This window comes from Cygnus atratus, chromosome 1, assembly GCF_013377495.2.
Source record: "Cygnus atratus isolate AKBS03 ecotype Queensland, Australia chromosome 1, CAtr_DNAZoo_HiC_assembly, whole genome shotgun sequence".
Classification (NCBI taxonomy): domain Eukaryota; kingdom Metazoa; phylum Chordata; class Aves; order Anseriformes; family Anatidae; genus Cygnus; species Cygnus atratus.
The window spans coordinates 188,577,332-188,721,510 of NC_066362.1; the positions used below are offsets into that span (position 1 = coordinate 188,577,332).

General features: G+C 39.1%; 3 protein-coding genes across 5 annotated transcripts in view; 2 read left to right on the forward strand and 1 right to left on the reverse strand.

The window, feature by feature from the left end:
• The first annotated feature begins 1,857 nt into the window (after positions 1-1,857).
• On the forward strand, positions 1,858-7,192 carry LOC118246035 (complement C1q and tumor necrosis factor-related protein 9A-like). Its single transcript, XM_035542803.1, has 3 exons — positions 1,858-2,023; positions 4,199-4,261; positions 6,387-7,192. The coding sequence occupies exons 1-3, from the start codon at positions 1,858-1,860 to the stop codon at positions 7,190-7,192; spliced, it is 1,035 nt and encodes a 344-aa protein (XP_035398696.1).
• Positions 7,193-9,345: 2,153 nt separating this feature from the next.
• Positions 9,346-85,155, forward strand: MIPEP (mitochondrial intermediate peptidase). 2 transcript variants are annotated; one of them, XM_035542413.1, is made up of 19 exons: positions 9,346-9,676; positions 11,376-11,549; positions 12,965-13,053; positions 15,919-16,005; positions 17,133-17,196; positions 19,023-19,205; positions 23,521-23,677; positions 24,101-24,149; positions 24,763-24,823; positions 25,350-25,402; positions 41,624-41,777; positions 42,693-42,770; positions 43,812-44,016; positions 47,248-47,357; positions 54,361-54,435; positions 59,788-59,907; positions 76,599-76,720; positions 77,519-77,592; positions 84,909-85,155. In XM_035542413.1, exons 1-19 carry the CDS (start codon positions 9,488-9,490, stop codon positions 85,001-85,003), a joined length of 2,139 nt encoding a protein of 712 aa, XP_035398306.1. In that variant the 5' UTR covers positions 9,346-9,487; the 3' UTR covers positions 85,004-85,155. The 2 variants fall into 2 exon arrangements, with proteins under 2 accessions (XP_035398306.1, XP_035398307.1); XM_035542414.2 differs by lacking the exon at positions 59,788-59,907 and having other exon boundaries at positions 9,367-9,676.
• A 19,614-nt stretch (positions 85,156-104,769) lies between these two features.
• The window catches only part of TNFRSF19 (TNF receptor superfamily member 19), a 64,958-nt gene continuing 25,548 nt past the window's right edge, over positions 104,770-144,179 (reverse strand). Inside the window, exons 5-10 of one of the 2 annotated variants that reach the window (XM_050712093.1) lie at positions 142,577-142,662; positions 115,227-115,391; positions 113,874-113,999; positions 113,001-113,103; positions 110,449-110,849; positions 104,770-107,142 (exon numbers count right to left, since the gene is read on the reverse strand). In XM_050712093.1, the coding sequence (XP_050568050.1) occupies positions 110,456-110,849; positions 113,001-113,103; positions 113,874-113,999; positions 115,227-115,391; positions 142,577-142,662 (874 nt within the window). In that variant the 3' untranslated portion in view covers positions 104,770-107,142; positions 110,449-110,455. The remainder of the gene's footprint in view (positions 107,143-110,448; positions 110,850-113,000; positions 113,104-113,873; positions 114,000-115,226; positions 115,392-142,576; positions 142,663-144,179) is intronic. The other variant, XM_035542705.2, reaches the window with a different exon arrangement.

Consider the following 144,179-nt stretch of genomic DNA (forward strand, 5'->3'; position numbering starts at 1 on the left):
AGACTTCTCTATGGGGTGCATCAAATCCTAACAGCATCCCACAGAGCACTTCTTCCTTTTGCTCTCCTCTAGAGTCCTTTGACTAAGGCAGCAAATGTTTACATAGCTCAGAAGTAGCCAATGTTTGATGCATTTTCAAATTTTCAACTTCCTTTAGCACAAACTACCAGCAGCAGATGAAGGGGGATTTTACTGGTGGGTGAGCAAACACTTCTCTGTAGACTGCTGGTGAAGGCACCATAAATAACATTTCCAGTACTTGTGGAATGTTTTGGAAGGCAGAAGGAAAATATTAAAGGACGTGTCCCCAATTTAAGGTCCTACCCTATAAATTAAGTTAGAAGAATATTTAAATTGAATATTCCTATAAAGGTGCAATCATTCTTAATGAGAAGATGGTTCTGGTCCTCCGATCTGGTTCTCTTTTTACGTGGTATCTGTGTGACTTGTTTTGTAACTCTGAAATGATGGTGACAATGCTAGTTAGTATTTCCAAAGTAATACTGATCTTAGTGTTATTTTTGCATTAATGAAAGAACTGATTTAAAAGGCAGTTATGTAAAATTTACTCATTCTGGCTACTGTTTTTATCTGTACACATATTTAACCTCTATAGCCTAAGATTCTGTGCATTAGACATTTATGCATATTAATTCCAAATAGATTAGACATTAATTTTGTTGTTATTTCATTTTGTCCCTCCTTCTAACCTCTTCCCATTAATTACTCTTATACTGCCTTATACCAGAAACATCCAGAATTGTGTACTTCAGCGGACCTCTATGCAAAGTTATAAAATAATAAGGATTCTCCAAGGAAAGGATAAAAAGATGTTTTTGATGTAGTGTAGTTGCATGAGAGGGGGAAAAACAGACTAAAGACCTGTTTTTGCCAAAAAGTCCTTATTTGATTCCTCATTTGATTGGATAAATAAGGACTCATTGAGTCCTTATTTGATTCCTCATTTGCCCTCATCTCACCCTGCTCCAGCTCTGACCCTCTGTGAGGTCATTCAACTTATTAACCCAGAAAAAGACTAATGCCAATAAAAGAAGAAAAAAACATGATTGTTTTGTGCTGAGTTAGCGTATTGAATTGCCTTAGCTCACCTCCTGCAGGAACCACAGCCAGCTTGTGGGAGATGAGAGGTACAAACATGCAGTCAAGAGCAGGCACAGGGAGAAATGTAGGTGGAAGAGACCTCTTTCTTCTCGGTTGTGAGCCGTTTGACTAACTCCACTACATTATTTTTCCCTTAAAAAGATGTTAGATAAATACTGAATTATTAATGGCCAAGACAATCTGGTCTGAAGACCCGAGAGAAGAAGAATTTCCTTACAGACTTCAAATGCATTGGGTACTGTTTGTAGCAAGTCTTTCAAAAAGGAAGGAGGGAGCTGGAAGAGGTAGGCCATCTACCTGCACCAGTATCTCTGTGGACTGTCTTTGCAGAGTTATTTATTTCCACAAATCACACTGCATTAAAAAAAAAAAAAACAAAAGAAAAAAAAAAAGAAACAGAATGCAATGCTCCAAATTACAGAGAATTAAGGTATGTTGTAAATTATATAAAACTGAGTTAGTTTCAGCAGTCTAATGAAGCTATGGCTGATATTCCCAGCAAATTATTATTCAAAATAGTGCCCTGTAGACTCCCAGACTGTATTTAATGCTATATAGACACCTATAAATGAAAAAAAAAAATAGATGTGGTAAAAACCCATTTCCTTTTTTCCTGCATCCTTTTCTTGGGCTCACATGCTATATATGGGGGAAAAGACAATCAGGCAGACATAGGCAGATGTACTTTTTCCTGTCTTAAATCTTTCAGCCAAAATCATACAACCTATCTAAAGAATGAAAAGCTGGATTATACTGCTGGCTATTGTAGTCAGCACAGAAGAAGCACAAAAGCAGGACATCTGTACCCAAGGGTATCCTGGCATCCCCGGCAATCCTGGACACAACGGCATACCGGGTCGTGACGGACGCGATGGCCTGAAAGGCGACAAGGGGGATACAGGTACTGTGTTCAGCGTAAATGATCTGATGTATGAAGTGTTTTGCTACTAGTTCCCAGCAATGTCTGTCACTCTGCATTAATGGATCATTCCACCAAGCCTCCAGGAAACATTTCAGACTTTCATCACTTACTTGTTTGAGCATGGAAATATAAGAAAAGACCTAATAATTAAAGCTAATGCTACTGAGAGGTCAGGTCAAAGGGATAAAAACAACTTAAAAGAAGAAAGATTTTACTTTCTATTTGGGGGCATTTCCAGGTCTGCTTAAAAATCGATAGCAACTATACTTCTGTAAACAACTTCAAGCCCAATAAAAAAGAACTGTGTAATAGGAAATGTTCACCAGTAAGAAAATTTTTCTTTTTTACCTAAATTTTGCATTTGTAGGACTTGATTCTGAGTGTGCCTACGTGCTGTAACTCAAGCACCTCTACAGTGAAGTTCAGGAAAGGACACTATTGAAAGAACAGTGTAGGATTCATGTCTGCTGTAACAGACTGCAGTAGAGACTTACATGTGATACTGAAGACAGGTAATCTTCACAGCCTAACCTAAATGTAATAACTGCTGTGGTACTTTGAGCCTCAGGATAAGGACGGCCTTTGCATCCATGCTGGAACATCAAGGCCAGGGTTACACCCAGTGATGAACCTGTCGACGTGGACATTTAACACTTCATCACAAGTGTCACAAACCTGGACATGCAAAAGATGGGACAAATGCAAATCTGCTACCTCAAACTTGCTCACAATTTTTTGTAGGGGAACTCTTCCCCAACAAGGTATATGTCAGGTCAGCTATTGTGTGGCATCATGCATGGGGCATCACGGTTTAATGCATAAGTGTGTCACAAACACTGTTACTGTGAGCACAGATCTATCCAGATCAAACTTGTACTTATCACACAAATCCTTCTACCAAGTCCTGATCCTGCAGATTGTGAATCACAGTTTTTTTTCAGTAGAGTACCCAGTCTAGTACTTGAATCAATATGAGGTCAACAGTCAGAAAGAAATCACTTCAAAATGTGCTACAGTGTTTTACTGTGCCTTTCAGGCTAAAGGAAATGTCTGCCTTTAATAGACCAGCTTGCCGGTGCAATCACAAAGACAAAACCTAATGAATCACTTTCTTTACCAGTAAAGTCTACGCCTCCACAGGAAGTGCATTCTGCAGAATCAGTGCTGAAGGTGTAGCCTGATGTGCATTTCTTAGATGGTTATACTGGCATAAGCAGGACCCTCTGCTAGACCCTTTTGCTACCTCTCCACTCCTCTCTTCAATACACCACAACTCTTTGTGTGGCTATGCAGTAAGTTGGATTGGTTGAAAAATAACCAGGACTTACAGTTTGGACAATAAAGAGTTACTCGCTGCTTCCTGCCTGCCCTGGAGCACTGAAAGTCAAATCTACCCACTTTTACCCACCTCTGTGACTGCTAAAGAGTTACTTTGAACTCTCTTGTTTTATAAACAATTTACAGAATTCTCTGTCAAGCAACCACTTATGTGCTACTCCTGCATTCAGTGCCCTAGTCTTGCTTAAAATGAAACCTTTTAAAATCCAGGAGCAAATAAAAAAATCCTTTAGCTTCTTAATAGGTAGGTACAGTTAATTGCCATGATACAGTGATGAGGAGTGAATGCTTCCCTCTGATCTACAGACAAGATTATTCCACTGTGATGTTTCATTACCATTGGTAAACCCCTGCAGGTGTCTTTTCTTGGGGGTACAGATTATGATTGTTTCACTACAGTCAGTAGTGTAAAACCGTCAGTGTAAAACTTCTTTCTGAATGCAGCTTCCTTGCTCCTTTTCCTGCTGGTGTCTTCCATGATATCTCCCATGGATGGAGGCAACAACAGGACAAGAGGTTTTCACACCATTGGTCCTGACCAGGGGGTATCAACTCTACATATTTCAATATCTCACTTCTTTATGCCAAGGATTTTCTGTCTGAAAAAAGTGCTATCCTCAAGCATTTCTGTTCTCCCTGCTTAGTCTCCCCACGAGATAAAAGCATCAGCAGTGGCACCCACTAGTCACGAATAAGACTACTGTTTACATTACTGTTTAGCCAGGCTTGAAGAGGAAGGATCAGAGCAGGATTTGAACCCCATTTTCCTGGTAATTTAATTATTTGATGAAGATCTGTTTTTCTCTTTTGTGCTAGGTGAAGCAGGACTTCCTGGCACTCCAGGGAAAGATGGCACAAATGGAGAAAAAGGCCAAAAAGGTCAGAGAAGTATTTCAATGTATTAGTCATCTATCAACTGTTGGTTTGTGAGCGCTGGACATGCTATACTTTCCAGCTGTAGTGAAATTACCATTGAGGTTAAAAAAAACTTTTTCAGAAGTGGTAGAGGCTGCACACCCATACTGACAATACAAGAGGAATTTGCCTCCGATTATCCTTCTGCCTCTGATGCCCTACAACTTGTCTGCTCAGCCCATTACCTCACCTTTCTCTTCTCTCACCCCTTTGTCAGCTGCTGAGGAAGATGCCACATCTGCAGCTCCCTCAGGAAAATGAGGTTCCTGTGGCTATGTGTGCAACTTTAGGGAAAGGTACTTCAAAAGGAATTACAGAAGACATGAAGTATACACCGAAAAATACAGTAGGCCCTATTATTCAATAAGGTCGATCAAGCAGATACCAGACCCAAAATCTGTCAAGGGAAGGCATCTATTTCTAAAATAAATGCACACATAGAAGACGCACACAAAAAAGATGCATGTCCTGCATGCTTTCCCTGTTTTTGTGTAATCACAGCTCAGACAGACAGTCTGGAGCTCAGCCAGCAGCCTTAGTGGTACCTTAACATATATGCCCATGAGACACTAGCCCCAACATCTTGGCTTAAAGTGGCACCCAAGACCTTTCAATAAAGGGTTGCCAGATATCCTTTATAACTGTCAGCTCACCTCAGATCTCATTTTCACATTCTATTTTCACATTCTAATCTCACATTCTATTGTGATATTTTTCTTGTCTTGTCATGGTGATCATAAACTTTTCCACAATTGCAATAGCCCAACCTACGGAGATCTGGAAAAAGTACTTCACCTGTTTAGTCAAACTATGCACATACAGAAAGTTTCCTGTGTCAGCTGGATGTACATATGCAGAGTGATTTGTGCATAAAAGCAGGTAATGAGGCATAGTGCAAGTTGTATCACATTATTCTGCACAAATTCAGAATCTCAGAAATGATGGACTTGTGCATCCTTGGAGTAATTGTGCATGGGTAAATTTATGTTTCCAAAAGCATATGAACCTGCCAAATACACTGTGTACAGGTTCTCTGCAATCCTTAAGATAACCCTGAAAAATAACATATGGTACATGCATTGCATAGGTGTAATAACAAGTTGCACTACAGACCTCAGACTTTTCTACAGACTGTCCCCAGTCCTGGAAGCAAAAAGAAACATGAGGACACAAACATTTAATATTACCAAAGCTATCTTCTTTTCCTGTGTCTTTGTCCTGTTGGATCTGTGCTGCTTTTCCCAGAGGCTCACAGTATAATCTCAGTTGTTGTTAGCTCATTGCTGCTGTTAAATACTTTCAATTGTAAATTGAGATCTGTAAAGTGTGAATACAGCATTATTATTAAGATCAGAAGCCAGAAGATTTTATGCAGAAATGATTGATATGAGCATTATGTTATCTTTTGGCATTCATGTCTATCAACTGCTAATGTGCCCTTCACATCACGGGACCTTCATCAGCAAAAATCTTGTGCAGATGGATTTTCAAAGGCTTTGAGCTTTCAAGTCCAAGTCTGAATGAAGGATAAATAGAGCATGTGTTTGCAAATAACAAGGTCAAAAAGCTTCTCATTGCACTTCAGCAGCAATCTAGGTAACCCAAGCAAAGCCCCATCATGAAGAAATCATAGAAACACATGGCAGTTAAGGTCTGGATGTTGTCAACGTAGAAGACTTCATCTGACTAAATTGTGAACTATCTTCTTCACTTATACCAAAAGATGAAAATAAGCATCTGGACAGATGCTGCTTGTACATGAGACGATCTGAGCTATCATCATTCTAGAGAAAAGTCACACCTTCCTTTCTTTGAGCTTATTCTTGCTGCTTTCAGCTCGGGTAACTGTCTTCTATTGCAATAGCAGCTTCTTCTGGCTCATCCTGAACTTACATCTTTGAAACGTTGTATGTACAGTGAGCACAGTATGAACAGTGGTGACATATAGCTACGTGTCTTTGTACTCAAACTCTTGTTGTGTCTCATTAATCCACCGGACAATCACGAGAACGTCTTTCTTTTTATTTTTATTTTTATTTTTATTTTTATTTTTATTTTTATTTTTATTTTTTTTAACCTCCACATGTAGGAGCCAATGGGACCGTTGAAGAGAAGGGGAACAAAGGAGATAAAGGAGAAAGAGGACGACCTGGGAAACTAGGACCAAAAGGAATTATAGGGTCAGTGGGTTACAAGGGCCAGAAGGGCGAACTGGGTCTGCAAGGACAAAAGGGGTTAAAAGGAGACATTGGGCCAATAGGTCCAAAAGGGACAAAGGGTGAAACCGGCCAGCCTGGAAGAATTGGTATGCCAGGACCAATTGGCCCCACTGGTAATCCAGGTCCTAAAGGTAACACTGGAGATCTGGGGCCACCAGGTAATCCAGGAGTTCAGGGGGAAAGAGGCTTGAAAGGAGACAGAGGAGATAAGGGGAACATAGGTGCCCCAGCAGTCCTGCCAAGGAGTGCTTTCAGTGTAGGCCTTACAGTTGCCACCAAGTTTCCTCCCCACAGTCAGCCGATCAAGTTTGACAAGGTGCTGTACAACAATCTAAATGACTACAACCCAATCACCGGCAAATTCACCTGCAAATTCTCTGGTGTTTACTATTTCACCTACCATATCACCGTCTATTCGAGGAACGTCAGAGTAGCTCTAGTTAAAAATGGGGTCAAGATGTTGCACACTGTGGACGGGTACCAGGGTGTTGAGGACCAGGCATCGGGAGCTGCCATCCTTGAACTACTGAAAGGAGACGAGGTGTGGCTTCAGGCTCACCGAGGAGAGACCTTCAACGGGCTGTTTGCAGATGCTGATGATGATACCACCTTCACTGGGTTTCTACTGTTCAGCACCTCGGACATGCTGGACTCACTGCCATCGCCCGCAGCGTAAATTCACGCTTTGTTAATCTATGACTCCAGTGAATTGTTGTTTGATTCCTACTGATCCAAGTTTCAGAGTGCTGTAAGCAGTGGAGGTGCTTTATGAAAGTCAGTGCTGGTTTACTTGCTTAGTATTCTTCTTCAGTAGGAACTACTACTACTAGTAGTTCCAGTCCTGCCTTTTGAGCATTTTTTGAAAGGAAGTAAAACCTATCCATGAATGATACATGTCTGTGTCTTTCAGTCCTCTCCAATAAATGTTAAGTCTGCTGGCTAATTTCAGCTGAATTCAGTGGAGAATTGAATTCATCAAGGGGGGTATTCCAAGAGCTAAACAGGAGATCTAGGACTGCAGGGAAAGATGGGACAAGGTAGAGATTTTTGTAAGAGGGTTTTGTTTGTTTGTTTGTTTTACTGCCCTGCAGAGATGGACTTGGGGGTACTGGTGGATGAAAAAACGAGTATCAGCCAGCAATGTGCACTTGCAGCCCAGAAAGCCAACCATATCAGGGGCTGCATCAAAAGCACCTTGGCCTGCAGGGTGAGGAAGGTGATTCTCCCCCTCTACTCTGCTCTTGCAAGACCCCACCCGGAGCACTGTGTTTAGCTCTGGGGCCTCCAGCACAAGAAGGACAGGAACCTGTTGGAGCGAGTCCAGAGATGATGAGAGGGCTGAAGCACCTCTCCTACTGAGGACAGGCTGAGGGAGTTGGGGTTATTCAGCCTGGAGAAGAGAAGCCTCTAAAGAGAACTTATAGCACGGCCTTCCAGTACCTAATGGGATCTATGGGAAAGATGGGGAGGGATCCTTTATCAGCGAATGTAGTAATAGAACAAGGGATAATGGTTTTGAACCAAGAGAGGGTAGGTTTAGGTTAGATATTAGGAAGAAGTTTTTTACTATGGTGCAATTGGTTTTTGTGATTGGCTTCTGGGCAGGAGAGGGCATCTCTTCAGGGTCTGCAGGGCTGGGCTTGATGCATTACTGGTTTGGTAATTTACAGCAGTACATACACCAGTCCTGAAGGAGAACTGTTTCAAAAGAAAGTGGGACAAAATAAAAGATACATTTTCAAGTTCTGGAATTAGGTAGACCCCTGCCATATTGTATAAATATTAAACAGTAGTTACATCCAAGCCAGTTTATATCTTTCCAAGTGGTAAGCACAGGTAGACTTGTAACTTGGTTAGTTTGCATCCAAAAATAGTATTTTTTAAACTTTGAATTAGCATTGTCTGATACCTCCACACAGCCTGCTTCTTCTTTGTAACGGATGAGTTTTGTTGCAGCTGAGCAGGATGTTAAACACAGCTTTTAAATATGGTTCTTTGCACTCTGTGCAGCTGAAGGTCTGAAACAGCAAAATGGCATAATAGATGGAAATGCCACGTGGATTTTCTGGCATGGGGCAGACATTAAATGCCAGTGCAAAAATACATCATGATGCTACTATAATTTAGAACTAGCAGGTGCAAAACACATTATCCCAAAGGAATAATAAGCTTTAATTTCTGTGGTTTTGTTTGTTTGTTTTCCTCAGGTTTGCCCCTCCTCTTGTCCTAAAACTCAAAAATACAACAAAAGATGCTGTTAAAACTCACTTACTACCTTTAGAAGAGGATAAAGCAGAAAAGCCAACTGACTGAAGCCAATTTCACAGTCAGTGTCACAAAATTCGGTGTAAATGCACTGCAAAACACTGAGCTCTAACTTCCGATAATCTCTAACACTACCAGGAGGCAAGGAAAAGTGGACAAGTCTCCATAAAGTCGCTGAGCTTAGAGTTTGGATTATAAACTTAAAATGAACACAGTGAGATGAGTTTGTTTCAGGAAGCACGGATGCACATGCCAGTTGCACTATTACGAGGGAAAGGGTTATGTAAGTTTTTGATAAGGGGTGATTTTTCTGGTAAGCCACAGGCTGTAAGTTTGCATCACAGAAACATCTAAACTAAAAAAATTCTTTCAAATACACTTATTTATGAGGAATTTCTGTTCTTGTAAGAAGCTATTAAGTCTTAAACTGCTAAAATAATCGCAGATTTTCAAGGCCCGGTGCCACCCAGGGCAATGGCGGTCGGGCGGTGGGGGGACACCCTCCGGAGCCCGGCTCCTCCTCACGAGCGGCCGCGGGGAGGCAGCGGCGGGCCCGGCGGGCTGAGGGGAGGCGGCGCTGCCGCCCTGCTCCCGGCCTCCCCGGCGCCGCTCGTCGCCCTCCCCGCCGCAGAGAGCGCGGCCTGCAGGAGGCTGACGTCCGAGCCACCTCGGCCAGCCGGCGGGGCTGGCACCGGGCCGCTCCGCCATGCTGGCCGGCTACCGCCGGGCGTTCGGCCTTGCGCTGCGGGGCTTTGCGCTGCGGGGCCGGGCGGTGGGACCAGGGCCGGGGCCGGGGCTGGGGCCGGGTCTCCGGGCCGTCAGCACCAGCTGGAGCCCCGTGGGTGCCGCCTTCGATGCCAAGCAGCAGCGCGGCAGCGCGCCGGGCAGGGAGACGGTGAGCGGCGGGCAGCTACCAAGCTGAGGGGGGACGGGCTGGCTCCGGCTGCGAGGAGTTTGAGTTGTCCAGCCCCAGCTTGGGTCGTCAGGAATTAGTTGCTCGTAGCGCGGCCGGGTTCCTGAAGGGGGTTTGTGACTCTGCTCCGGCTCCTGGGTGGTGGGGAGGGCAGGGAGCCAGGGGAAGTGTGGGCACCTCTGAGGGGAAATGCCTGGTGCTTAGGAGCATGGCTTAGTGGGTGACATTGGTGGTAGGGGGATGGTTGCACCAGATGATCTTGGAGGTCTTTTCCAACCTTAATAACTCTGTGATTCTATGGAATACATATTTGTGCAGTGTGTGGTTGAAATCAGGGCTCTGAAATATGGCCGCCTTTGCCTTCTGGCATTTGAGGACATCTCGCTGGGAACTGAGGGAATTGGAGTCCCTTCCTGGGATGAGGAACTTGCTGTCAAATTGTCAGCATTAGCAGCAGTGGCAGAATAGGACAAAGCACCTGGGAATGTCCCAAATACATCCAAGATGATGCTTTTGCTTCAGGACATGCACTTTGACAGACAACCAGTCAATTCGTAGCTTTTCCACTGAAAGCTTGTAAAGTACTTGCAAACCTGTAACCGGCTGCTATAACAAGGAGTTTGCAGAAGGCGCGTTGTAAAGGCCCACAGATGTTCAAATCCAGATTGGGATTTTTAGATGCTGAGGTTAAATTTGGGAAGAGATGGATGTTGTATGAAATCATCTACCTTGTACTGTTAGCTGCTTTAATTAGCAGGTAAGGAGATGCACCTATTGTGGTTGGGCAGTTGAAAAGGGAGCGTGTTACTTGCAGAGCTGCTTTTTGGTTTATTAAATATATATATATTTATTTGCTGCTGTAGGTCTCTATCGTGGTACTTTTCCAGCAGGTAGTGTTAGCAATTCTGTGTGATCTGCAGGAGGACCTTTTAAAGTCTCTTCTACAAATGCAGAACATAACAGCTTTCCATGGCTGCCCTGCCAAAGCCACGCTCAGTCAGTCTGTTTAAGGCTTGGTAAGAACTTCAGGAACAAAACTGTTCATATCATAATATTCTTGAGTTGTTGCTTGTCAGTCCTTTGAGATCTGGTTCCAGTACTTGTGGCTCATTTCATGAGCCCAAGATCACTGTTCTGCTGGTGAATATCCACAGCAGCTGGTCAGGTCATTCGCTGCTCTGAGACTCCCTTTACTCTTCACACTCCCGGATAAGTCTCTTTGCTTCAGAAGGATGTTTTCCCCTAATTTTAGAATGTAAATAGACTTCCTATAGTTTGTCTTGTGCCTGTGCTTTGGAAGCAAGGCAAAAAAAAAAGCCTTGAAAAAAGGACAATATAGCAGATTATGGGGTGGAACAGGAGAAATTTCCCAGGATTTGGTGCTGAACTCTTACCACTTGCTGAGAAGAATCCTGGCTATAGGAATTCCAGTGATGTTGTGCTCTGGAGAGTGATGCTGGGAAATGAAGATGTTTATGTGTGATGCCAGTATCTTTGATGGATGTTAACTAATGTGGCTATTCGCTCTACAAGGACAGTTGTGGAAATGGCACTTAGGGAAGTGCCACTGTAGGTAGGGTCATTCTTGTAAAATTTCACAGTGAAAATTTCATACTGAAACAGAGGGACAGAAATTAAGGAACGTGATAGTAATGTGTTTCCATTGGGTTCTGCACTGCAGGGTCTGTTTGGTGTTCCAGAACTGAGTTGTCCAGAAGGATTTCAAGAAGCACAGGACAAAGCGTTGCAAGAATCAGAACAGCTAGTCCAGAAGGCATGTTCAACACCACCTGGACCCGAGATTGTAAAGATCTTTGATCAGCTTTCAGATGCCTTGTGCAGGGTAGCAGACTTGGTAAGTTACTTTTTTTAATTACTACTTTAAGCAATTTCTTTTAAACTGACTGGCATATCTTTTAGAAAAGCATCACTCTTCATCTGAAGAGAGCAGACCCAACCATCGTACAGAAATCAGTTGTTAATAAATAGCTCACTGAAATTTTTGCTATTGGTTTTCATATCTGAATTTCTCTGCATGGTTTCAGTTTTCAAATCTTGTTTCTTCTTTTTTTTTTTTTTTTTTTTTAATATTCAAGATCTCTTTTGTGCCAGGCACTTTTTCTTCCTGAAAGTACTTACACACTCTGCCAAGTCACTAATTCTCTTTTGTCTCTTATTTTTTAATATGCACTATGACTGTTTCCTCTTAATCTATCAATATCTAACTCAAACACTGATGTCAGAGTTAACGGTCATAGTTTTGTATCGGTTTGCTGAGTTAAAATTACTTTGGTTCCTCCTATATGCTACTTTCAGATTTACATGTTCAAAGATGACCTATCCTTGTAGAGCTTTATCTAAAAGCAATTTGGAAATGGTTCTCTGTTGGCAGGATTTTTGAGATTTGCCATTCAGCACCGACTCTGTCACTACTATACAGGATTTTCAGCAGGCAATCTTGCCCTAAGAAGTGAAACTCTTAACGTGTATTACATTCCTAAGGTTACCTTTTCAATCAGACTGCAATTGTTCTATTAAACAAAAAAATATATGTTTCATGTACTTTCTGTAAAATCATGTTGAATGACTTCAATGTATTCCTAATCTTTAATTGTTTATCATTTGAATGCCAGAACGTCTACTTGCCTTGAATTCATGTCAGCACTCATGGAAGCCTATAGCCAGCCTTTCTAGTGTCCTTCCAGCCTTCTGAACTCTGCTAAGTATTCAGAGACTTATTAAAAATGAGGATCAACAGGAGTGAAACAAAATACCTATTTTGAATCCAAAAAGACCTTAGGTTTTTCTCTTTAAGACCATTTCTTCTTACTAGCTAATAACCTCAGAGCATAACTTGATGGTCTATACGTAAGAGTAAAAAGAGTTTGAAAACAAACCCTTTAACCACATTTGGTGGTGTGCTAATTCATATCTGTGAAGTTTAGATTTATTTATTTTTAATAACATTTAAAGCCTTTGCAGTATTTCTGTGTTGGAAGGACTCTAAGGTACACACAGTTTTAGGAAGTACATCGATTAAAGATATTTTTTTGGAAAGAAATGTTCTCCATCTGGTTTAAAAGTTGTCAGCACTGTTCTACAATAAACTTTATTTTTGAGAAAAAAATATGCAAATTATACAAATAGATTGCACAGAATGGTATAAATAAACATTCATTTAAATAGAACTACTTCAGTGCAACTGTGTTTATAATTAAAGATTTTAATTTGTCTCTTTGCCTCACTGTTTTCTTCCTTTTGCTCTGTCAGGCAGATTTTGTGAAAATTGCCCATCCTGACTTTGCATTCAGAGAGGCCGCTGAAGAAGCTTGCAGGAACATTGGTACTATGGTAGAGAAGTACGTTTTCTTTGTTTTGCTATTGCCATATGCAATTTTAAAATTTACTGTATCTGTGGTAACAGGGATCAAAAAATATGTACGAAACAAAGTGCCAGTCTTGCTGTTACAGATAATCAAGAATTTAGTTTCATTACAGTATCTAGTAAAAGGTTATTCTACTTCAGTTTCATTTTACCTTCAGAACAGAGTTTAGGTTATCAACTGACTCCATGTCACTGAAACTCCTCAAAGTCTTAAAATTACATTTTTCTAAGACTCATGGCACTTAGCTAGCTGTTGTAAAGCATATGTAGAAAATCCTAATTTGTTTTTAAGATTTAAGCTGTTGTATATCACAACACTTCTCCTCCTGGTTTGTTGAACCTTTGAATTTCAGCCTGTGAGTGGGATATGTGAACGGGGAAAGGACAAGCCCCATTAAATGGAGTGTCTGGGGATGTGACTCTCTGGGGCTGTGATATATACCTGGTCTACCTTGGTGTGTGTTATCTTTTAGAAGTCCATTTCATAGAAATTATTCTTAAAATCTTCTGTGTTTGAAGTTTGGCCCTGCTTCTGGACCTTCTTTTTCTTTTCTTTTCTCTTCTCTTCTCTTCTCTTCTCTTCTCTTCTCTTCTCTTCTCTTCTCTTCTCTTCTCTTCTCTTCTCTTCTCTTCTCTTCTCTTCTCTTTTCTTTTCTTTTCTTTTTTAATATCTCAAAATCTAACTTCTGAAAGTTACCTCTGTGATCCAGCAGCGCATCAGTTTGGTAACCTTTGTGACTGAAAAGGCTAAAAAGAATTCTAAGATGTAATTTGAGCAAAAGTGTTGCTTTAGTTTTGCCATTGTGTTTGGGAAACCTTTCACTTGCAACTGGATTTTTCAAGACTTAGGTTGAGCACACCATCTATAACAATATGACTTAAATATCCAAATGCTACTTCCAATTTAAAATTGGTTAAAAGGAGAAAATATTCAAAATTTATATGAAACGAGATGCATAAGTTATTGTAAAAGTTCAGAACTAGCTATTGCTGAGTTTTCACTTGCCAAGCCTCTCTCCATCATAGCTGAAAAGCCCTGGTAGTCAGGCGAAGTCGCTGATGACTGGAAAAAGGCAAACATCACTCCCAGTTTTAAAAAGGGTAGAAGGGAGGATCCAGGGAACTACAGACAGGTGAGCCTCACCTCTGTGCCTGGGAAGATCATGGAACAGATCCTCCTGGAAGCAATGTCAAGGCATATGCAGGGCAAGGAGGTGATCCGAGACAGCCAGCATGGCTTCACCAAGAGCAAACCATGCCTGGCCAGTCTCGTGGCCTTCTGTGATGGAGTGACTGCATCAGTTGACAGGGGAAGACCGACCAATGTCATCTACCTGGACTTCTGTAAGGTGTTTGACATGGTCCCATCCATGACATCCTGATCTCAAAATTGGAGAGAGATGGACTTGATGGGTGGACCGTTCAGTGGATAAGGAATTGGCTGGATGGCCCCACCACGTCCAAATGGAGGCTGGTGACGAGTGGTTTCCCTCAGGGATCTATCCTGGGAGCAGTGCTGTTTAATATAGACAGTGGGATCGAGTGCACCCTCAGCAAGTTTGCAGATGACACCAAGCTGAGTGGTGCAGTCGATACACCAGAAGGAAGGGATGCCATCCAGAGGGACCTGGACAAGCCTGAGAAGTGGGCCCATGTGAACCTTATGAGGTTCAACAAGTCCAAGTGCAGGTGCTGCATCTGGTTTGAGGCAATCCCAGACAGGAGCACAGACTGGGAAAAGAACTCACTGAGAGCAGGACTTGGGGGTTCTGGTGGACAAAAGGCTCGACACGAGCCAGCAGTGTGTGCCTGCAGCCCAGAAGGCCAACTGCGTCCTGGGCTGCACCGACAGAGGGGTGGGCAGCGGGTGGAGGGAGGGGATTGTGCCCCTCTGCTCTGCCCTCGTGAGGCCCCACCTGGAGTGCTGCGTCCAGGGCTGGGGCCCCCAGCACAAGAAGGATGTGGGGCTGTTAGAGTCTCAGAGAGTCTCGGTCTCTTCTGTAGGTGTCTGCATTTGGCTGCTTTTTGACAGAGTGCTGGGCTAGAAGGACCTTTGGTCTGACCCAGTGTGCTTTTTTCATATGTTCTTATTTAGCACCTTCGTTACAAGAGTTTTTTTGGAAGTACAGGCATGATGCAGTGGTGTCTTTTGTATCTGAATTAGGTATTGGCAATTAACCAGGTTCGTTTCACAAATGGGGGTGCAGAAGCTTCCTGCACCTCAACCGATTTAGGAAGTTAGTGCTTAGGGCAGACAGGCTGAGGGCTGCTGATTTCTGTGGGTTTGCTGATGTGCATATCCTTCGTTCCCCACTGTGATTCTGACCCAGTAATCAAGGTCAGGATACCTGCTTGTAGTAAACCAGCCAGCAATCTGATGGAAATAGTACTCTGGCACAGGAACAGTGAGCAGCTGGAAATGTTCCGGGATGGTAAGCTCTCAGTCTACTTCAGTGGCAGCCAGAAAGTTCACCTGATGGCAGGCTTGGGCACAGGTTTCAAAATAAGGATAGAAAACAGTTCTCACACCTTCATGCTCTGACCATGATTGTCATTGTGTGTAGAAAACAAGCTGCCAGACTTGCTTGTATTTGCCACAAAGTGCCATCCAGAAGGATTTTCCTATCAGAAGCACAAGATCTGTTTCCATGCCAGTTTGTCCACACATCCTTTGTATGTTAATTTTATACTTTTTCCGTGTTGTTGTGAACTAGAAAACATTTTGAAAATACAGTTTTTGGTTTTTAATTTTGTTAAGATCTGACTTTGAATGGGTAATATCAAGAGACTGAAATGTTTTTTGTTGCTTATGTATGATTCTTTTACTTTGTCTTTCCAGATTAAATACAGATGTTGAACTGTGCCAGAGTTTGAGACAGCTGCTAGCTGATGAAGTTGTTATGAATTCCCTAGATCCAGAAACCAGGTACTTGCTAATGTTCATAGACTTAGATGTTTAGATAGTATATATCATTCCTTCCTGAGCTAGTAGTTTGTGTTTTATCCACTTCATTTATACAAGTGGAAAGCATACCGTATCTCTGTGACAAATTTATTGGTCACTACTAAATCACCTGTACATGAGTTAGGAAGTTTGTAGTTCTGCAGTCCTGGAGGATGTCTCTGTGACTGTAGAGCACAAGATATATTTAAACTGCATTACTGAGATCTTAAAAAAAAAAAAAAAAAAAAAAAAAAAATTGAAGATTTTCTATAATACCAGTTTGTTGAAAATGTGCTCTTCTGTGGTGTATATGTCAAAGTGTTTAACAATAAAAATAGGGAACAGACTTAAATAACTTGATTTCAGTTTGAGTAAACTGAAATCAGTGGGCTTTATTCAGCTTGAGAATATCAGGTGTAATTCTTGATTTTTTTAGATGTAGTCTAGAGTCCACTAGAAAATTTTGTAATACATAATACCATCATTGATACTTCAGGAAAAAATAAGAATGCATTTATTCCTGGAACTTATGAGTTGCAAGAGGAATTTTTTATCTTTCAAAATCAGATTGTCAATCAGATTATCAGAATATTTACTTAAATCATACATTATGATTGCTGTAAAATGTTTTATTAGCTGTTTATTCAGTTATACTTTTGAATTAATTTTTCCCTGACATGGTTAGACAAGCTTAATGCCTAATGTTTACCCATCTTAAGAGTAAGTTATTTTCTTCACCCTCTTTCCCAATAATGGTAGTTTTGAAGGGGTCATTTTCTGATTATTTAGAATCAATGAAGTATAAAATTAAAAAGGTAATTTGCACAAATTGGTTAACCATCTGTATTAATGTTGCAGAATTATTTTTGAAAAATATTTTTAATGTGGATGACTGAAATAGCTACAAAAGAAAAATCCGGTCACTGAGTAAACTGTTAAGGGCCTAAAACATAGGAGGTCTGTGTCCGTAATAAAAATACTCGTAACAGTGGAATAAATAATTGTGTTCTCTGTAAAAGACATCAAATATAACTACTAAAGGTAAAAGCTGTGAAGAAATTATGCTTACCAAATGAGGCTGTTTTAACAGGGATTTACTGTATTTTTAGGCGAGTGGCAGAACTTTTTATGTTTGATTTTGAGATCAGTGGCATTCATTTGGATGAAGAAAAGGTAATTTTTTGCTACAATATGTGAATAGAAATTTGCCTGACAATCAAAGACCAGGTAATGAAATCTGCAGGGCATGAATCATGATTCTGGGCCAATTTGATCCAAGATTCACACTGTCCTCTATGGAATTTTGTCTTCTCAAAAGTAGTGAATTTATTTTCTATTTTGAGTCACTTTTATAGTGTTTTTTATGTTGTTTTACATGTTAGTTGGCTGTTCTTTCCAGTTTGGCCCTTACCATTCCTTTCTCTGTTGAGGAGAGTTATAAGCAAGACCTGGGAACGTGCGTCCTTTGATTGGTGTCTGCATCAGATATTTTAAATAAGTGCTTGGCTGTCTGAGCAGCTCATTTACAGAGGGCGAAATGCAAAACCTTGTGCACTCTGATGACAGGTTAATCAAGTAGAGTATTTTAGAAGGAATCAGGTGTGTGGTAGCCAGAGCTAACATAACTAGAAGTTGCAAATTTAATGCACATTTGAATGTCTGGGCATGGTCTGATTATTTCTGTTGGAGCTTTAACATGTTTTTTGCAGTAGTGAATGATGGATTTGCTAAAACTAGCAGCTTTCACTGTGATTTGTGGTATGGATGCTCTGTTGGGTGTCTGTTCATAGCTCATGTCCCTGTGTAAATTAATACCTTATTTATTTGAGGTATGCCCTCAAAAAAGGTCTGTACAAATACTCTTTTACCAGATTTATGTGGTGAAGTTACTCTAAAAAGCATTGTTGTGATGGTGGTTTATGAACTGAATGTGCTTCTAGAATATTTTCCTTACAATTACGTTGTACAACGAACAACTCTGAAACCTGTACTCTGGATTTTGTTTCTGATTTGTCTTTTTTTTTTTTTTTACTGTGACAATTGTTTCTGTGCTGCTTTATCCCCCTTCAGTTGCAATTTCACTTGCCCTTTGTTTTTGCATATTTTCCTCTTCTTCCCCTGCCTCTTCCACTTTTTCTTCTTCTATTACTTTTGCTCAGTGTTTCTTTTCACTCTCATTTCAGACTGTAGAATCCCTTCATAAGTTAAAATTTACTTCTTCTGTTGCAAATAATTTCTGCTTTTTAAAATAAAATTTAAAAGATGTGTCTTAAAGAGTAAAAATGGAATGGGAGGACAGGTCTGCAGCTTTTGTCATTCTTTTCACTTTACCAAGTATGTTGTGTCTATACCTTCCACCTTTTCTTTTGAGCTATGAACCCACAGGCCATAGAGAGCATACTCTGCTAACAAGAGCCAGTTCACTGAAGCAAGTGAAGTATCTGATAGTAGGGATAAATGTGTGAAATACTGTGCTGATGGTGTTAAAACTCTAAATCACAAATTCCGTGGGGAAAGGCTGAAATAACATAAATGCCTTGTGGTCTGCAGAAAATACTGCAATACAAACAGTAACAAGAGAACTGTAAATCTGATCTGCTTAGATTTATTCGGGATGCTGGTAGGATTTATCCCTCTTGATGATGCTTCTTTTTTTCTCCTTGTTATTTTACATAGCAATCAGATCAGGTGTAGTTTTCTAAGCGCTTATCAGGTAGTTAGCAAAGCCTATGTAAATTCTACCTAAACTCCACTATATGTTTTTTTTTTACTGCTGAAACATAGGCATTTTCTTTTTAAATTTCAATTCTGTATGAAATTATGTATCTGATCTTGTTGACTTCTGCTGTGCCTTAGGATTTTGTTGATGCTGTAGGTCTAATTGTAAAAGTAGTATTTTCTGCATAGTTTCTGGGGAGGTTAAGATTTCAGAAACTTTTGAGTCCTGTTTGAACTGTATCTGAAGATATTATGTATTTTGTACTTTATTTTTCTTACAGCGCAAAAAAGCAGTCAACCTCAACATCAGAATATTGGATTTATGTAATGAATTTCTGACAGGAACTCACCTTCCCAATAAGATTGACAAGCACATTTTGCCAGAGCATATTCGGTATAATTTTACAGCGGAGGGCAGTTACTTGCAAGTTGCTGGTCTGCACGCTGACTGTCCTGATGATCTGGTGAGTACTTCCCAAATCTGCTTTGGCATACTCAATAGTGCAATATCAGCTTTTTTAACTGTTACTCAGGCAAATGCATATGGTTTATGACTATGATGTTATGACTAACAAGGAAGAACTGCTTTAGAACACAGTAATCAATGACAGCTGTGGTTATGGCAGCTATGAAATAGTGGAGGTGAAGTTCCTGAATGGATTAAGGAAGAAGAGAGGCAGAATTCAGACCTTGGATTTCAGGCAAACGTATTTCAGCTTATTGAGTAAACTGGATCCCATGGGATGCAGCTGTGAAGGGTAAAGGAGCTCAGGAAATCTGTCAGTTCTTTAAAGATAGCATCCAAGCACAAAATGATACTCGGATACCCAGTATCAGCTTGTGCTGATACGTAGAAAGCCAGGCAGACTTAACAGGAGCCAGGCTCAGCCAGGAGGGAAGTCATGACAGAGCTTCATCTCCAAAAGGCAGCAGACAGGAGGTGGAAGCAGGTACAAGGCACAAGGGAGCAATTTAGAAACACTGCCTGTACATGTAGGGATGGTATTAGGAAGACCAAAGCTCAACTAGAGTAGAGAGTTGTAAGGGACATCAAAAACAACAAGAAGAGCATCTACTGCTGCTTTAGTACTAACAGGCTGAACAAGGTGACTTAGTACCGAGTAAGGTGACTTAGTTACAGCAGACACAGATAAGGCTGAGATGCGAATTGCTTTCTTTGCCTCAGTGTTCACCAACAAGGTCTTCCAGGCCTCTGTACTTACTGAAAGAGTTCAAAGAGAAGAACAGCTAGCTGCAGATGAGGACCCAGTTTGGGATGACTTGAGAGAACTCAACCTGCACAAATCCTTGGGGTCAGATGGGCAGCATCCAAGGGTTTGGAGAGAACTGGCTCGATGTCCTTGGAAGGCTTGATGTCCCTGACAGGCTGTGAAGACCAGAGGAGAACACCAGTGACTTGTGGAAATGAGATGTTCCACCCACAACATACTCAGAAAGGCCAAATAAACAATCTGGGGAGCTACGGGCAGTTTAGCTTCACTTTGATCAATCTTCCCAGGGACCAAGGAGCAGTCCAAGTTAGGAGATCACAGTCTGTATTGATGGACAACCAGACATGTAAAAAATTTGTTATGTGTTTAGATTCAGAGAGTAGTGGTTAAAGTGTTACACTCTCCTGGAAGGCTGGTAAGGAAGGAAGTGTCATAGGGGTCTGTCCTGGGGCCGTCCTGTTTCACATCTTTGTCAATAACCTAGGGGAGGTGACAGTGCTAGCACGCCAAGTTTGCACATCGTGTCAGATTAGGAGGAATAGATCTGACAGGAACGTTGCATAATTCAAGAAGGACAAATGCAAAGTTCTGCAGCTGGAAGGGAGAATTCCTGGCAGACATATGGGCTGGGATTACCTGGTTGAGAGCGAGTCTGTGGAAGGGGCCCTGGTGGCAGAAACTGAGTATGAGCCAGCAGTGACTCAGGCAACAAAGGCCAGTGGCATCCAGGGTTGTATGAAGGGGCAAAGACAGAGACTGAAGGAAAAGTTTACGTTTTTACTTTGCTCAGCACTCTTTAGACCACATCTAGATTACTGCATCCAGTTTTGGACGCTTCCTGCAACCCCCTCCAAGAAGGACATTGACGAGCTGTTGGTGGACTTAAGTGGAGGCCACCAAGATGGTCAGGGGCTGGAGCGCACGCATTGTGAGGAGAGAGCGAGGGAGCTGGGCTTCTCACCCTGTAGCAAAGTTGGCTTTGGGGTGGACCCTGCCAGTACCTGTGAGGATGTCCTGGAGACGATGGAGCTCTTCGCACTAGTGCATGGTGGGAGGACAAGTGACAACAGGCACAAACATAAATGAGAAATTCCAACTGGAGGAACTTTTTCATTACGTGTATAGCTGAGCAGTGCAACAGGCTGCCCAGAGAGGTGGTGCTGTCTCTCCATCTGTGGGGATTTTCAAGACACAACTGGATAAAGCTTTGTGTAACCTAGTCTTACTTTATAGCTGATGCTGCTTTGTGCAGGAAGTTGGACTAGAGACCTCCTTAGATCCCCTCCAACCTGAATTATCCTGAATGATCCTATTTTAGTTATTGCTGAAGATACTTTTCTTGACAGAATTCATTTAGAAAGTGTTTGTTTATAAATTGGAAATGAATTTAGATTCTTTGAAATGCGACAGTGGTTCTTTAGTCTCCTAGATGTGAGTCAAGGAATGTATTACAACTTTTAGGTATTTTGTTTTACTTTTCATAAAGCAATCAGGGTGACTCTGAAATCTTTTTTATCATGAAAAAGAGAAAAGCTGACTGTAATAGAACCCAAGCTGTAGTGTTTATTCTCTGTAAAAAATGAAAATTTAATTAAAATTATGGCACTGAGGGGATGTAAATAAAAGAGTAATACTCACTGCAAGTCATCTATAAACTTGTCCTGAAAACAGTATGATCTGCAGAATTGCTACTGAAGCTACAAGGAATAATACATCAATTAAAGAATTCAGTTCTCTGAGTCAGGTATTTGGAGAAGCTCTTTGGAAATCATAACATTTAGGTTGGGAGGGATCTGTGGAACTTGTCAGTTCAAGCCTGATCCTGTTCAGAGCAGGATCAAGCAGATCAGGTTGCTCAGTGCCATTTTCCAGGTGAGTTTTGAATGCTTTCCAAGGATGGAGATTGCACTGTCTCTCTGGACAACCTGTACCCTCGTGTTTGACCACTCTCACTGTTATTTTTTTTCCTGGTATTAAATTAGAAATTTTTACCTGCCAGCTTGTGTCCATTACATCTCATCCTCCTGTTCTGTGCTTCCAAGAGCCTGGCTGCATCTTCTCTTTGTTCTGCTGCTAAGTAGTTCAAGATTAAGATCTCTCCTGAGACTTTTCTTCTTTGGGTTGGAGAAATGCAACTCTCTCAGCCTCCATTCGGAGTCGTGTGCTCCAGCCCCTGAACATAACTGGTGGCCACATGCTGGACCAACTCCACTTTGTGTTTTTCTTGTCCTGGGGAACCCAACTCTGAATTTAGTGCTCGAAATGTAGCCTGAAAAGTACTAAATAGAGAGAAGTAATCACTTCCATGGTTCAGTTGGCTGTACCTTCTAGTAGAGCTCAGTATGCTGTTGACATTAGCCGCAAAGACACACTGCTGACTCAGTATATCACTTTATGCATTTTTTAATGGAAGGCTGGTGGAAGGAAATTGATACAAAATGACTTGTGTATTATTATTGTCATATTTATTTAGTCTACAGTGTTCTCATGAGAGGGGAGCAAAGGGGCAGATGCTGATCTCTTCTCTCTGGTAAACGGTGATAGGAGCCTGAGGGAATGGCATGGGGAGGGTCAGGCTGGGTGTTAGGGAAAGGTTCTGCACCCAGAGGGTGGTCGGGCACTGGGACAGGCTCCCCAGGGCAGTGGTCACAACTCCGAGCCTGTTGGAGTTCAAGAAGCATTTGGACAGTGCTCTCAGACATAGGGTCTGATTTTGGGTGGTCCTGTGTGGAGCCAGGAGTTGGACTCAAAGATCCTCGTGGGTCCCTTCCAACTCGGGATGTTCTATGATGCAATGATTCCAAACCCAGGGCCTTCATTCTTATTGAGTATATGATCTAAAAGAGAAGCTTATTTTGAAGGAAAGGAACCATAAGTTGTTGTGTTTCTTAAGCCTGTTTGATGTGTACAAAATAAAGATTTTCCTCAATTGGTTTGTGAAATACAAAAAGCATTTTACCAAGGTTGCTGAGGCTAGAGGTGATTTTTTTTTTTTTTTGAGAGAGAGTTATGATAAAAAGAAATAGGAGAAAGCCGGATTGTCCATGGGCAGATGGACAGACTAATAGATTGCTACTTCAAAAGAAATAAGGCTTTTTTCTTCCTCCTCTTTCTCTCCCCTGACCCTGTCTCTGGTTCTTATCAGTTCATTTCAGGAGCCAGTTTAACTGACATGCAGAGGACAATTTAGCTTTCTTCGAGTTTATTTTCAGAGCTTTTAGTGAGTTAAGACAGCTCACAGAGAAACACAGATGTTGTCACGGGGAGAGAGGCCACGAGCAGAGAGGGGACTGTTGACAGGAGTAGAGAACAGGACCCTTTTTAGCAGACTTGAATGGTTAGGTTGTCTCATTGCATTTCCTCATTCCATCTTTAAGGGGTAAGAAAGCAGTAATTGTCAGGCAGCCGGAATTACTACTATTAAAAGGTTGTAGGCCTTTTCTTACCACTATCAGTGAAATACAGCTGTAATGCCAGATCTTCAATTGCATTGCATGTTTCCTGAGGAGTTATACTGTAGCAGTGTGACTTTTTTCTTTCATATTAGGTGCGAGAAGCTGCTTACAAGATTTTTCTTTACCCAAATGCTGAGCAACTGAGCCGTTTGGAAGAATTGCTTGCTAGCCGAAACAGCCTGGCACAGTTGGTTGGGTACGACACCTTTGCCCACAGGGCTCTTCAGGGAACAATGGCCAAAAATCCAGGTATAAGGCATATGGGGACGGATATGCTGAGAAATCAAATGCACTGTGTTAGGTGTGAAGTTAAAAGCTGCCCGTTTGTTTTGTTAAGTTTACACATATTTGTCCCAGTGAAGTTTCTCATTGCAGTTGCACTTAGCTTTAGGCAGTACTCATGTTTTCAGTAAATTCAGCAATACTTATCGAGTGGGGATCAGTGCTTTTGTTCAGAATTAATGTTCACTCCTTAGATTATGAAGTTGCCATTATTCCAGCATATAACAAGGTAAATGTGGTACCAAATTCTTCTGAAATGATGACACAGTGGTCAGTAGTGTAGATTGTTGTTCTAAGGACACTTGTTTTGTTTGGGGTGTTCTGATCTGAACTTAACACCTTTTAAGGGATGGAATCACTTTTTTTTTTTTTTTTCCATTTTACTTCTAGAGACAGTAACACAGTTTCTGGAGAAGCTTTCTGACCAGTTGTCTAAAAGGTATGTCTTTTTCACTTAATTATTTTGTAAGCATACTTTTATTCAGGAACATAAGGACTGATGTACTCGAAAGTCAGTCATTGCTGCTTATTATGTGTTCTGATGAAATAAAAAGCAAAACTTTCTCAGAGCTTTGAGGGGAGCTATTAGAATAAATTCTGTGATCAGAGAACAGCCAAGACCGAATACAGGTGATGTGCCAAGAAATTCAGGCAACAGCACACAAGTTTAAGTGGTGAAGGACACCTCTTGTGTTCTCCCCATATGCACAACTCCATATATTTTACATCTGTGAGCAAATTTCTGTTTATCCTGCTTGCTTCCCTTAATTCCACACAGCACAAAACAGTTTCATCACTGCGTATTAATGGGGTGTATTGTCAGAAAGAGAATGCTTGGGATGGGCACAACCAGAGTAAGAGAGACTTGAAAGTACCTGAATGAGAGATGCAGAAAGGAAAAGTTATTTTACTGTAGTGTAAGGGCCTGTCATTTTATAGCATAGTAACGATCTCTGATGATAGGCTTTTGTTAGGACAGCGTATTCTTTTATGTTGTATTCCATTGCTCAAAAATCTTTCCTGATCGCTTTCATCATAAAAATATTTTTCAGAACTCAAAAAGATTTTGAAATGATGACAAAGATGAAAATGAAGCTTAATCCCCAGAATTCAGTAAGTTAAATTTACATGTACGTTGAATTTTTTTAATATAGTAGAAGCTAAGCTTGTTTTACATGAAAAATCAGCTCAATTTTAGTGTACAACAAGTAGCATAATTGCAAAGAGGTACTTTTCCATCTTCTTGTTTTAAATGGTTTTTGACTTCTTAGCTGCTATTACTATTAAAACCAGCCATTGAGTGCAAGATGACAGTTGGTTTATACAAAGTGATAATACTTTTAGTTTTAAAATTAATTAGTGGACTCTTTTTTTTTTTTCTTGAAATCTGGTATAAAGTCCCACTGCATATTTGAGTAAGAAATATGGTCTGAAAGCAAATAAATAAAAAAAAAAAAAGGTTTCAAATTGTGGAATACGAAGTTATTTCTGATGATGAATTTAGCACTGAATGTTTTCCACTTTTTTTCTAAGTTCTGTGACTTGTAGAAACGGCAAAAATATGCAAAGGAAACAAAACGTTTACTTCGGGTTCACTTGTTGTCCATTATTGTAATTATAAGCTGGAATCCTCTTTCAGAAATTGATGCCGTGGGATCATCCTTACTACAGTGGCGTCCTCCGTGCTGAGAGGTAAGCTCCTTATGTTCCTGATTGTAATGTAAATGAGTGTCTTTATTTCATTCATTTCACTGAGGATAATGAAAGTCCTCAATGTAAACAGGATTTCCTTCTTTGAAGATATACTTTAATATGAATAAATAGAGAATATCCAAAGCGGCAGTTCTTTGCAACATTTCTTAGCGTTGGAATGCCTGTGAGGTTTTGGCTCTTCTGTTGTTTTGCGGGAAAGTAGTGGCCTTTGAAGATACAAGAGGATAAAACAGTTTCAGAACAGATAGAAAATCCTTGTTTTCATTTTGCTTTTAGCTCCTAGCTGAGCTGTAGTTATGTTTAAAAATAAATTTTGAATCACTGAGCATACAGTCCAACTCCTCTTCATATTATAATTGTATTTTACTTCTTTACTGAACTTGCATCTATTTTCTTGCATCTTCTACAGACCTCAAACAGAAACTTGAGTAGATTTTCACTCTTCTTGGGTAGAATTCATTCTCATCTCTCTTGCAAAGATTGGGGAGTAAGTCTGCAACACAAACTTAAATAGCCCTTGCAAGTAATGAGATGCCAGCTCTGAAAGGCACGAACCCTGCACGTTGTGTTTATTAGATCAGCAGTGGTGACCTTTCAGATTTGTGTTATAAAAGATAATTTAAAATTGTGCTGCTCTTGCAAGAGGAGGAGGAAAAAATCTTGCCTTCGTTGCAGGTTTGTACGTTTTTGTTTTTTGAATAAACTGAGTCTGGAAGTATCTGATTAAGGAAGAAGTTTGCTCTGGATCAGAAAGCTCTGATAATAGAGATGTGGCATTTGGAAGGATTTCTACCAGTTGCCCTGGCTGATTCACAGCTTTCTTGTACTTTGATACCAAGGCAATGGTTTTATGAGCAGCAGGTGTGATGTTGGATTTGTCTTTAGCTACCACACGTTCAGATAGGAGCTGATATATTTATGTGCAGCAACATTCATGTCCTTGCAACATGCATGGACCTTGCTATGCAGGGGAGTGTGAGGGATGTTCGACTTCTGAGTTGGTTCACTGGAGCTGATCCTAGAGCATGCAGCACTCCACAGCATACACGCAGATCGCTTGTTGATGGTGTGGTCTGGGAAGTGGCAGTTTTTCTTTTAAACTGGACAGGTATCAAATGTAGTTCTGTGAGTGTGAGAACAAAATCGTGGTCATACTGGAGGAGTCAAGGTGCACCTAGCTCTGAATCTCTTCGCAGGGAAGAGTGATCTGTGGAAGATCACTGGGACACTTGTTCAAGGTACTGTCTTGTCTTGTAGCTTACAGGTCTTTGCCTGGTGGTTTGGTGTCTTCAAAACAGAAAGTAAGAATTACATTCTGATGCGTAGTCCTTATCATTACTGTCAGATGTTGGTGAAATTTATTTTCTTGTTTCCTATTTATTTTCTATGTTCCTACAGTGTGTCTCCCTGTCTTTAGACTTAGTGTGCCCCGTACAGGTTAGGATGTTAAGTGTAGAAGTCTCAGAGTTTGTTTCTCCTCCTGGGAGGAGCACCTTCTCTTACTGTCTTACTGTCCTTCACAGATGTTCTAATGAAGCTAGTCATTTTGTAATTGAGTTGCCAATGATTACAAATAGATTATTCTGCCCATTTTGGCACTAGGAAGAAAAGCATTTCCCCTCCTTGTGGAGCTCTGTAAAAGTTACTTTATTTCAAGAATAGTCTGGTAGATTTCTGAAGGGAGAACTGAGCTTAAACAGACCAGGACATCGGTAGTGTATATTTGCTGTTTTATTAATTAAGGCAGCAAGTCTGGCAGCTGTGTCTGTGTGAAGAATCTCCTAAACATATGTAGTTCCTCCCTTGATTACAGTGCAGGATTGGGGCCCAGCCTTTTTCTCCCTCTGGGTTGGGCAGGAGTATTTTTTTCTGGAAGCCGTTACAAGCATCTACAAGTCAGGGAAGGAAAAGCACTTTTCCTCTCCATCGTGTGCAGTGGTGTTTTGCTAAAAACCAAGACCTTGGTCTTTTACAGTCCTGTTACCTGAATGCTGTGTGTTCAGGAAAAGTTTCTGATCTGACAGTGTCTTAAGAGTGTTTCACATTCATTCTGCCCCTGTTGTAGATATTTAACTTACTGGCTAATAGATAATCAGCCCTAACAGGAAAGCTCAGTTCTTCAGTGCAAATTATCAGTAGCTGTGCTTTATGAATGAAACTAGCCAGGAATTAGAGACTATTCGTACAACAGCCAGAGGACAGGAATATGCTGTTTCACATCTGTGCCCTTACCGTGTTTTATTTGCCACTTATGATCTATTTAAGTGTCTTCATATACGTTACACCTTGTTTGTCTTGTATTTGTACTTACCTCTCATGACACCCTTTCCTGAATTCCCCTCGGATGTTATGGTGTTTTCAGGCCAACACTTCAGGAACTGCAAGATGAGAACCGTGTGTCACAAAGCTTCTTACTGGCAGGAGTTTGGTTTGGCTATTTGTTGTTACTCTCCCTGTCTAACCGAGCCAATTAACTTGTAATACAAAATGATGTCTCTGAGTAACATTATGTTGTTTTCCTTTTTTTTTCCCCGGGAAAATCATTTATCCTTTTTGATTTTTTTTTAATGGTATCATGTTTCATTTTATTTATTTAGAAAACAATTTACTTAAATGTACTTATTGTATCTTATTTTTTTGCTTAATAACAAAATATGTTTTCAAACAAGATTTATCTGATATGAATTTCTTCCACCGTTGTTATTCTTTGTTTAGTAGATGAACAGTTTTGTTCTTTGAGTGGTTTTTTGTTGTTGTTTGTTTTTGTTTTTAAGAAATTTACTTTTAGCTTGGTGCCTTTTACAGAATGGACGTGGTCAGGTGTGTAATAGTACTGTGCGCGGCACATAGCTTACATTTTCGTCTCTGTCATGTTTTGGGGCTCCGTAGTAGTTTGTGGGGTGGATTTCTGTATTGCTATCAATTTCATTTTATATTCTGACTTTCTTAGTAAATGTTTCTGTTTAAAAGGAAGCAAATGCATGCTTTCGGGTGTTTCTTTTGTCATTGTGGCTCCAGTTGATGTAAGGAACCAGTTTCCTGGATACTGTCGGGTATGTAGGATGACTGTCTTTACCAACCTAGGTATAAAGCCAAGGCTTTACAGGATTTTAGTTTTTGATAAAGTAACTTTGCAACATTCTAGTGTGTCACATATGTGCCTCTAAGGGATGAAAGAAATATTAGATGGGACAGTGCCTATGTCTGTTGAAGTAGCTACACTGTTCCCTATTTTCGTCTGTACAAGCATATTTTCACACAAAATTGTTGTGAGGAAACACTGGATGACAATGTGATCGTGATATGATCTATTACTTCTTTATTGTTTGATTTCTTCTCCAGATTTTGGTCAGCTACATCAGTTCTTCTCAAATTGCACTAAAATCCATGATATTTTCCTAATTCTTTTATTTTTTATCTGTATGTTGTATATTTTGAATGTATGTATATGTAGTTTAGTCTAAGCATGTTTATTCTGCATTAGAAAAGGCTTAAGGAAACAAATCCTTTGTTAGATTCCTCAGAAGTAGTTTTAAGAGCCGGATATTTACTTCTGAAGAATGTAGGGTATTCACATGCACTTGGACTATTGAATTTTGATAGTATTCGCTGTCATACCAGGTTGCTTCTATTTTCTTCTTACTGCTTCATTTTTATGGAATATTCCTGCTGTTTTGTGGGGTGAACAGCAGGAGGAGCTCCAGACTTAACTCACAAAGCACGTTTTTCTTTCTATAAACTCATCCACAAAAATTTTGTTTCTGTCAGCTTTCACCAAGTCTTTTCCCTGGAAACTTGATCCCACTTCAAAGAGTAAGTCTCCCATTGATGGTAACAGGATAGTTTACTTCCAATTTTTTTTTTTTTTGAAAATTATGTTAAGTAGCCTCTCTGGCTTTAAACCCACACTTAAAACAGCACAATGTTTTTGTAGCTCTAGTTTAAGTGGCACAGAAAATAGATGTCAGTATAAATGTAGATTTGACAGAAACTGGAGACAAAAGTCTGAAAATCCATGGTAGTAGTATCTTAAAAGCAGATAGAGTAATTAGGAGAACCTCAAGAATTTTGGCAGGCTAAGTGTAATAAAACAGTAAATGCTAGAACATGCTTCAGCCTCTAACAAGCAAGAAGATGTCTGTCTAAAATGTATATTATAAAATACTACCCTTGAGTTTTAGTGCAGGTGAGTACCGGAGTATTAATTAAATCCCATTACTTCTCAGTAAGTGCTACTGCAGTTATAAGTAATTCTCAAAGCCGTGATCCTGCACAGATATAGTAGCCTTTCTGATTTCTTTAGGGTCATAAAAAAAAGGAGTGGAAGAGAGCTTTCACAGTCAGCTATGTGTCTTGAAGGTGGGGCTGGCTGTACTACGCTGCTTCTGACAGAGGCACAAAACTGTTCCTAAGAACCATCAGTGGTGAGCTTAGAATATTCAGTGTTGGCTCCTGTTTTCCTAACCTTTGTTGCTTCTGAGGCTGGGCTGACTTGCTGGCTATAATTCACTTTTGGGATTTTTGCCAAACTGTCAAAGACTTGATTTAAGTAGCAACTGGGATGTGTTCGCAGGGTATTGTACTCTGTGCTGGTCCGTTGCTTTGGGACTGCAGAAATAAATTAAGACTGGCCTTGGGGATGAACAAATCAATACCAAAATAAGCCAGTTTCCTGCTGGGTAGGAAGGAGAATCCACCACCGCAACTAGAGGCATTTTGGATCCTGGGGTGATGAGCTCAGCAGAAACTAGGAATAATTCTGTTCTTGTTGAGACTGTACATGCTTGAGGGGGAGCAGACAGCACTTTGGTTTTTCAGGAGCAGGGGTAGTACCAAGGTACCTGAACAAGGCTCTGGATGTTTCTAAAGGCATATACGCTAAAAACTGCCACTGCATTATTTTTAGTTTTACAAAAGAATGTTCTCTGTTGGGAATGCCATGTGGAAAAATAGCTCAGACCCTTTGTGGAATCTGTAAGAAAACTGTCACTACTGTTCAAACTGAACACTGAAATGGAAGAACAGTGCAAAATTTAAAAAGAACCAGGAAATCTTTCAAACAAATTGCTCATAGAGAAGGAAAACGTTCTTTAACTATCTAACTGTAAGCAAGATAACTCTTCTATCAAATCAACTAGTTTAATTGTAGGAAGTATATTTAACTTACCAATCACTAAGCTGGTTGAGTAAAGTTTATGGAGGAAAACATGAGCTACCGAAAGGGCCATGCTGTATTTTTCATTGGAGAATGGTCATCTAACGAATACATACTGTGATTGTGAGAAGGGCTCCAAAAATTGTGAGTTTTGCTTTGTATTCAGACTTCTGTTGCTGTTTACTGTAGAAGATACTACTTGGTGGTGGTTTATATAAAATGTTTTGAAGGATCCTAGTAACGGAGTTTCACAAGTAATTTGCTACCTTTGCTTTTCCTGTTATTGCTAAGTACTTAGCTTGCTATTTTCTTTTCTTAAGAAGTAGTTGAAGTAGTTAATGTAATAGAGGCAAAGCATAATATTTTTTAAAAACATTATAAAAAATTTTAAAATCAGTGATCATTCCTCCTGACTTTCAGATATGTTACTTGCATGCTGAGTAGTACAAAAGCAGAATTTAAGTTTCAAGAATTGTTTATTCAAAACATTGTAGAAGGACAAAGAAATTGCTGTTGATTTGAAAATAAAGTCAAATCTAAAAGTCACATACAGTGTCAATGGCAAACCAATATTCTGAATTACCCCCTGACCTCCTCCAAAATATTCCGTGAAGTACAATTAACAGAAGAGAAAAAGGATAAGGTAAGATACAGGTGCTAGTTTATGGCTGATGAGAGTACAAAGATTTTCTATTATTATTATTATTATAATTTTAAAAAAATCCAGAGTCTTCTATAAATCATGGTTAAGAATCTCCCTTCAGGTAAAGAATTAAATTTCATAGTCTGGCATGTAGTGAAAATTGGAAGGGGTTTTCCTTGTCTTGATCTTTCGAAGTTAACCCGAGGGGTTAATCTTACTTTTATCTTCTACTAACAAGTTGTTTTTTTTTTCAAGTTTATTTGAAAGTTTTGAGAAAATCTGTTTTATTAGAGATAGTTAACTTAGCGCTCTGTGTTTTCATGGATGTCAACAGGATAATTTTCTCAAAAAAAAAAAAAAAGAAGGAAATATCCAGGACTGCATTTAATAGCCACTGATAAGAATTCTTGCCAAGCAGCTAATTTGCAATTGTTGAGTCTGAATCCTTATGCTCTGTAGAAGAGTGATTCTTACTTAACTATCCCTAATGTCCAAGTTTGTCAAAAGCATTGTTAATAAAACAGATGAAAGTTGGACTACACAAAACAGTCTTAGTTTCTTTTCAAATATACAGCTTAAATGAAAGTGATTTTAGAAGTCTGTATTTTATTTAGACTCAGTGAAGTCATACAAGCTTAGAAATAATTATTTATAATGACATACTACATCTTTGTTCTTCACAGGGACACAGCCTTTTTGTTTGAAGCTTGCAGTTCTTGAAGAATAACCAAACCTCATTGTGTCAGTTAACTTTTTAAAATTGGTTTTTAAATTGGTTTGGCTACTTTACTTCTTTTAAAAATATTGCCAGGCTGCATACTGTAAAAGTAAGGTGTCTGGATTTTTGAGCATAGTTTATCCTTTAATATAAAGCAGGAATTTACATCAAAGAAACTACTGTTTTCTTTGATACTGCTACTTTCTTTAGCAGAGTACTGAGATTTCTCTTTGTAAAGTTTCTGAGCTTACGTTCTGACATAAAGTACATAAGAAAATTTTCATTCTTTCTGGGGTTTGTTATAAATAAAAATGCTTTGGGGTTTGAAACCAGACATTCAGAGTGAAGTAGGCTACTGGCATATGGTTTAAGACAAAATGAAAGCAGAACAAACTTCTTTTGTTCACTTTTTTGTGTCTCAGTCTTTCAGTTTTGGACTTCTGAGCATAACCTACATTGTGCAGTTTTACAGGCTCAGCCAAGTAAAGGTTGGTATTACAATAAAAAGGACTATTTCTAATTCTTTATATATTTATATATTACCTGAATTATCTAACAGATAGTTTAGCTTAGAGGAAAATACTCTTTTTCACTGTAAAGATGAGTTCACATATGTTTTTGATTTATTCAGAGCAAGATATGGCACCCTTTTTTTTTTATGGCACCCTTTTTTTTAAGGAATATAATACTTCCAACATCTAAACTATAAGAATTTTTTTTTTAATATCTAGTGATGTAAAAATGCCTTCTTGATTTTTGAAAGTGAACTTCCACATTAATAACTGTGTTTTTTAGTTTGTATGTCTGTAATAATAGAAATTTTACTTTCTTTTTCCTGCTCTTCCAGAAGTGCAGTCAGATCACTTACATTTCACATAAAGGCTTAAGAAAATTTAAGTGTTCAAGTTCCATGGTGGTTCAGAAAACCAACTGTAGTACTGCAGGTATCAAAAAACAATCCATACCTGTGTTTTTGACCTCAGACAACCCAGAAGGAAGCTACCATAACTGGAAATTTTTGACTTGAGTATATATTTCTCTACAAAGTGCTGTTCTGATGCATCAGACTGTTGTTCTTACATCTCCATTTTCAAAGGCTTCTTCCCAAAGGAAAGGCTGTGCTGTTCATCATCTTGGGATTCAGGTATGCAGACCAGTCAGAAGCCTAAGTTCCAGAGATGAGCAAGAGCTGACATACCTCAGCTCAAGTGTTCTGCTCGGTAGCTCAAGTTAGTACCCTGCTAAGTACAAGTGGCCTTATATTTGTATCTGCCTTTCTGTGAGGACACAGGCATCCTAGCTGCCTATTTTAAGCACTCTGAATCACCTTACAGTGGCCCAGAACTCGCGTTTTAAGGGACGGGACATCCAAACAAGATGTTTTGTTCTTGCCCTTGCTTGTTTAGCTGACTCGTACCCTTTCTCTTCCTTAGGAAGTACTGTAACTGTGTTTCCATGTATTTGTCAGCTTTGGAGACAAGGGTAAAATGCTGTGCTGGTGGTGTTAGTATGCCATGTGCATCACCCTACCCATTGAATTCTGCCTGTCTGCTTAGCTGGTGCAGCAAACAAGCTGCAAATTACAGCACAGAAGAAAACCTGTCTTTTGGCACTTCTCTATAGTTTCTGTCGCCAAATGGAGCTCCAATTGTTCGTCGGCTTCCAATGCAGATTTTAGCTGTCTCCAGAGCATTAACCTTTCCTGCTAGTAGCAGTAACCCTTAGCAGAAACTTTACTGGTAGCAGAATGCCTGTTAGTGTAGTTCAGTTTGGGTCGTAATGACTTCCTTTCTGATTTCTTTTCTCAAAAATACTTGAATGCATTTCCTGTTGGAGATAAAAGTCGTAACTTGGCTGAAGAAATGCAGAGGCAGCTTGCCAAAGAGTGACCAGAAGTTAAAGCAGCTGCTTCTTGCTGGTATGTTTGAATTTTAAGCTGCTTTAAATAGAAGAAACAAAGCTAGACAGCTATTCAAGTCCGCAATTGATACCAGCTTGAAAATCATGTATAAAGTGATCTTCAGAATGGCTGCTGCTTTAACATGTAGTATAAAAAGATAATTATATGCACATTAGGGTTACTGATGTGCAGATTATGAAGATTGCTTTGCTTGAATGATGAGCAGTTTTGGGGCAGGCTAAGCTGAAGTACTTTTGAAACTGTTCCTTTTTATATAGGGTTAGTCACTGTCAATTCATTAACTAAAGTTTTTGTCCTTTTATTCTAACTGTAGAGAAATAAATGAAGTGCAGTGCCTTGTTTTGGTAGGGATTTGTTGGGAGGCTTTTGTGTGCATTTTCAAATACATTTAACATTTGAAAAAAAAAATGATCAAAGAAATGCATCACACCTGGGATAGAAGATGGTGAACTTTGAGTTTCCCCTTTAGCTTCAGGAGAAATTAATTTTACAGTCTTGGATCAGCCCTCAAAAAGGCTCGGCATCCTACACAGACAAGCTCTGTCTTTGTTACAGAGTATTTTAAAGTGTTAAAAGAGTGTATTGATAAAAGTCTGCATCTTGGAGTTTTATGTGGTCTTTTAGATAATCTGGCCAGGGTCACAGAGTGTTTTGAAGATACAACCTAAAATCCTTGAACAGCATTAGAAAATTAATTCAAAGGGTTGAGGGAAGAGAAGTTTGGCTTGCTGTCACAGTCTCAGTCACCTTTGCTGCCAAGAAGTTGTGCTATGGTGTTTTAGATTAGCATGGATTTAAACACTGAAGTACTGTGCCTGAGAACTGTTGTGTTCTTGCAGTTTCTCTAAGGTGATGAAGCTGTGTTTAACTGAGGTTAGGGAATCATTTGCTAGCAAACAGATGCTTTTTTTCCTGTCATCTGGAAATGATGAAGTTGCTAATGGTTGCTACTGTTGGAGTGCCTGGAATCAAGCAAGAATCTTCAATAAGGGAGCATGTAGTTTGTCTGCAAACTCTTCCAAGTACTTTTCCACCCACACCGTCCAGCCAGACTTCAGTTTTACAGCTCTAGGAGAGATTGCAGGGTTTCCTGTTCTGCTTATTGAATATTCTTTTTCAGGGAAGGATTCAAGGCTTTTAAATGAATTTCTTCCCTTTTCTTCAGCGTCCTCTAATATTATGTAGTGCTACCCCTTCCATTCTGCAGTGAGAAGCATTAAATCCTGGAGGTGGGGGCTCAGAAAAGAATCAGTCGTATGCTTGCTTTTGCCACTGAAAGTCAAGATCATCTATTAATTCCAGGAACATCGTTTTTTGGTTATAGGACATCAGCTTCAGATAGCTGAGGTTTTGGCTAATTTCTATTCTTGAAATAAGCCCAAAGAGAAAGTTTTCCTGGAATTAATGCAAGTTTGGGGTTAGACTTTCTTCAGTGATAGTTGGTCTTACTTGATTTCACAAGAGAGTTCGCATATAAGGTAGGACTGAATTCAGAAGTTGTGAATTAAATCTGTATTTTCATGTCCAGAATGATTATTTGTTGGTGGGTATAAACAGGTGTTAGGGTAAGATTTTGAAAGTGTCCTATCCGCTTCCTGGAAGAGTAGCTGGTTTTTTTTCAGCACCCCATACTAATTTTAAATTGTGTTATTAATTAGAATAGAATAGAATAGCTCAGTTGGAAGAAACCTACAAGGATCATCAAGTCCAACTGCCTGACCGCTTCAGGGCTAACCAAAAGTTAGTGTATTGTTGAGGGCATTGCGCAAATGTCTCTTGAACACTGAGAGGCACGGGGCATCAACCACCTCTCTGGGAAGCCTGTCCCTGTGTCTGACCACCCTCATGCTAAAGAAATGTTTCCTAATGTCCAGTTTGACGCTCCCCTGGTAACAGGTCTGTGCCATTCCTTTGAGCCCGGCCATCGGTGACCAGGGAGCAGAGACCGGCACCTCCGTCTGTGCTGCAGGGAGCTGCAGAGAGCAGGGAGGTCACCTCTCAGCCTCCTTTCCTCCAAACTACACAACCCCAAGTGTCCTCAGCCTCTCCTCACAGGACATGCCTGCCAGCCCTTCTACCAGATTGGTTGCCCTCCTCCGGACATGTTCAAGAAGGACATAAAACTATTAGAGGGCATCCAAAGGAGGGCTACAAAGGTGGTGGAGGGTCCAGAGGGGAAGATGTATGAGGAGCGGCTGAGGTCCCTTGGTTTGCTCAGCCCAGAGCAGAGCAGGCTGAGGGGAGGCCTCATGGCGGCCTGCAGCTCCCTCACGAGGGGAGCGGAGGGGCAGGCGCTGAGCTCTGCTCTCTGGGGACAGCGACAGGACCCGAGGGAACGGCATGGAGCTGGGACAGGGGAGGGTCAGGCTGGGCGTTAGGGAAAGGTTCTGCACCCAGAGGGTGGTCGGGCACTGGGACAGGCTCCCCAAGGCAGTGGTCATGGCCTTGAGCCTGCCAGAGTTCAAGAAGCATTTGGACAGTGCTCTCAGACACGTGGTTGGATTTTGGGTGGTCCCCTGTGGAGCCAGGAGTTGGACTTGACAGTCCTTGTGGGTCCATTCCAACTCAGGATATTCTATGATTCTGTGAACTCCTGTGACATTGCAGTGATGAGCAAAAAAAAAAAGACCCCAAACAGAACCAAACTATGACTGTAAGATAACTTGAGGCATGATAGTTGCCAGTGACTGCTGTCAGGATTGTCCCAAATTAGTTTAAGTGTCAGAATTGTGTCACAGGACGCTAGTGCTATGTTGAGGATTTTTCAGTCTTCATCTTTGATCTTTGTTTGTGCACCGGTGTAGCAGGGTAAGCAGAAATGGAGAAATAAATGGGAACAGAAACAGAAACAATTTTTTTTTGGCATTCCACATTAAAAATGTTTTTTCAAATTTTTTTTTTTTTGCAATTTTCCATTGGCAAGAAGGACAACATACATCTTTCATTCGATGTGGGATAGGTTTGATCCTGACAGTGTTCTATCAGAAGTGACTGATATTAACTTTGTGTATTTTTTATTGAAGTGGTTGTTTAATCAAAGCCTCATTGTCCTCAAAATGTTAGATTGTGACATCTGCAAATGTTAGCCAGGGTAGGGGACTGTTTCCCCTGGGAAGTCTGCCTCAAGCCGATGTAGTCTGTTACTGCTATTTTTATGTGTGGGTGGATAAGTATTATGCTTTTTCCAAAAGACAAAATTGTTACAGGCTGATTTCTCTCCCCACTTTAGATAGTGACAGTGTATTACAAAATACCAGTCAGAAAGCCTCCTTCCCTTCCTCTTCATCATGAGGTAAGTTCATGGGGACAGTTGGCGTATTCAAGGAGTGATGAGAATGAGGAATAAATAGACACTTGTCGTCTTTTCATAATATGTCAGTGTCAGCTCTTTCCATGAAGAAACATCACTGCTTTCTCCTGCTAGTATGTATTTGCTTTTATGCATCAGCAAGAGTTTCTTTGACAGAAAAACAAAACAAAACAAAAAAAAAATTAGTTTCAGAGTTCTTCCTCTTTGCCCCCCAGCCACGACATGTTAATCCAGCATTTCATTTGAGCATGGTAATCCATTGCAGTTAGTGTGAAACCTGCTGTATTCCTCTGATTAGGAAATCTATCTCATTCTGCAGTTGTGTGGTGCTTGGTCCTAGGCTCCATATGACCTCCTCACTTAATCACAGGATGGTGGAGGTTGGAAAGGGACCATTGGAGGTCACCTGGTCCAACGCCTGCTCAAGCAGGACCACCCAGAGCAAGCTGCCCAAGACCATGTCCAGGCAACTTTTGAAAATCTCCAAGAAGAGAGACTTCACCGCCTCTCTGGGCAACCTGTGCCAGTACTCAGTCACCTGCACAGGAAAAAAGTGACTGAATTTTCAGTGTTTCCTGATGTTCAGTCAGAGCCTCCTGTGGTTTCTTTTGTGCCTGTTGCCTCGTCCTGTCACTGGGTGCCACGAGAAAGAGCGTGTCTCTGTCCTCTTTGCACCTGCATTTTAGATATTTTTAGACATTGATAAGAGTGTACACCCTCCCCTTTCATCCAGGTCATTAATAATGATGTTCAACAGGATTGGACCCCGTACTGACTCCTGGGGTACTCCACTAGTTACTTGCTTCCAGCAAGACTTTGCACCTTCTGGGCTTGGCCATTCAGCCAGTTTTCTATCCACCCCTCACTGTCTGCCCATCCAGCCCATACATCACCAGCATCTCTATGAGGATTTCATGGGAGATGGTGTGAAAAGCCTTGCTGAATTCTAGGTAGACAATACCCACTGCTCTCTTCTCGTCTCACATGCCAGCCATTTCATTGTAGAAGCTCGTTGGTTTTGTCAAATGTGACTTCCCCTTGATGAATCCAAGCTGACTACTCCTGATGATTGTCTTGTCCTTCATGTGCCTGGAATTGGTTTGTAGAATGAGCCACTCTATCAGAAAATATTTCTGCTCTTTAGAAAATTCTTTGTAAATGTGGATTAATTTTGTAAAGTCTTTTTTCAAAGGTGCTGTTCTTGATTTTCTGAACATTGTCACACCCTATTTTCCTGCAGCTGAAATCAGTGGTAGAGATTATATGTTTAAATTTCCTGAACTGTGAAAATCTGTTTGTTTGCTATGTCTGTGAGATGCTGGTGGAGTTAAGTATTGATTTCTTGAGTTGCATGTTTTTAGAATTTCATCATATGGTTTTTTTCTTCAAGTTTTTAATGCAGTCAGCTTTCTTCTCCAAGTTGACAGGAAGGAAGGAAATGACAGGGAAACCCTGGATGATATTGGATGCCTAGGGGAGGAGGATGTGAAGTTACTAGATGGGTTTTGCAGAGTCAGCATAGCTCTGGTAGGGCTGATGGAAATGAGCTCTGCTAAAAAGCCCTCAGGCAACCTCCGTGTGAAACCACTTCAGCATGTCTGTATTGCTCCCCTGGTTCTGAAATAGTGCTACATTGTGATCACTGCGCCTTGTGCTACACCTGGATTAATAAACCTTTCTGGAACCTAAAACAAAGTACGGTGAAATTTGAATGGCTCTGCAGTGCAGGATGAGCAGGACTGGCACAGAGACAGAACGAATAAATCCTGCTCATCACAATTAGCTCTGTCGAGATCTAGTTCTAGTAACTATTCAACTCAAGGCTGAAATTAGGGCTAAAGGTGGTGTACAGCTTTGTCTTTGTGTGTGTGTGTAATTTTTAAAGTTACACAAAAGGAGTATCATTGCCTACTGTTTCATCCTTAATTTATTTTGAAATAAAAGTTGTGAAGTGAAGATAATGTCACCTTGGAGGCATGTATGTGAGAAATCCTGCTTCACATTACAGTAAATTTTTATCAAGATAGTACTTTTATAGAGAACTTTTCGTTTATGCTCAGTCTCTAGTTACAGAAGCAATTATTTGAATTATAAACAAGAAACTCAGCTTAGTATTCGTAGTACGATGATGGTATAAAGATTTTAAAGTAATTTAAAGTGACAGGAACAGTCCTAAACTATTATGGAGATTGTCATGACTCACTGCTGAAAGGTGTTACTTTTCCTTTTTTTTTTTTTAAAAAAGGATCATTTTAACAGATCTTTTCATCTGTATGCAGGGAAAGCTTCAGAGCAGATTGAGATGAGGGCTGAAGCACTCAGTGATGGTTTTAAGTTTTCACAGTAAGAATCTGAACAGAAGGTGATCACTGGAAGATGCTTTAAAAGTTCTGGAGACATTTGAGATTTCTCCAGTACAGCTTTTCAAAAAGTACCTCTGTTGAAGGAGCTGCAGTTCTCAGGAATCCCCAAATTAAAAATCCCAGGATATTCAACACACACACTGTAATTCTGTGCTTCTGTGTATGTAAAGCAGTGTCTTTTGTACTTTACATTTCTGTGGCTTATTACAGGAAAATGAACTCATCTATTCTGCTTTCTTTTAGAGGTGTGCTTCTAGTCTTTTTATCTAACTTAATCTAAAGTGATTGATATTATGCTTATTTTTGTCCTTTTGGTGTAATGACTCTTTCTCAGTAAGGAGGAAAAAAGTGTGTATTTAAGTGTTGCTATACATCTTGAAGAAGTTATGTCACTATGGTAGAGTCAAAGTCTGCTTTGTTTTATATGTCCTGATATTAAAAATAGAATGAAATACACAGGCTTTAGCTTCCTGCACTTGTAGTGTGAAAATATGCAAAATCTTGTAACTTTAACATACCTGTGTTTTCGACAGGTGTTGCCATAGTAGCTGCAAAATGCTGCTAGTACATGTGATAAAGGTAATATAAAGGATGGTAGGAGATAAAAGAAAATACAATGATAGGTACAAGAGCGAGAGCAGTGGCTTAGGGAGCTAATCCCACCCTGCTGTGCACGGCGGCGCAGTGCAGCTGCATCCTGAGCAGGAGCTGCCGTTGCAAGCAGGACGTTGGCAAAGGCAGCATCCCAAATGGATGGGCTTCGTTCTTAGCCCTTTTCTTTTGTGGGCAGGGGAGGAAGGGTGAGTAAGTGGGTAGGGACTGGCTGACTCTTTCACAGCTTTTCTCTGACGAAGCCTTTTGATCATAGGCCTTAAAATAGTATGGTTTTAATGTTTGGTGTTCAGCTCTTGCAGTGATGTAGTGATGCATGTTTAAGTTTCAATGGCTAGTTACCATGTCATTACGAAGCAAAAGCATTAGAGCATGAAAGAAGAAAGGAGATAGGGAGAGACTGTGAGCTAAGAGAACAATTTTTACTCAGAGGCCCCCAGAAAACATAGTAACACTTGGACTTTGTATATAAATTGAGAGAGCAAGAACATTTTTTAGGGTGCATGCATACCTACAAGCAGATTCTTGTTCTGATTTTGCTACAGTTTCCAAAGAGCTTTGAGCAGTTTGTGTAGGTCCAAGTTTGCAAAGTATTCCTTTGCCTGATGCATTTGCAGGTTGCTTACTTTTTAGGGTCAGAGTCTCAACATGTTTGTGCCCAAGCATGGGCTGCATACACCTCTAAGATACTTCCGTAGCTGCTTTTCACTATTTTTTTTTCATTTATGTGTATGTATGCAAACACATGGTATCTTCTCCCAGCATGTGTTTTCTGTGCTACAGTGTCTTGAAAATACCAAGTTGCTTGATGTTAGCCACGGGAAGCTTGGCCAAGTTTGAACTCCAAGTCAGGTAGCAAAATCTTCACCTAGCTTGAAGTTGTAAGATAGTTTCCACATGGCTCAGAAAGTCCCTGGAGCTTGAGGTGTGATCCATACGTTGGAGGTGACTGAGTCTCCCTGATGTTCCTATTGCTCCAGAGAAAGACAAGACTGCAGAGTCAGCAGCACTTTCTGGTTGCTTTTCTGGCCTAGCGGAGGGCTTGGCCTTCTCCACAGCCAAGGCCAGCTCCATTTTCTGGTCAGTCATGTGGCACAGCCTTGGCATGAGAATGGCACTTGATCCAGGGGAGGCCACCGGCCCTCAGAAGGTGCAGCCTGGCCACCCGTGATGTTGCCATGGTCAGTCTGAGCTGTGTTCTCCACATCTCTGAACATCATAGTCAGCATCTGCTGAATTTGGTATCCCAAACTGAATATAAATGTAAAAAAAGGGTAATTGTGAAGCACTGTGCCATAGCTAGTCTGTGACTTAGTTTCACTGGTTGAAAAATAAAGCCAGGCATGCTCAATAAGACCCTCATGAGGTTTACCTAGTCTGTTTTGTCACATCCTGTGACGTGGAGGTGAAGACTGCAGTTCACGTACCTCAGTTAAATGACTGGAACTGACTTGTGTGGGATTCTGTTATGTTCTTAGGTACAACATTGATCCTGGCTTGTACTGTCCATTTTTCTCTCTTGGGGCCTGCATGGAAGGTTTGAACTCTTTGTTCAGTCAGCTCCTAGGAATCTCCCTTTACGCTGAACAAACACAGAGAGGAGAAGTTTGGTCTGAAGATGTTCGAAAGTTGGTAAGTGTTCTTGTTCCATCTGGAATGACAAAGGGAAGTCAGACAAAATTGTATGTTCCTTTAAGAGCCATGAATCAGTTCTTAAATTAATTGGGTACCTGTCAGAAGCATACAATCTCTGTCTAATTTTAGTTGAAACTAGAACTCAAGGGCTTCATGCTCTAAGTACCTTTTATATAGTCGGTGTTTAATGGCCTTTAAAATTTGTCTCTGTGTGAAGGGTGCCTGAATCAGAATCAGTTTCTCTGTTCAGAGATTACTGTTGTACCTTTCACGTGGTCTCTGAATGTGTCCTTCTAGTTTTTCAGTTAGGACTCTTTGTAACTAGAATGCTGTAGGTGTGTATGCTAGTAGTTATTTGTCTGTTTCTAATGTTTATTCCTATGTCACTTTTACTTTTAGATTCATGTTTACCTCTTTATTTTTCTGCCCTCTTTTTAGTGGAGGGTAGAAATAAAAACTTGGGCAGTACTTTATTCCCAGGTTCTTTTGGCATCCTCCCTCCATGTGTAGACAACCAGATCTTCACTCCTCTTCCACCACTAGCCTCAGAGAACTGCAGTTCTTTATATCCTGTGGGTCAATTTATACTTACTCTCTCCTATTTTTATGTCCATGATAAATCAAATTCTGTCACTGTTAACTTCTCAGAAGTCATATAGGCGCTACAGACAGTGTTACTGTTAATACTAATTCTGACTACATAGTTTTGAGTGAGATACAGAAATGTCTGCAGTTGGAAGGACAAGCTTTAAATCTTATGTATATATTTTTCCAACTAACATTGCCAACAACTTTGACATGGATTATACCTGGTTTATTTTCATTTATAAATTACAAACCTTTGGATTAGAATACTATGTCTTCAATTTACAAATCAGTGCTTTCACTGTGGAAATAATCTTTTTTCTTCAGGCAGTTGTTCATGAAACTGAAGGTTTGCTAGGATACATCTACTGTGACTTCTTTCAACGACCTGATAAACCACATCAGGTAACATTTATGATCCGATTTCAGCATGCGTTTGAGCAATGACCGTAGCATTAGGGTCGTTGTGTTCAACGTGAATTTAATAAGAGATATCTGGACTTGAAATAAATAAATTTAAATATGGAAAGTCTATAACTTGAAATGTGGTTTTAGGTAAAATATTTTTGTGAGTAACTTTTCGTTTGAAAAACATCTCCGGATAGGCTGAACTCAGACTCTCAGTACTACAGAACGACAGGCACTATGAATCTCTAAGAACTCTGCTTAGAGAAATGGTAGATTTTCAAATGTCTATTTTCTGGCTGAATATTTAGTAATAAAAACAACTTAAAATTTTAATAGCTTCTAAAGGTGAAAGCTCATAATGACTGCTAATTCTTATTCAAAATCCTACTTAAAACTCTACATGGTTCCAGCTGTTGAAGCTTGCTGACTGTGTCTTGTGTCAGTGTATTAAATACACAATGCAATACAAAAAACACTTCTGTAGAAGCATCAGCAAATTACCACCTTGAGTGAGGTGGTAAGTGGACAAACTTTAAATCTGATTAGTTTAATGTATTTTACTAAGTGTACTCTGTTCATGATACACTGAATGGTGTGTAGCATGTTTTATAAAGAAGCTACTGCTGAAGAATGAGGAGCAAAATCCACTGATGTGCCAAATCCATAATTTATATATATAATGTTCTTCGAGTTAATGATATTTTTTTAGTAAAATTGAGAGGGTTTGATAATTCTAAAACAAAAATATTAAATTTTGTTTTCTAAAAGAAGCTCAGTCTTTTCTGTATGGAATAATGTAGCTTCCTTATTAATATGAAATAGATATTGATGGTGGAGAAACATAATGAAAGTTTGAGGTCAAAATTGTATACTGTTATTGAAGAACTCTTTAATGATCATTGAATTCAACTTCAGTAATTAAGTAAATGTTTAGGTTTGATTTAATAGTTTAATTCTAATTTAATACTTTAATCAGTGTTTTAGTATCATTGACATAATGACATTTGCTGTCCATATGTTTCCTTTTACCTTCAAAAGGACTGTCACTTCACAGTTCGTGGAGGCAGGCTAAGGGAAAATGGAGAGTACCAGCTGCCCGTAGTTGTTCTCATGCTTAGCCTTCCCCCTTCAACAAGGAATGCACCAACACTGCTAAGTCCTGGCATGATGGAGAATCTCTTCCATGAAATGGGACATGCTATGCATTCTATGCTGGGACGAACTCGGTACCAACATGTCACTGGTAAGAAATTTAGAACAGTGATCTTTTGTTGTAGTTAAATGTTTAATTTGTAGAGGAAGAGAGTAAATTAAGCAAACAAACAAACAAACAAAAAAAAACAAAAGGATGAACCAGAAATTCTTGAGTCATGTTGGTACTTTGATATCTTTGATTACTTGAAAATACATTATCAGATCCCCAAAGATTATCTAAACGAAACAGACAACACTTGAATATTCTTCCTTTCCTAGTAAGACTTAGGCATTTGTATTTCTTCTGTCTGTATGGCTAATCTTTTTTTGTAGTGATGTGATGCAGTCCTGCAAGTTTGCTTTATGTAGAGTTTATAAGAATGGAATAATCAGAAGATTGAAAATAAATTGAACTAAACTTGTAGCTAGTGTAAAAGCACATGAATTCTGGGTTGGAAATGATTTGGCTGGCAGCTATCAGGGTACTGCCCCTTCTCCTGCAGTTGTTGCAAATGGATTAAAGACCTGTACTTGCTAAAGCTGCTTGGCATGCTACTTTTCTTATCTGCAGACAGCCTGGTATATCTTCTTCTGTAGTAGTGTGCTGGAAATCAAATACTTGCAGTAGACATTTATTTATTCATTTACATATTAAAAATAAAATGAAATGGTAGTTACCTTGCCTGAAGCATTATTTTATGTTTTACCTTTTTTATATTACATAAGTGGAACTAAGGGGAGTCTGTGTTAGAGTCCTGTGTTATCAGATGCTTTGCACCTTAAGAAAAAGTAACCTTTCTTAAATCTTCCAGTTAAAACTAAAACAGGCCGAGCTGTTTGTAAGTATGTTATTACTGGACATTGTGAAGACAAATAAACACTGTATATATGCTCTTTCATTGTAAGCTCTGAATAGGAAGCCTTGAGGCAGTTAATTGCTCTCTCCACCCCTTCCACACACATGGCCTCACTCTTGCTGATCTCCAGGGGTACATACATGCCCCAAGTAGCTGCTTTGGTAGGGTCCTTGTGGTGAATCGCATGCGTAACCATGTCAAAAAGTCTTGAAGGGGCAGGAAATGGCTCATTTTGAGGCTCAGACTTTCCGTGAGCCCCTGTGTAGGGTTTCAGCGTTGCCTCAGGCAGTCGTGCTTCCTAGGGGACTTCACTGCAGAGCTAGCATTGCAAAAGCAGCATCAGAGGTCAGTTGTGTTGTTTCTCCAGAGTACAATTTTTTAGGGATTGGAATGTGTGACAATCAAATGACTCATCCCAGAGGAGGCACTAGAGTGGCACAGGGTGGAAACAAGATGATTACAGGCTATTGTGAGAACAAAAAAAAATTTTAAATTCCAGTGGAGATTTACTGAGTGTTTTATACCTTTCTTACTCCTGCCTGCCTTTTCTGATTAACATTCCCAAATATACAGGAACCTTTTCTGCTACTAGCGGGCCTAAAACTTGCATGATATTGTACGTTTAGGATTTAAGGTGTGCTTCCTTTTAAGCTAATCTGTCATTTTACTACATTAATTTATTGTTTGTTTAATGTGTGTTTGTGCAAGATTTTTTTATCCTAGTTTGTATTCCATTTTAATTTTATTATGCGGTAGAGAATACCTGCAGTTGTTTCACAGCAGAACTCAGTTATCCCAGATAACTGCCCAACCTTGCTGACCTTCAGATAATCTAATTCTCTTTAATGGCTATTGAAAGTATTATCATTTTATTAAGAGATACTGAGAAAGCATACAGGCTAGAGGGGAGTTAGGATATTCTGTAGGCATTTGTCTTGGGACTGGCCTTGGGTTAGGCTTTTTATTAATGATTTTCAAACAAATAAAAGACAGTATTAATGAAATGTAATGGCACAAAGGAATGATTGGGTTATTGTATAACAAGAGCTGAAAGGCTGAATACCACTCTGCTAAAAGTAAGTTCTAATTCAGATTTACACAATGCAGATCACACGTTTAAAGAGTTCAAGGAGAATTTCTGCTATCAAATGGATATTTCTACAGTGATGGAAGAACAGAAAAACATTTGTATGTGTTAATGGAGAACTATGAGTAGCTGTTGTGTCTGTGAAAGGGACGAATGTGATCTGAAACTATATCAGAGGTGTTTCTAACAGAATTAAGTATTAGAATGATTTAAGAAAGCTATGAGTGAAACCTCGTGCAGCACTGGGGCATAGTTTCATATCTCTGGTCTACAGGTGAGTTCAAACTGAAGCAAATACAGAGAAGAGCTGCAGGTCAATGGATAGTCTTTTAGACTTTGTTTTCCTTTGGAAAATGATGGCTGAGAGAGAATATAGTTTCTGTCAATTTAGGAAGTAAAAATAGTCTGGGAAATGCTGTTAATACTGAAGAACACTGGATCTGAAAACACAGAGTGTAAACAGGTTGTGAATTCAATTAAAAGTTAGAGAAAGATTGGTGAAGACCAAAGGAGTGATTTTTCAAAAATAGTCTTCAAGAAGGAATAGCAGAAGTTAAATACTTTACATTTAAGACTAGTTTTAAATGTTGACATTGCCTCTGGCAGACAGAGATAGATGTGATGACCCAGTGGGTTCGTTATTAAAACAGATTTGTACTTCCCTAAATTTAATATAGAAATTAAAAATATAGCTTTGGTTTGGTGCTGTGTTACACTTCTTAATAACTTTCCTGGTGTAAGGTGATAATAAAGATTAGAGTAAATAAGGTTTTGGGGAGAGTGCTTTTTGAAGATACTAACTGCAGAGGTATTACCTCACTGCAGGACATGTCTTCAATCTGCACGAGTTTTCCTTGGATGAATGACTTTGTATTGTAAAGTGAGGCTAATATAAAGCATAAGTAAGCTCAGTAAACAGATGGAAGGCAAAAATTGTAACTGTGAATGGGATTAAGGCAGAGTTTTATTTACATTGTAGTTTGATTTAGGTTTAGGACACTTAAATAGATTTGGTGTTTCATGTAGGGCCAGTTTGGCTGCAGTCTGGTTTAGTTTAAAAAGGGTGTGATCCAGCGCTTTATAAGGTGCCTCACCCAGCTGTTCAAATATTTTGTTTTACTTTGTGATTTATAGTAAAATGTGTAGGATTATAATGAAGCTTTTCTGGCAATATGTACAATAATGTTATAGAAATAAAATATTGACTTAATAAATGAAAGAACATTAAAGTTCACCAAAAGTCCAAACTGAAAGCTGCAAAACCTCTTGGGAAGAGTTAACTATTTGTGTTAATGGAAATGGCAAATGCTAATATGTTCACTTATTCTACCTTTAGGAACCAGATGTTCTACTGATTTTGCTGAAGTTCCCTCAATTCTGATGGAGTACTTTGCAAATGACTATCGAGTGGTTAACCAGTTTGCAAGGCATTTTAAAACTGGACAGGTAGGGAAAATTAATGTCTGAAATATGGAAAATAGGAATAAATGCATGCAAGACAAGAATCACATTTTCATGTGTTGTTAGTACTATTGAAATAGAAACAAAAACAGGTTATAAACTAATCAAATACTATAATTTTAATTATTCAAAAAAAAAATACTGTTCTCATGGCAGAAAAGACAAACGTAATCTGTAAAATAATACCAGATCCTAATAGCCAAAGTTCTAGTAACTTATTTAAATTTGTCGACCTTTTTTTTTCCTACAAAGGTTGTGTAGTTTCTACACTACACAAACTTAATGTAGTAGGTGAAGGTTTGTATGTTGCTTTAGTTTAATTAGACATAAGTTACGACTGAAGTAGCCATTCCACATCAAACTTTCCAAACTGCGTTTTAAAATAAAGCTCAGGTACCAAGACATGGAAATAAATGGAAATGATCTGCAGCATTTTTAACACAGTGTATGGTAGTGACTGAAATGTTTAGTGATGAAAAGGGTACTGCTTTATTTAGGATATTAGGTATGTAGATTTTGGCAGTCATGAATCTCTGCATTAAAACTCTGATTCTTCTTTACATAAATCTATTCTGTGCCAGTCTAATGCAAGGGTCTACTTTCTATAGGAAATTTAGAAAACATGGCTGTCTGAAACGATGTGACTTTCGATGGTTGCTTAATTATTTATGCATGACAGCATAACATGATTTATATTTGTACAGACATTTCAAAGATGCAAACCAGTAAACAATAACCAAAGATCTTTTTCCAGTGCTTTTGACTGAGGCAAATTTCAGTGGTGAAAATATACTCAAATGTGATGGTTGAAGAATACACTACCTATCAATGCAAAACCAAGAGAGCCTTTTAAATTGTATAGTGTTACACTTCATTTAAACTTTTTATCCAATAGTAAGCATTCCATGTGGGTCAGTATTATGAAAGTGGAATTATGTTTGCCTCCACTGTAACAGTTAGTTAGAAAAATAGGTTGCGTAATGTCTATTTTAATAGATATTATTTGAGAAATTTGCTCTGTAAATCTGCTTTTTTTTTTACAGAGCAATCAATTCTGCAGAACACTAGGAAAGTCTCCTTGAAACCCAAGAGTTGAAAGTACTTGGTTCAGAAGTGTTCATCATTCGTATGTTTGAATCCACATACCAAGTTACTGCTTTCTAGTGTTCTTTATGAAGTTCATGTAGTGTTTAAACATTGTGGAGTTAATCTGATTGCATATGAGTTCAGAGAATGAGCTTGACTAAAACATCTGAAAGAGATTTGTGAAACATTATTTATGGCTTTGTATTTTCAAAATGGCTTAACAAATCTAAACCATGTTTAGTTGCAGTTTATAATCATAGAACCAGGCTGTGTGTACCATTTGGCATTTCCAGAAAAAGTCTTATATTTATTGCTGGTGAAATCTTGCCCTTTCAGAAGTTTAATGTAGAAATTGAGTCTTGAAGGGGTACAAGAATGGATTATGCTGGAAGACGAGGACAAGAGTCTGAAAGTGCTGTGTGGCTTTTGAGGGCTTTAGACTGCTTCCATTTAATTGCTTTTTTTTTTTTTTTGAATTCAGAATGTATTTTTAAACCATTATCCAACATATATAGATCTGCTTTTGCTTATGTTGGTCATCTAAGCTAGTTAAAAGAATTTGATACCAGATTTCTGTATCTGTCATTTAAATACAAACAGATTGAAGTCATTTTTCTGTTCTTGACATTCAGTGATTGTTACAGCAATTGCTTTTATCTGTTGTGTCTATCTTTCAAAGTACTTTGAACAGACAATCCCTGCTCTCTTAAATTTGCAACTTCACAGAAATACTTTTGGGTCTTTTCCTGTTTTTGGTCCCTGACTGATTTTTTTGTGTGCAAATGGAAAAGTTAATCAGCATATTTTTATCCAGTTTTTTAGTTATTTGGGAGAAAAGTGAGTCCACTTTACCCTCTTCAAGTAGGAGTGAGGAAGGTGGGCAGAACAGTTAAAAAGTGAAATTTGCAAAGCCATTTCATCCAAATGTTCTTCTATATGAGAACTTCCATTTCCCTATGAATAAAGAGGCTGAGCTTTTCTGTACAAGAAACAACACCAACAAAGCTCTGCTGGATGTTGACAAAAGAGGTTTTCTTACTGACCTAGCTTGTCAAGGAGGCATTGCGGGCAATTCAAAACAGCATTCGTCTTTCAGAACTGCTGCATCTGTGCTGTAGTTTTTGCATATACATATTGAATTAGGTGGTGTCATTTTTAACACCCCTACTGAATATGAGTATGTCAGAAATACTTTCTAGTGTAGCCTCAGTTTCTGATTGCCTTTACCTTAAGAGCAATTTGTAGAAGGAGTGGTTCTGAGCTGCAGTCCTTACTGAGGATCAGTGCTTGTGTTTAAGGGAGGAGGAAGGGAAAGACGTGCTGTTTTGATTGTAAAAACAGATGAACTGTTGAAAACGGTTTAAGTAGCATTGCAGAAAAAAAGATGTGTTGGGTAGGCTTTCAAAGATGTTAATGCATTATGCATATAGATGTGGATCATGAGGATCTGATCCAAAATATGGTGAAGTTTATAGAAAGCCTGTCTACTTTCTGTGCATTTTGGATAGTTCTGCTGCTGCATACTGCAGACCTCAGAAGCTTGCAAGTTCTTCTGTCAGGAAGAGCAGGAGCAGGTCTTGTGAATTTGGTTCAAAAACCTGTCCAGCACTAAAATACTTCTTCCAAGAAAGTAGCAAATCTAATTTTCCCTTCATGTTACAGATAAGTCAAAGTGAAAAATCCTCAAGGAAAAAAAGAGTGAATAGAGAGGTCTATGTTAATTGGTTACTCAAGTCAAATTACTCGGGTAAGCTCATGAAGTCAAGCCATACCAGAAGGAGGTTGTAACAATGTGAAGCAGACAATCTGGTGAATGCGTACCATTCTGTGCCACTGTGTTTGTTCAATTTTGTTTGTTAAATGCAGATATGTGGTAGGTCTGTTGCGCTAAATCATTTTAAGCTTGTGTGTCTTTGGAGGCTCTCTTGAACAAAAGCCAGTATTTCAGCTGTTCAAATTTGAACTGACTTCATTTTTCACAGAGATGGAATTACAAAGGCTGTATTGTATTAGCATGATTACAAGAATAAGCCCACAGATAGTAAATAGTCTTAACATGTCCCCGTTACTACACAGCGGTAAGGAGTTAAGTATGCTTTGAGAATTTAGAACACAGGGAATTTTGTTCTTTAGCCACCATGGCAAACAGGCTGAAAAATTCATGCCAAGGTCTTAAGGTTACTTAGTATAAAAAGATGGAAAAATGGAACCCGAAGTAAAGCATGTAATGTTTAAATTTTTAAAATGGAATGGTTATTCAATTAAAATAGTTTTAGCCAAAGTTCTGTGAAGCCTTCCTTTCAGAAGGAGGATGACAGTCTGATTTTATTGGATAACTCATCTTTCAGGATGGATGAAATAATACTACTGATGCCTTTTTTCTTCACTCAGTTGTAACAATAAGGAGAAATAGTTTCTGTTGGCTAAAAGAGTACATCTTCATTAGTACATTCAAGACCTCAGAGTGTCTGTATGTCTGACACTCTGGCATTCCTTGAAATGTTAAATTTTAAAATGCCGTAGATTTGAGAGGAATAAGTTTTGGAGGATTTATTTCAATTTAATTTTTGCTACCATTTTTTCCAGTGTTGAATTCTGCTTGACTTGTGAAGTATGATCAGACTGTAATCTTTGCGCCAGATCATTAGCACTGATTGACTTAAACAATACAACATTTATGTATTTCATTTATATCTTTAGCACCACTTGATTTCAACAAAAGAAAATTTCTGTCTTTCTCCCATCCTTTTTTGTAGGTATTGTCAAGAGTTATTTGTGATTTCCTGCTAATTTTAATCTGCTGAGGCAGTAGAGCTTGATCTGCAGGACGGAGCAGATCTATGTTTTATCTTCTCGCAGATAGGTGGCGATAGGACTAGAGGGAATGACTTGAGTAAGTTGTGCCAGGGGAGGTTCAGGTTGGAAATGAGGAGACATTTCTTCTCAGAAAGAGCAGTCAGGCATTGGGACGGGTTGCCCAGGGAGGTGGTGGAGTCACCGTCCCTGGGGGTGTTCAAGGAAAGGTTGGACGTGGTGCTTAGGGACGTGGTCTAGTGGGTGATACTGGTAATAGGGGGATGGCTGGACCAGATGATCTTGGAGGGCTTTTCCAACCTTAATGATTCTGTGATTCTATGTTTTTTGTTTGGTGTTCATATGGCAGAAAAAAAAATAAAATTGAAGGTTTCCTGGAGCTTCTTGGTATTGCCTGTGTTCTAGTTGGTCTCTCACAGGTGCTGCTAAGCTGTCTCCAACGCAGAGACATCTGGGTAGCTTGGAACATTCCTTTCAGTTAGGACCCTGAAATCATTAAAGATCATTTCTGTGTCTCCCCTCGGGACTTTAGTCTAGAACAAGGTAGATGCTTATAAAATCAGAAGATCAGGAAGAAATAGGTGAATGCAGAGGCTGCCTTTTCCGTAGTCTTCCCTGGCTTGAGGTCAGCTATTTGCAGTACAGTACATTGAATTATTATTATTTTTTTTTTTTGGTGCAGAGAGTGTAAGAAGTTCTCAGCTCTGAACTGAGAATTAGACCTCCTTCAGCTGTTTCTTGGGCAGGGCTGGGTGTGCCCGGCTCTCCCAGGGAGCAAGCAGCGTTTGTCCGCATTGCCGAACCTTGCTGCTCTGTGCCCCAGTGAACTGCAAACTTGAATTTCCCAATTCAGTGAGGAGCTGTGGGATTGTGGTTTACCAAAATGCCAACTAGCAAAGTCTGAGTGTTTTTGTGTTCTGTTTATTTTGTGTACTAGCTGAAAGCCTGTACACTTAGCTTCCTCTTACCATTATTTAATATAGCAGAAATACAATGTTGAAAATCCATTATGTTGAAAGAGTTGGTTTGACCTTACTGGTAGGATTGCTCTTGGCTTTAACACTCTTAAATTATAACTGTGTAAAATACACATACTTGCTATTGCCAAGCTTTTGGAAGTTCAGCTTTTTCACACTGAAAAATCACAATCTATAAATTCCCATACAGTTCTTTCCAGCTTCACTGTACCTAGGATACAAGTGCCTCTCAAAGAAATGAGTTTTGTTTAACTCCACACTGTACTGCTTCACTAGGAGGTGAAAGCATCCAGAAAGCTGCCAAAACTTGTTGATATGTTCGATGTTTAATAACAAAATATGTTCAAAATTGCATAGGTTTCCTTACACGCTGTTTTCTCCCATGACAGCTGAGGCTGTTATTGTAAACCCACATGTGCTTTAGCTTCAGGATGAAGAGTTACTGAAGTACATGCCTCACTCAGCCTGTGTAAGGGGATAAAACAAGACATGTTCATAGAACCAGGAGAAAAATTGCCCAGCCAACATACTTTTTACCATTTCTAATATTGTTTCTATTTTGCATCTTGCTTTAAGAACTTTTCTACATAATTAAGCGCTTTTCGGAACAATGCTAAAGCCAGTATGGAACCTCAAGGTAGTCAGCCACTAACATCTTTATTACTATGGAGAACTGCTCATTTACTCTTACTTTAGTAGTCCAAAATCATCATGTAATTTGAAAGACAATTTTTATATTTGGGAAGGGCAAATACTGGCCTAACAAGGATACACTGTAGGGTAGACTTTATGTTCATTGGTTTGTTTCTCTGTGTTGAAATTTAACAGCTGCACACATTTATGACAGGCAAAATAGTGGGTGTTGTTCTATCCCATTCTTGACCCAGCTAACATTTGTCTTGGAGAAGAGGTTACAAGCCTTGGCAAGCTACTGCATAAAACAGCTGTGCAACTTGAGAGTTTTTCTTATCTCCTTTAACTTCCAGATTCCACAGAGTTAATTGATAACATTTTCCGCACTTACATGTAACTTTCCTGGAGTTAGGTTTTTATTCTGTGAACATTAACGTTGTTTGTCTTGAAGTCATATCATTTGCACAGAATCTAAACATACAGCTCTGCCATCGGGATCTGTAAACTTTGATGTATTATTTCTTAAGCACTTCAACACACTGTAGAAGTGTAGGTATGCTTTTAGAGTTCAGTATAATACCAAACATCTGTATAACATTATACGACTTGTAATAACTTTTTTAATATTTCAGCAAGAACACAGTTATTTTAGCCATATTTAATGTGTTTGGTTAATAAAACTGCTGGCAAAAAAAAATGTGCTTACTAGGAAGAACATATATTGAAAAGCTTCAGGAAGCAGTGGAAGAAGTGTAAGGTCAGGCATTCATATCCAGATATGGATAAATCTGTCATTAACAGTCTTTGTATTTGTAGATATCTGGATAGAAAGTCAAAAGGAGTTTGCTTAATGACTTGAATGTCTCTGACTTTCAGCCTGTATTGGCATGGATATTTTATTGCTGTAGATATGCAATATGTTCATCTTAGTTAAAAATTTCAAAGGGTAGACACTGACTATTCAGGATGACCAAACAGGTTTATGTGGGTAAGGGTAGAAGGACAGATGCTGCCCCAGTTGAAGTTATGAAAACTCTGGGAGTTACGTGGGCATCTGTGTAAATCTAAATGAGCTGTGCTTGAAGGCCAGCAGGAGAATCTGTTGTAATACCTACTTTTGACAATTAGTAAGATGACCTGAGGGGACTTTTGCCGCCTCATCTATTGTTCTTTAATTATAGTCATAAGATTGTAGTCATAATATATTTTTAAGAAGTATGTAAGGGAGCGTAGAATCATTTTATAGAACAAACACTGAGACTTGACTGCTATGTAAATTATGGCTGATAATTTCTGCCATAATGCTTTAGCAAATGAGATTTCCTTCTTCATTGCTAATTCCTCAATGGAAAGCACTTTGAAGATGTTTTTAGTATCTCTGAGTCTGTTTTCTTTTTGCATTTAGTCTTTTTTAATAGTAAGCACATTACTAACAAATTTGCAACAATTCTAAATATGTTCTGACTTTTTTTTTAAAGCCACTTCCAAAAAACATGGTGTCAAGACTGTGCGAGTCCAAAAAGGTGTGTGCTGCAGCTGATATGCAACTCCAGGTATGGTCTTTGCATTCTGGTCTCTGACTTCTCTCTCTCAGTGTTGGGAGCAGTAATTAAATTCATAAGTCTTTATTTTCTGTGGGCAGATGTGGTTGATCAGTCATTCCCATAAATAAATTATCAGTGTTGCTTTTCTTCAAAGGAAGTAAAGGAATTTAGGGTATTATCTTATATGAGTATTTAATTTTTTTTAGTCCTGCTATAGTAATTCTCAGACATGTTCAGTAACATTACAGCATCCAGCCAACTTTTTTTACAATGAGAGTTTGGCTACATTTGGTATACTGCAAGCTTCTGTTGTGTGACTTTTGTAATTCTGTTTTCTTCTTTTTTTTTTCTTTTTTCTTTTCCCTTAAACCAGACGCGTTTAATTTTTCTTGCTACAGTTGACCTAGTGTTTAGGTGAGGTAACTGCTCATACCTCGATAAAGGGTTTTCATTATTTTTGAGATGTGCAAAGAAGCAATTCTCAAAATCAATCCCTTGTAATTTTTCTGTTTGAAAAGTGCACGAATGTTTGTAACCTTGTCTACAAACATGAGTTGCACTAGTTAACTGAAGTTGATTTAAAAGAAAAACTTAGTTAAATATTTGCAGTTTGCTCTGTGCAGTAATTTATAGTGATTTAAAACTAATCAGAATATTTGAGTGTGGACCTGTAAATGTATACGTCAGTTAAACTAATCAAAACCAGGCTTACACTGTTTGTAGTGTATACATGTATTTTTCAGTGGTGAAACTGAACGGATTTGTGAAGTGTGCTTTCAATGCTGCGCTCCGCCTTGCTGGCCACTGTTGGCTGTGCAGGCAGCCTGAACGAACCTGAAGCAATACTTCAGTGACATGAAACTAACAGAGCCCTCTCTTCAGCTGTGACTTTGAAATGCATGCTTCTGGCTCTGAAAGGTTCTCTTTCTAGAGAGAGAGAGAGATGAGAATCCAGAAAGAATATGGTCAATAATATAATTAATTAATGTAAGAGGTTTTTTGGTGAAGAAAACAATTCTGGATCAAAATAAAAGTTATACTGAGAATGCTTAATTGATGACCTTTATGAAGTCCACCAACACGGTTGGAATAATTTGACAATGTACAGACTAGTAACCACCACAGTGATGGTCAGGTGCTTTCATGTGCACCTGTTCTTTATTCTGTGTCCATACCAGCTCTATAGAGATCTGATGGATTTCCTTTCAACTTTTAATATATATTTGCTGTAATCCTGTTAAGTTTTGAGACCATATTGACTGTGTGTGGACTAAATGGGCTTGTTGAACAAGAACACTGAGTCACAGGTAGATAATGAATGACACAATGCTCCTGTCCTGTGGCAGGGGAGATGGCGAGCTCCGGAAGGACATTGAGGAAGGGGTCAATGTGGTGGTCTCATGGGCTGGGCTGGGCGATCCCCCCCCTGCTGCTGTTAACCCTCAGGTGCTTCTCCCACCTCCCATGGAGTAGCTCCTGGCTCTGTCCCCGGGGGACTCCAGACCCCGTAGATTTAGAAGTGAGGAGAGAACACCCAGCTCTGTGGGGCTCAGATTCCTGTGGCGCCTCATAACTGGCTGGTGCTGGCAATGACACAGTGATTAAGCAGGCTGTTTGCCCTCAAATTACTCTCATGTAACTAAACTTTAGCTGGTCTCAACCCCTGACAAGCTACCACAATGCCACACTGAATAATATTAGTCATTTCCAACTTTCAGTACCATGTTTTGGGAGATTCCAGTTAAAATGCCTGCAGAAGTATGCACTCATTTTGAAAGACACTGGCTGGCAAAGCCGCTTACTTTGTTAATTCAGCAAAAATGTCCCAGAGAACTTGATTGCATCGCAGATCTAAAGTTCACGTGTTCCTTTGTATAAGTTTGTATTGTTACTCATGGTAATTCAAAAGGTTTAGTGAAGGACTTGTTAGTGTTAGGTCAGAGGTTGGACTAGGTGATCTTGGAGGTCTCTTCCAACCTAGACAATTCTGTGATTCTGTGAAAAATATAATAATTCATTGAAGAAAAACATATTTTAATCTGCAGGTGCCCAAGTATCCATGTACTACTAAAAGTACAGTCTGAAAAGACTGTGAATGATGACTCTTTATACCTTTTCTCCAGGCTTTGCAAAGAGCATGTTCTGTACTGACGACTAGATGCTGTGCATTATTTGGCCTTCAAAAGAAATAAAAATGCTTACAGTTCTTTTTTAGCAGTGAGGAAAATGCCTAAAGGTTCTTTTGTCATCTGGTCAGAAAATAAGTCTATTGGCATGTGAAAATAAGAAATTACACTATGTTTTTCATTATAGCTCTATCTTCTATTTTTGTCCAGCTCGTTTAATCAGTTAGTCAAGAGGAAAGATATGAGAATCCATCCATCTTCTCATAAAGCTTTTGCCGTGCAGATTAAGTCCCGGAGTCTTTCAGAAAGCCAGCAGTAACTTCAGTGGGAAATGCCGAACTGTTTACATGTTAATCCTAATGAGTGGGCAGGGAGTCAGAAGGAACTGGAGAACCGAGTTAAGCTGATAAATAGCAATGTCACTGCAAAATGGAAAGGCTATACGCAGATAGACAACTACTTGATGGCCTTTCTGTATTTCTAGGTCTTTTGGGAAATGGGTTTTACTGAAATGAGAAGTTGTCTTCTAACTGCTGCTTAATGTTAAGTGTTAGCATGCTCCTCAGCGGCATCATCTAAAATCCTGCGGACCTGGGATGTGTCTCCTCTTCCTATTCCAAAGGCCTGCATAAACACACACAACTGTGGTTCATAGATGGGAATGCTTTTGGATATAAAGTTCATCCAAGTTTATTTTCGGGGCTGGATTTTTTTTACTGTGCTTTCCAGGTGGCCTGGCTCATAGCTTGCTTCCCACGCTTTACATGTGCCAGGATCGGGGGAAAGCTTATAGCTGGCTTTAATGACTCATTTCCCTTGCTCTCTATTACTGCATTGTTCTTTAGGCAGACCATTTCACTGGCCTTCAGCTGTTGTTTCCCCACTTCCTGGCTGTGAGTTGAGCTTTTGCTCCAGCTCTCTGACCACAAGCTACTCGACTCCAAATTTTACTTTAGAGAAGGTCTTCTGCAGCACAGTTCACTCCATCTTGTGTGGAGCACAGAAGAGCAACTGCAAACCAGTCCTAACGAAGCAGGGAGTTGGAAGAAAGAGATCAAGGCTGGGCTGAAGCAGGATGGCACATTCTGTGATCAGATGCTCAAGTTCCTGGTATTTGGTTTGGGTTTTTGGACAGGAGAGCGAAGTCAGTGTGAAATGGCTCCTGCAGAGCCAGAGAGGCCTAGACTGGCAGAAGAAAATGAGTTTTGTTGCACTGTTAGTTCAGGTAATTTTCAGACCTGTTCATGGTGCTTACTGTTGGTCATACTCTCTCACCCTTGATGCTCTAAGTGCTGTCACTCTTGTTAAACTTTGTTTAAAAAAAAAAAAAAAAAAAAAAAAGCAAGTCAGGATTTTGGAGACTAGCTCTGACAGTGAAAAGAACAAGCAAAAGCATTACCAAACCTCATTCTCTTCTAAGATAAAAGTAAAAATATTGTAATCTTTATGAGTTAATATGGGTTTTTCTTTAGATTTTTAGTTTTCATGTTATCAATATAATGAAGGAAAAATACCCCTGCGAAGTTTGATTTAAAACAAGAGTTGTCATTGTTTGCCACTTGGTGCAGTGTTTTCATGAAATTATCCTCAGAACATGTCATTAATGACTTACCCGTGTGAGTTTTAGGTCTTACTGACCTCTTTTCCTCATTGGCATGTAGGAAGCAAGCAGAAAATTCAGAACCAGCTCCTGCATATTGGGGTTTCATCATCCCTCTCCTTTATAACCCTCAGTTTTTCTTGAAAAAAAAAAAAAAAGTTTTCACATTTGTTGCTTGAAAACACTACCAATGGATTTATCAAGATGGGTTATTCAAACTGAAGGAATATGGTCCTTTGAAAACATTCACATTTTTGGTGTAAGCATGTGTTGTGTCCAGCTCTCCCCGAATTGTGTTGAGTTGAAATAAATTATGAAAGAGTTTGGAGTGGTTTTGTATCCAAATTTCATAATAAATCTTTTTCAAAGGTTGAGGGGTTGTATTTTTCAGATCATATAAAACATCCACATAGCCTTTTCTCCATAAAATTTCTGCATTTTGTGGTTGTAATTTCTTAAACAAACAATGTGTTTCTCTCATTGGGAAAGGCATTGCAGTTTCTCTGGGAGTGTGACTGGGCATGAATCTCTGGCCAAATTATTTGCCTCATCCTTTGCACAAAAGTTTTTGGAGGGTCCCTACTGTCAATTTTCATATGAATTCTGTCTACGACAGGATAACCTGACCTGAACACTTTGGCTTAAGTATCTGGATCCACCAAACTTCTTCAAAATACTGTTTTGCACAGCAGTGGGCATCCTCTTCTGTCTTTCCAGCACTTCGACACAACAGGAAATCATCATATAAAAAAAATAAATGCTCCATTTTTTTCCAGTGATGGCACAAATTGAGCCCTGGCAATGTCTTCTTCGCATCTTATTTCGTATTTGCTGTTCAAGTGCCAGATACTCTTCTTTGCTAACTTGACCTGAAAAGTCTTTTTATTGTGCTGCTTTCCTGATCTCCAGACACCTCAGTGATTCAGTCATGCATCTGTGTACTGCCAGAGTTCACATGCTTGTGCACCGTAATTGCCTATGAGCAGCCCTTACGTCTGTGCCACAGTACTTCACTATTGCAGTGTGAGCTCAGGCTGAGCTTACGCTGGAGCAGTTTATTCCTCTGATTGTGGGAGGTAAAACAAAGGCAGCATCTGCTTTAGTACCACACCATTAGAGTGCTCTAGCGAAAACTCAGCAGCATCAGCAGCTCCCTGTGCTTATGTTCACTGCCTGGGTGTTTGCTTACCCCCACAGGTGTGATTTGTTCTTAGGGCTGCATGCAGACATCTTAGAATTGCTTATTTTGCTGTATTTACTTGAATAACCCTAAATCTTTTTATTAAATCTATTTTAAGGTATTCTTTTTCAAGGGGGATTTTTTGGAAGGCTTTAGGGACAGGGTCTTAACTTTAAATAAAAATGTGGGTGATCTAGTACTGCCAGTGCTCCCAGTGACCTAAACATGTATTGATGATAGGCCATGACGGTGATGGCTAGTGTACTGCAAAAAAAACCTTTTTCTATCCTTTTGTGGCATAGTAAAAATAGAAGATTTACAAAACCAGATAGATTTAAACTCTTCCCCCCCTCTGTTCTCCCGCTCTGTTTCTTTTCTATATTTATTTATTTATTTATTTTGGTTGTCAGATGCCAAGGCCATGTGCCAAAGACAAACATTTTCTGTCTCTTTAGGTCTTCTATGCTTCCTTGGACCAAATCTACCATGGGAAACATCCTCTACAAAAGTCAACCACAGAAATTTTAAAGGAAACACAGGAGAAATTTTATGGATTGCCATATGTACCTAATACAGTGAGTATTAGCATGCTAGCAACATACCATAGCAACTAAAAAAGGTACCAAAAGTTGAACCTTTTCTTCAATAGCATATTAATAGCCTCACTTGTCCCCCTGCCCTCAGTCCCAATACTCACATGCTTCTTGTGGTGTTATGTTGAAAAAGTTTTCTTTCTTTCATTTACTTTATCCAGAGTGTTGGTAATTTTTAGCTAAAGAACAAGAGTTACTTAATATACACACTTTTGTATGACTGTAGCTTACCATGATGAACTAAATTACCTTTTCTTCCTTTTTCCTCATCAAGGAAGGCACTGACAACCAGGTTTATTCTAGCTTTACAAAGGACTGTTTGTAAAAGTCAACAAAACACTGTACTGTTTTTACATACTGAATGTCAGTATGTGAAAGAGAGTCATGTGGAGCGGAACTTCAAAGTGAGTTTTTCTGACTGTACTGCTGTGACTTTTGGCATGTCATTTATTCTTTCATGCTGTACCTGGAAAACGGGCTGAAAGTGTTCCCTGAAGTCTTGATTTTACTGAACTACATAATTTTGATCTTCATCGTGACTATTAGTGCATTTGTCCTGTACTACACGTGAGCATCTGAAGGTGCAGTTTACATTGATTACAGTCGAGAGACAGCCCTGCTCTGTCTGGAGCTGACTTCTCAGCTGGAGCATAGCCTGAATCGCTGTTTGACTCTTCGGTCAGAATACCCAGTTCCTTTCTTTGCTTTCTGCTTTTCAGGAAATGTTCTTTTTGCTTACCAAAAATGTGACTCACATTCTCGGAGAAGGGTGTTAGCAGATCCAGCCCTTTCCTCATTGAAACTGTAACACTTCTGCAGGCCTGGCAAAGCCAGAAAAGTAGAAGCAAGGTATCTTCAGATGTCTGACATCTTAGCACTTTTATAAGTGTTGTTTTACACCATTCCTCTGCAGGTGTTAGTTATCTGGTGAATGGAACAGTTCCCTGTGTTGGAAGTTAGCCTGCTTTTTTGTTCCATTTAAAATATTTTTTATTTAGCTGTTACCTTCAAAGGAGTGTAACATCTCATAATGAGCTTAGCCTCAATATGAATAACAAGCTTTGGCATGGAACTTCATCCCAGCAAAAAGTACTATGAATGTTTGAATTGCCAGAAAGTCCATGTTCTTCATGTTGATTGAATGTAAAATTGTGTGTCTAGTCAGGAATGTTAATATAATTTAAATTTCAGTAAAACCTACTGAGACATTATGAAAATGTAAGCACTCTGTACAGTAATTCATGTCTGTTATTTGGCTTGCTATATTTTGCAGCTTTTTCTTCCAAATTTAAGATATGCTTGCAGTTTAATTTGTAATCCAGAAAAAGGTAAATGTCTTGTAGGTAAAAGGTTTCTTTAAGTGAAGAGAGGATAATATTCCTTCCTTTCAATTCAGAGTGTGACATTGAAATATGATAAGACAAACCAGCTCTTATTTTCATCTCTCATTTTGCTAGGCACATACAAGGCTGGCAGGGAAAAAAATCTTTTGATGATGGGAATTTTACCTGCTTCCTATAGGTTTAGACTTGGTTATAAATGATTATGTCAGGCTTGTGTATCTTAAGTTTTAGGGGTGCTGGGTAAAAGTAATTCTTCCTTAATGAAGATCTTACTGCATTAATGTGATTTACTGTAGTCTCATTGTCTGCCAGGGCTGCACAAGCATCCATTATTATCTACTGATAAGAATTAACCTCAATTCCCTCTTACAGCTCTTCACAGGCAAGTAAACTTAGTAAATATCCTTCAAATGTATTTGGGCTTCAGTCTCATCATGCAGATGCACGTTTTGAAGTAAAATCACAGCAAATATCTTCAGCGGATGCATTTCTGTCTTTCTGAGACACAGCTCAGATAGTAGGACAATTTGCATGCATCTTTTTGTTATAGCACTTCCAAAATGAGGAACGTAAACTACACCTAATAAGTAAATGCTGCTGTATCTAGGTAGTGATACCTGTTTGAAGGTAAACCAAAACATTATCCTCAGCAAATATCCTGTCCAGCAATAGTAGGGATACTAGGAAGAAAATCCTGTGAAAGTCTGTATTTGCCATTCAGATAAGCTTTACAGGCATTTAGACGGTTGACGCTGCGTGCAGCAGTATTTACGTTGGCTGTGTTGACACAGACAGTCACAGAAGCTGCTGCCACACGCAAGGCAGAAAGGAAAGAGAGCAGAGACTACACAGACAGAAGCCCAGAGAAACAGTATTACACAAGACTTTGTTTTCCTGAAGAATGCAAATCTTAATTTCTGGCTGGCCATTGCTTATCTGTTCAAAAGGACACCGAGTTTGCTGCTGGCTTCTGGAGAGTGAAATTCCACTGGGATTTCTTTGCTCTGTTGCTAAGTCCAGAAGCTGACGACTGCCAGGCAGGGGGCAAGGAAATCTATCTGTTTGCCTGTTTTTGTAGTGTCTGGTAGTTTTGTTGCCAGATATCTGTGTTACTGAGCTTGGAAAATGAATAGACGTTTTGCACAGGCTGGATTCTTGAATCCATGTGATGCCTCTAAAAGCAAGCAATCTTCTTTTTGGCTCTCCTAAGAAATGAAGATAAACTAAATAATAATGACAGCTCATTTTCCTGCCACTTCTTCCTGAATGTGTTTGGTGTTGAAATCTGTGTACTCTGGGGAATGCAGTATTCTGCTTTTACTCAAAACTTTTCTTCAAATCATAGCTTATTTCTCATCTATTGTGAAGTTTCCATTTACCGTGGCTGGCCTTGCAATTGATAACACTGTCTGCTTTTAGAGTATCTCTCCTGGTCTCTTCTACCTTTGTCTCCAAGATGCCCAGAGAGACTTTCTTAAAAAGTATCAGGTGACCCTTTGATCAACCCGAGACACGACCAAAGTTTCTCCCCATGATCTGTTACTTAGTCCCTTGCCTGTCCCCCAAGTTTAGACTTGAAATCTACTTTCCTTTGAAACGGTCATCAAAATTTAATGATACACCGTTGTTAGTCCTGCGCCAAGCATAATAATTCCTATCTCCTGCTGTGGGTTTTGGTTCAATAGGCAAACAAAAAATGAGACGCAGGGTAAAGAAGCTCTGCATTGATAGTGGAGATTGCAGCCTCCTGCAGTTACAGGAAAGAGTTCCTAATAATGAAGTAATTTTACAATAAACACCAGCTGCCCAAATCATCATAGGTGATTTTTATTTGTGAAATAATGAAGTAGTTTGAAGTTTTGATTCTTATTTTCGGAAAAATATTGTGGACTTGTATATTAACCATTTGTTTTAATAACCTTTCTTCATTCTAATCTTGATGGGAGATGCTTGTTTGACTTGTGATTGTAAGGAGAATTGGTTTTGAAGAGTGAGGCACAGTGAATCTCTGTTCTTTTGTAGATTGCTGCCAAATAGTCCATTTTGCAGTTTTTAAAATTGTCGCCTTAAGTTTTTTTTTTTTAAGAAACATGGAAGGATTTCTTGTGTGATAGTTGAATATAAAATACAGTTTTGGAATTAACCCACACACATCATTGTAATTACATGTGGTAGAAGGGAATGTGTTGCTGTGTGAGGAGCCTTTTGATATTTTTTGGAACATTAAATAATTTGCTAGTATAAGTTTTCAGTCTAGCATGTTGACACACATTAGTTCAGAAGGACCACTTCTACTGGTGGCCTAAAAATTGCATTAGGTTACAGGTTTAATTATGCTTATATATTTTTGTCCAGAGTGCAGTTTTCTTTTCAGTTGGCAGTATAAGAAGTTCTTAATGGCTATGGTTGCTAGTGATTGGAGAGCCCAAAACATCTGTGAGGCCAAATACGTTAGCCAGCCAAGTTTGCCAACAGAAAACAAGGCAGGTATTGTTATAGATACCCTAGAGGGAAGAAGGGTATGAAAAATGGTGTATCACCAATGTGGTTGTTAGTCTTTCTTCTTCCTGCAGCTGGGGGGACTCTGCCCAGACAGGGATCCTGACCTTAGAGAGCTCCACCTAGGTCCTTGTTTGAACTTACTGAGATTGTCTGTTATGTTCTTCACAAAAGAAATCAATGGATGATACGCAACCTAAAATTTGGAGTGCTTGCTTGTGGAAACTGTCAGGTACTACAGGAAGATGTGGCTTGCCCATGGGTGCTGAGGGCATAAGGGTTTCATTCATGGGGTGCAAGTAAAGACATCTGGTAAGTTGGTCAGCTGAAGAGGAGTTGGTGGCAGTAGACATGCAGAACTAGCTTCTCTGCAGAGAGGAGATAGGTTCAGACATCTTTCTGCAGCACACATTGTCACCTGGTGCCCAAGTCCCCTTTTTATTGTGCTTAAGAACACCCGAGAGCAAGAGAAGAGCTGTATACATTTTCTTTGCTAAGAGCCTTTTCTTTGGAGTTTGAAGGTGACCTGACCTCGTGCTTAGTTAAGTAAGCCAGAGGCCAGAAATTGAGATCATGGAGATGATGTGTTTGTTTGAAGTTCGTTATTGCAGTCTTGTACTGGTCACGATCACTATCAGTTGTGATGCTGCAGTGAAGAGGAAAGTATCATTCCTTACAGGCCTGCTCCTCAACTCACTTAGGGCTGGCTGGCAGTTCGAGTGAAGTAGTTTGTTATCGAGTCTGCTGTATGTGTCTTTGTGGTATCCGTTGTCTTACAATTTCTTCTTAGGTCTTTGGAGTGATAAATAAGAATGTGTAGTCATAACTGCTGTCCTGTTTAACAGTTCATGTGAATATCAGTAACTCATAAGAAAGAGAATAGGCTGCGCAAGTAATGAGGCAGCTGTCTTAAAATAAATAAGTGATAACCCTTAACCTCTGAAGATAAAAGTGGTTTTGAATTCTGAAACCTTGACTCAAGTGGTGAACATGAATCTTGAAATTATTAGTAACGAAGTGTAAGTAGTAGCTACCTATTAAATTTAAACTATGATTTCGTGTAATACTTATTTTATCTACAACCTTCCCAATTTTGTCCTAGATTTACTAAGTTAAACTCATGCAATCTTAGGGCCTAAGCAAAACTAAATGCCCTGTTTTAAAGGAAAAGAAGAAGAACAGCTAAAATGTTGCTGTTGGCAAAGAGTTTTTTTAAAGCACCCATACTGGGTTGCAGATGAGAGAATAACATTTGGTGCCAATCAACAAAATGCCGAAAAGAACCAAGGCAGGAGGAAAGCCTGTATAGTTGAATATCTGAGGAAAGAAAGTTATTGGAAACATAGAAGCCATGTAAAAGTGAGAAAAAGAGAAGACAGAATAAGCTCTAATGAGCTAAAACTGTAGAAGTTTCAAACAGCTTAAAAACCAGAAAGGTCAATAATGATTTAAAAATTCATCAGAAAGAGGAAGCTTGCCTGATATTTGCTGGAAATAGAAAATAGATGAGTGAGGATTCAAAAGACAATGTGTAGTTATCAAGGGCATTGAATCAATGACACAAATTATCCTGATATAAAGAAGTTTTGGGGCTAAGGAACCAAGAGCTTTAAAGACTTTATTAAGATCATAAAAAATAGAGATCATAATATGAAAAGGTAATTACTAAAAGAATACAAGAATTCAAAAGAAAAAAGGCTCGAAAAGCTGAGTTGCAAAATGCAAGCAGCGAAGGTAATAAAAATTTAAATAACTACTGAAGAACTAAGAAGATCAAGGAGAGTATGGATTTAGTAGGAGGGGAACAACTGATACTAGAGAAAGCAGAAATATTCCCTGTCTGTGCTTCAGTATTTTTTTCAAAAAGAAAAAAAATGAGTTTTGATTAGGTAGTCAGAATATTTAACTTTTTCAAAGCAGTCACTGACCTAAAGGAATTATCACTCACAAACTTAGGAAAAGTGGAAGTGTTATTATGATAGCTAAGGGAGGAGAACTTCGGAACTGCATACCAATTGTTCAGATTTTATCACTCAAAAAGTAGTAGAATCACTTATTAAGGAGACTGCAAGCACCTTGAGAACAATCAAATGAGTAAAAGAAAACTTCATGGTTTTGTTAAGAACCATCTGAGACAGCAAAATACACTTTTCATCTTAATAAAGTGATTGACCTTGGGAATAAGAAGGAGACAGATGATAGCATAACTCTACACTTAGCAAGCTTTCTGACACTCGCAAATTGTAATTATTTGGGCAAACTTTGGGGTTGTGGCTGAGGCAACATGCAGAAAACATGCTGAAAGAGCGAGTGAAAGCTTCATTTCAGGCTGGGACATTTTAAGCGAAGGTTACCAGGCATCTATCTAGGAATTACTGCTGTTCTGTGTTTTTGTTAATGATTTGGGCGAGAGCTCATTTATAAGATTTATAGGAAATCCTCCAGTTGACAAAGATTGCAGAAATCATTAAAAATATAATTGAAATGATCCAAAGAATTCGGAGAGTGTTCAAAAGATTGTGAATTTCATCCTTTCAAAATAAATCCAAAGTAGTGCATCAGGAAACTGATCAGATACATAAGTATTTAAAGAGCAGTAACTGCCCAAAGAGCACTATTCATGGAATGCTGCCAAAGAAAATGTATATGTCTTAGGGATATTTTGGTATTTGGTGTTGGGGCCAGTGGCCAACAGTGGCCGAATGCAGTGGCCAAATGTTGTGTCCTGTAGTAGATGTATGACTAAAAAGATTTAGACAACCTGGAAGAAATAAAGATGAGAGCATATGGAAAGATAATAGGTTTGGAAATCTCTGAGAAAAGTTGAGAAAACTGAGTTTATTTGGCTAGGAAAGAAAAAAATTATGTGGGCACAGACGAGCATGTATGTTCTGCTACTGAAAACCTCTTAAGACAAATACAGAATTGGAATTGAGACTGTGATAATCAATTTTTATGTGCAAGCAAGCAATAGTAGAAAGGAAAAGTGGTTTAATATACAACAGATGGAATTATGATTAGTACCAAATCTTTTAAACTCTTGTTAATCTTTTCCCTCTTTTGTTGAAGAGGGAAATACACCCAGCAGTTCTAGGATCTCCTTTATAGGGAATTTTAAAGAAACTGCTGTTCTAGATCACAGAGACGTACATTTCATATTAATTGCAGAGAGCCTTCATAATGGATTGCTTTTCCACTTTTTCTCCCAACCAATTAATTGAAGAGACACTGATGGTGCACTTATTCAACTTTTTGGAGTGTTTTGAAGAGACGTGAAGTCATACGTCATTACTCAACCTCTTGAAGTTTGTGTAACCCCTTCAAAGTAATCTTTTACCTTGCTGTGTTGGAAACCAGAGTTGTTTACACAAAGTGCAAATCCCTGGATTAGTTTCCTTATGAGCCTTCTTAAAAGTATACTATAAAATCAAGTTGAAGAGCCTGGGTCTGAGGAAAAGATTAATAAAGAAGTACGCAGTGAACTCTGGGGAAGTGATATTTCTATAAATAATTAATAGCTAAAAGCCATTTCAGAAAGATTGGTGCCCTGCTGAGTTCATTATTAAAGTAGTTGCTGGAACTTTCAAAAGCTCTTAAAGTTGCCCTTCAAGGTTTGTTTAGGTTTCTGTCTTTCTGGAATTGAGTTCATTTTATGATAAAGAAAATGCTGATGGCAAATATTGTGAAGATTTGTTTTCCAGTGGAAATATGACACTATTCACTGGGCAACTATCTACGGCAGCGGAGTGTTTACAGATACCAGAAGATATGAAGCACTTTTAAGGACATTCTTTTAGCAAGTGTTAGCCCCATGAAACTCAAACATACTTTAGCGATAATATTTACATTTAGTAGCATTTTAAAGAACAGTGGAGGAAATAGTTGCGTACATTGCTTAGTAACGTTTTGAGATACATATGTTTTTCATAGATATCTAAATATATGTATATATAAATGCAGATTGCTTTGTTTAGTTGTACATATTTTTGTTCTCGTATCTCACATTTCCTTTTTTGCCCCCCAGGATTGCAGTACTGGTTTTATATTTGATAGCAATAGATAAAACCGAATGTATCACTTTGAATGTATCACTTTAGCCCACTTAAATATGGGCTAAAGGACCTGACTGAAATGCTGTTCAAACAGAGTGGGAGATTCTCCTTTCTATGAAAAGCTTGCAGTCAAACCAGAGAAGGATGAGAGAGAAGTCCTATCATCCTCCCTTACTAGCAGTTGGCAGTTAGACTGAGAAGGGACAAAGAAGCAGTTTCTTCAAGTTCATATTGCATTTTATTGCAGATTCAGGATTAGAATCATGATCCCCTGTATCCCTGTCTGGAGTGGCTCTGGCAGAAGATAGTAAATGAGCATTATTGTAAAACATTAGCTATCTCATCTTCCAGTGTAAGTACAGATAATTTACATGATTAAGTTGTACCGGCAAATAATATTTTGCAGTTACAGCATTACTTAAAATATTTCTTATATTTTTTGTAAGTGCTTATTTTAAGAAGTTCATGATATTTATATTAAAATAACGGGTCAGTGCTTAAAATTTGGTTTAATTGATAAAATATAATAAAAACCTTGAGCTTCAATGTGAATCTGTACCCAAAGGAAAGCTTGGTGACCTGATTCTGGTTATCTGGGGCTTAAGAATTTTTAAAACTTAGGCAGTGCTAAAAGTTATTCACTGGTAATAGAATGGCGTGTGTGTGTATTGCATGTGTGTGCGTTTGTGTACGGAGTTGTGTGTTAGAGCATTAAGGACTCTTTTGAAAATTCTCTTGATTGCACACATTTTTTTTATTTTACTTTTCAAACTAGTTATAATGTTTACAGGTAACACTGTCTCTCAGTGTGTCCAAATAAGGTCACAATATATCAGTTTTTGTATCTCTGTGTCTTTTAATCAATGTTTTAAGGATTGTGGAGCAACGCATATCATAAATACAGCTTTTTGATGTTGGTATTCTTTGTTGTCTCCTATGTCCCCCTTCTCCCAGTCTCTTTGCAAGGAGGAGAGAAGAGGGTGAAGAGGAAATAGTTTTAAATGATTTTGCTATAGCAACTCAAATGCATTAATAGTTTATAAATGAAAGTGAAATGTTTTTCTTTAATTTAAGTAATTCAGAGACCATATGGTACATATCTAGAATCACCTAAGTGGTTAATTGCATGTTAAATTCCTTTCCTCTTCCGTAGTGTAAACAACTGCAAAAATATTTACATTCCCTGCCGTGCTAGATTTATTTATCATTTTATAATAAAAACACAGAAGTGTTATAAATTGAATTCTTAATCTTTTGCTTGACTTGCTTTCTAAAATGTCAGCGATGTCTCTGGGTTGGTTTACTTTGTGCTCTCTCCCACTCCTAGCACAGAAATTCACCACACTGAAAAACTGCGGAGTCCTGACATTAAGCAAGTTAGGGGGGGCAGTATAAAATGTGGTTTCTTGGAATTAACTTTCTGTTATTCTAAACAAGATTAGAAACTGCAGCTAAGGAAGTGGCCTTAAAACTTTTTATTGGATTTTTTTATTATTGTGAAACTTTAGAATGATGATGATGTAATTCTATAAAACTTAGAGGAGTTCAGGCCAAAAATACAGAAAGAAAGTTGACCAAACAGGCAGATGCATACCTTCTGAAAGAATCGTCACTCAGTAGGTTTTCATCAGAGGTAGCCCCTGGCACAGAGCGTTTGCAACATCTGCACCCCAAAACTCATTGTTTCTTCAAGTGGGAAGGAGTTGAGGATGTCTTCAAAGCACGCTACAAACTTATGTAACTAATAGGGGAAAAATCCTGTGATTTGTTTCAGAAACAAATTCTTTAAGCTATAAAATGTATGTGATAGTCCTTTTCTCATGTCATAAGTAAATAAGTATTTAAACAGAAAGGTGGAAAAATAAATTCTGCGAGGTGACAATTTGGCCTCCCCAAAATAAATGCACCCAGCAGCAGAACTGGAGCTTCGGAACCTGGCAGGCACAGCCCGGGCTTCTGTTCACAGTGCTGGGCTTCTCGCTCTGGCCACTGTCCACAGGCAATATCAAGAGGAGCTTTACTAGGAAACTTAGCTCATCTAACTGCAAATTCAGTTCTTACACCAAAGTGAGCACAGAAGAGGTTCAGTGAAGGGCATTCATTCAAGTAGATTAGCACATTACTCCTGGAAGTCATGGGGATGAATGAAAGAGACTTAAATTTTCTCTACTTGATGAATGGTGGTTGTTGCATGAAGGTGTCTGGTCCTTGTGGAGAAACCTCCTGAGTATCTTCCTTGTGTTTTGAGAAGGGAGATGTTGAACTTCCATCTGGGAGAGAATACAGGTTTGAAGAGCATGAAAATGCAAACTGGAGTCAAAGGTAAATAGTGAGACCAGATTTTCCTGGTCATGAGGTAATACGTTTTTTTTTTATTTTGCTAAAAGCATTTTTTCCACTGATATTTTAAAACAAAGCCTGCACAGCTTGTTCATCAGAATGGGAAAAGTGGTAAGCTGGATGTGCAGCATCCAATGAGATCTGCACCATACCATGAATTTACTGTTCTTCTGTGCTGAAAAATGGCCGTGGAGTTCTTGCTCTGTAAACTGCAGCTCTCTGGGTTCTTTGTGTATAGCTAGCCAGGAGAGGGAAGGGGTTGTCCCAATCCACTCTCAACTTGTGTGGCCTCACCTCGAGTACTACATGCAGTTTTGGCACCACAGTATAGGAGGGACATAAAAGTATCAGAGAGTGTTCAAAGGAGGGCAACAAAGATGGTGAAGGATCTAGAGGGAAAGACATATGAGGAGCAGCTGATGTCCCTTGGTTTGCTCAGCCCAGAGCAGAGCAGGCTGAGGGGAGGCCTCATGGCGGCCTGCAGCTCCCTCACGAGGGGAGCGGAGGGGCAGGCGCTGAGCTCTGCTCTCTGGGGACAGCGACAGGACCCGAGGGAACGGCATGGAGCTGGGACAGGGGAGGGTCAGGCTGGGTGTTAGGGAAAGGTTCTGCACCCAGAGGGTGGTCGGGCACTGGGACAGGCTGCCCAAGGCAGTGGTCATGGCCTTGAGCTTGCCAGAGTTCAAGAAGCATTTGGACAGTGCTCTCAGACACACGGTCGGATTCTGGGGTGGAGCCAGGAGTTGGACTTGACAATTCTTGAGTGTCCCTTCCAACTCAGGATATTCTATTCCATTGACCTCCAGCTCCCACTGGGAGGAGTGGCTGACAGTGCCACAGGAGTGCCAGTGCTCACTTTCAGTGTGTTTGCCTGCCAGAAGCAGGTTGTCCTAGAATCCCACTAGCTGACAAACCTTGCTTCTCAGCAGAGGGAAATAGCTTGTACTGATTTCCATGCTAATTGCTGTTCTTTTCTGGCTCCCGAGTTACCAGAGCCTGCAGCTTCTTTGTGATTCTCAAGAGTTTTCCACCCATGCTGATAGCCAAGTTCAAGGGCATTAGAAGCAGTAATATCAGCTTACTGCCAGAGCCAGGGGTTCTCCACCCAGTAGCCCCTGAGATAAGTTGGCTGCTCCTCCATTGAGTTTCCTGCCAGAATAAGAATTTAATTAAGAAAGGGGAGGGGGGGTGGCACCAAATCATCTCCATCATATATTGTTCCTCATGGAAACTGTTCAACAACTTGCTCCTTGATGTAATTACTGTAGCACACATTTTGTAATTTGAGGACGTAAATGATGTAAATACTTTTCTTAATTTAGTGTTGGGTCTTTTCAGGTCCTCACTTGTGATTTTCGTTTTAAGATGGACTTAAATATACTTTGAAATAGCTGAAGTCACAGCACAAAGTGCTGAAGACCGTTTTTAAGAGTCCATGCGCTAGTCAAGAATTTCTGTAGCTCGCTCTTCCTTTCAAGGGAAATAGGAGGATTTTATACCACTGATTCTGTGTAAGTAGTGGAGTCCATGAATAATGATTACCCACAGTCAAGCAAAAACTAGACTATTGTGTAGTGAGTTACCTGTAGCTTTTTGCTTTCAGTTTTTTCTTTTTAGGATCACATCTAAATTTCTATATGAGTTGATCTTTGTGATAATCTTAACACTTGTGAATTTAGAAATCAAATTATTGAATCTTTAATTAGTTTATATAGTTCTTCAAACCAGTTTACTTTAGCTGATCCTGCGATGTTGTTAACAGGAATGAAGTGGCTTAACTTTTAAATAGAAGCTAGAAGTAGTAGTAAATTATTTATTTTCTCTGAGAGCACTAGTCCTATCCCCATCCAAAGATAAAAGGATAAATATTCCTGTCCCCTGACTACAAAGGCAGCCTTTGTGACTAGTTTGAGCAAGGCTCCTAGTCTGAGGTAGCTAAAGTAAAATGAACTGAATCTTACCCTAAGAATGTATCCTACAAGTACTTTACTTAAAATTCCTGAGAAGGTGTAATGTATCAGTATGGCCCGTGTATCATTGAGGTATTTTTGTTTGTTACAAGAAGAAATGGAAAGGCTTCAGACATTGGAAGCATTTCAGACATGGTTACAAGGGAAGATTGATAATGTTGGTGAAGAAAAGGCCCTTTTAATAATTGCAGTGGATCAGTCGCACACCTTTATTTCAGCCTGTTTTGTTGGATAAAAAGCAGGCATGAACATGACCCGTGAATGGCATATTATCATACCCCATGGGCTATGCTGTAAAATGCACACTGTTTTATAAACTCCTGGAATGGGTTCATGGAACTTTTTGAAGTAGGTGATTACTCAGAGTCTTCATTAACTTTCTAACTGCGTACCAAAAATGTAACATTTAATAAGGAGAGTGCCCTAGTTCTACATGTCTAGCCTTTATCCTTTCCAAAAGGGAAATTGATATGTGTGGTTTTATATATATATGTATGAAGAAATTATTCAGCTTTACAAATAACACAGTTAAGAAATTAAGTCATTTTTCATCTATAGGTAGTTTTAATAAAACAGAATTTTATGCTAAAAGGTGAATCATGTAGTTTTAAATACCTTTACAGTGCTGTGGTTATTTTTTATTGTTCATAGAACTTCTTAAAGGAGTACTAGTCTATACATATCAACAAGACTAAGTGCTGGGTCCTGCACTTGGGTCATAATGTGCCAGGGTAGGTTTAGATTAGATATTACAAATAATTTCTTCACATAGATGGTGGTCAAGCACTGGAATGGGCTGCCCAGGGAAGTGGTGAAGTCCCTTGGAGGTATTTAAGAGACATGTGCATGTGGCACTAGGGGACATGGTTTAGTGGTGGGACTTGGCAGGTCAGGTTGATGGTTGGACTTGATGATCTCGAAGGCCTTTTCCGACCTAGGTGATTCAATTATTCTGTATTCTTGGGCTTTTTGCATGTTTGTTGCAAATATCTTAATCTCATCTGTATAAGGTTTTTAACAGTTTTTTAATGCGGGCAGGCAACTCCTTGTGGGGGCAGAGGGAGCACCTTAATGTCTAAATATTTGTTTACAGGTAACAAAGTCCAATTTGGAAAAGTTAATTACTAGAACATCATCAAATGGGAAAATATACTTGAGTAATGTAATAGATAATGGGTAATGGTGAAATATTGAAGATACGGAATGAAAGGGTTGAGAACTCCTGACCAAAAACTTTGTGTGAGGACTGAAAATAAGTTAAGAACAGGGAATGATGACATCCTAGAGCATTTTGTACTCTGGAGTGTGGAAAAATCTGTGCTGATTATGAAAACATTTAAAAATCAAATATAGGCTTCAAGTCTCACTAGGAAATAGTGGGTTTATAATCAGATTTCCTGGATTGTTGTTTGCAATATGAATAAAATCTCAGTTGCATGATTCCTTTGAAGACTGAAGTCATCTTATATTACTCTCAGTATCTAAAAGCGTGTTCCTTTTGTACTTCCAATGAAGGGAGAGTTGTCTGTACTGTACCTGTGTTAGGCATCTATCTTAATACAGATTAACTCATCCCCTGTTTTCTCTCTCTCTCTCTCTCTTTTTTTAATAACACTTTGTCGCCAATTAATTTTTGAATTCTCAGCTTCATCATATTTGAGAGCCTTCCCAAATGCAGAGAGTTGAGTAGCACCTTAGCTTGGTTTTCTGTATCGCTTCCTTTTATGTTTTGAAAGGAAGTGATGTGAAGTCTCTTACTTAAATACGCTAGCAAAGACAAAGTCAAGCAATTTTTTATGTGTAGACACAGGGAACTGAGTCCTGTTTTACATGCACTCTCTGAAACGAGCTTTTGGTCTTGGACAGGCTGCTGAGAAGCTGTTTTCCTTGCTTGCTTGTGATAGTTCCAATAAAACTGATGAGTGGAGTAGCTGATCAGGCTGATCATCATCCGATCAGAGGTGAAGATGAGCTGTTTTAGGTACAGAGAATTAAATGTCTTAGAAATAGCACAGGATCTTACTTATACCAGGGTATTCTGTGGACATTCAATGTAAGGAAGGCAAGATGAGCAATGTAATCTGGGCTGTTGAAAAAGACACTGTCCTGGTTACAGCTTATACGATGCATTAAAATCATTCCTTTCTGAATGGAGTGATATTCTTCTATATGCCAAGCTCACAGAAAGTATTTTCCTTTGTAGCAGAAAAAGCAACTTGGATCTTTCACTGAACAGATCTATTTGGGAATTACTTAAATTTCTGGGTAGATTAAACCAGTCAGGAAAGCTTTTCACGTGCCTGCAAGAGTTATACTCTCAAGTCAAAACTTTGAATCCTCAGTTTGAAAACTTATTATGGAATTAAATAAAAGCTGATGTGATTTTCCTGTAAGCTCTCTGGTCTGTTTCAAACTGTGCTGTTAGTTTAGTGATTATGGTTATAAGTAAAGGACTGGTTAGAAAAACTGGAGGCATTAAGTATAAACACAGCAACCATAATACTTTTCAGAGCAAACTGGAGAATCTGTATCCAAGTTGAGTGTTTTTGTATGTTTGCATTCTGGTGAGATATGGTACAGTTGGAGTTTACTTTAAAGAAAAAAAAAACAAATATCTGTCATTCTTAGGCATTTGGATCATGCCACAAAGCCCACAGGAAAATTGAGGACTGGGGACATTTTTCATCTCCCCTAAAAGTTAGGCTTTTACTTTAGTTGTGTAGGCTGCTTGTAGAGTCTAGATTGGGTCACCTGTAGCAAATTCCTTGTATTTTGGACACCTGCCTTAGGGTGAAGGTAACCACCTTTGGATGGCTGAACTGCTGCTGACTGAGAACGTTTTTGTGAGTGCTCTTGAGAGAAGAGAGCCAACAGCTTTGTTTCTCATCAAGGAGATGGTCATGGATCATGGATGATGGTCATGGATCATCATAGATCATGATGATCTGGATAATACGCTGCTGTTTGCTACCTTTTTTTAAGGTAAAAAAAAAAGACTGGTTAAAAGCCAGATAGTTTCTTTTTCCACACTCTTGGTTGGTAATTTAAAAAAAATATACATACATCTTTGACTTGGCAAATGGAGAGCAAGATGATGATCATCACTTTCTTGAATTAAGAAACATAGTTTATTTAATCTGCCAAAAGTCGAGAGATTGTTACTGCGAGTGTGAAGAAGAATTTCAGTCAAAGGTAAATACTTCTAGAAAACTGCTAATACCCCCTCACTTTTCTGTTTGGCTGCCTCAGAATTTCAGCCATCAGGTTTAGGATAAGAAAACAAGCATATGACAGGCTATGGGTTTAAATTTAAAACACCTGTTAGGCTACTTTACTGTTTATCTTCCAGTTCCTCTTTAAAATTCTCTTTTCTGTAGTACCTAAAAAAAACTTGACAACAGTCATATCACAATAATATTAAGACCTTTGTCTTTAGACAGGAGGACAAATAAGATACAGGAGTTGACACCTCTTTGGTTTCCTCAGAGAGCCAAAAGAGCAAGAGTAAGTTTCTCACTCCTTCATCTCCAGATTCATCATCTTCAGTTAAAAAAAATTATGTAAGTCTGTAGGGAAACAGTATCTTTTCAGCCTCCACAGGGCCATGAGAAATCTCATAAAAGTTGGCTCTGCTTTGGGCAGAGGTTGGACCAGATGACCTCTGGAGGTCTCTCTCAATCTAAAGTACTCTGTTGCAGTCAGGGAAAAAGGGAAAAAATGAATTTTATTTCTGTGAAAGTAAGGCTGATACTTGTGATTGTATCTGCTAAGAAAACATAAGAAAATAGTTGACACCAAAGCGGATTATAAAAGAAGTCCACCATCACTGGAATGAGTCATAAAGTAACAATATATAAATGAATAACAATATAATTACAGATGGTAATCTGCTATGTATATACATTTGAAAATGTGGAAACAAATCTGTGAGCAATGACATTGTGTATGGATGTAATTCATCTACCTATGAGGGCTTTTGGCATATGGTAGGCTGTATTTTGCATGGTATTAAATGCAAATTCCTATGATCGTTTTGTTTGTGGCAAATATTTTTAGATGTAACTTTTCTAAGTGTGATACCACCATTATCTGCATGGAAAATGGTAAAATGTGGCATTACATGTAATATGGTAATTGTTTTCTTTTTGAGACCAGTAGAGCAACATGGCTTTTATCACATTTGGCCACATTTTTTATTTCTTGTTTTTCTTTCCTTCTGACCCTATTTATGTATAATTTCAATGATGATAATCAGCATATTGGATATACAGTATTTAGCTTGAAAAATGCTTTGTATAGTAAAGGATGTGTTCATTCTGGGATTTCTGGTTGTGGTGGCTTTTTTTTTTCTTTTTTCAACCATTCCATAGTGTAATACTAACAGATTTTTTTCCATCATGCTTAGGAAAACACAGAATAATTTAAAGAATTTAAAAGATTACTTCTGTTCTGGTTTTTGTTCTTTTCAGGCCTGGCATCTGAGATTCAGTCATCTTGTGGGCTATGGTGCCAAATACTACTCCTACCTCATGTCCAGGGCTGTTGCCTCCATGGTGTGGAAACAGTGTTTCGCTCAAGACCCATTTGATAGGTAAAAACAGAGAAACTTATTTTCAGTGATGATTGAAATGATGAAATATTGTGCCACTTGCTTCTGGAAAGCAAGAAGCAAGTGTTATACCCAGGGCAACATAGGTTGATGGGCTTTTTTAATGCCAATTAGTTTTTAGCCTTTTTGTTTAAGAGTATAACTAAATAGGAAATAACCACAGATATAAAATGTACTTTGGGACATGTTCATTGATGCAAAGAATTTGTGTCTATGTTTTAAAATGCAGGTGTGCCCGTTGGGAGGCACTGAAATCCATATTTAGATGTAATTAGAGAACTTGACTTTCATAGGTGCCTAATTACTTGTAATTTTCTATTGAAATCAAAAGCAACTGCAGGTGTTAAACAAGCCTCATGTCACCAACTTCAAAGCTAAGTACGGCTGTCCTACTCATTTTGCTTTGTGAAATTAAAACGTAAATTGTGACATCAAAAATTTTAACTGTTCTTACAGCTTAGGTAAATGTTCTGAGTGTTGTAGCAGAGTAACTTTTCCCCTTGGAGCAGTGAAGGTTAAAATGTCGTCCACAGTTTAACTTCCATAAACATCAACACATATTCATATGTGTAAAATTTGCCTAGTTCAGTTAATTAAAGTATAATTTTAAATGTGATTTGAATTTGAGGAGTCAACATGGGATCAAGGCAGTCGTTATTTCAGGGTGGAAGATTTCATTTAGTCCCTGTCTCTGAGTTATGCAGAGATCCTAGAAGCAAATATGACTGAAAGCTGGACAGGTTGTGTTTGCAGATTGCTCTAACATCTGTGTTTCTCCAGGGCAATGGGTGAGCGGTATCGTCGAGAGATGCTGGCACACGGTGGTGGAAAAGAGCCCATACTTATGGTTCAAGGTAGAAGAAACATTAGAACTATTTGATTCCCTTGATCAAGGAAGAAATACCTTAACTTTATTTCCCAATCTGGTCTTTCTAGTTTCATTTTGGTTTTTATTGGATTTGTGAAAAAAAACTTGTTCATTTATTTTGTTAAGTGGACTGGTTGTCAACTTTGCGTCGTGATCAGTTGAACCCTTGTGATCCGCAGAACAAAACCTACACAGAGATAGTTGGGGCAAAGTGTTGGAAGAGGTTTTATTACAAAGCAGTCTAAAGAATTGAAAATGAGTACATCATATTTGAAAGAAAATAGATTATAATTTTTAGACAAAAAATGCATAACTTTTACGTACATTAAATTCATAGATCTAGTTATTTTGTACACAAGAACTCGAACTTTTTATAGCATCATCAAGATAGCTTTTATTGTATTAATACTTTCAATAGACATTCTTGTGAAATGGAAGTCTGAAGGTTGATAAAGAAACATGGTTCATCATTCCTCTCAGTACTACATTTGCTTTTTGAATCTGGAAAACAACTTTTTAAAATCACTTATAGCAATAGAAAACATACTATATTTAATATATTAAAAAAAAAGGTCAGGAGAATGAAAAAAGTTTGAGAAACTACTACTTTTATCTCAGATCTGTCAGTGAGATCAGGATAAAGACTTTTCCTCTGTAATGTTGCAGTATTCAACAATTTTGCATTAGTGTCACTGTTCCTGATCTGAGCACTTGTTAAGGACTTCATCTGAGGAGCATCTTTCAATTTGCTCTTAAATTGTTAATATTATTATGAATGTTAATTCATCAGCCACTGATCACTCCAGCTTAGAAGACTGGAAATTGCATTTTTTTTTTAAGACAAGTAAAACAGTGGCAATGCATCTGTATTTTGTCATGAACTCAGCACAGTTTCATAACTAGAACATGCAGTTTTTTGACCTATCTGTTTGTCATTGAGGCCATAACCTTTGCTCTCCTTAGACTCATCATATATTAAGCAACTTAATATATCTTATTAATATCTTATTAATGTTTATAAATACCTGAAGTGTGGGAGACAGAGGGATTTGGCCAACCTCTTTTCAGTGGTTTGTGGGGACAGGACAGGGGGCAACGGCCACAAAATGGATCACAGGAAGTTCCGCACCAACATGAGAAAGAACTTCTTCAAGGTGAGGGTGACGGGGCACTGGAACAGGCTGCCCAGGGAGGTTGTGGAGTCTCCTTCTCTGGAGATATTCAAGGCCCGTCTGGATGCCTACCTGGGCAACCTGCTCTAGGGAACCTGCTTTGGCAGGGGGGTTGGACCCGATGATCTCTTGAGGTCCCTTCCAACCCCTACAATTCTTGATTCTGTAACTGTATATCTCCAGAGTATATATCTCTAGAGCAGTCCATTTTTATTTCTGATCTACAGTTTTACTTTTCCTTCAGCATAAATCTGCATCTTTTAAACTTACCTTTCTTTACTGCTCTTGAAGAGTCTGTGTTTGTAACCTAACTTTAAAAAATGCAGCTTGATTATGGGCTAAGTAGTTGCAAGACAAGAACTTACATTTTCACAAGCAAATTCAATTAATATTGTAAGCCATGTCATAGAGGAAGAAAGAATGTTTTAAAATACCCGTTACATTTGTTATCTCCTCTGTTTCTGGGGCATATTATTTAATTGTTGAGCATGGAGGCTTACTGGAATGCCCAAGAGGCTATGCTGAAGTTGCTGACAATGTGCTCCCTGGAATCGAATATTATTTGAATGAAATTTGCAAAACACATCTGTGGATGGACTTACGTAAAATCTGTGGACCTGTTGGTATGTTTATTCAGACATAAAGGAGAACCAGGCAGCAATAACTCCTCTGCATCAGCATTAGCAAGAGGATTATCGCAAGCATTATCACATTACCTGTGATAAGAGCACAGACTTGCAGAAAACAGCGGATGTTTTCAAGATGTTTTCACTTTTATATTCTGAATTTCTTTAATATTACTTTAAACACAAATTTAAAAAGATATTCAAGATCATAATTATTGGAAAAATGCCTTTATTAATTGTCAGCGTCCTTGCCTGTGCATATTGTGATGTTCGTTTGTAGATAGTGTGAAACTTAACCAAGCATGCTTGAGTTAACTCCCTGAAAATTGAAATTCAGGTGACTCAGGCCTTTTGACAAGTTAATAATTTGATTGCTTGTTTTGGATTAGGTGAGATTAAATCACAGAACACAAATGATGGAAAAGCTTATTGTATGTTTACACTCAAACACTCCATATCTATTAGAAAAATTGAGAATTTAAGGAGAAAATTAAGAACAACTACTTGTTCTTTAATTTGTTTAGATTGCCATTTCAATCAGCTTCTGACACTTTTTGTTGCATTTATTCCTTTTTATTCGTTACGGATATTCTATAATACTTAATTTACATCTTTTCTTGGTTTTCATCAGTTACAATGCCACACTCCCATAGCAGATCACCAGACTCCTGACTAAAGACAAATTCCACTGGTTGTAGGAGCTTGTTGATTTTATTATTTTCCAGAGAAACACTTAAGATTTTGAGCTTACTAGTGCCCTATTAAAAAAAAAAAAAAAAGTTCAGTATTATTTCTGATTTTTTTAACTTTAATAAGGGAATGCACTTGTTCAAGCCTGACTTCTGTATGTAGCCTCACCCTTGAAGTGTTTCCGTATCCAGTTGTGAAGTTAGCCGTATTCATTGATGGTTTGATAACAGATAACTTCACAAGCACATTTCATTTATTCAGTATCTTTATTACGATTTTCTTCTCAGAAGCTCTCTATTGTCTTTCTTTTGTGCTTGGATATGACCCTAGCTTTTCATCTTTCTCCCACACAACTCCATAGATGTACTGATTAGGGAAGATAAAGGATCTGACCTGCCATCCAGTGGAGTCAGTGACAAGATTCGTGCTTGGACTAGTCTTTCATTAGAAAACACAATATACTTTTTGTTGTTTGGGTTTGATTCTATTGGCACCTGTTCCCATAAAAAAAAAATCATTGCAAAGGCTTTTTGAAACCTTTTAAAACATTTTCTGAAGTGACCCCTTTTATCTTACCCTTTGATAACACAAAAATAGTCACAAATATGGATAGCAGGAGTATTAAAAAAAAAAAAAGTGGAAAACTCTTTGTCCAAGAGGTTTTCTTCTTTTCTTTAAGGAGAAAATACAGTTTGCAATGAACACGATGCCTCTGTCCTTGTGGGTTGGCCACACGGCTCTCCTTCACTGGATTACATGGCATTAGGGCTTCCAAACTCCTTCAAAGATAGGTAACCCAGGTCGCTTCCAGGTCCAGTTGCAGGTCTGAACAAGACTTAGGTGTGCACCATCCCTCCCCCTCTCCCTTGGCACTCCCTGACTGGAAAGAAACCCAGGTGCACAGGCAGAAAGTGAATTGCAGAGTGGAAAAAGTACAGCACTGGAAGATTTGGGAACTGAGAGCATGGAACAGACTCCAGAGCGTGCTTGTCCTGCTGCTTTTGTGCAGGCAGATTGCCCTTTGGGTCTCTGAAGAAGCCCACGTGGAAAATCCACGTGCGGTTGTGTTCTTGATTGATTAGTGCTGCATTGTTTTGCAGATAGTCATACTCAGTTGTGTGCATATGTGGTAATCAAGCCCACTAAATCTGTAAATAAACATGTATTTGCTCCAGTGTAGTTTGAAAATATGTTTTTCCATGCCTCAAATTGTACTTGATAGAATACTTATGATTTGAAGAGGCTGTAAAGATCTTCAGATAATGATTTTGTCTCTTTGAAAGTACAAAAACCATGCATAAATCCTGAAAGGTGGTGTGAGTGGCAACATATGTTAACTCAAAATACACGGACCCAAAATAATTAGTGTTCCAAAGGGGCAGAGGCCAAATTCTGCCACAGGCTTTATTCTTCTCCCAGTTTCCAGTGATTGTAGGTTACAGCTAACCATCTCTCAAAAGGGTGTGGTTAACAACAGCGCTGTAATGTGAAAGAAAACTTCAAAGCAGGGAAGATAAGCTATGCAGTTGCCTTAGGCTTGGGAGAGACTGAGCTGAAATAGGAGGGCTGAATGTGTAAAACACACTCCTAGATTTTAAAACTGCAACCATCAGACGTTGTGGACATCTTACTAAATCATTTAGACCGAAGTGCTGAGCACATACTGATCCTACTTTGATATATTTTAATGGAGTTTAAAGGGAGACACGACCATTCTCAACACAGCTGGGTGGAGTAAGAGGTTAAAACACGGAAATACCATCAGTGTCTGTTTCTTATGGAGTTGTCTGCTCTGAAATCTGTAGTTATTTATTTCATAAGGGCATGCTTATTTTACTGCAGAAGTTCTCCACTGATGACCTCAGTTACTCTTCGTCCTTCCCTTTCAAAAGCAAATTCTGCTAGTGTCTGCTTTTGATGTCAGTGATGGGAAAATAGCAATGCAGTAGACCGCTAACGCAAGAAATCTGAAATCTGTTTGTATTATCAACAGCTGGAACTACTGGGTACGAGGTCATTTGACATCACTATTGCCAGAAAGACTTTGAATTCTCCTACATAATTAAAACAAACCATGTGGAGACTAACTAAATGTAGTTTGTAGCAAGTTTTGAGTGAGATTTGGTAAGACTGTGTTCAGCTGCACGTCTGAGTGTATCGTAGTTAATTATGTTCCTTTTACTCACTTTGTAATATCCAGGGATGGAATGGTTCTATTGTCTTTCGCTAACTTTATAAAAGATGGACGTTAAATCTACTTAAAGATAATCGCAGCATCAGTTTCGTGTCTTCCCATACCTCAAAACTGGGCATTATATACTGTTGACCTTTCTTCTTTTGTGACATATTGATAATCGGGGCTTTAAGAATTCTTCGCAGCAAAATAAATTTTAGAGTGTCAAGAGAATTAGCTAAACGTCATCCAGCCAAACTGGTTTTTTACAGACTTAATATTTGAAGTTTTTTTTTTTTTTTTTTTTTGTATTTTGGGGCTTGCAGAGGTGGAGGTTTAATGGCCATTTTTATACTTCAATGAAAAATACTGCCTAGACAGCACTACAGTCATCCCTCCATGTTGATATCTGGTAGAAAAGGGCATACTGGCTATAGAAAAATGGTTCTTTTATAGAACATCTTAAAAATTGGAGGGTTCATACAATCATTTAGGTTGGAAAAGAGCTTCAAGATCATCAAGTCGAACCATTAACGTGACCTACCGAGTCCCATCACTAGACCGTCTATATTCCTTGGGGTCATGTCTAACCATCTCTTAAATACCTCCAGGGAAGAAATCATTTCACCTAACTTCACATTTTTATACCTAAGCTAGTCATCTATGTTTCCTTTTTGGGCTGTGGGGAAAAATAGACACATCATAGGCACAATTCATCTCATTATAAAGTAGACCTCTGAAAGAGATCAGATGCTCGGCAGCCATGAACTTCTTTTTACTGTTCACTCTGTAAAAATAGAGCCAAGTAGTTGAGATGTAAATGTCTGAGGTAAAATGAGGTGCAAAAAAAAAAAAAAAAAGACAAAATGATTTGTACTGTTGGGACTGGATCACTTCATCTCCATGAAGGATGAAGCTCCAATAGTTGTGCGTGTCAGTCTGTGTTCCAATGGACTGCCATCTGCATCACCTCCTTTTTCAGGCGTTCTCTCCACTTTTGAGCAAACTGCAGAAAAATGCTATGGGTTTAAAGTGTTTGTTTGCGGGAAGGCTGTTGGGGAGCAAAGACACACATCCTCCAGCCACACCAGTCAGGAACCCAGGAGAGTGAGCCTGCAGTGGGCTCTCTGGGGAGCGTGGGTTAGCAGCTGGTGTGGGACACATCTGTTTCTCAGCCCTGCGTGTTGCTTGTGATTTTTCATTGTGAACTGGAAGAAATTCCAGCAATTTTACTACCATTAGAGCAGATGACAAGTTTACCAAGTACTTAGAGATATTAATTCTGTTCTCTTTCATTTTGAAAATCACTTGATGCAAACTTCAGTTAGCAGCATTTCAGTCAACCTATGTGTAGTATGAGATTTGTCTTCCTCTGAGTGCTCAGTATTAACCTACTGGGTCATGGCAGTTGGTATTGACATTTGCAACGTGTTTAAAACAGATTGAAATGGGATTCTGTGAGGTGTCAGCAAGAAAATTCCTTCAGTTGCTCACACAAAATTACCTCGAGCTGGTCTGTTTCCTGGTGGGTTTTGAATCATTGTGCTTTAGTAAAAAATTCCGGTCTTTTAGCAGCAGGCAATTATAATTTCCACTGAAAGCAAATATTGTTGAGGATGTGAAAGAATATAAAATTGTGTACCGTAGGTACGCTGATCAGAAAGGGTAGAACAAGGTTATATTTACGTTGGCAGTTGTCAGAAAGAACAGAAAGAACAGAACACATCAAAGAAGTATGAAGATTAAATTTTACATTATTTGGCAGCCATACTGTTTTTTTTCCCCTGCTACAAGTAATGCAGTAAATTTCCATATATAATCTTGAAAATGTTAATAACAGTGAAAAGACCCAACACTAATCTAATATTTGTTACAAAGAAACATCTGAAAATAATTTACATGAGATGTTCTCATGCTCTCTGAAAACTGGGATGCTGAGGAGGAAGGTGTGAGATTTTTGGTTGGTCTGCTTATAGAATTAGATGACAGAATACTTGAACATGATTCTTTATTGTGCTCATTTCCCTGTCTGTTATTACTTAGCCATATGATGCAGCTAACATACTAATTAATATTCGTAATAAAAGGTAAATCCTTGTACTGTAAAAAAGCAAAATAAAACTGTAGCACACTGAAAATGTGATATGTTTGGGTATGTTTCATGCCTTGTGATGTATTTTGGAGATGTTTGTACTTCAAACACTAAATGCAGTGTTTTTAAGGTGTGTAGTACTTTGAGAAAGCACGTTGTTTTTTCTGGCTGTACCAGACTAGAGACTCAGTAGATAAGGCTTTAGATCCTTCTCAATCAACGTTTCCTTCCAGCCATTTGGAAGTGACTGCATCTAGCCTGTGTCTTGGTTACATTCCTTTACAACAGATATAATTCTCAACCTAAGCAAGATCGTAGTGATAAAAAAAAAAAGTTCACAATCTTGAAACCTGTCAATTCTGTGATAACATGTAATAGGTAGCTTGAATAAATTAATTACTGCCTGTACGGTATAATTGCATTTATTTCTTGACAAACACGGTAACCCTTTCTGTCACATTGTGACATTAAAAGCTCATTAGTTTATCATTGGCAAATCTTTTGAGGTGATAGTGTTCTTGCTAACAGTCTGTTGTCTTGGTTTTATAGGTATGCTTCAGAAATCGCCTTCAGTTGAAGATTTTGTGGATGCCCTTGTTTCAGACTTAGACCAGGACTTCGAAACTTTTATCACGGACTCATAAAAGTATTGAACAGAACTGAAATATTTTACGGAAGATTGCATACATCTTAATTGTGGTTACAATGTTGTTGTGACTGGTTTTGCTTCTTGGTGAACACTTGTACATGTTTGAATATCCGTGTTGGTGGAAGAGTAATAAATTATCTCATTGGATCACCTGGTTTCATTTATGAAGATGATGGGATGATGGCTTTCCACTCCACAGGAGCTTAAGCACAGAATTTGAGAAAATACTCTAATATGTACCATTAAAAAAATGATCTTGTAGAAACAAATGGTTAAATGGGAATTGAATTCATCCTCAGGGTGGGTGGAGCAGTGCAAACAGTCTTTCAGTAGACAAAGTGGTTCAGTGTTAGCACATAACTGTCAAGTGTCGTGACCTATAACTGTGTGCGTGGGTCCTTCTCACACGCTCCTGGGTATTCTTTAACCTTTCTTAACTGTTGTTCCTTGTGGGAGTTCTGCACTGGGGAATAGGAAATTGTGTTCTCAATGGAGAAGAGAAATTGGAAAGAAAGTTGCTGTGGAAAACTAGAAACTATTTGAGATAGGGAACAAAAAGATGGGAAAAGAAAAGCTGTAGTCATACAGGTATGTGAAGGAAAATGTTAGGATGGGAAGGAAAGAAACACCTTACAACGTGAAAATGAGAGAGAGAGGAGGTAAAGAGGAAGCCCGTAAATGTTTCCCAGTGGAAGATGACAGGGAAAGTAGTCGTGCTGTGATGATCCAATAGGTATGTGCATGGCCACGTTTGCAAGTAAAAATAGTATCATTTTGTTATATGAAGCCATCGAACAGGTCTTCTGTAGGTTCGCAGCAGGTGCACAAAGTTGTTGGGAGGAAGAATGGAGTTTGCAAGGTGCCACAGAACTGGTATTGCTGTTGAATTCATAGTGTTTACAATATCCAGCCAAGTTACAGTTTCTTGTTCCTAGGCTTACCTTTTGCAGATCTGCCACTGAGCTTCAGTACTCATGCACCAGGAATAGCGCAGTTGTTTTCTGAGAAGTTTTCTACCATTAACTGGGTGCTTTTGTCCTTTTACCTGTTTGTTTTGTTGCACAGTGGTGGTTTAGGTTTGCGCACATTACGTTAAGGGCTTTACTGGATGAAGTATACGGTGAGTATGGATTTGCAGGCATTTTGGTGATTCCACTGCAGGAAACATACTGTGGAAATAAGTTGGCAAAGTGTGCTGCTTAGGTGCGGCCTGAATCTGTTCCTGCATCTTTGTCCACATGGACTTTCCATTTCATAATGAGTGGACGAGTGTTGGGAAGCTGTTAAAAGGCAGGTCTGGGGGCACAAAACTCACTTGAAACAAAGATATTTTCCAGTACATTTAGCTCCAGATAGCTGGAGCAGCTGAAGGGTACACATTACATAGTGGGTGATAAAGGAGTCATTATCAGTGAGGGTTTCTTCTTCTCCGGAAGGAATTTCTGAAATGGTATTTGAATGCCTGTTTAAAAAATGTGGTAAGTTTTTCTCTAAAGTAATACCCTTGTCTTTTAGAAGTCCTCTGTAGGTTGATGCAAAAAGTTTCATGTGTCTATGCAAGTGCAAGTGAAAGGAGCAAGAAAACCAAGGCTGAGAGGTGAGGGCAATTAGCTGGAGGAGAAACAAGTGAAAAATAAGTATACAGACTTTTAATGAGGAAAAAAAAAAAAAGGATGTTTGGGAAGAGATAAGTAAGGGTGAGAGTTGATTAGGTGTTTGGACCCTGCTTTTTAACAGAATTTGTGCTATTAGGCATTGTTTGATATTTTACCCCATCACTTTTGATATTTTACCACATTTCACTTTGTTTTTATATGGTAGGATTATATGGTGGGAATTTGTCTTGCACGAATAGTACTGCCATTCTATCAGAACTTATTTGAGATGTTTTTAGATAAGTTTTGACTAAAGAGTAGCCGATCTGTTTTCAGATGTGCCACAACCAAGCCTCCGTGCTTTGTGTCTGACTGCATTCTGCATCTCTCGTGGGCCCTTAAGAGGGAACAGTTTGGTTTAACAAACTAGGTGGGTATTTCCTTGTAAGTCAAGTGATTAAAAAAATAAAGAAACGGAATTAATTTAAGCTTAAGTGTGAGTAAAAACATATTTTGAAGATGGTAGGTTCACAAGAGGAAACAATAACTCGTAAAGGTAAGTTTAGTAGCCCTTTATAGAGTATTCAGTGGACGTGTGGGAATCAAAGGGTGTCACCAAGGGAGTCCTGTGTTGTTAGTTTCATGTTTTCTGTACTGAGCAAACTGCCAATAATGTTTATCTGGAGTTGGCGGATGATAAAAGATTCATTGTGACAAAAAGAACTTGGGAAAAGGAAATCCTAATGCCGACGTGAGCCTTGGAGCATTACTGTAGAGAAAATAATGCATCATAATTGGCAGAATAAGTAGAGCGTTTAAAATTAAGAGATTGCCCGTAGGTTTTAATTTGAAAGAAATTGAAGCGATGTTGGTTCTAGAGTTTACATACTTTATCAAAATATATATGGTAGTCATTGGTTTATGCCTGTGGCCTCTGTTACTTCCTTCATTCACTGTCTCATTTGATCCTTCTGTAAACAACACTCCTTTCAAGTTTTTGTCAGAGTAGCATCAAACAACATCTTCCTAATACTAAAATCAGATAGAGACAAAGAAATGAAGAAAACTTTGTCTTTTGCCAGAGCAAAGTGGATTTTATCGTGTTGTCACAGATTCATAGCTCTTGGGACATTTGATGAAGGTGGGAGCTGGTAGGAAAATAAATATATTCAGAATGACAGCTTCAGGTTTTTTTTGTCAAGAAACTCTGTTGACTCCACTAATTTTTGTTTTATGAAATAACCTTTGAGGATTAAACAGTAGACGTGATTAAGCCTCTTGAGAACACATTATATCACCACTATGATGCTTACTACAGAAAGGGAAATGTTTTTCTAAATGATTTTTTTTCTTCTTTTTTGTAGTTTCTAAAAATGGTTCCAGCTGTTCAAATGTCTGATGCTCTTTCCTTTTTTTTTTTTTCTTTCTGAGAGACTTTTATTTTTCAGCAAATTTGTGTACTTTCAGTAATGTGAGATCTCTCTTGTGACCAGCAGTGTAACTCCTCTTAAATGTAAAAACCACTGTAATCCTTTTCCAGCATTCCTTACTTTCCCACTGGGGCTGCTGATCTGGCCGTCCAAAAGCGGCTTTTAGAATCCTGCAACTCAGTGTCATGCTTTTAATCTGAAATTGTGCTATGTTTTGGATTTTAGCTGCTATAGAAAATAAGTAGTGAACATCTTTGGAGGAAATTATACCCTTATGCAATTCTGAGATAATAACATGCAATTAAGACATACCGGAAAAACACACATGGATTACATTTGTTAGTCTGAGGTGTCAGTTATGCTTTTATTTTTTTCCCCTCCATGTTTGATGTGATTGTTTTTCCGATTCACCTAAAGTAGACTGAAATCTTGCTTAATAATTGCTGTCTGGTGAAGTAAACACGGTGCAGCGTGGAATTCTCTCGATGCCTTACCGACAAAAATGAGAGGAGCAGAGGAAAGCAGCCAAGTAGAGAAGGCAGGGAAGAGAATGGAGATAGGGCAAGGAAGAATTGAATATAGATTAGAAACCAGGCTTGAAAAACAGTTGATACAGAAGCAAAATAACCTCTGTGATACAGATTTAGGGAGACTAAAAAAGGGTTTTCTTCCTGCATGTATTTACAAAGCAGTAAATCTAAAATGGAAATTACAGCACTGTCACTAACAAAAAAGTCAGAGTTGTTAAAAAATGATTCTGCTTTGTCTTCAGTGAAAAGCCAGATGGAAGAATTCATGCTGTCTGTTGATAAAATGCTTCCTAATTCTAAAGATGCAAAATAGCACCTTGTACAGTGGGTCAAGCATAAATCAGTGTACAAAAATTAAAAATGAATATATTATCAAAATAATGGATCTTAGTATTGTACATGATACTTAGGTGGAAATGAAGAGCATGGGTCATTGTAACAGCAATGTTGGTGGCTCAGAAAGGATGTGTTTCAGATTATCAGAAGATTAAAATATCTAAATCATGTTACAGAAGCAGAAATGTGAAAATGTGAAAAAAGTCTGAACATCAGTCTGGAAAAAGAGCGTCTAATGAGCCAGTAGTTGAAATTGGAAGCATTTACCTCTAGTTTTTGGTTTTCTTTTTGACAGCAGGGATACTTGAGCACTGCAGCACACCCGAAGGACTGTGCTGGGGTTGCCTGATCACCATGAGAAATGTCGATCAGAAATGGACAATTTTTCTCAAAAATGTGCCCTAGTTTAGATTAATTCACAGAAGCCCTATAGCCTTAGTTACTCAAGTGGGCAGTCCTCTTCCCAGCCTTAAGGGCTCTGGATGAAGTGTTTTTGGAGGGAATCTGTGCCACAAGGGTGGCAGGTCCCCAGTCGCCGGGTCCCTGTCCTGCTTGTGGCTTCATGGCTAGGAAAGGGTTAATGAGAGATGGAAAAGTGGTGGGAGCTAAAGCGCTTCCTTCGCTGCACCTTAGGTGGGAGGCTCTGAGCATCTGGCGTTTCAGAGAGCTTCTGGGCAAAGTGCTGGAGATTTTCTTTTCCCAGAGCCAGGGATTTATTTACATGGTGTTGGGAACAAGTTCAAGTGAGTGCCTTACCCTGGCAAATTCGCCGCCTGCCACAAGAGGAAGATTACATTAAAATCAGAAGACAACTCGAGAGCTGAAAGCGAACGATTGCAGAAAGCAAGCGCGCGGGTTTCCCGGGGAGAAGCACCGTGGGAGAACAGCTAGCGTGCTTGGGGAGGAGGGGAAGGAGATAAAAGATAAGGCCGTATAAATCAGCCCCGGCAGGATGGCCGGGCGGCCCCTCTGATCTTCCCCGGCTGAGATTTGTTTATCTTTCAAGCCTGCCGCGGCTGCTCTTCCCCAGATGGCTCTGGAAAAGGAGCTGGTAGGAAGTCCTCACGGCTTGTTGCTCGGAGGAAGCATCCGAAAAAATCTGTTAAAAGACAAAATACTTAAACCAGAAGCAAAGCGGCGATAAGGATCTGACAGAGTAACTGGTCGCTGCTCTGCTGGTGCACAATTTTATAAACAGAGGGGAAAGTTGGTGGGGTGCCCCCCCCGCCGTGCAGTTCCCTGTGGGCTGTGGGGGCAGCTGCAGATGGCTGGAGCTGGCCATCCCGCTTCCTTCCAGACTGGTGGCATGGAAAGGGTCCAGGGCATAAGTCTGCTAAAATACGAGTGTCAGGAATCCTGTTTTAAATTCAAAACACCTGGAAGCACCAAACTTACTGTTGTGGTTTTGGGAGGGATTTTTTTGAAGGTGCCATTTTTCAGTACATCACCATCGTTCACTTTTCCTGCCTGTCGTATGAGTGAGTTTGTACGTTAATAAACTTCATCATGTAGCACTATTAAGTAGTTGCAGAAGGTGGTTTTCATTAATCTTCAGCACATCCTGGGTTTTAGGAAGGTTAGCAGGGCAGTATTAAGAAATAAAGTGTTTATTAACAATGCCCTTCTGAAGTACTTACCGCAGGCTCAGTTGCAGCCTACTGCCAGCGTTCAAAATTCATACAAAAGGACAAATGCTTATAAACACGGAATGGGTTGTTGGTGTCACATAGTGCAGCCCCAGGTTTCTTCCTTCTGATCCATAGAATCACAGAATGGTCTGGGGTTGGAAGGGACCATAAAGACCACCCAGTTCCAACCCCCTGCCATGGGCAGGGACACCTCCCACCAGACCAGATTGCCCAAACCTGAAGGTGAAAGCCCCAACCTCACGTTCCCCTTCTCAGTACAAGCCAAGTCTTTTTCCAGGATAAATTCCCAAAGCTCCAATGAAGTTATTAAAGACCTGCAGTGTTCATGCCTGTCAAGCATTTTCTCCTGAGGTCAGTTAAATCTATCCTTGATCCCAGGAGCTGAGCTGCAGGATCCAGAAGCGATCTCGTTCTTCTCATGGATTTTGGAAATGGGGAAGGCAGTGAAGTTGACTTGAATGTCTTTAAGTGCCCTTCTTTACATACAGATGTGCTCAGTTGTCTACATTTTCATTCCACAAGAGTACAGTCGTAACAATGTCATTTGATAAGAGAGCCCTAGAGAACACAAGTGATACAGCAACCTTTATAAGAAACTAAAACTTCTACAAACCAATTACATGTCTTATCAAAGTGATTCATACATGCCCGTGGTAAATCCCATTCACTACAAACAAGTTTAAATCACAGTTCATTGCCTCTTAACAGCTGCACAAATAGTGTGCATGGTCGCTGTGGGGTTAAAAAAGGAATAACTTGTCACCTTTTAAAGTTTATAAGAATTGGAGATGTAATTGAACACTTCGAGAAAGAGGCAGTACTGTTAGGCTCAGTAACTTGGCCATCAGGGACAGGGGAAAAAAAAAAAAAAAACAATACGAAAAAGATGTCTTTGACTGGGGTGATGCTCTATCATCAGACCTGTTCCCTTGTCATCCTGGAAATTTCTCTTCTTATTTTCCCCTATTTTGTCTCATCTTAGCCTGCTGCCCGCCCCCTGAGCCCGTCCTTCGTGCTGCACAAGGTGCCGCGTGTCTGCAGGCACGGCTCTTGCTGAAACCCTTTTACACTGCAAGCCGTCTGCTAAACAAAGTGCTGGCTTGCTGGCAGGGTTCTCCCTACAGAGGGATTTAGATAATTTGTTCTACTTAATCAAATTAGTTATCTTTGATTCAATCAGCTTTTTAAGCCAAATTCCGAAGACAAGGTGGTAGAAGTAGTTTGTTTGGTTCGTAATCTCTGTTTTCCAAAAAAAATCTGCTTTTTGTTTTTTTCCGTTGCTTTCTGACTGTCTCAGATATATGTGAAAAAAAAGTGTTGGCTGGCTGTCTTCAGGGAAATGGCTAATTTGACACTGAACCTCTTGAACATTCCTTATTTCATCAGTAAGCTGTTACATTTCCCAAGTCTCTCTCCGTGTCTGTCAGAAGCACCTGTCCAGCAGCTCTGAAACCTGTGTCTTGCTTGGTTTATTCCAATTTTTTTTCTTCTTGCTCTGCTCCATATGTTTCTCATCCTGTCTTGCACCTCCAGCTTTATCTGCTTCATTTGGGAAAAAAGGAAAAGAAAAGAAAAGAAAAGAAAAGAAAAGAAAAGAAAAGAAAAGAAAAGAAAAGAAAAGAAAAGAAAAGAAAAGAAAAGAAAAGAAAAGAAAAGAAAAGAAAAGAAAAGAAAAGAGAAAAGAAAAGAAGAAAGAAGAGAAAAGAAGAGAAGAGAAGAGAAGAGAAAAGAAAAGAAAAAAGAAAAGAAAAGAAGAAAAGAAAAAGGAAAAGAAAAGAAAAGAAAAGAAAAAGGAAAAGAAAAGAAAAAAAGATACATTTCAGTTTCTTTCTGCCTACCACAACTGAAGTGGTGGCCCTGCTGTGGACATGGTCCTGGGCAGCCTGCTCTGGGTGTCCCTGCCTGAGCAGGGGTGGCACCAGGGGCCTCCAGGGGTCCCTGCCAGCCTCAGCCACCCTGTGATGCTGTGAGGCTGTAAAAGCTCAGCTCTTATCGTAGTTCTTTCTCTCTTTATCAGAACCCTTTATGCCAACTGAAAGCATTTCAAATTCCAGTCACCACATCCTAGATAACAGGTCGTTTCTGTGTAACCAGCCCAGAAATGTGCAGGACTTGTTTAAATAAACAGGACCTTTGGGCTTTCCTCTTACTTTTTCATTGTTCGTCGTGGTTTTTAGGCTGGTTTGCTGCAGAAATGGGACATGCAGCTGTGCTCGAACCTGCACTGTGTTTCATCCACTAATTTTTGAATCCATTCTGTCAAAGAGCTGAAAGTCACAAAGGAGCTGATGGGTCTCTGGGAACAGGTGATATGGAGATGGAGACATCCTCACGAAGTCAGGGCCGGGGAAGGTTGTGCTCCAAGTGCCTCCTCTGCCAGAGGGCTCAGAGGCAGGTTAGGACCCTCTGGTGCCCCAGCCCTTCATGAAGGAGTGTCCATCAGTGCTCTCGGCCTGCCGACACACCACACGTCCACATTTCCTCAGCTCTTAGGGAACCTGCTTTGGCAGGGGGTTGGACCCGACAATCTCTTGAGGTCCCTTCCAACCCCCACAATTCTGTGATTCTGTGACCCTTGTGGTCTGGTGAGGTGTTGAGGGACCACAGTTGGCGTGGCCCTGCTGTGACTTCTCAGGAGGCTTTGTTGGAGGCGGGACCAGCTGGGCCGGCCATCTTTCTGCCATCACGGGCAGTGGTGGCAGCGCGCGTGTGAGAGCAGGAGGCGTGCGAAGGCAGAGCTGGCAGTTTGGCCGACATCCCAGGATTTTGTTTCATCTCCCTCTGAATGTCGGGGCGAGTGATGAGGCAGGTGAGAAGCTTTGCCTTTCTGCCTCTGTGTCACAGAAAAGGCCTCCTCGTGCCAAATCACGAGGCGGCGCTGGAGCCTCCCTTTTAAGCTGTTGCTACTTCCACTGACCCGAAATCTGTATTTTGTTAATCTTTTAGGTTACCTCTGAATATATTTTATTTGTTTTCTTTTTAGAATCCACTCAGAAAAGTTTCTGAGTCCTCCCTTCCCAGGAATACCCAGCTTGCAGGAAATCCCCCAGGTAAGCTCAGCCCATGTAGGCTGACATGCTCTGAAGAGGAATCCCACCTGGAAGCCACCAGTGCCACCATTGCCTGTGCACATAGTTTCTGCTTGGCCAGCACATTTCTGTCATCCCTTTCAATATACGGCTAGAGGAGGAGTGTGGATTTTTGCAGGCTGGTGGCCAGGTGACCGATGGCAGCACCCGACAGGAGCTGCAGGTTCAGCGTCGCGTGGTCCCGCTTCCCAACTCCACCAACAAGGCTGAGGGTGGGTGAGGTGAAACCCAGCTTCCAGGGCAGCTCATTCCCCCACCTTATATTTGCTTTTTGCCTACCCCTGCCATAAACACTGCACCCTGCTATGCAGTGCTATTTGTGCAAATATCGACACAAGGAGAGGCAAGTCTGTAACCTCTCTCTTCGTTAGTACTGCTCTGATGCCGTGAGTGCTATTAAAAATGTTAAACAAACAATCTGCAGAATATCAAAGACGTTTTTGTTTGCAATCTGACTTTCAGAAACACCAGTCAAAATTCAGGTCAAAAGTGCCCCAGCGCACAGGAGGCTGGTGTCTCCTGTGTCATCATGGGACTTCAGGGAGTCCTGTTTGCCCATTGTAGAAAAATTTTGGATTTTAACAGCAAGGATCTGGTACTGATACTTGATTGTGACGATATTGCTGTTAGTGAAGTGTTAGTGAAGATAATGCTGTTATATGACAAATATTTGATTTGTGTCAATGTCTTTGCACGGAGGAGCAAGATAGAGCCCCCCTTTCATGAATGTGTGTGGGATGGTGTGAGTTACAATTTCATTTCAGTGGCTGAATTGTTGCATAATGTTCATAAGTGCATAGAAGCATTTGCAGCCAAAACCTATGAGAATGGGTGGAACTCAGTGGAATTGTTTCCATCTGGGTAATGCAAAAGATACTCTAGTGTAAGTCTTTGTACTTCATCAAAATAGGAGACTTTCTTAAAATTAGATTTTAATAACCACTTTGTAAAAATGAGCAATCTGTTCTTCATTGGCATCTAACATCTTCTGCAGCTATCCTACTGTAGCCAAAGCCCACCAGAAGCTACAAAAAGCGCAGCTCAGTGGCACTGCAGTGACTGGGTTGCTCCAGATCTACCTGGAGCAGGGTCATATGCCCTCACTGAGGCAGGGACAAAAATCCCATTCACCTGCAAACCTTGTGCTGATACTTGGCAGCCCTTCACAGAGCTTCACAGGACCCAGCACTGCAGCTGTGAGCTTCAGGTCTTGCTTTGAGGATCCCTCAGAGTTTCTGTCGTACTCCTTCCTGGCCAGGAGCTCCCCATTCCCCATGGCAGGGCTCCCCAGGTCTCCTGTTTCACCCTCTGTGTGGCACCCAGAGGTCTCTGGGACTGGTGGGGTTTGTCCCTGCTGGGCTTTGGGCAAGGAGCTGTTGGGTTTGTCAGCAGGAATCCTGTCTGCTCTGAGCTGGAGGAGATGCCACCATGTTCAGGTGTATGCTCTGTGATGGAGCCACACTGCCCAACAGGCTGCCAAAGAAGGGGCATAACTGAGCTGGGGGGGGTTCTTACCTCACTCCAGGTTTATTTTTCAGGGGGAATCCTGTATTTTGGCATGCACCTCAAGAGGAGACCCTTCCTACCGCCTGTTAAATTTAGGAGATCTCGAGTGACTTGGAAACATAAAGAGCTGCTAATGGCTGAGTCACTTCTGCTGCAAGCGGGCCTTCAAAAGTGCTGCCCAAGGCGGTAAACCTGACTATCCCAAGCTGGAAGGGACCCACAAGGATCACTGAGCCCGCGTCCAACTTGAGTACACCTTTAGAAGTCAAGGTTTATAACCATTTGCACCTGGGGACAGAATCACTGTGGATACAGCTGCCATCACCCCCTCATCATTTGGCTGCTCCTGCAGCCCCTCTCTGTGCCTTGTCAGCAGTCCCAAGCGATTCCTGAACTCAAGACTTGTGTTGATGTTGTCTTGCTCTTCCCATGCTTTGGTTGCTTGTTGTGTACACTAGGATCTCCTAAATATAGAAAAGGATGTGAAAAATGAGCAGCCACAGACACAGTTTGCAGATGCACCCTGCGTGAGCAGCTCAGCTGGCTGCAGTAGGCTACAGACGTGTGCGGTGGCCCCGTGTCCAGGCATTGACCATCCCAGAGCGGGCTGATGATGGGACACGTCCAAACTATTGGACAAGGCATGGAGCAGAGCAGCAGAAACACGTCTAGTATGAGCGTTTCTATAGTGGCAATGTAGGCAAGGAAAAGAGATGGCTGATCTAAGTTTCACAGCATCACAGCATGGTTGAGGTGGGCAGGGACCTCTGCAGGCCACCTACTCCAACTCCCAGCTCGAGCAGGGCCACCTGGAGCACGTTGCCCAAGTTTCTCTTTCCTGGAGCCCCAAGAAGGTGGCATTTTTCTGCAGAGCTGCACCACTTGTTCAAGGGCTTGCTGTCAAACATTTAAGAATTGCTTTCAGGCAGATTTGTACAGTGAGAGCCTGCTGTCGCTGTCCGCATACACTCCTATCTGACACAATGTAGGTTTCACTCTTCTCTTCTTTAGCTGATCTTTCTGCAGTTCTCTATGTTATTGTTATGGATACCCTGCTAGCCTCACAGTACAGAGCAGCAGCTCCCAGGGAGTGTTTGGGCTAATGTACAGCCGTCATTTGCCCAGGCAAAAAGCGCTGGTGTTCAGTGTGCTGGGCGGGTGACGGAGCCCTGGCACAGGCTGCCCAGAGAGGCTGTGGGGTCTCCTCCTTGGGGATCTCCAGCAGCCGCCTGGACGTGGCCCTGGGCAGCCTGCTCTGGGTGTCCCTGCTTGGGCAGGGGTGGCACCAGGGGCCTCCAGGGGGCCCTGCCAACCCCAGCCCTGCCATGATCCTGTTAGTGCCAGTGTTATCAGGCAATCAGTGGTGCTTCATTTCAAGTGGGAGAGGGCTGCTGTGCTCGGCTCAGTCCTTCCCCTTCCACTTTCATTAGCCAAGAGCTGAAATTTCAAATACACCTGTAGGAAAGCCACAGGTGGCATTAAAAAGGAAGATAAAACGCACAGGGCACAGGGGACTGCTGTGTTGTTAGGACATCCCGGAGTTGTGCTGTGGTCAGTGAGGCCACAGGCCATCCCTCTCTGCGAAGGGAAGGTTAAGGTGCTAGTAGAGCAGTTTCATTTCACAGCTCAACATATTTTAACTGGAAAATGTGCTCTTCCTCAGCCTTTGATGACACCTTTGTTAGTTAGAAAAGTGTCCGCTGTCCAGCCAATTAGCAATCCAAATGCCCACAAATATACATATATATATATATATATATACATATATATAAAATTGGGAAAGAGGATGCCAGGTCCCCAGGGAAGTCCTGCAGGTGGCTCTAGCAAAACCAGGACCAGCTCCTGACCTGCTCGCGTTGCGGCCGCCCTATTGCAGTCATGCTGCCTAACACAGGCTGCTTGCTAGAGCAAGGAATCTCTAACTCTTTGGTTTTGCAGCACTACTTCAAGCACACAGGTGGCAAATTGGCTTCCAGGTGTGGGGCCAAATTCATGGGTGAGGCTAAGCTTGTGTAATTTATATGTTCTCCTGGGCTTACACAGCTACACCAGCTCCGACACCCACATTTGCTCTCGCTGCAGCTTTGCCACCAGCCAACTCCTGCAGCTATGGCAGTTCCCTTGCAGCTGTGGCTGCTTCCCTGGGCACGATGGAGACCTCACTGCCCTCAGAGCTGCCAGCTGGCTTGTCGTGGGCAGCGACCCTGAGATGGAGGAAGTGACCCTGCTAACGCAGGGTGGCTTTGCAAGAGCTTGGAGCTGGTGACAGCAATGTTTCCAGCTCTATCTGAATCTGGGTTTTCACAGACTGCAAATTAATTGCACCCAGGAGTACATCCTTCAGCTGCTGGAAGCAGAGGAGCAGTGCTAACAAAAGGGCTCGCTCACTGAAACTGCTTTGCAGTTTCCCACTCCATCACCTAATAAAGAGCCAGAGCCAAACGCACCAAAGCGCAAACGCTTGTTTTCTGCCAAACGTCATCACACAGCAGCACATTGCACCACACTATGTGCTTCCTGCATGAGCCCCATTCACCCGCTGTAAGGCTTTGAGCAGATGTAGCGGAACAGTTTGCAAAGAGAAAAAAAGGCAGCGGGGTGCCACGGTAGCACAGCCGTGCTCGCCACCCAGGATCGAAGCACACAGTGAGGATCACGGCCCCGTCCCAGCCATGGGTGGATGCCGCCACTTGGCTCACCCGCTCTATGTGTGAAGTTGAATGTTGCATCAGGAGTATACAAAATAGATCTGATGCCAACAATCATTCATTTTGCTGTCATATTTTGCAGTACGATTATCTCAGGGAAGAGAAAGTGACAGCTCCAGAAAAAAAAGGAAGGCAGGTTTTTGTTTCCATTGTAATTCCCTAATGTCCTTCCTTGCTGTAATAGATAAAAGTTTTTGCAGCACTTTAGGGTAAGTAAAATACTAGCAATTGTTACGTACCCATTTGGTTGGCTCTTTCTTATCGGCTGCTGTGACAAATTCCCCGTCTCTAGTTCTCACAGAGAACAAAAATCCCAATTAAGGCCAGTGCTTGAAAATCACCATTTTAAGCTGTTAAGCTCAACTGTTAGATTCATTTTTGCTGCGGACAGAAGGAACCCAGCTGGCTGGACTACTGACAGGTCGGTTTTGCATTCACAGTGATTGCTGTTCTGAGAGCACTGCGCAGGGAGCATCTGGCACCACCACTGGGCGCCTTTATCTCCTTTGGTTTCCTTCTTTTATTTCCTTTGGTTCTACATGGGAACAAAGCCTTAGAGATAGCTGTGCACTCCATGTTACATCTCCCAGGTTGATGAAATCCCCACGATTTAAACCCACGATTCTGCTTTCAAGTGGTGATAGGCGAGGGGACCAGCTAGGGGAGGCAGGAGAATGGGAAACACACCTGGGGAAAAGACGGCAAAGCACTGCCAGAAAACCGAAGCAGTGACAGGGAAATGAATAAAGCAGCATGATGCGGAAGAGCCATAAAGGAGGAGGCGGGGGGTCAAGGACAAACCCAGGTGCATCAGGAACGAGAGGTCAGTGCTGCCTGTGCCTGCTTTACAAAATCAAGTCTCCATCAAGAGCAAGGAGCTGCAACAGCAGTTGTACACCAGGGGCAGGGGAACTGCAGCAATCAGAGGGGTTTTCCTTCCTGCACATCCCCCTGAGCAGCCCGAGGTTATCTGGCAAAACTTTAACACCCAAGTGGGAGCTTTGCTGAGTGTCTCCACAGCGTAAATCATTGCGCAGTTATTTTCTCCTGTCGCCAGCTGGCTTCTCTTTTTTGTTTGAGCTGCCCATAGACCATGACACAAGGACAGATTTTTTTGCAGAATGGGTTGGTGTAGGCTGGGGATGTTTTGGTGTTTCTGGCCTGATACCTGGGCCAGGGGATATGGCACTTTTCTCTTCCATGAGAAAATAAAATTGGAGTCTCGCTACAGGCAACTTGTGAGTAATGTAACAAGCAAAATTTAGAGATAATCCTTTTTTGTCTCCCCCCAAAATGAGGTAACTGGGGAAAGAACAGAGATTGCCTGGCGTTTACACCTCCTTCAGCTCTTGCAGATAAGTTATAACAAGGCCAGATGGAAAGGTAACTTCTGCTCCCTGAGACCAGGTGGGAATTGCAGGCGCATCCACAGAGCTGCAGCAGCTGAAGGCCTTAAACTACAGGCAAAGTGAGTAAGCAAACAGAAAGCAGAGCCCTAAATCTTATATATATATATATATTTTTTTTCCAACTAGCAGATGTTATTTCTTTCTTTTTGCTTCTAGCTTTCAATTACAACACTGATACACCTGCAGAAGGTGCAATGTTGCATCCTGAGGGATATTTAGGCTTCCACGCGCCTTTACAGCTGATCTCTGCACAGCTGGGAGACTGGCAGTGAGGGACGGATGTAGCAGGCTGTAACAGAAAGGAAATGAAAAGGCTTCTTCTCTAGGAAAAGAAATCAGTCGTAACTGCAGCAAGACCTCCTCGATGACATTGTGTGCATTAGGAAGCATCATCTGGCAGACAGATATTTTCGGGAATCTCTCATACAGCTCTCGCCAACGCCTTGAGTAAACCCAAACGCTATCTATTTGTTGTTGAAAGCCACAGGATATGTAATTTATGGCATTCTTGAGCTCTTCCCTGCAGGTCCCATAGACTGTTTGAAATAACAAGGATGAGCTGAACCCACAAGCTTACTTCTTTTTAATCCCTTCAAGACAATAGGTATTTTATCATCTGAAAGGCATAAAGTTTTGTCTGCCTGAGTCTGTCTGTCCTGCTAGTTAAAAATCAGTGCGTGAAAATAACTTGCGGTGTTCTCATCCACATGAATGGGTTAGTCCTCTTCAAGTAACAAAAAAAAAAACCCCTCTGAAGATTAAAATGTATCTAAAGATTGAACTTAAATTAATATTGAAGGTTTCAATTTATAGAGGGTTTAACACAGAGGGTAGCTGCACAAATCCTCACGGAGGAAATGCTCTTGTGTGATTCCACAGCATTTTGTCATCATGCAAATATTTTTTCAAGCAAGGATTGTTATCATTTATTTCAATTTGTAGTCTCAAAACTTCAAAAAAGGTGAGGAATTTTGACAAAACCTACTGCAAGTGTTATTTGGTAGACCATTGTAGGTCTATTTTGACATCTCAGTCAGAAAGCTCTTCTCCCCCTTGCACAGATGTGGGGTCCCCTTAGCTTTTATTGTTGAACATCCTTAGGAATGAGTTTAGTGAAGATGAATCTGTGAAGTATCAATGACAAAGGACCCACTGCTGTTGGGTCTACCAACATGAAATGTCATCATGTTGGCCAACAACTTTCTTTTCCTCTTGGAACAGAGTGAACCAAATTGCCCAACAGATATGTGGATTTCCTCAGGTTAAACTCTGCTACCATGTGTAGCAAGAGTCAGCATAAGTGTACAAGAAAGGGCATTTGCAATGTATGAGCTGAAATGGTTCAGTAAATGCTGTTATACTGCTAATTCAATAGCCTCCTGCAAATACATATTTGCACTGGTCAGGTGCAGAGTTCATGCAAGTTTAAGTAATTGTGAAGTTAGAGGAAGGTAGCTGTGGACTCAGCCTTTACTTTGGCTTTTAAAATCCAATTGTCAATGGAGACGTAGTGAAAATGACGGCTGGGAGGCTTCGTGTGTGTGCGGACACAGCTGTTAGGCTGCTTGGTAAATGCAGACGTACACGTTTCTGCCTTCACTGACCATTGTGGGGAGGTGGACTGGTGCTTATCAGCCTTGCCTGGGATGTGTGCCCCATCACAGACAGTTCCTACGGAGGGGACCAGCCAGGGCCTTCGGATGCCACTGACCCTGGTGGAGAAATATGCATTTACTCAGTGAATATTCTGGCACGTTCCTATTGAAAAGCACAAAATTGCAGATCTGGAAGGAAGCCATGGAGTACTGGCTGCACATCCTAGATGTTCTGGGATGTTGTTTGCAGTCATTTCTTTTTAACTAAGACTCTTATATTGTTCTCTGAGGTGTCAAGGGCACTTGGATTTCTGGACTGAAAGATATTTAACAAAATTGAAATAAAGCCTTTACTATTTTTCAATAAGTTTTCAGTTCATTTTGTAACCCCTGCCATATCTAGAATGAATGCTTTATAATATAAATGTCTCATTTGAACCGTAATTTCAGTGTTCTGAAATTTCCTCACGTTTAAGGGTTTAGGAATGAAATTACAAACTGGCAGAGACGATGCCCCACCTGAGACCATATGCAATACCTTTATCAAGTGTTTTTTTTTTTCTTTCTTTTTTTTTAATTGGTTATTATTTTATTCTACTGTAGAATATATGCTTATGGACACATGGATATTACACATGGTATTTATATATATTTATCATTATGTTCCAATGAACTGTCTGATACGTACCTTGGGCAAAACAACATGAGTTCTTGAATTACAGTGGTTTCATTTTTTCCAGGCTTTAACTCAGTGCTGCCCCTTAATTGGTTACAGAATAGATGTTGGTATGTTGAGCCTACAATAATGACAATTTTTGCGTGCTGACTAGCAGGTGAGTGTCCATCCACAAACTGAAACTGGGAGCTGGGCAGGAGCAACGGAAATCGTCAAAAAGACGGAGGCTTGGAGAAAGAACTTCCTAAAAGCTGCGTTCTTTTTGTGAGTGCTTTTCCACCCATGCTTTAGAAAAAAATCTCATTTATAACCTGTTGAACAAGCCAAACTCCCCTTTGTCGGACCGAACAACAATATTCAACTGTGATAAGGAAGGATTTATAAAATCAGACGATGGGAAAATCTAAATCTTCCTCAACTTCACCTGCCATTGAAGCCGTGTCACCAGCTAGGAGCCACAGTGTGCCCCCACCAGCCACCCCCCCCTCAGGATATTATTAGGAAACATTTCCACTAATCCCGTCATTCGCTGCTCTTGTGGAAGGCAGCAGGCTCACTCCACATCCACCCACCATTATTTCACCCTCCTGAAAACACTGCCTTATCGGACATAATCGAAAGGGCTCATTCGCCATGTGGGGAGCAAGTGGGTTTTACCAGCGCTCACGCCAAAACTAAATATGGATGAAATTGCACCCTGCCAGCACAGAGTGGGCATTGTATGGCTGTGCAGTACGCAGCCTCAGCCCGCTCCGTGGCTCCAAGAACAGTGCACGCTCGCTTCAGTGCTTTTCGCTTTTGTATGGCTGAAACAAAGCAGCAGTGTCTGAAGTGGAATGTGCTGCAGGTAGTGAGCTAAACCTCCACCGCCACAGTCAGCGAGAGGATTAATTAAACGCATGAAGGTTGTTGCTTGGAGGGACTTCACAGGAATGCAAACCGAAGGCCCTCAAAGAGCCCACAACAAAGGGGAAAGCCATGTGATCTTAAACTGATGCGAGGATGAGTGGTATTGGATTAAGGGCTTGGTCTACCTTGCACAAAGGGCAGGAAACATCGCTGCACTAGAAAGCAATGCAAGCAGGAAAAATTTTATTTATTTTTCGTTTTGGTAGGGTGGATTAAAATAGTGTAGCCTTGCTGAAGACATTTGTGTTATATCTGATACAATCAAATGTGTGTGATAGTCTTAAGAACACACACAGTTTGTTTTGTAGTTTGCTTCCAAATAAAATATCATAAACACCTGCTTCAATCCCTGTTTCTCTCTTGATTTTCTTCATTTCATTTTCGTATTTGGCAGGACGATGCCACCGTGATCCTGGCCGTGCTGGGAGTCACGGAGCTGTCTTTATCAGTACAGAGGGCTACAGGGTCACTAACACAACACACCTCATGCTGCTTCGCGCAGACCTGCAAGCTTCACGGGACTTGCAGGTACACATGTGCTTTCCACTGTGTACAAGCTCTGATTTCACTGCTTGTGTAAGTGTCTACTGGCACAGGGTGCTTGGGATCTGGCAGACCCTCTTGCTGTGACTTAACTTTCCAGTTATCCGTTGTTGATGTTGCTTTTAATATTATCTTTTCAACGCTCGCCAGCTGTGTCTGTGATCTTCATTCTGCTACCTGGAAAACTTTTATCATGCTAAAAACTTTTATCATCCTAAAATAGCCAAGTAAATAAATAATGGAAGTAGCTCAAGCAATCCCAAAACTGTGTGGATCCTTTATTCAGAGCATGTTAGCTTAAGCCCTTTCCACTGAAGTGTTGCTTGCAGATTTTATCAATTTATCGTGGTCTGCAAAGAAAATTTTCTCATCTCTGCCATTACATGTTACATGGTCAGACCAATTTGTTAAAGTCACTGATCAGCCTTGTATAGGAAAAGGATGAGTGAAAATCTATGTTTTTTCAGACATGTTACAGTCAGTATTTGTATGACATCTTTGTGTTTATATACAGCCGAAGCGCCTCTCTTGCTTGGCTTAGCTATGGGTCTCAGCATGGCTTAGCCTTTTGTAGACATTCACCCTCAGCTTTCCATATCAAACCTGTAACTTTTCCTGGAGCTAACATGAATCTTCTTAAAAACCACAGTATAGAATTCATCATGTCCATCACTAACTGCTCTGTATGTTAATTACACTTGTTAAAGTATGTGCCTTACGTCCAGTTTGGAACTGCTTAGTTTCACCTGCCAGAGACTGGCTCACGCCTGTGAGATCTCCAAGGATATTCTCTCCATGAAGAATATTTACAAGCAGTTAAGACATAAAAAGCCTCTTTTGAAAGCTCAGTTAGGCTTTGTAAGGAACTCTAAGACTAAAAAACTTGAGAAAGTAATAGAAATACACAGAAAAGAACTAATCTGAAGTTTGCTGGAGTAAACAACAGGTCCCTTCTGAGGAGACAGGGACAGTGAGGCTTTCAGTTTATCTCACACTTTCCCATAAAACCAATAGTGCTACACATTCTCTTCCACGAATATCCTGGCTTTATATTATCACCATCATTATCTGGATTTGGCTTCCAGTCACTGCCTCTTATGTCTTTGCCCTTAGAAATCACGCAGTTGTATCAATTATCAATTCACATGCATTTCTCTTTCTTCTGAGTTCATGACTCTTGTTTGTCAAACCATGCCATCCCTTTCCTAATTGTTTAAATATAAACCTTCTGGAAAACACTCTAAAATGGCCTAAATAATCCTTGGTAATTAGTCTTGTCTATCAATATTCCCTATTTCTTCAAGCAAGGTCTGAAACCATCCTTTGCTGCTGCAGTGCAACACAAGCGGATGCTCTGCTGGTAGTAGTCAGGTGCCACGGTTGGGCATACCTCTCTGCTTCAAAAGTACGGCTACTCGTTATTTACTTCACCTGTCTGAAGCAGTCGACTGTGTGAAGTTCTTGGTTTTCCTTTCAAAGACATTAAATAGGAAGCTAAAGGCGGTACTCACCATTTTTCTTTCCTTTCTCGAGAAGCAAGCTTTTGAAAAGATTTTGAAGTATTGTCACTCTAAGGCTTAATGTTAACTTACTGCTTCTTCAAGGCCCTCCAGCTTGAAGAACGATGCTACTGTTGAGCAGCAAGCATCTCAAGACAAAGAGGTACCAAATTGTACTGAAGTTTCAATAAAATTAAATCAAGATGGAATTCTGCTCAAAATAATAAAAGAATTCACCACTAACTTTGTATAGAATGCTACTATTAATATGAAATCGACAAACGATGATCGATTCATGTAACAGTTTATTCACAAGTAAAAAAAAAAAAAGTATTACAAAACGATTTATACAAGGTTTTAATTTACATTCTTTAAAGGAGTAACTAAAACAGCACTGTAAGCCCCTAGATGTGATATGTGGGCTGTCTAAATGCGGTGGTAGTGTATGTTTTCTATTGGCATGTACAACACTGCTTGCCACAGGCAATATAAAAAAGACCAATTTGGTTAAATTAAGGAAAAAAGTATATACACAATATACACATATATTTAAAAAGCACTGTCTTCATTTTTCCTCCCAATTTGCTCTCAAGCTATCTGTCACTCATTTGAAGAAATGAGTATTTTCATCTAGAGTTGCCGGACAAAAACAATTGTACAAAGTGTAAATTCCAATGGGAAACATACTTACTGTGGCAGATGCTGGCAACATTTTTGAACAAAGCTTTTTGCAGAACTGTTATTAATGCAAAGTTAAATCTCCACTTGTTCTAAAAATATCTTGCCATATAATGAAATGCACATTGGATTTTCTTTCTATTTACAAAGTATATACAAAGAAGCACACATCTCTTCATGCAAATGAAGTAGTGAAAAATAATATTTCAACACTTCTTAAATGTACAAAAGTATCCAAAGAAAATATTCAAAACAATTCTTATTTGAATATATGCTTTTCAGTTTTTAGTTGTATAATTTTTCTCCTTGTATAACTGCATATTATTTTACTATGTCAGTGATCAAATGGTAGTACCTACTACTTAAAAAAAAATCCCTTATGTAGTTTCTTCACTTTGGTTTGAATTTGAGAACTGTTATTCAACATTTCTGCATGCATGAATAAGCTCACTGATTTTGGCTGCCTACACTGGGCCAAGCTATTTCTTGTACAGGTTCAGTCTTCTACTGGGTGCTTCAAAGCAAAAGCCTTTTTCCATTACGGAACATGACTACTGTCTCATCATTTCCAGTGCCATATGAACAATGTGCAGAAAGATGAGTAATATTTATTGCAAAATTACATTTGTTTTGCTGATTGCTTTGCTTTTGTCAAGGCACATTGGGTATTTTTAAAGAATAATTGCTAGAGGTCACAACTAACAGGTTTGAGCCTGTTGAATGTTATGAATCATTATGGAGGTTACTGGGATTACTCACAGAAGTGAACACTATTTTAGGGAAAAATGGCTGCAGAACAAATGGTATTATAGGAAGTGGTACAACAAACTGCAGTTAAAAACATCTTAAAGAACAAGGAGGGCAGAAGGTTGGTGATAATTGACTAGGCATGCGCATAACTTTGAGGATTCTGTTCAGAAGTATCTTAAAAATGTTACAAATTCATTTTTATATTTTGTATGGACAAATTGAATTTACACAAAATGCTACAATGAGAAGGAGAGAGTGACATGAATAAAAAGAAAAGAAGGCCTACTAAATGAGTCAATTATGTCACAATGAAGCTTGGCCACAGAAAATAATTCATTACTAAAAAAAATCAGTCATAGGTCTCACTTATGAATACTTTGATGACACACCTGCTGTAGTTTGACATTTTGATGTGAGTTGATTACATATATTTCAACATCCAAAAGATACATGTTATAACAACAAGTGCTGTCTTCCAACACTGGGACTACCAATTAAACACAACATCCCTATCTATACGGCTGACTTTCATTAACCTAATCTAATTTAAAGCTAATCTCCTGCTACATTTAACAAAACAATGCTCCCTCCCCCAAACAAAATAATTGGTTGGAAGGGACTTCAATCATACATATTGTAACATGCAAAGTCTTTAACTCCCCAAACTAGCTTATTGACTATGATGTAATACATAATAAAAGCTTCAGTTTATCAATAGATGATCCTTGCATAAATAGAAATGTTGAAGTCCTTCAACAGCAGGAAACTGAGTTAAAAACTAGAACCAGACAAAAAAAAAATCCAAATGCATGCATAAATCTGCAAGCAGAATAACTGGCAAAGTCTTGTCCCAGGCCTTCTGACCTCTGTAGCCGTATTTAAGACACTCATCTAAACACACTAACTTACTTATATTTTTTGCAGTATTTACATACACTTTTAAGCTCACTCCATTAGACTTTTTGAGAATCTTATGGAATAAAAGGTTCTTTAAAAAAAAAAAAAGATGCAAAAGGTCATGAATCCACTTTCAGGGTTCTCCTAGGATGCTCCTTCAAGTTTCACGTTACAGCTGTTCTAGTTCAGATGCAACTGCTTGCTTACAATGTGTGAAATTATGTCATTTTTTTCCAGCTGATTTTGAAACTGTGTGTCATTGAAGACCAGACCGTATTTGATGACAATCTGCAGAGGAGACTCCGTTTTAGCGCTGAGAGAAACATATTGGTTTCCTAAAAGAAATTGATTGAACAGTGGTTACATAAACTCATTAAAAAACTGTATGTACTTCTGTACCTGACTAAATGCTAAAAAAAATACTGCTATACTTACTGCTGACTGTGAAAATTCATGTAAACCTGAGGACTGAACCTGTATCTTCTGATTTTATCACATTATTATTTATTTTGCAATATAATAACAATGTATGGCTCTATGCAAGACTGTAATCCATACACATGTATTAAAAAGACCTTCCTTCTCTCAAAGTATTTCAAAAAGATGAGAAAGATGAAGGGTAAATGGAACATAATGAGGGAAACTGAGATGATTTTCTTGGAGCTGTACAGTAAGTCAGAGGCACACCTAAGAATATGTGTCAAGCAAGCCTAGTCCTGGTCCAGTGCACTAAATGCTGCTGAAATTTCTCCATCAAACAAACATATATAATGATGCAATGAAGAAATCAGAAATATGGAAGATATATGGAGAAACTGTACAAGGTGACTCAGTAAAGTCTATTAAAGAAAAAAAAAAAAAAGAAGAAAAACCTAACCTACCCAAATCATGTTACTTGTTTGGAATTATACCGAAATCTCAGTATTAATACATTATAGCAAAAAGAAAAAAGTCAAAGAATACATGATTTTGAAATACCAATAAAGATTTATACATACATATATGAATCAATAAGAAAATTTACAATTTACACAACATAAGAAGATGAAAACGGGACCTGGACAGGATGGGTAGAGGCCAATGGGATAAGGTTCAACATGGCTAAGTGCCGGGTCCTGCACTTTGGCCACAACAACTCCATGCAGCACTACAGGCCTGGGGCAGAGTGGCTGGAAAGCTGTGCAGAGGAGAAGGATCTGGGGGTGCTAATCGATGCTTGCCTGAACACGAGCTGGCAGTGTGCCCAGGTGGCCAAGGAGGCCAACAGCATCCTGGCTTGTATCAGGAATAGTGTAGCCAGCAGGACCAGGGAGGTGATTGGCCCCCTGTACTCTGCTCTGGTGAGGCCACACCTCGAGTGCTGTGTTCAGTTTGGGGCTCCTCAGTACAAGAAAGACATCGAGGCCCTGGAGACTGTCCAGGGAAGGGCTACGAAGCTGGTGAAGGGCCTGGAACACAAGTCCTGTGGGGAGCAGCTGAGGGAACTGGGGTTGTTTAGTCAGGAGAAGAGGAGGCTTAGGGGAGACCGTATTGCTCTCTACAGCTACCTAAAAGGAAGGTGTGGGGAGCTGGGGGTTGGCCTCTTCTCACAGGTAACTAGTGATAGGACTAGAGGGAATGGCCTCAAGTTGCGCCAGGGGAGGTTCAGGTTGGAAATGAGGAGACATTTCTTCTCAGAAAGAGCAGTCAGGCATTGGGACGGGTTGCCCAGGGAGGTGGTGGAGTCACCGTCCCTGGGAGTGTTTAAGGAAAGGCTGGACGTGGTGCTTAGGGACATGGGTTAGTGGGTAACATTGGTGGCAGGGGGATGGCTGGACCAGGTGATTTTGGTGGTCTTTTCCAACCTTAATGATTCTATGAAACATAAGTTAATTTTTGTAACAGTTTAATGAAATTCTATGGTTCCTTCATCTAGAAGAACTTGAAATAATGTTAATCATGTAGTGCTTAAGTGAATACTCGTTTAGCAGGAAAAAACACATAAATGATATTTTGATTTTTTTATCATGTTAATATGGAATTCTAGTCCATTGAAGCTCACTGGAGCATTCAACCTCCATTGATAGCCTCTGAAAAACTGTGAAATAGTAGCATTGAGATTTGCGGTTATAGCCATGCCATTGTCCTTTCCTATAAATACTTAGAGAATATGTCTACCACCTGATACAATATTTGGCATATTCCAAAATGAAACTATGACAATTGCTTAATGACACATGGGATGTTTGTGGTAGACAATAACTATTCGTATTCCAACATGACAGAGAAAACTATCTATTTCCAAACTGTAATTTGTAAATAATATATTGAAAAACCTATGTGCAACCTAGATCAGGTTGATATTTTCAGTGATAGCAATAGGTTTTCAGGGTCATATACGAGTTCCATTGAAGTCAATGGCAAAAAAAATTCTTGACTTAGCACTGTTTATTTCCCTTTTCTCCTCTTGAAAATGTCATCTGAAGATTAACGTTTGATCTGCAAAGAATTAATTTTGCACTTACATATTTCCAGAATATGTATATTTTTGTTAAATACTAATTACTTTCTACTTCTTATTTAAGAACAACATGAAAGTGGCATGCAAACTGAATGGAAGAGGATCAAAGGAAGGCAGTTTTATTTCTGCAGATGACCTGAAATTTTCATAATTACAGATAGCATAATTTTCTTAATTAAATGTGGTGGATTATTAATATTAGTGGCAAATGCTTCTGTTCCTGTCTCTGTGTACTTGCTCAGGAGACTACCTCAGCTTTGCAGCCACAGCCTACATAACCCTTGAATAACGCCATCAGTATACATGCCATACCTGGGGATCCTTTCACAGAGTATCTATTTGTTGCTCAAAGTTACTTTCAATAGTAGAAAATAACTTTTAGTAATAATAATAATGATATTAAAAAGCAACAAAAGCAGAGCATAGATAATATAAATGATATAATAATCACACAGTAGCAGACTGACTTTCTGTGATGCTTACACTGTTACACGGTAGAGACAATTGTTTATTCCCTCTTCTCATTTTGACCTGAGACTTTTGTTTTCTCTGAGAGTTAGAAAACTGAGCTTTTATAGATTAAATTGTATTTTGTGGACAAACTCATGGAATGTTTTATCTGATGACATGGGAATACAAATGACATTTAAAAGCATTCGAGATTCTTGTCTGCTTACTTCCATAAGAACTTCATAGAGAAGGCTTTGTGCTTCTTTATTTTTAGATGAACACTTGCCTGTCTTTTATGCTTTGTTTAAGATAAGCAAAGACAAGTCCTCAGTCCGTCCCTCATAAACAAGGACCAGCCTCACATAATAGTTTGGTCATAAGACTATTAACTGATATTTTTTTTCCTGAAATGTAATGAAAAGTTGATAAAAACTGACTGGTGTACAGGCTTACCCCTTTATTCTGGTTCACATTACTTCAACATTACACCTGGAGTAATTACACCTTTCAAGTTCACTCAATCATTTTAAAATGTGAAACTGCTGGATCTCTTGAAGAGTTTTAGCTTATTTCAGCGACAGCTAGGTGTAACCTATGGAGAAACACAACCCTGCAACTTCTTACAATTCTATTTTTATCTATCTGTCTGGAGGACTCATTCTCACTCCTTCTTTGTAGTCATGTTCCTTACCTCTTTATCACTCCGTAGAGTCATCTGCTGTTCCATTACACTTCGTCTTTGGCTGGGTTTCAGCAGCTGCTGTGTTCTGAAGTGATGAAACTTCTATATTTGTTCTGTGTTCGGAGATTTCAAAGGACTTTGCAATGTTTCCATCAAGAGACTTAGCTGAAATAAGTACATCGCTTAGTTCCTGGTTATTATCTGACTCAACAGTAGTTGCATTTTCAGTCTCTGGACTGCAGGATTTTGCAGCAACTCCAGTCAGTTCTGAATATGATTCACAGAAAGAAATGCTGTCACAACAAGCTGAGTTTTGCATAAGAGGCCAAGCATCTGAAATGTCTCCACAGGCAGAGTGTGAAAGAGAACCAAGGAAGGTAGGAATCATTTCTCCAACAGAATCAGAAGCCCTGCAAATGAAAAAGACACATGGTTTCAAAACCATTCCAGAAAATATTATTAGTAATTACTGTCAATAGCAGTTACAGACATTTCAAAAAGATTAAAAAGGGTCATACTAAGTCAGTACTCCAGAGGCACCCTGTCCAAAAAAATTCTTTTGAAAGGGAAGCCAGTTTGTCCTTCCCCTGGAAATGAAGAGAGCTCTGGAGATTGCTACTAGAGGTAAAGAAGGATGCCTAAAATAGAAAATATGAAACACAGTTGGAATGTTTAGTCTAACGAACAGGAATGTGGTGAAAAATACTGTAGTAGTGTTCACATACAAAAAAAAATGTTGCAAAGAGGAAGGGATTTATTTGTTCTCTAATTTATGTGGGTGGAGGAGGGTTAAGATAAGACATAACAAGCTTAAATTGCAGCAAAAAAGATGTTGAGGAAGAGTATGGAATGTTTAACACTAGTGTGTTTTTTTTCTTTTATCTAATAAATATATTAGCAAATATTAACAATATATTGACAAATATCTAATGGAAGTAAAAGAAGAAAGTGGCACCAGATTGAGGGAAGTGAACAGACTACATGACTGGTTAAAATTTTTTCTATTTGCATGATTTCATATTGAACATCCATTTACTTCAGATTTTTTCTGTTTGTTCTGTCTAGTCTTCAAAATGTGAAAAGAAAAGTTTTCCTCCAACTCCCTTTCATGTAGAAAGGACCTAATATTAAAGAAGGGCGAGGATTTTAAATTCTTAGATGAATTATTTTACAAAAAATGGAAGAAAGTGCAAGTAGAAACTCAGTGATCTCAAATACCCTGATACTGACATCTCAAAGCACTATACATGCCCATCTCTACTGAAAGCCCAGTAATGCTTCCTCATATAGTACACCAAAATAAATATTAACAAGAAATTATATAGTAACATACTTTATTTCCAAATCCATCGACAGGATTTATAAAAATGTAAAGGTTATATTAAATCTGATATACAATAACAATTTGTGAGTCCAAAACTCACCCCCACACTAACATTGCCTATAGCGTATTTTAAGTAGCTTTACTCATTTCCAAAAGATGATGCTTTAACAGCTTAGACATATACACAAAGCATTTTTATAGATGAGGGTAGAAGTCAGGACGTTGCACCACAATTGAAGGAAATACATTATTTTGGCAAAGGAAATTGGAGCAAACTCCATCTCTGCTGGAAGGAACCACAAATCTTTGATGTCCACATAGCATGGATATGACATTTATTTTTAAAGCCTTAACCAAAAGACCTTTCAGAAAGTACACAACTCTCAATTTGTTGGCCTTGGTAGTATAAAAGGATGACTCAAACTTGCTGGTATTTAAACAAGTTGTAATAGAAAATTTAAGTATTTTACATCTACTTAAGTCACTAACCTATTGCATAAGCAATACTTATGAAGAAGCTGCTCCTATGTTTTTAGTTACGTTTGGCCAGAGGAACAAAACAGCTGGAAACCAATTTAAACTCTGTATGGAAAACAATTCCAGTTAAAAGAAATAAATACATCTTGTGTTAATATCTGTAACCAGGAAACTCTGAATGACACCATAAATTTTATATATTTAGCTCATTTTGTAGAAATAAGTACTACTGTATTTATTTTCAGCTGTTTAGGAGAAAATAATGGTTACAATCTGGTAAAACTCAGAAACAGTAGATATTTTAAGCTTCACAGTCATTTAGAGTTTCTAAAAAAAGAAAATCCTCATGACAATTCTAAAATGTATCTTAATCCCTCCAGATTCACAGGTTTATACAGCACCCTTGCTAACCCATAGGAGTCACCAAAGCCTCTACGGTACCATAGACTAAGAGTAAGAATACTTCTCTCTACTTGTGAGAGAAATACTCACTTCTTCAGAGAAACCGATGTAACATGTCAGCACTTATTAAGTAATACTTAAACATTACATATTTTTTTTCTTCATTTATTGATAGATGTTTTTACCATAAACCCATTTTTGCACAGAACAGGAGGATATGGCTGCAGCTCATCAAAATCTGTTATTCCACTCTAAACAGATATATATATATATTCCACTCTAAACAGCCTGTATAAATATTAATTTGGTTGCACACAAAATAGCTACTGTTTAATAGACTTTTATAAAACTAATTTACCTTTCATTGAGCGTACTCTGTGAGTGGAAAGCACAACTGTGACTGCTGTGCTCCATGCTACAGGTCTCATCACAGCATAGTGATGGAATCAAGTGAACTGGTCCTGAGGGAATGAAACTTGAGTTAATAATGTTAAATGTGTTAAAGCTGTGTATAAACTTAGTCTCTGTACTCTTTCAAACTTGAGTATTATTTTACTAATTACACTATAATATATAGATTGAGGAAAGACATTTCATATTGCAAAAAATAGGTTAATTTATACTTTAAAATAGTTATTTATAAAAGGCAAGCCCTTCCTCCAGAATTAATACAGATGGCAGTCAAGATAATCTGAATATCCACCTCTTAAATTAGTTTACTTTTCAATTAGCTACATGCAAGAGGAAGTACCACATTCTGACAATTAACATACTAGGCTATTTAAATTTGTGTTCTTGTGTTAAATTATATATGTATTAATACCATAAATGCATCTGTTCTGATCTCAGTGATTTGAATTGTTCAGGTTTTCGATGTCCTTTAGAGCTAGTATCATGTTCTTACTGTCTGTGAAATCCTTCATACCAATTTAAGTCTCCAAGGCAGATGCAGTGCTATTTTTATCAGAATGAAATAAGATAGACATTTAAGGCTTTTATTTAAGTGAATGGTCATTGGAATGAAAACAAAAAAATCATAACCAAACAGCTACTTAGAAATTCTATGTTCTTATTGAGAAATTAGCCTAGGACACGTGGTAGTTTGACAATGTTTGCTTTGTAGTGAAAGCTAAATGTCACAACTCCATTGTTAGATAAATGTTTATCATGAGTTTCTGCTGCTTGTATTACTCCTGTTCCATAAAGTGACTTTTAAATAGACCTAACGTACCACATGTCTGTGATGTGCTTCTCTGGCACTGGCAACACGTTCTGTGGTCATACTCATTTAGCCGTGGTCTATCAAAGCATGACAATTCAGACCCATTGTAGTGAATGTCTTGTGATCTCAGAGACCCTTTGGATAAAATGAATAAAAATATATATTAGCAAATGATACCTTTTTTCCTGTTCAGCGTCTCCTATCTTCAAAGAACACTTAAATGTCATAATATATGGCATTTCCATACATTTTCCACCCGAAGGATCCACAATGATGACAGGGTTTGACATAACACAAACCACAGATTTTGCAACAAACCCCTACAACAGCTGGTTCAACTACAGCCTCTCGTAAGAAGACATCTGCTCTTATTTTGATGATGATTTGAGAGGATATCATATTCACTGTTCTATTTTCTCTGTGGTTAATGATTCTCAGTGATTTCAATCTGAAATTTTCTACATTCAGCCACTGGGATTTTGTTTATGTTACCCTGAAGAGCTTTATATTAACAGCAGACTTCATTTAATCTGTATAACTGTAGGCCAGGGCAAATGAGTTATTAAATTTCACTGACTGAAGTTTGTATTCGCTATGTCTAAATTTTTAAAAACTTGTATTGGAAAGGTTAAAACTTATATTGTCTAAGTTAGGAACAATTCTTACAACTCCCCTCTGATTCTTTGTATTTTTGCTCGGGCTGTATACAGTGATAATATCAATTCTTCCAAGTTCATATTATTGTTTGACATCCAGGGTTCATTAAAATACTGTCATAAAATATTTTTTAAAATGAAAAATAGGAACTAGAATGCTTTCAACTTTTCTCTTTCTTAATTTAAATTCAGTGCCAGAAAATATTCATGATAAGCAAGCTGTTGAATAATCCCATAAAAACGAATCTTTACTGAAAATTCTGCTATTTCCATTGGCCACATTCACTATCTCAACAAGCTAATCCGTATTTCACAATGGCATGTGACACACAGGTCACATCATGGTATTTCCACATTGGTATTGCAATTCTATAATGACATCCCAGGTTGGATCCCCACTGGTACCAATATCTCTCTGCAGCATTTAACAGAGTATAGTACAGAATGAATGCAAAATTATTTCTGGACATCTGCACAGCATTTTCTCAGTAGAAGCTAGAACATCACCACTTGAGCCAGCATACATGTTTGGATATATAGTCTTGGGCTTCTGCTAGCTTGTTCATCTCAATACTAAACATGTCTGAATGTTGTAGACATCTTTTTTTTTTTAATTCTTTTTTTTTTAATTCATATATGGAGAGATTTGTGAACCCAATACCAATATATGAATATTACAAAGAAATAGTAATAACTGGAAACTTACAGCTGGGTTTCTTCTCCATGAATTGCCTCTTACAATAGATAACACAAAGAATAAGAAGAGCCAAGAGCACTGTCGCAAGTGCACTGCATATAACTGCTGCTAGAGCAGTGTCTCGTGGACTGGAAGCAGTCGATGGGATCTTCACAAGGTTTACTTTGATGGTACCTGAAATGCAATTAAATAATAATTTAATAAAACTGTAGAATTTCAGGAATATAAAGCTATGCAAATGAAAGTATGGAAAACAGAAGAGGCTCTTAGCACAGAAGAAAAAGGATCCTCCATCTGCTAATGTATAAGCACTCACATAGGTAATCAACAATGACATTTCAAAAAAAGTACTTGAAAAATATATTGCAAACTGAGTGATAAGGAGTGGAGGTGCATACAAAGGCATTCTGACTGTCCTTGAGAATGAAATCAGACCTTCACCATGAAAATAAAGACCTCTCAATTTTTAATGTCAAAGATGATTTTAATATTGAGCACATTTCCTAGTGTCTAGTTGAGAAAGCTGCCCACTAGAGGGAGTCACAATTACGTGAACTTCCCTTCAAAAGGATACTGTCTGAGAGTCGAGGCACCCACAGGAGTTTGAATGCTGTCAAAGGTACCATTTTGCTTCGTTGCATGTCATGACACCATGCACTTCTATGATCAAATCAAGGATTTCACCAGTGCTAACTTTTTTTATTCAGTGATAATTTTTTAAAATACAGATAATACCCTTAGTTAAAATTCAACATATTTACTTTATATCTGTATTACTAAAGACTTAGGTAGCGTTTCTAGCTTCGACAAACATTTGCTTTTACATGGGAAGTCAAAAAATACTAAAAGTATCACAGGCTTAACTACTGAAGCTATCTTAAATACAAGTGGTCTTTTTAAATTAAATAATTTTAACAGCTTATTAATCCTGGTAGTTCATCTGTTTCAATAGACTTTGAAGGCCACATCAATTCAGCAGTATTTTATGAGGAAAGGAACAAAAATTTGAGTATTTCTCTGACAGCAAATTTTAAAAAAGCCACAAACCACATTTTATTAACTTATAAAAGTAAGTCAAATGTGCATATTTCCCCCAGAAAACTCTTGGTTAAAACCTAAAGACCATAATTTCCTAAAAAATAGTCTATGCAGTCATAAGTTTAAATTGGGAGATAAATGTCTGCCAAAGTATGTTAAAATCACTAATCAAATTGTACATAACTACAACAGTTTGTTATCCTAACTGCAATATAATAACAGCAAGAGAGAACTTGCTTACTTGCTAACTTTGTGCAATCAATGGAATTGTATTACTCGGGAATACTTTTCTGAAATAACTATGCTATTTCCTTAACACACATCAAACATGGGCATTAAAGCATTTAAAATGCCATATCACTTTGTTATAATGGTCAGATTGCTTGCCAAAAAGCTAGGTATTTTGAAAATCAACATCATTACATCCAACTCTAAGTCTGCAGACTACTTATATCAAAGAAAATATCAACTCCTAGGAAATAAAAAATCCAAAATTAAAACAAAACAAAACCCAATACATATGCATTACAAAAAAAAAAAAAAAACAACAACAAAAAAAACACTTTGTGTCAGTCAGATCATGGCTATTATTCACAAGTATGGCTATTTAGTTGTTAATTTCTTGATTCGAATGTAAAGAAACCCAAGTGTTATTGCATTTATATCTGCTCTAATATTTCTGTTTACCTTTGATTTGTACCACTGTGTTCTATCCCTTAGATCAGAAGTATGGAGAGCAAATTGACGCCAGATCTTTTTTGCATCCTTTTCGTTTGCCAAATTGGACTGAGCAGGTCTACTGGAGAACCCAGTGAAGGGCCACAAAGACTGATGCACTGGAGCACCTCTCCTATGAGGAAAGGCTGAGAGAGCTGGGGCTGCTCAGCCTGGAGAAGAGGAGGCTCAGGGGGATCCCATCCATGTCCCTAAATCCCTGAAGGGAGGGTGCAGAGAGGACGGAGCCAGGCTCTGCTCAGTGACCCCCAGGGAGGCTGTGGGGTCTCCTCCTTGGGGATCTCCAAAAGCCGCCTGGACGTGGTCCTGGGCAGCCTGCTCTGGGTGTCCCTGCTTGGGCAGGGGTGGCACCAGGGGCCTCCAGGGGGCCCTGCCAACTTCAATCTTTCTGTGCTTCTGAATTATTAAAACCCAGTAGATCTCAAAACTCATCAGTGAAGAGGCTGGTATCTTCTACATGAAGAAGAAATAGATTTTGAGACTCTGTCCTTGTACTGCAGTTTTGTAACTTTCCTTATTACAGCAGATGGTGTATTATTTGTATTTCAGCTAACAGAGCAAAATTCCAATTCATGCTTACAAGTACTTTTCCTTCTTAAAAATGATTACCTGTCCTTCACTTTATGCTCTTCTATAAATCCCATTATTCACAGAGCTAAGTCCTATGACCTCTTTTCCAGATCTTCATTGTTGTTTAAAAGAAAGAGCAACCAGTGTTGTAATCTTTTTGTCACAACTTGAATGCCCCTGACAGGAGCATTACAATCTTCCACAGAGAAAACTTTTCACTCAGTTTCTACGATCCTTGCACCAGTAGCTTTAAGTTTATAATTTTAAGGGATTGCAGCAATTTCTGCACAGTATGTAACATTCCAGTATATAATTCTGTGAGAAGCAGTGAAATACAGCCCTATTTGTGGCTTTGCTGTGAAAATCAAGGACTGTACGCTGATACCAGGTTTTCAATTTTGGACAATTGCCTGACTGAGTATTTAGAAGGTTAAAGATGGTCAGGACATGTATTTAAAAACAAGACAATAAAAAACTATCAGAATGTCTTCAAATATTTTTCATGTCCATGTCCAGTTTCAATGTACCTACCTAAAAGCACTAATTAATTCTTAGAAATCAACCTTCATAGTTAGTAGAAAAAAAGAACTATTAATTTTGAAAGGAAAAACTGAACAAGATCACTGGAGGTGGAGCTGCTATATTTTCATCTCTTCATTTGCTCACAAAATCTATCTATTTGTAAGTATAATTACGTATCAGATTTTCTTCTGGGAAATTCCAAATGACATATATTTCTTTAATTCTCATCAGCAGCATCCAAACGGGAAATACAATGATTTTATTTTAAATGGGATGGCAAAAAAAAGATATATATTTTTTAGCCATCTAGCAACATAAAGATTTATTTGGCTTTTTTTTTTTTTTTAACTTGAGAAAGTAATTTTCTGCTCTTGAGAATGTCTACCACTCATCTTCACCTTCAAAGAACTTTTTAGAATAGCTGCTGTGAGCAGTCCATTGTACTTTAGCTCTAATTATAATGATAGTGATCTTCCCTGCAGAGACCAACATTTCAGAAGTGGATTGCTATTGTAACAGTGGCCCGTTGGGCATTGCTGAACTCTGCTTTCAGTGTTACTCAGATATGTATGCATTTTCATAAACTCTCTTTTCAGGCTCACAGACTTAATGGTCCCATTTCACTAAAGCAAGGAGGTGTATTTTAAACTTGTACTTGCATCTATTACATGATTAAATGACTAACTTTAAATATGTAATTAAACACTGAATTGGACATGATACATTAACAAAGAAGGGAGGAGGTACATGCTGTTTTACAGTTCTTGAAACCATGTGCATATTATACATCACAAAAATAGAATAACAAAAAACTTATTTTATTAAGGGAACAGATTTCATTTTCTAAGTTTTAGTTCCAACATATTCCAGAAATGTGCTAGTGCTAAATATGAATTACCCCAAATACCAAGCTGCCTCCTCCATCATTTTGAGGAGTAAACTAAAATACACATTATTTCCCTAGTTAAGGAGCAGTACATTGTAATGTCAGTATATGCAAAGGTGTGGCGTTTAAAAGCAACTGAAGTTTTTGTTAATCCAAGATGGTTAAATAGCAATAGCTCTCCTGATACTGAACATATGAATCCCAGCTGTATTGCTGTAAGGTCTGCCAATAAACAGAATAGTTGATTTTTTAGTCAATGATACCAAGCAACCAGAGATTGGACAAAACATAAAAAGACTTCCTTTATCATTTAGTTCATGTTTATTTTCTCAGATTTTTTTCCTTAGAACCATGATTAGCTACAGTCACTACTGGAATCAGCATGCCTAAAAGGGAGTTTTCTATGGTAGATTAACCATTTGAAAATAGAACATGCAGTACTTTACATTCCTTCCATGGATATAATAAATAACTACTGAAGTTAAGGAAGATAAAATGTGGAATTTTATGTTTGTCTTTTTCTTTAGAAACTACTATTACCACATCAAGTCAATGTTAACCCAAAGAGGGTTCTCAATAAAACATAGCTAATCAAAACTCCACATAGAAATGACATGACAAAGTGCCATGTTTTACAATCAGGCCTGAAAATACTTTAAAAACTAAACTAAAATATGGTTTGCTTCTTGGAATATGGGAATATGGAATTCCTGCGCAAGAAAGGGGAAAAGAGGATTTACCTATTATAAAAAGTATTTGCCCACTACCTTTATGCTTTCTGATTGGTTCAAGTTTTCATTATCCATCTTAATTTTACAAGAATTAAGGGCTCAGCTATACCCTCAAGTTACAATAATTTCATAAGCTACTGCCTGTCAGCTGAAATGCGGTGGCTAACTGTATGCATGCTCTCGATCCGTGGAAAATATGAGGTAATGGGACTTATCTTGAAATGCCTTCATTTTGAAAAAAAATGTTTAAAACATATTTGTGTTCATTTAAAAGTAAAAACGCAATACCTCTACCTAGTCCCCCACTCTGCTGCCCTACAAGCAAAAGAATGCATTATTTACGAACATAAGGTACAGATAGATAAATCAGGTACTACATGTATTATAGGCATATATATATAAAACACATGCATAAGCCATACTACTATTAACATCAATGGAAAGTAAGTTGTCCTGAGTATATTACTGAGCCTTCACAAAAGAGAATATTTCATCCCTTCTGCTGATCTTTCGTGTACGAGGTAAGGAACTTTATTACACATTACTGTTGCAGACTGTGGTAAACACTGGAGAGAATCTCCCAGCATCTGCAAAAGGACAGCCATTTGCGTGCATGGCCTACACCCAAAAGTTCATCATGTCAAACCACATCTTTCAAATGTACTCAAACTGCTGACATTAAAGCCTTTAGATTCCAAGTTAGTGCCCTACAATTGTTGTTGTTTTGTTTTGCTGTTCTTGTTATTTTTTAATAAATACACCAAGATGCCTTAGGGGAGAAAATGACTATTCAAGTATTTATCCTTTGTTTGGAAATCCTGAAAAATGTGCTTATAAATTGAAATATTTGAAATTTGATTTATTAATTTCTAAGCCCATTTCTCTTGCACTGTGTTATTTTACAGAACTCCAATTGTTGACAGCCTTTTACGTTTAAAATGGTAGAAAATTACATTGCGTACGTGCATTTGAAATACAGTACTGAATATACACTGCTGTGTCTATAAGGCACACTCAAACTCCACAATGGGGTTTTATTTCGGTAATTAAGAGATGTTATTTCTTGGTCCTACCGTGGTCATCTAAATTGAAATGATACAAAGGCACAAAAGCAACATTGCTTTATAGTTAAAACTTACAGCTTTGAGAACTGTCTAGCTATTTAAAAATATAATGTGACAATAAATTCTCAAGTCACTGGTACCCTCAAATAAATTGAAAAAAATCAGAGAGTAAGAACAGCATCAGAGGAGGTGGAGATAAAATCTGTGTCACCACTGAACTATATATCCCCTTGCCTCCTCCTACATAATACCACTGGTTACTAATGGGAGAAGATAGTATATCTTTCCTCTATAAGCAAAAATAGTCACCATGATCTGGTGGCGCAAAGAAGATATTGCTGTTGATATGATATGTTGGTGTGCCAGCAATTACTTTTCTGGCTTTTGCTTCCAGCAGCTCACTTTGTTCCTCTGACAGCTGTGGATGTCTAATACCTATTTTGCATAGAATGCAATTTCTTTCTCACTTTTTACAAGTGTTCTCATGTTGAATCAGTATCACATAATGTTTGTGTCAGAACATATGAGACTGCCAAACACAGCAGAAAACCTGTTTTCCTACTTCATTTCTAACTTGTACTCTTACCCAAATTCTTTTCCATGTTTTGGAAAGCAATGTTTTGGGAACAAAAATATAAAATTTTAGGATAACCTCCTGTTCAAATCTAACTAGAGAATGCTAGTGCTTACGTTTATCTTCCCTCTTTTAAATCAAAAGTGGTTAATAACTGCCATTCTGACCAACTTCTCTCTCCTGATGTGATGTTGGAAAGTAAAGGGGTTTTGCTGTTTTTGGATAAATGCTTAAAATCTCCAAGGTATCTAGAATGGGTAAATACTGAACTTCAGAAAATCTGTTTGAATTCCAAGTTATCACAAATTCTGACATTTGAGGCAAATGAAGAAATAGTGGATAAGCCCTCTACCAACATCTTAGTAACGACAACTACTGCTGAGCTGATAGTGTATAATGTGCATCAAATTTTGAGAAACTATGTTTACTATATAGGGAAGCACCCTGCAGCACACTTTGAATGGTGTGTACCATTGATTATACGATTGGCATGCAAAATGCCGGATTGAAACTTTCTCTTCCCGGGGAATGTGCAAATTTTTTCCCTGAAAAATTTTTCAGACACAAATCTTGATGCATAGGAAATTCTCTTAAAAATCTCAGGGCTGCAATAGCTTGTTCTTGCACCAATCCCACATCGATCCCATATGAAACTTGCTTTGTCTTTTCAATAGAGACAAAAATATCTGTTTCATACCCTGCATGTACAGTCCCATTTCATCTTCAGAACTACCAAGTTGAAGAACAAAAATAACCTGGTGCAATTTCTTAGTCAGTTAAGTCTGTTCAGGACAGTTACAGCATTAAAGCTTACAGTTCAACTAGCCGATGTTACCATGACTGAGAAAAGTTATAGAAGACATGAAAAAGAGAATCAGAAGTGAGTGATGCAAAGGATGGATCCACAAATCTTGTGGGAAATAGAAGATATTCTTGACTGCTGGTGTTAGAACATTGATTTTGCTTGCATAGGAAGGAAGCTTATTGAGTAACTGTTTAATGAGTTTTAGTTGAGATAATTGAAGGGCTGGTTTCTTTTGGCTCCAACGAATTATTCTGGAGTCTGTTTAACTTTGACTTCTGCATGGACACAGTAAAAAAATTACATAGCGAAATGTGCAGAAATTATCTTCCAATAGGCCAAATAAACTGCTGCAACAATTTATTTTAAACCACCAGTCAGGACTTTGCATAGACTTAAGAATAGATTCTCTGTGACTAAGTTAGCCACTCAACAGCCAAGCCATGGAGCATGCTTTAGTAACTGAAATACAGACTCCGGAGGCAATTCTGCAACACAGTTTGGATAAAGGGCAGTGCTGTCAAAAACACGAAATAGTGAGTTTTGGGGAACAGAGTAACTCCTATTGTCGTGACTAAGTGTGCACTCTTAAATTTATCTTGGCATTGTCCTTACTAAACTTTCCATTAAATTTCTGGTAACTCTAAAAACAAATAGAATTGGAAAAAATGTACAATAAAACACTGACTTCCAGTGCAAGAGCTACAGTGGGCATAGAATATGGGTTGTGACTGCTGCTGGAATGGAAATCTTGTTATTTTCCTTGATACAAACACATTTGGTTTAGAAAGATCTACAACAAAGAATGTTTCTTTATTCTTAGTTTTCAGACTATTTGTGTTCTTTCACAAAATTCTGCTGTGGTAATCTGCTAAAACGATTAATCCTAAGAAAACATGAGCAGATGATGGTAACGCTGTGGATGTACAACATGTCCCGGAGTGACAGAAGGGGATGGACTTCTGGAAACACACCATTCCCCTGTCACTCATATAAAAAGATGAGAGAAAAGGCTTGTCTACACACTGTGGCTCTCAGTTCTGAAATGCTTATAAAAGTCATCCACAAAAGCAGACCAAGAGTTTGCACTACCTAGAGATACAGTATTTTCAAGTGGGTAACTACTGCCATTACATGTTTTCTGTAAGAGGAGACGAAGACCATATCCCCACTAGAATCTAATCATATATTCACTAGTTAAATGACAACGGCAAGCGTGTATGTATGGAGCATAAGCATGGCTGAAGGTTGTTTCTTTAGCTAACAGAGATTAGCCTACTTTCAATAACCAGAACTGTAACAACATTGTGAACCGCACATATACGGGATACAGATTTGTATTAAAAGGTTCGAACTATATCTCATAGTTGCTGACCTTGTAGAGTGATGCATGGACCGGTTTTCAGTATGGATTGAAACATGACAGAGTGGAAAGCTCCTTCCTGTAGTCATGACCAGACAGGCAGGATCAAAGGCTGGCTGAGTAGCTATGACCCATCTTGCTAGCACCTGGGCAGGGAACACACATGCTCTTCCATGCACACGTTGCTGAAAGTGTATGTATTTCAACATACAAGTGGGTATACACTTGGCATGTACACCCCCAATCACTGAAATGAATACTATGTATATTTATATAAATCCCAGTAAAGCAAGAATTGAATTGTAAATGAGTCATAAAAGAGTTTTTGTCTCCCTCTTCAATCAGATTTCTAACCTTTCTTTTCTAACACAATTATTTCCTTGTGATGGTTCAGCCATGGGAAAAACTTGCATGACAACTGCAGGCTTGTATTCTAACTTTAACAATGTTAGTCAAAGTCTGTATTAATAATGGGCTACGCAGACATTTCAAGAGCTATGCTTTTTTTTTTTTCTTTCTTTAAAAATGTTTTTAAATACTGAAGACAGAAGTATTCAGCTACCTTACTTCTGTCTGCTGACTGGATATCTGGTGTGACATCAGAATCACAGGATATACTGTGGTCATCTTCAGCCACAAGATTTTTATAGCTTAAGTCAATACAAACTGTATATTCAAAAAATGTATATAAACGTAAGCAATGCATTATAGGCCCTGCTATAGATGAGTATCAAATTATTTGCAGGACCATTTGCTAATTTTGTTTAGTAATAAGGCTACTGGATTGGCTAAATCATCTAGTCCAGAATGCTTGGAGTTCCAGCAGTGATGTGAAAATTCAGTAAAATTCTGGTACCCTTCCCTTGTTGCTTCCTGGGTTAAAATTAAAATCTGAAATAACCAGGTATGAAAATGAAATCATAAACCTGATGGTTAGAGTCCAGTCTTCAAAATTTCTGTAATGTACTAACATTTTTTGTTACTGCAAATGAAAACAAGGAACAAAACCAACATAAATGCTACAGAAATTCTTCTAGCTATTAGAAATCCCATGTAGAAAGAGCCTACTTCTAAGACATGATTAATAAAATTGAGCACTGAAAGAGATATGGAAATGTGTGTTCTAGCATCCAGTTTGAAGAGTGACAAAGGACTCGATCCTTTGCAACAGGTCTTAAGCATACAAAAGTTAAGCCTTAACATTTGTAATTTTTAAATTCAATGTCTCCATCCAAGAAACTGCAGTCCTGGATTAGGCCACACACTTCCCATATAGTCTGAAGAAAAAGTTAAACATAAAATAGACTCTGCAATAGCCATCACACTGAGTAACATTATGTTTAATGTTACCATGCTTAGCCTACTTATAAGGAAACATGGAGGATTATAAACTTTTTTCTTCTATAAATTACTTAGAGTGGCAGAGAAGGGTTTCTGTTCTCTCTCAAAATTGCTGAAAACAAAAAATCTACTACCTTACTTTAAAATTAAATTAAGGGGATGCGGGAAAAGTAATGAACAAGGCTTATAACTCCCTTCAGATACAACTTTTGAAAGAAAATGTAATGATTGGATTTCTCCCTTTGGCAAAGGGCTCTTAAGCTTTTACTAAGAAGCACAAGACTGAAGTTCAGTTGCATCCTCTGCCACCTCCATAGAAATGTTTTAGCCACTAAGTTATTAACTGTTCCGTGTAAAAGCTTACTTAACCTCTCCAGTTGAATTTGCCCACTCATAAAACTTCAACAGAAGTAGTAAGCACCCCTCTTAGAGCAGCCAACATTCACGTGAAATGTATTTGTGGAATGTAAAAAAATTAAGTAAACCATACTCAAGTCTGCACACCACTTAAGTTTCTCCTGTTTATAATTATGTCAGAACATCCCTAGTTTAGGTTAAGCTCTCCAGGCAAGGCAACTACTTCTGATTTCCTGTTTTTTTAAGAAATACAACCACTAGACATTTTCATGTATTGGGGGAAAAATATATTTTTACTGTGGAAAACAGTGCGTTGATATAATTAAGACTGTTTCATAATACTTACAACTGGGCTGAATTATGATTCAGAATTACGGTGGAAGTTAACGGTTGTATAATCAACTCTACTGATATTTTCTAACTATGTTCAATTTTGTAAGCTCCAGATTTTATAAAAACACTTTTTTTTGGTATGCAATCTGAAATACATGGGGTTAAATATAAATTTTCAAAAATTTTATAACATACACCCTTAATATCTGTAGAAGCTGGACACTCATCACCAGCTTATTTTAATACTGCAAATATCAAAGTAAATTTCATTATTTACTGCAAAGAAACTTAACTATTGTGCAACAGAAAGCATGCACGTGAAGACTACAGTACAGATGAAAAAGCTGTGGCTTTGAAGTCAGGAATAATAGCTTATATAAAGCAGTTTTAATTTACCACTTAAAGCTTTGGGGATAAAGTAAAGTCATACAGAACAAAAGGCTGCTGCATACAAGCTCCTTACTTTGCTATTTTACCTAATCTGAGATGTAACATCTCCCTTCTTTTATAGAAGTCAATAGAAATTAGTCATAGAACACAGAAGACACTCTGAAAGGTTGTGTTTGAAAAAGCAAGCTCTGTTGGTGAGATTCATGTCATCAAAGCAAACATCTGTATGTGAGTGGGTCACCTGAACATTCTCCGCACACTGAGAGGCGGCAGGGAAGACTCTTTTAATGTTCAGTTAATCCAATTTGTTTTAAACAACGTATTGGGTCTATGTGGCAAGGGTTTGGTAGCAGTAGGGCTGCAGAGATGGCCTGTGAGAAGAATCCAGAAACTGCCTTGTCAGATCAGAGCCAGCTCCAGAAGGGACCTGCTGGTGGCCAGAGCTGAGCCAGTAAGAAGAGATGGCCGTGTCCCTGGAAGAACAGATTACAGAAAGGGACCCCCACCCAAAACAAAACAAAACAAAAACACTGCACAACAGCAGCTGGAAGAAAGGGGTGAGAAATGAGAACGAAGCAGCCCCCGGAGGTGCTCCAGGCACGCAGCACAAGTTCCCCTGCGGCCTGTGGAGAGGCCCCTGGTGGAACAGGCTGTCCCCCTGCAGCCCATGGGTCCCACATGGAGCAGATCTCCACACCGCAGCCCGTGGAGGAGCCCCCAGTGGAGCAGGGGGATGTGGCCTGGAGGAGGCTGAGGCCCATAGAGAGCCCCCGCAGGAGCAGGCCCCGGGCCGGAGCTGCAGCCCGTGGAGAGGAGCCCACGCAGGAGCAGGGGGTCTGGGGGGGAGCTGCCGCCTATGGGGGACCCATGCTGGAGCAGTTTGCTTGAGTTTGTTTGCAGTTTGCTGGAGCAGGATGGACCCCGTGGTACGGAGCCGTGTGGGAGCAGTTCCTGAAGAGCTGCAGCCTGTGGGCAGCCCCCCAGGCTCAGTTCGGGAAGGATGGCATCCCGTGGGAGGGACCCCATGGGGAGCAGGGGCAGAGACTGACCATGAAGGAGCAGACGGAGTATCAGGGACTGACCGCAGCCCCCATTGCCCGTTCCCCTGCACCTCTTGGGAGGAAGAGTTAGCAGAGGGTGGATGGGGGGAAGGTGGTTTTAGTTTGCTTTCAGTTTCTCCCTGTTTTAGTCTGCCAGTGATAGGCAATAAATCATATTAATCTCCCTGTGCTGAGTCTGTTTTACCCATGATGATAATTGCTGAGCGGTCTCCCTGTCCTTATCTCAACCCATGAGCCCTTTTCCATCGTATTTTCTCCCCTCTTTCCTCTGAGGAGAGGGAGTAAGAGAGCAGCTGTGGAGGAGTTCAGCTGCCCAGCTGAGTAAAACCACCACACCCACTTCCCTTGATCTTTTCTCACCACTGAATGTGGCATGAGCCTAAGGCCCCCAGCTTACAGAGGCAGCCATTAGAGATAACCACATTCAAGAAGGAGGCATCTTGCTCTGGGTTTGTCAAATAAGGGTGCAGGGTTTTGGACACATTTCACTATTTTGAGTTTAATCTCTCTCCTTCACTTCACTAACTGTATTACAGACACTGTATCATCTTACACACTGTTCTATTGTGAAGATAAATTCAATAGCAACCGGAAAGTTTCTAATGACTGCTTTACAGTGGAAAAAACAGGGAAGGGCCCAGCGGTAATTAGTAACTCAAATTCTGTATGCAATATAAAATAACGTATGGTAAATAAGGCCATACATAGAATTAAGGGTTTTGCCTAGCCTGTGCTTTAAACGAACAAAGGCACAGTGGGAAATAACATATACAATAATGTAAATAAAACCAGTATCAGTGACTATCTGTGAAGGAACCAAATTAGGGTTGCAGGCCTTTAATTCTAGCATATATGAACTCTGTCAAGGTTACTTTTGTTAGAATGGAGGCTTTGGTTTGTAAGAATTATTTCAAAGAGTCACAAAAGTATTTTTATTATGGTTTTTAGTAATTTTATGTATCAATAATGAAAAAATTATAATCTAAAAACCTCATTTTCCTCCTTAAAAAAAAAGGTAAGCGGAAGATCAGATATTAATAAGATGGATACAGTCACTCAATGTGGAATTTGCAGTTTTCATCTAGCTTGATATTGGCAACTCACTGAAAAAAAAAACAAACAAAAAACAAACCTCTAACTTCAGAAGTCTAAACATCTATAGACAAAGTCAGAGCTACTCACCTTAGTCTCTCTTTATAAAACACAGCTAGAAATAGAAATCTCCGGAGAAGGGATTCGCCTGAAGTGATTTCATGGAACCACAGGTTTGAAGGACTACTTAGTGTTAGTTATGGCAGCTTACCTTAACTGGCTTGCCTGAACTCTTGAGGTACTTAACTCTCTCCACTGATTATCAGTGGGAGATGGGGCTGACAAGTTCAGTGTTAAGCATGAGCTTTTATATGCCTAAATTAGGGTGCACGAATCCGTCCTAAATTTCTACATACAGATATGGTAACTGTAAATATATGTACATTCAGTAGCATGCATGTACATTTCTACTACTGGACTTAAATGAAACATTATTAAAACTGGTGGATGCAACATTTTACTTAGGAAAGAGACAGTCTTTTTAAGAAATAGTCACAGCCTACACCTCAGAAAAAGGCACACATCACTGCCCAAAATAACACATAGGACTGCTCTACGATCTTTGTAAAAGAGGTTGTTGGCAGGGCACTGCTTTAGCATAACTGAACCAGAAACAGTAAGAACGTGAAGCCTATCACCAGAAATATTAAAGGGGAGCAAAGCAGAGAACAACTGGAATCAGCAAGTGATCAGTAGGCACACACTAGGGCCTTCTTCTATTAGTTCATTTTCAGCTCATGAGGTGTTAGTTTATAATGAATCATCACTGTTAAGGCTCTTAGTTCATGACTCTTAAGGCTACTTACTGCATCTTACACTATTTCCAATACATTCCAGTCCTCCAGGCCACTCATTTCCTCTGGAGCAGTACTTCAGTGTTGTTATGCTTTTCAATGATTTTCTTAATGGATGGTTGACAATATTGAAAGTTTCAGCCTAGATAGGTTCCTTGTTTTTCACTTTATGAAAAATAAAAAGTGTAGGAGAAACACAGCCTACATATTTTGGAGCCAAGCAACATAGCCAATAGTATCTACCAGCACAAACCAGAATAAAAGAAACAACAAACATGCATTTGTTTAACAGTATTTTATGTTCACATCAGTCACAATTTCAAAGCTGTGTACCCAAAAGCCACAGCAACCAGCACTGTTTATATGGAAGGCGCCAAAGCTCAGTGCTGTTGAAGTGGTGTTAATGCAACCATTTCCAGAATTAGCTAGGGTCATTACATAAGATAAAATGAAACTAATATTTTCAGTCTGAATATAGCTTAAAAGCATGATATTCAATTAATATATTTAAAGTAAACACGTTTCTGTAATTAGAAAAATGACAAAAAGTCCAACAAAAAAGTTACCAGAAAGCTGTAACTGCTACTTATTTTTTCAGATTATCTTCAAACACAATGAAGTAAAAATTAACTGAAAAAAATTTCAGCTCTACCACAATGCATGTAACACTGCAATAATTTTGATCAACCTAAGTGTCCATGTTAAATAAGAACCTTACAAACCCCGTCTATACAATGCACAGAGAATTACTTTTAGCCATTGTAAAATAGAACTAAAGGGCTAGCCACATTAAGTACACAAGAAAAAAATGAAATAGTACTTATTCAGTACAGGTCAACGATTAGCCCCTTCTCTGTAACTCAGGAATTTCAAGTTCACTTTAATCTAGTGTAATTGAGCTAACCAGCTCTTACATTAAAAAGTAATGATTAAGTTAAATTTCTTGCAGACATTCTGTACCTAAAACAAACATTCGGTATGCCTCTGGCAAAGAAGGATACTAATTATAGGATTGACTCATAAGATGAAAGGTTGCACAAGTTACTACTAGAAACAAAAGTATGGTAAACTGGTTTGAAAAAACATATTGAAATTCTCATACTCTGCAGTTAAGATGAGAATTTTGTTTTGTAACTGTACTTAACAGTGTCTAGGAACAAAACTAAATATGCTTGCAAACTGCTTGTTCTTATTTTATGTGAACAAACTAGAAGTGAATATTGCAACTACAAAGCTCATCATCTACAGCCTAAGGATTTTTTTTAACCTAATAAAGAAAACAGCTCTCTACAATGTTTTTTTTACTACAGAAAAACGTGCAAAACCAAGTATTTTGGTCACTCTCAATTTGCTTCTGTTATATAAAATATAAAATGCATATTTCAAGGGTTCATTGCATTATCAGGCAATGAAACCCTAACTTCACTCTTCGTGCAACACTTCAGTCCCTGATTTAAAAGGAATCATGAAAGAAACACATCGTCAAGGCCCCAGACATCTGTGGGGAGGGATACACAAGTTCAAAAGCAGTTTTGTATTTCAAACTGAAGCTTCCACTGGGATTAACAGGCAGGGTTGCCAGCTGTGAGTTACAACAAAGATAAAAATTCTGGGATTCTGCCCTATACGTTACCATGTATTGATTCAATATAAACTTCTGAATGCCAGATGAGCACCACTTATGTAAACTTCTATTAACAGATGAATGAGCTTGTGATGTGAATTAATTAACTAAACAGAATGTGATTCAATTTATTTTAAAATCACAAGCTGACATTTCCATTTTAATCTCAAGCTATATATTTTTCATCATCCTACAGAAAGCAATGAGGTATGTATGCTCAAAGAGATTTACATTGGAATTCTGTCCTCTTAAGTATATTAATACATACTTTAGCAGATAAAACGGGATTACGCATAATTAGTGAAATTCTCATGCTGAAACTACAAAGCCAATGCCTTTCAGTGTAATTCAGCTTGGTCCAATATAGACTCAACTTTAAACAATCTGCTTAAAACTTTACTGGATTATGCTCATATTGTATATATTACATTTTCACAGATTATGAACAAATAATGTTGCAAAACAACATTCCACTCTTAGTTTATTGTATGATTTCCATCTGTACAATATAAGTCATTTATATTACCTCTATTCACTCCAAAAATCACTTAATGATTAAATTGCTAACTGCTTTCTACTAACAGTAACTTAGATGAGATGATAAAAATCTACTCTAATATAAAAATTAAGGTTTCAAACTTGTAGTCTTCAAATTTTCCTTTTTCCCTCCACAACCATAACAAATAAGTATTTTCAAGAGGTCCAGAAACTGCCATTTTTTTAAAACATTGGTTTCCTTTCAGTAGATTTTCTGCTGTTGAAGAATGTGGTAGGAGCTTATGCTACAACCTCCTCAGTATAGGCACTAATGTAGGTCCCTGTGCGCTATTAGATCACTTGTATTTGTAAAAAGAGAAAATTCCTCATCCGAGGTCTCTGTTACTCTGTCAGGATGGACAGATATTAGTCATCAGGGCCAAGAGTTTTTAAAAGGAATAATACATGACAAAATTGCTGTGTATACTGTGTTCACTTAGGAAACCAAACCGAAGAAGACATAATTCTAATCTTATATTCCTTAAGTTAGATCTTTAAAATATGAGGTGTGCAATAATACTTTAACCTACTACTCCTACTCTGAAATCATTTTTAGCAGACAGAAAAAAACAACTGTTGCTCTTACAGGCCACTGGCAACACCTTCAGTATGTTTCAAATATTTAAGTACTAAAACCAATTAAAGACAAATTCTCTGTTCTCAGAAACATGACCTTAATAGCATAGAACTGTACCCAGTTCTTGCAGAAAGAGCTCAGATTCAGTCCAATTATAATTCTGAACTGTATTGGATTAATTAGCAGAAAGAATCTATTTCAGTACAATATATTCACTTGGGACGAAGGTAGCTCACCGGTTGAAACTGAATGGCAGAATTAAGGGAAGATAAAGCTTTGAAACTCTGACAATCTTCGTTTTTAGCTTAATATCAATGACAATCACGAACTAAGATGATAAAATACAAGTGTGAATTAATAACACTTCTTGTAAAATACTCCAGGAGGAGTAGGAAAATGTTTCCCCAGAAGAATGCTGAACTGCCAGGAAGGAAAATTCTTTCACAGTATGATGTGTGCATTAAAGAAATGATCCATATACTTGACGATAACCAGCAAACACTCTGACAGGTGTTCAGCCAACAAACCCAATTCAGCCAAATCCAAGTAAATTCAGAACTTAACTGATACAGATGTAGAATGACAGATTAAGTCTGGCTGTCAGCAAGAAACCAATTCCTTTCCTATCTATACCCTCTTACAGTCTCAGGGACATCTGTAAGGGTCAATCAGAACAAATGGGTGGGACATAAGCCCACCAATTCTGGAAGAGGAAAACTTCCAGCAGCCCATCTGTGGTGCATCACAATCTTACACTAAGTAAAAAAACCAGGAAAGACCTAGTAAGTGTTTTTTGTTGTTGTTTTGTTGGAAGACCTACAGCATTCTTCAGCTACCTATAGTAGTGATCTTCACAGGTCTGCGCCATCAGATAGACAGTAAACTCTGAATCCTGAAAAAATACAAATATCTTAACTGGCATATTAAGATAAAGAGTATTCTACCTCTTTTTTAATCACTTACTAGCATCAACAGCATTTTGCACAAAGTGTATATGCATGACTGCCCCTAGGTAAAATGAGTGTTATTACCAGACATAAAAAGAATAACTTTTACTTTTGCCAGGACAAAGTGAGCTTATCATATTGCTTATTTACTTAAAGATGGATGGTATTCACCATCTGTGTATCAGTTTGGGCTTCCTTCTTCCATTAAGTAGATCTCTTTATGATCAGACAGATTTCACATACAAAACCCTCTCTTCACTGTGAAAGTTTCCATCTACATTTTGACCAAAATAAATTTTCGCAATGCCACAATTAAGGATGTTAGATGGATTGTGTGTGAAAACAATCTAACAAATAACGTTTTCCTAAAAGAAAAATCACAAAGTTATTATATGCAATAAATAGAAGAGTTTAACAATTTCCTTCAAAAGTGAAACAAAAGGGGGAGTCAAAGCACATCCTTTTGTAGTGCCTCCAGAAATAAATACTACCAAGCTGCATGCATTAAATCCAAATTTTATTTGGCTTTGCCTTGCTATTGCAAAGTCTATGTTAGCAAACCATACCTTGATCTTGCATATGCCACAGGAACATTTGTTTTTATCTCAAACGCATTTTGTGTTTTTAAAAATCCTCAGAAAATATTTTCATTAGAGAACTACAGATACAATTACAATAAAAGAAAAAGATCATTTTCTGAATGAAAAGATATAAAACCATACCAGCTAATATGAGAGAATTGTCTTTTCGTGATTTTTTATACTGATTTGTTCCCTAATGTACAGGATTACTCCTAATGCATTGAACTTTTTCAGTTCAATAACTCTTATTTTAGAATGTATTCCTAATTTTTCAGTTCAGTAACTCTTACTTTAGAATGTATTCTTAATGCTCCACTTAAACTTTCATCCTCTCACTCATAAACAAGTTTCTGGAAAACTGTGAATTGCATTATACTTTCCTTCCTGTTGACCACACTTTTTTTCTTTTAAGGAAAAAAAGAGAAAACAGATGGGGTAAACTCCCTATATGTTTTTGTTTTTCCATTCTTTTTTTTGATATGCATTCATTTTTGCTAAACTTTGTACAGCCTTTACACAGCATTACTCAGCTTTTTTTTTTTTTTTAAACTTCTGATGGACATTACCAGCAGACCTACTATGATCAGTCTTAATGCATCCGGTAGGACAAAGGTAGTGAGAAGCAGAACAGGTGACTGCCCATTATTTGAGATTAAAGAGCAGAATAATTGAAATAGAAGGTCTGACCCAGTCACCTGTACTTCACACAAGCAGGAAGCAGGGAAGAAAGCTGGGCTGATTAGTCAGAAAATCATTTAAATGGAAATTAATCATTCGCTAACTTGCAGCTTAAGCTTTACTTTAAAAATCCAATCCAATCTCTTAACTTTATTTGAACAAATTTCCACTGAAGAAAAGAACAGTCTTATTGGTAAACTTTCATTGGCATATCCAAGCAGCAAAGATAGGTCATATGTTCTTAGAACAACTGAGCTATATTTGGACCATTCATTTGATAAAAGCTTGTAACTAGGATCACAGAAGAGACCGATCCTGCAGTGCTAAGCATTGCACTGTCTATGATGCATACACAATGCTGGGAACCTACTTACGATGTAAGAAGTGATTACACATTTAGTCAACACAATAAGGAAAGAATCCTGGACTTTTTGAGCCTTGCGTGTTACATTCTGAACTCAAAGAAGTTACAGAGAAAAGGATTCCCGGCATATAAAATATTACAACCTGATTTGCCAAGTTTGGCATCAGAATACACAGTAGATCAGATGGTCCTGAGATGGGTGAGAGACTTTTCTGTTTGTAGATCCTGATAGCTTCAGTGCCGTCAGGGTACTGAATGTGCAATGCTGCGAAAGTTTTGGGATGACTACTGAGGAGTACAGAGACCTCTGTGGGTACCTCCTTAAACTCTGATTCCATTATCTCTTTGATGGACTATGATACAGACTGAGATCTGTCTCTTCCGATTAGGCACCTATTAAGAGCATCCTGCCCAGCCCATGAATATGTATTTCCTTTCCATGGCAGTCAGGGGTAAAACAGGTGAACAATGTTTTTGTCTAATCTGAAGTTGCAATATGTCCAGGCCACCTGGACCCAGAAACAGTGGAATACTTCTGCAGACCACAGTCCGTGAATGGTTGTAGGTCCATAGGGATTTTAAGTGTTTGCACAGACACATAGATGTTGAGCAGGACAGTCGGTGACACAATTTTGGAGTTAGGATCCTAGGCCTATTTGACTAAGAAAGCTTAAGTGCTTTTAAAAACCCGACAATGCTAACACTGTCTCCATGCAGTGTATTTCTAAAGCATTTACTCTTAGCCTAATTCTTTCAGCTTGTAATTTGAATTGGATTATTTGAAATTCACTTGGCTAAATAAAATTTCAAATGTGCAAAGAAATCTAAGTCAGACTTGAGGTAGCAAGCACTAAAATAAAATAAATGAAATAAGTGACTTTGACTACTATCAAGCCGGATAGCAAGAGCTTCGATGAAAAATCAGGAAATTTCAAACACTTCTTAGAATTGCTGAAGTTGTTCAGGTCACTGTCCTTCTACCATACGGAGCTTTCATAACAGCAGCAATATGTTAAGTATATCTGTTCTACTGAAGTTCCTAACTAGTATGGAAAATAATTCATTAGAACAGCTTTCACACCTACAGTTTTGCAGCACTGAACTGTATTACAGCTGATTGGAAGTCCTTCTGATAAAACAGGTTTTCCTTTGTAAAAACCAAACTGCATGGAACAAAGTGTTCAAAGGTAGTGCAAGAAAGTGGACAAAAGTCAAACAGCGTAGATTGTCTGGAAATGTGGGCTTTCAAGTTCTGATTCCTTGGTAAACTCTCTGCCTGGCTACCCAGAAATTCTGTTGCATTTGGGAATTGTAGCTCATTGACAGGGTTTCCTAAATCCCCCAGCTTATCACAGGAATCCAGAAGTCCAGGCTGGTATCACTTTGCAAAGCAACATGGGATGCTTTCTTGAGTATTTAAAAAATGCAATGTCATTTCAATATTTTTAAACTAAATTTTGTTCTATGGGAAATTCTTTTTTCCCCCATGAAAATTCTCCTCATTTTTTTTTTATCCCCCCTCCCCAAGGAGTAGACGGTGGATAGAAGTGAGGGAAACTTCTATTTCTGTCCAGGTATCTGTCTATTACCTGTAATACCTACTTGGTGATAAGTATCTACATAATGAAGTACTGCTATAGATACAGGCACAGAAATGAAAGGTACAAACTACATAAGTTAGTGAAAACAGGCTGGGAATGTATATGCAAAAAGAAAAAGCTATTATCTGATCTAGGCAAGGAGAAAGTTTTGGAAAGTGATAAAATCATGATATGAACCTACATTTTCCTCTCCATTAAGTAATGTTTCAGAACTACTGTAACTGATTTTGGTGGTAATGCCTCTGTTACTAGAAGGCAAAAATCTGCCTCCTCTTGGTTTACAGCTTTTTGTTTCAGGAGCAATGCCCAGTGTGCAAAGCAAACTCCAGATAGGAAAATGAGCTGAATCTTTCCCCAGTGGGTCAGAACCGTTGCCAAAATTAATGCCAAGAAAATGAAAGCATTTAAGCTAGGTTAACTCCCTTTGATCAATGATGAGTGAAAGAAATAACACTGTAATAAAACTTTATAAGACATGAATAGCAATTCTCATCTTTCTGAAACACCTAGTCAAATTTGTTTCAGACTTCCTGAAGATAAGTCACCATACCATCAGGTCACATATGGAAAATATCAGACGGACTTACTTTTACAAAACTATACAGTTCAGTTATGAGATAATGGAAAGCTAATGTCTCTGTAATAAGAGTATTGATATTTATAAGCTAGTGATGCTATTAGCTTTACTTAGCTTTACTTATTAGCTGTCAGCCCTTATAACTTTGTGAAAGGCTTATACAACATTCCAGTTGCTTTCTATCACAGTATCCAACATGGACAAGACGATTATGAAGAGACACTATAGGTCACCCCAAAAACCACTGAAATAAGATGGACATACATGTTGGAATAGAACCAAATAATTAAGATTGGTTTCACTTGTTATATACCTTCAGCTGCTGATTACCTACCATGCACATGATAATGCCCACCTCCAAAAGCTGCTTTGCATTAGTAAAATAAAGTTCACTGTATAAAGCAACCAAATAAGAGTTAAAGAAAAACTTAATAGTTGGCAAAACGTTATCTGAAGTCTCACACCTTTCAAATCACAATATTCTGTAAACAGAAAAAAGAATGATATGACAAAATGAAAATTCCACTACGTAAATAGAAGAGCTAGTGTGGAATTGAATGCCATCCAAAAATTACTCAAGATAAAATGCTATATTTATGTTAAAGAAATAACATCAGAAAAATTCCCACTGTCTCGATTTCCTGGATTTTTTTTTAACCACTAGCAAAAGCATATTATAGAATAGTCAGCAAGCTTCCAGCCACCCCCATTACTTTTTTATCATGTATTTTGCCACCCTACAATATTATCCTGCAGAATGTAATTTCTAGCTTTTTGTCTTCTGTGCTGAGCTACTGTGCTCTGAAGTAGTCCTAGTACATCCCAAATATCCATTACATTCATGTGAAAGTTTACAAAATCACAGATCCTAATCTTGTAAATTCAAATAAGAAAATTTATACCAAATCTTACTTTTATTATATTACCTATTGTTAACACCAGGAAGAAGGAAATACCATCAGATTTTATCCCTTAAATAGTACCTTTCATTACTGAAACAATGTACCCTGCATATTAAAAAAGTGGGATTCAGCTTGCAGTTTGGAAACCTACAATTAATTTTCAGAAGAGATTATTCTGAAATCATACAGAAACAAACTAAAAAAAAAAATCCGTAGGATAAAACTGCGAAGGGAGCTTTGCAACCTTAGTGGAAGTGCTCAAGATTTAAAGTAGATGAAATACGAATGCCTAATATAATGTAATATTTTCACTGCCATCTGCTACATGCATTGTCTCAACAAGCCATGATCTTTACTTTTATTCTTCATCCTAATAAAATTTTGTTTTCAAGTTTGAAACTGCTATTGGAGATAGTAGATTAAAATATAAAGACTATCACTAAAATCAATATCACTAAACATGGCTCACATAGTTGCACATCTATATCTGAGTGCAGGATTATTTCAAATGCACATGATGTTACCATCAAACTGCAGATATTTCCACTGCTGTGATTTATTCCACAAAACATTTCTGCTCCATTGAAGCAAAGAATGCATTTATTTCCTGGAACATGTAGAGGCGAGTTTCCCAAGCTCCACGTGGAATGGTATCCCGCCCCCGCTAACCCAAGTTTCCCATCATTCCTTGTTTTATGCCATGAAGAACAGCAGAAGAAATCCTGAAGAAGTGACTAAAAACTGACTTAGGTTGGACATACTTTTTTTTTGGGCGGGGTGGTGGTGGTGGTGGTTAATTTTTTGAGGCGCAAGAAGGAAACACACAGGCAGCGGAAGCAGGGACATGTGGCCTGGGAAGAGCACAGGGATGCTGTCCGGGTGTGCAGGAATGGGGTCAGGAAAGCCCAGGGACAGACTGAACTGAACTTGGCATGGGATGCAAACAGCAACAAGAACGTATTCTACAAGTACATTGCTCAGAAAAGAAAGGCCAAGGGGAGTTCACCCCCTCTGACAGACAAGAAGGGAAAACTGGTAATGACAGGTGTGGAGAAGGCTGAGGTACTGAACAGGTTCTTTGCCTCAGTCTTCACTGCCAGTGAGGCTTCCCATGTCTCTCAAGTCCCTGAACCTCTAGGTGGTGGCTGGGGGAGCAAAGTCCCTCCCACTGTAAGCAAAGAGCAGGTTTGAGACCACCTGATGGAACTGAACAGGTACAAGTCTATGGGGCCCAAAGCTGTGCATCCCAGGGTCCTGAGGGAACTGGCTGATCGAGGTGCCGAGCCTCTCTCCATCATAGTTGAAAAGCCCTGGCAGTCAGGCTGTCAAGTCCCTGGTGACTGGAAAAAGGCAAACATCACTCCCAGTTCTAAAAAGGGTAGAAAGGAGGACCCAGGGAACTGCAGATTGGTGAGCCTCACCTCTGTGCCTCAAAGGGTCATGGAACAGATCGTCCTCGAAGCAATGTCAAGGGCATATGCAGGACAAGGAGGTGATCCGACACAGCCAGCATGGCTTCACCAAGGGCTAATCATGCCGGGCCAATCTGGAGGCCTTCTGTGATGGAGTGATTGCATCCGTCAACAAGGAAAGACCGACCAACGTCATCTACCTGGATTTCTGCAAGGCATTTGACACGGTCTCACATGACATCCTGATCTCAAAATTGGAGAGAGATGGACTTGATGGGTGGACCATTCAGCGGGTAAGGAATTGCCTTGAAGGTCACACCCAGAGAGTGGTGGTCAATGGCTCTATGTCCAGGTGGAGGCTGGTAACGAGTGGCGTCCCTCAGCGGTCTGTCTTGGGACCAGTGCTGTTTAGTATCTTTATTAATGACAGACAGTGGGATCAAGTGCACCCTCATCGAGTTTGCACATGACACCAAGCTGAGTGGTGCAGTTGATACACCAAAAGGAAGGGATGCCATCCAGAGGGACCTGGACAGGCTGGAGAAGTGGGACCATGTGAACCTAATGAGGTTCAACAAGTCCAAGTGCAAGCTGCTGCACCTGGGCTGGGGCAATCCCAGACATAAGCACAGGCTGGGTGAGAGCAGCCCTGCGGAGAAGGACTTGGGGGTTCTGGTGGACAGACAGCTCAACACGAGCCAGCAGTGTGTGCCTGCAGCCCAGAAGGCCAACTGCGTCCTGGGCTGCACCAACAGAGGGGTGGGCAGCAGGTGGAGGGAGGGGATTGTGCCCCTCTGCTCTGCCCTTGTGAGGCCCCACCTGGAGTGCCCCGTCCAGGGCTGGGGCCCCCAGCACAGGAAGGACATGGAGCTGTTACAGTGGGTCTAGAGGAGGGCCATGAGGTCAGAGGGCTGGAGCACCTCTCCTAGGGAGAAAAGCTGAGAGAACTGCGGATGTTCAGCCTGGAGAAGAGAAGGATCCCAGGAGACCTCAGTGTGTCCTTTCAGTACTTAAAGGGGGCTTATAAAAAGATGGAGAGAACTTTTTCCTCAGGCAGATAGTGATAGGACAAGGGGGTATGGTTTTAAACTAAAAGACGGGAGATTTAGATGTTAGTAGGAAATTCTTCACTCAGAAGGTGGTGAGGCCCTGGCACAGGCTGCCCAGAGAAGCTGTGGATGCTCCATCCCTGGAGGTGTTCAAGGCCAGGCTGGACAAGGCCCTGGGCAACCTGATCTAGTGGTTTGTTCTGAACTGAACAAAACAACAGGAAACACTTGTAGAAATAGTTGACAGAGCCAAGTTCAGCTGATTAGAATTAAAACAATGCAATTATCTGCCATCCTCTTATGACCAAAAAGGGGGAGGAGGGAGAGATACAGAGGGTATGGTTCATTACACTTTTTGCCTATTCACTAATACAGATTAGCTGAAAACATAATGCTTGCTCAAAGAAAGCAATGATATCTTTGGAAAACCTGCTCCTTACTGAAGCCTTTCATACACCCCTCCTTCAGTTTGCCAGCACATATGTTTTGGGTTTACACAAACTCATTAGATTTAAAAATAACCTTAAGGAGATTGTGAATATTTAATAATATTAAAAAACAAACAAACAAAATAACACAACTATCTAGTTTACTGAGCAGTTTCAGAGTAATCACTGGGACTGCACAACACTGGTCTGAACAGACAGGAGGGAGAACTCTGCAAGCCTGAATTGCTGCTGAGAAAAAAAGGAATCAAACCACATCTACATCACTGTTTCTCTACTGCGCAGACACCAGTTTTGGACAGACTATACTGTCTAGATTTCAGAAATTACACCTGTGATTGACTGGGTTTTCACTCTAGTTCCCAGTTCCAATTACTCCTTTTCTGTCATTCAACTGAAACTTAATGTCTACAGCTGAGCAAAACGTCTTTGGTTTAGAAAGGAAACATAAATAGTAATTTAAAAACATGCTTTCATTTCTAATCTAATGTTTAGAAGTTACCCCTATGTATAGGATTGGTATTTACAGTTTATTTACCTGAACTAAGCAAATTAAAATATAACTATCGTGTATTTAAATTTCTGACATCCCAAAATACACATAAGTCACTGCCTCCCCTTTAAAGTTTACACAAAGGTGATAGCAATTCTCCTGGCCTCTAATACTCTTTACTTGCTCATTATAGAACCCTTTCAACTTTGCCTTTAGCAACTCACAAACTCATTTTTTCATGAGTAAATATTTAAACCAGATCTGTTTTAAAACGTCTGCAGAAAGAAAGAAGATAAAAGCAAGTACTCAGATTTATAGCTAGCTGGGTAATAATCAACTGCTCCTAGTGCTGAAAGGACTTCATCCATGCCTCGGATTTAACACAAACCTTTAGTCCAGGCAGGGGGCTGCAAGCCTTTGTGCTCTTTTGGTAATGTTCTTAAGCAAATAAAAATTTGCCACACACCTCACAGGACAATTAATTCATTGAAACAGGACATTTAAGTTTTTCCTTTTAATGTGTAATGACAAATATTAGTGCAGCGAACTCGTATTTCTGTTTCACAGTGGAAAGAAAGAAGGATAAGAAAGGTAGAAAATTAGAACTTAGCTTGCTGATAATTGAGAGCTTGCCCCATACACCTAATGGTTTGTCTTTATTTAACTTCAGTTAATGTAACCTTAAATATTTTAACTATCAAAAGATATTAATTACTAAAATAAACAACACCTTCAGTGTTAGGTGGGAAAAAAAAAACAACTTACTTTCACACACTGTTATTTGTACTTCCTTGTAGAAGCATGCTTTCCGTTTAGTCTTAAAACTGAGATATTTCCCCCGTTTTGTGGGGGATGTTAAGTAAAACTTTCATGAACAGGTTTTAGTTCATTTACCGACCACTCTAAGAATAACTTCTGAGGCTGCTCTGAGGAAGGCAGATACACTTTCCTAAACTGAGACAGCTTATACTAGAGTCTTGAGGAATGAACATACAAATTCTGAATGAAAGTCATCTGAAAACCACAGTGACATATTGTAATTGTATTTTATAGTGGGATTTCAGTTTTTAAAGATTTTAATGATTGGTTAGTGTGTAAGCATGTATGGTGTGAGCATTTCAGAAGCTTGACAACTCATTCTTTCTATAAACAATTGTTCTCCCTTGGAAGAGGGGAAAAGCTCCAAAACATAACTTCACAGTTATAGAAAGAGACAAGTAAATCCGAGGTTCTCCACAAGACTATACTGAATCAATTCTATTTTACCTATGATAAAATATACACCAGTATACACAATAATTCACTCCTTTTATCGAATTAAAAGATAGGGAGATAGGCCACCAACAGTCCTGGAAAAATTATTTAAAAACTGCTCTTACAGAATAAAGAGGTTCCATATCCTCGTTGGACACAAATTGAGAGAGAACTGATCATCTGTTTACTTCTTAATGCATGTAGCAGTATAATAAAATTTATCTATTTCATTCTCTCTTGCTGGAACCTTGCAACAGAAGTTATTTTTAAAGGTATCAACAACTTGCTCTTTCTGGGTGTCAGAAAAGAACTTATATTCACTAAGATCTACCTGATGGTAGGCAGAGGGCCTAGGAAACCTGCCTTTCTTTTTGCGTTAGCACAAAACAGAAATTAAAAGTAACATGATGGTATCAGGACTGGACTCAATCAAGTGGTATGACAGATTTATCATCAGGTGACAGGTCATATAAGGGAACCTTCTAATAACAGTGCTACACTTGCTTAAATGTATTCACAAAATGATTTACTAACAAGAAAAAGAGCCATTAAAAGAATCATTCACTAACATGACACATTTTTTGCCAAGCTCTGACATTAAAAGAGAAAACATTCTAAAGCAAAAAAGTTAATTCCACTCCAACAGAAGGTGAGGAACACTTACAGTGAGGTTCATAGGGAGGAGGGGGATCACCACAAGGAACACACTCCATATCTTGAAAGCCTCCAAGCTTGGTCTTCCTATAAAAACTAGAAGATAAAGGAATAATTCATAAAGACAAAACTGTATTTTTCCTCAAACCAAATATCATATGCTTGAACATTATGTCAAAATCCTCTATAATCGCAAACTTCTGACAGTCTGTGTCCTGCTGCAATAACAGAAAATACAATACTTGAAGTAGATATTAATTATTAAGTACAGAAATAAATCTAAAGTAAATTGAGGAAAAATTCTAAATCTGTTGGTCCACATTCATAACTGCTCTAATCTTATATTCATATAAGAAAAACAATTGCAGGGATTTCAACACACAAAGAAATCGATATCCAATTTTCTACACAGAACACAACATACAAGGAGGTACGATGAACTTATGTTATACAAGCCTATTTACATGTTAAAAATATAAAAAAATAATTGATTAATCTACAAAACTCTACCTAAGCAAACAAGATATGGCAAGGTAGTTATCACCACCAACAGAATACAATGAACTAGCCAGTGCTTTCTAGTCAAAATCCCTAATATCCTCCACTTCAGAGAAGAAAAAAAAAATAACTCACTCATAAACTGGTAATTAATGTACTCATACAGGAGGGTATCCAAAAAAAAGTAAAGTTTTACCATGCTGTGTAACAAAATCTTCAGAAAAAAATGATTTTGATCTATTCAGTGGATGAGCAAAACAGTAAAATGCCTTTTTGGAATTATATTTTAACAAACCAACTATCCCTCTCTGGCTCCTTCTTCTCCACCAAGAAGACCTTTACCACCAACCAAAATCACACTGTGCATGCAAGATCACAGCATGCATGCAAATTAATGAAGTCACCACATGAGTCTCAATCTACATTACCCAATACTCCACATTGTTTTCATATTCTCACTTGCTATCTAGAATTTATAAAGTTCACATTAAAGTCTTTCAAGGTATGAAAAAATTGCTTTTGGAAGCAGAAGTATCAGTCGGATGGTTCAGAAAAATAATAGCAATGGAAGGCCACACATAAACAGTAGAATGAAACTCTAAAGCAATGAAACCCATCAGCTACTCATTCCTAAACAAATTAATGCAAAAATGATGTTAAAATCCCTAAGGACAGATCCCTCATATCCAAGGACAGATTTTATTCCGAAGACCTTTCAAGAACGTTACTGTTGAGCTTTTCTTTGAAGCTTACTGACTTCAGCGACAGGCAGAAGGCTGCACACATAAACCAAGTATTAAGAGTAGCATCAAATGAATTTTCTGACATTCTTTAGAGTGTTATATTTCAAGTTTGTATTAGAGTATGACATCAAAGAACTTATCTAAAATACCTTCCTAATCAAGTAGGTCTGGCATTTGCTCAGCCAGTCATTAGTACTAAGATAGGATCAGCTGTGGTCTGTTCAAGTAGAGTATGTGAATTACGTGTTTTCTGTAGTGGCACATTAAGTAAAAGGTACTAACTTTACTCATGTTAAATTATTAATACTGCAACTGCCAGTATGTAGCAGCATATGCCAGTATATGGCAGCATATGACTGCTAAAATATGAAG

What these genes read in the sequence shown, in the direction of transcription:
- LOC118246035 (XM_035542803.1), top strand. Translation starts at nt 1,858, where the DNA reads ATGAAAAGCTGGATTATACTGCTGGCTATTGTAGTCAGCACAGAAGAA. An exon ending in AGGCGACAAGGGGGATACAG is followed by an intron (nt 2,024 to 4,198) that starts GTACTGTGTTCA and finishes CTTTTGTGCTAG; the next exon opens with GTGAAGCAGGACTTCCTGGC. An exon ending in TGGAGAAAAAGGCCAAAAAG is followed by an intron (nt 4,262 to 6,386) that starts GTCAGAGAAGTA and finishes CTCCACATGTAG; the next exon opens with GAGCCAATGGGACCGTTGAA.
- MIPEP (XM_035542413.1), top strand. Translation starts at nt 9,488, where the DNA reads ATGCTGGCCGGCTACCGCCGGGCGTTCGGCCTTGCGCTGCGGGGCTTT. An exon ending in GGCGTCCTCCGTGCTGAGAG is followed by an intron (nt 25,403 to 41,623) that starts GTAAGCTCCTTA and finishes TTATGTTCTTAG; the next exon opens with GTACAACATTGATCCTGGCT. An exon ending in GCCCATACTTATGGTTCAAG is followed by an intron (nt 77,593 to 84,908) that starts GTAGAAGAAACA and finishes TTGGTTTTATAG; the next exon opens with GTATGCTTCAGAAATCGCCT.